Here is a 144,179-nt window from a genome sequence, read left to right on the forward strand (position 1 = left end):
TTTATTTATATTTTGATAAACCCTTATTTGAATTGTAGGCACTATTGATGGCATTATAGTCAGGTGATTACTGAGGTGACAGCTTTTTCCTAGCTGTAATTTAAAGGGACAGTTTATCCACAATTTGACTCCCCTTTAATATGTTCCCAATGATCCATTTTACCTGCTGAAGTGTATTAAATTGTTTACAAGTAGCTCCTTTAGCCTGTGGTATCCCCACCTATACTGAACGTTTCTATACTTAAGTATAGGCTATTGACAAGTTATATAAACACAGCTGGAAGAATAACTTGTATTACCACTGGGGTGTAGGAGATTATCTCCAAGTATTGGGCTTTGGTTTACAGACAGATATAAGATAAGGAAGCATGTGTGTATACACAAAGTGATAACATTTATGAGATTGATTTTACCTGGAAACCAATTTTAATAGGCTATGGTTTCAAAACACAAAACCAGCTATTTCATATAGACAAATAAACCTAAATTTAAATTTCTCATACATTTTGTACTGGTATAACAAGTCATTGAAAACACATTAAGGGATTACAATTTTTTACAGTACAATGTCCCTTTAAATTGACCAGGTGTACAGAGTAAGCCCCTATGCTAACATCAAAAGTCCAAGAGGCTTCCAAAAGCCCTGTTTTGTGTTTGCATAAAATGCATTGTGCTGAAATGTAACAAAAAAAATATTCATTTAGGTTTCCAGTTCCTAATTTCTATAGAAAAACACTGAATTATTGTCAAATTCTGTTTATTTTATGTTTATTTTACCCATTTCAAGTATAGATTCACACATGTGTTGACTATATTTAAGAAAATAATTCATACTGTATTGTTTATAAAAATTGTAATAAAAATATGATATTTTTTTTACAGTTTTTGTTGTAGATTTCTCATGTAATGATATTGTTCATAAATGTTATATTTCGAAGCAAATGATGATAGAGAGGATCTCAGTTGCTAAGTTATCACAGAGTGTGTTACCACTATTAAATAGTAGTTTGTATCACTGCAAAGTGTGTTACCAAATATGGTGGTTAAAAGGTAACTTTGTATTGCAGTGATTTATTAGGTTGAGAAACGAGGGGCTACAAAATAACAAACAGTGCTGCTATATGCAAAACTGTAGTAGTCTGAGTAATAAAGGAGACTCTTAATTTATACTGTAAAATGAATCTCTTGATAGAAACTTTCTCTTGAACACAAGCGGTATAGTAGGTAAGTGTGTATTAAAGTCTCTTTACCAGGGGTGTCTGAAAAATCATATGTCCCTTTAACAAGATTTGCAGTAACTTACTGTGGAGTTGTACAGAAGTATGCAGCTTGAATCGGAGTACACTTTTACCTTTGTCACTGAGAAACTAGACGGTACCTCTGCTTAACGGCTTTCCAATCTGAAAGACACGTCAGTTATGTCACAGAAGTGGGAGTGGTCTCGCTCCAGTGTTTGCGAGCGGGGAAAGCTACGATACAGATCAATATTGTTGTTAAGCTTGCAATCCCAAATTGCAGTGGTGTTTTCCAGTTATCACAGCAAACAGGTAATAGTCCACTAATAGTGTTAGGATTAGCGGTAGTGACCGCAAGTTGAATCCTGTTTGTTTCCGGCTGAGGTTTCTGTATGAATTCATGTTGTGAAAAGCTTGATAAATGTTCTTTGGTCCGTCTTATGAAAGTAATAGAAAACCTTGAATCTTGAGAAAGATAATAAGAGTAGGAATAATCCTCTAGGAAGATTAGAGCTCAGCTGTAGTTCTACAAGTCACACTGTAGCAAACAAAATACTAAGCACCTGCTTGCAGGTGTGCAGCACTTATAAAGACTCTGTGGGAGGAGTAATCTTAAAGGGGAATACCTAAAATAATGGCATAGGAATTTGTTGGGTATAATTTGTGATTACTTCCAGTAGAGCTTAAATGTGAGTACCATCTAGAAGCTCAAAAACAGCTCAGCACAAGGGTGTGAAATGGATCAGCAGTTAAGGGGTTAAATGCGTATTCAACACTTTGAAATTGTAATATAAATTGTATAATTATGTGAATTATAACTATTTGTCATATAGTAAGTATAGGAGAAACCTATGTTTCTCCTATCTAATCTCTTCTGCTGAGAATATGTAAGGACAAATATAGTGTGCAAAAAAAAACCCATTTAGATAGTTACTGTAACACTGTACACATCCTTTGCTGACTTTATCTTTCCATAATGGATCACAGCAGATGAGATCAGACAAGGGAAACCTTAGGGTTTGTATTACTTTTTAGATATGACTAAAGTGAACAGTATAGAAACTTAAACCTTACACTTGTGTCTTCGCAATTAAACAACTTGCAGTCTTTTTATAATCACTCTTTTTATAAGCACTCTTTTAGAGGTACCAGTTCCTACTGAGCATGTGCAAGAGTTCATACTAAATATGTATGATTGGCTGATAGCTGTCTTTATATCACATGAGGGGCAGGGGAATGGAATCAAACTTGTCAAGATTTTTTTTTTTTAAACAAATCTCCTTTGTATTCTGACACTTTGTTACATAACTTGTTTTTTAGATTATTTAGATAGAGTATGCAAATGATCTTTCTATTTACTTCTATTATGAAATTAGAAGAAAAAAGAAAGAAAACATATCCCCTAACCTATAGTATACATCAGTCATACATATTGTGTGTGCTGTGGTGGGTAAGAATAATCACAAAGTCAGTTTCTTGTTGTATCTGCATTTTTCCTACTATTGGCAGTGAGAGTCAATGAAAACATTCATAATCTATGGGAATTACATGACCTGGCCTCCAGGAGGAGGCAAAGACACCTCAAGCAAAGCAAAAAAATATCCCTCCCAGTAGTTATTTGCCTCGTGTCATGTAGATAGGCAGAGAGATGTGTTCTGTAGAAGGAATTAAGTTTTTAAGTAGGATTTGGCTTTCATTGAAAGCCGGGGATGATATAGCCCTATAAATCTCAATACAGTATTGGCATATTTAATACTGTCTGAAGCTAGGACTCCTATGCTTCTTTCCAATTTTCTAAATCCCCTGTCTGATAACCCTGTCTCATTAACCCCTTAATGACCGGACCATTTTTCAATTTTCTTACCCTAAATGACAATGGCTATTTTTACATTTCTGCAGTGTTTGTGTTTAGATGTAATTTTCCTCTTACTCATTTACTGTTCCTACACATATTATATACCATTTTTCTCACCATTAAATGGACTTTCTAAAGATACCATTATTTTCATCATATCTTATAATTTACTATAAAAAAATGTAAAATATGAGGAAAAAATTGAAAAAAAAACACACTTTTTCTAACTTTGACCCCCAAAATCTGTTACACATCTACAACCACCAAAAAACACCCATTCTAAATAGTTTCTAAATTTTGTCCTGAGTTTAGAAATACCCAATTTTTACATGTTCTTTGCTTTTTTTGCAAGTTATAGGGCCATAAATACAAGTAGCACTTTGCTATTTCCAAACCACTTTTTTTCAAAATTAGCGCTAGTTACATTGGAACACTGATATCTTTCATGAATCCTTTGGCATACCTGACAGCTACGTCACTTGACATGTATATATTTATATTTAGAAGACATCCCAAAGTATTGATCTAGGCCCATTTTGGTATATTTCATGCCACCATTTCACCGCCAAATACGATCAAATAAAAAAAAACTTAAATTTCTCTTGTTAAGTGTATCCAGTCCACGGATCATCCATTACTTGTGGGATATTCTCCTTCCCAACAGGAAGTTGCAAGAGGATCACCCACAGCAGAGCTGCTATATTGCTCCTCCCCTCACTGCCATACCCAGTCATTCTCTTGCAACTCTCAACTAAGATGGAGGTCGTAAGAGGACTGTGGTGTTTTATACTTAGTTTATTTCTTCAATCAAAAGTTTGTTATTTTTAAATGGTACCGGAGTGTACTGTTTATCTCAGGCAGTATTTAGAAGAAGAATCTGCCTGCGTTTTCTATGATCTTAGCAGAAGTAACTAAGATCCTTTGCTGTTCTCACATATTCTGAGGAGTGAGGTAACTTCAGAGGGGGAATAGCGTGCAGGTTTTCCTGTAATAAGGTATGTGCAGTTAAAATATTTTTCTAGGGATGGAATTTGCTAGAAAATGCTGCTGATACCGAAGTAATGTAAATAAAGCCTTAAATGCAGTGATAGTGACTGGTATCAGGCTTATTAATAGAGATACATACTCTTATAAAAGTGTATTTTAAAATGTTTGCTGGCATGTTTAATCGTTTTTTACATACGTTTGGTGATAAAACTTATTGGGGCCTAGTTTTTTCCACATGGCTGGCTTGAATTTTGCCTAGAAACAGTTCCCTGAGGCTTCACACTGTTGTAATATGAGTGGGAGGGGCCTATTTTAGCATTTTTTGCACAGCAAAAATTACAGACACAGACATCCAGCTTCTTCCTGCATGATCCAGGACTTCTCTGAAGGGCTCAAAAGGCTTCAAAAGTCGTATTGAGGGAGGTAAAAAGCCACAGTAGAGCTGTGGCAGTTGTTGTGACAGTTTAAAAAACGTTTTTGTAATTTGTTATTCCGTTTTTGGTATTAAGGGGTTAATCATCCATTTGCAAGTGGGTGCAATGCTCTGCTAACTTATTACATACACTGTAAAAATTTTGTTAGTGTAACTGCATTTTTTCACTGTTATTTCAAAATTTGGGAAAATTTGTGTTTCTTAAAGGCGCAGTAACGTTTTTTATATTGCTTGTAAACTTGTTTTAAAGTGTTTTCCAAGCTTGCTAGTCTCATTGCTAGTCTGTTTAAACATGTCTGACACAGAGGAACCTACTTGTTCATTATGTTTGAAAGCCATGGTGGAGCCCCATAGGAGAATGTGTACTAAATGTATTGATTTCACCTTAAACAGTAAAGATCAGTCTTTATCTATAAAAGAATTATCACCAGAGGGTTCTGTCGAGGGGGAAGTTATGCCGACTAACTCTCCCCACGTGTCAGACCCTTCGCCTCCCGCTCAGGGGACGCACGCTAATATGGCGCCAATTACATCAGGGACGCCCATAGCGATTACCTTGCAGGACATGGCTGCAATCATGAATAATACCCTGTCAGAGGTATTATCTAGATTGCCTGAATTAAGAGGCAAGCGCGATAGCTCTGGGGTTAGGAGAGATACAGAGCGTGCAAATGCTGTTAGAGCCATGTCTGATACTGTGTCACAGTATGCAGAACATGAGGACGGAGAGCTTCAGTCTGTGGGTGACATCTCTGACTCGGGGAAACCTGATTCAGAGATTTCTAATTTTAAATTTAAGCTTGAGAACCTCCGTGTATTGCTTGGGGAGGTATTAGCTGCTCTGAATGACTGTAACACAGTTGCAATTCCAGAGAAATTGTGTAGGCTGGATAGATACTATGCAGTGCCGGTGTGTACTGACGTTTTTCCTATACCTAAAAGGCTTACAGAAATTATTAGCAAGGAGTGGGATAGACCCGGTGTGCCCTTTTCCCCACCTCCTATATTTAGAAAAATGTTTCCAATAGACGCCACTACACGGGACTTATGGCAGACGGTCCCTAAGGTGGAGGGAGCAGTTTCTACTTTAGCAAAGCGTACCACTATCCCGGTTGAGGACAGTTGTGCTTTTTCAGATCCAATGGATAAAAAATTGGAGGGTTACCTTAAGAAAATGTTTATTCAACAAGGTTTTATTTTACAGCCCCTTGCATGCATTGCGCCTGTCACTGCTGCGGCGGCATTCTGGTTTGAGGCCCTGGAAGAGGCCATCCAGACAGCTCCATTGAATGAAATTATTGACAAGCTTAGAACGCTTAAGCTAGCTAACTCATTTGTTTCTGATGCCATTGTTCATTTGACTAAACTAACGGCTAAGAATTCCGGATTCGCCATCCAGGCGCGTAGTGCGCTATGGCTTAAATCCTGGTCAGCGGACGTGACTTCAAAGTCTAAATTACTCAACGTTCCTTTCAAGGGGCAGACCTTATTCGGGCCTGGCTTGAAGGAAATTATTGCTGACATTACTGGAGGCAAGGGTCATACCCTTCCTCAGGACAGGGCCAAATCAAAGGCCAAACAGTCTAATTTTCGTGCCTTTCGAAATTTCAAGGCAGGAGCAGCATCAACTTCCTCCGCTTCGAAACAAGAGGGAACTGTTGCTCATTCCAGACAGGCCTGGAAACCTAACCAGTCCTGGAACAAGGGCAAGCAGGCCAGAAAGCCTGCTGCTGCCCTCAAGACAGCATGAAGGAACGGCCCCTATCCGGAAACGGATCTAGTGGGGGCAGACTTTCTCTCTTCGCCCAGGCGTGGGCAAGAGATGTTCAGGATCCCTGGGCGTTGGAGATCATATCTCAGGGATATCTTCTGGACTTCAAAGCTTCTCCTCTACAAGGGAGATTTCATCTTTCAAGGTTATCAGCAAACCAGATAAAGAAAGAGGCATTCCTAAGCTGTGTGCAAGACCTCCTAGTAATGGGAGTGATCCATCCAGTTCCGCGGACGGAACAAGGACAGGGATTTTATTCAAATCTGTTTGTGGTTCCCAAGAAAGAGGGAACCTTCAGACCAATCTTGGATCTAAAGATCTTAAACAAATTCCTCAGAGTTCCATCATTCAAAATGGAAACTATTCGGACCATCCTACCCATGATCCAAGAGGGTCAGTACATGACCACAGTGGACTTAAAGGATGCCTACCTTCACATACCGATTCACAAAGATCATCATCGGTTCCTAAGGTTTGCCTTTCTAGACAGGCATTACCAATTTGTAGCTCTTCCCTTCGGGTTGGCCACTGCCCCGAGAATTTTTACAAAGGTTCTGGGCTCACTTCTGGCGGTTCTAAGACCGTGAGGCATAGCGGTGGCTCCGTATCTAGACTACATCCTGATACAGGCATCAAGCTTTCAAATTGCCAAGTCTCATACAGAGATAGTTCTGGTATTTCTGAGGTCGCATGGGTGGAAAGTGAACGTGGAAAAGAGTTCTCTATCACCACTCACAAGAGTCTCCTTCCTAGGGACTCTTATAGATTCTGTAGAGATGAAAATTTACCTGACGGAGACCAGGTTATCAAAACTTCTAAATGCTTGCCGTGTCCTTCATTCCATTCCACGCCCGTCAGTGGCTCAGTGCATGGAAGTAATCGGCTTAATGGTAGCGGCAATGGACATAGTGCCATTTGCGCGCCTGCATCTCAGACTGCTGCAATTATGCATGCTAAGTCAGTGGAATGGGGATTACTCAGATTTGTCCCCTCTACTAAATCTGGATCAAGAGACCAGAGATTCTCTTCTCTGGTGGCTTTCTCGGGTCCATCTGTCCAAGGGTATGACCTTTCGCAGGCCAGATTGGACGATTGTAACAACAGATGCCAGCCTTCTAGGTTGGGGCGCAGTCTGGAACTCCCTGAAGGATCAGGGATCGTGCACTCAGGAGGAGAAACTCCTCCCAATAAATATTCTGGAGTTAAGAGCAATATTCAAGGCTCTTCTAGCTTGGCCTCAGTTAGCAACACTGAGGTTCATCAGATTTCAGTCGGACAACATCACGACTGTGGCTTACATCAACCATCAAGGGGGAACCAGGAGTTCCCTAGCGATGTTAGAAGTCTCAAAGATAATTCACTGGGCAGAGTCTCACTCTTGCCACCTGTCAGCGATCCACATCCCAGGCATAGAGAACTGGGAGGCGGATTTTCTAAGTCATCAGACTTTTCATCCGGGGGAGTGGGAACTGGATCTCATGGCGTCTCGCCAGAACGCCAAGCTTCCTTGTTACGGATCCAGGTCCAGGGACCTGGGAGCAACGCTGATAGATGCTCTAGCAGCTCCTTGGTTCTTCAACCTGGCCTATGTGTTTCCACCGTTTCCTCTGCTCCCTCGACTGATTGCCAAAATCAAACAGGAGAGAGCATCAGTGATTCTGATAGCGCCTGCGTGGCCACGCAGGATCTGGTATGCAGACCTAGTGGACATGTCATCTCTTCCACCATGGACTCTGTCTCTGAGGCAGGACCTTCTAATACAAGGTCCTTTCAATCATCCAAATCTAATTTCTCTGAGACTGACTGCATGGAGATTGAACGCTTGATTCTATCAAGGCGTGGCTTCTCCGAGTCAGTCATTGATACCTTAATACAGGCTCGGAAGCCTGTCACCAGGAAAATCTACCATAAGATTATTAATATAATGTTTTTTATTATTATTAAAGGTCAAAAAAGAATATACAGAAATAAGAAAGAAAAGGGAAAAACAAAAAGCTACATAATCAATGTTACAATTATGTCATTTGGAACCAAAAAGCATGAAGCAAACATACAGATTAGATATACATAAAAACAAAATCATAACCTTTTCAAATATTAGATATTTAACTTTTCTTCCTTTATCACAATGGTCATTAACACGAGACTTACCCTAACTCATTGTTGTAAGCCTAAAAAAAGACAAATCTTTACAGTAATAAATGACAAATTCGAGTAGTCCAGTGTAAATTTTAAGTAATTTCAACCTTTAAATTATTGAGAAAGGTGGAGCCACCTACAAATTAATTGTCAAATTCCTGACCGGCTTCGAGGAAAGGTTTTTAACTTTTAAATTTTTCTAGGGGGGGCAAAGGAGGGAGGAAAAAAAAAAAAAAAAAGGGGGGGGGGTTTGCATCTTAACTCATATTCTCTAATGGTGATAGTAGCTGATTCTGTATATTGGTGTTTTTATAGTGTTTAACAAAATCTAACCACTTTAAATTAAATCTATTTTGCTGCCGTTCAGAGTTAATTGCGTTGTCAAATTGTTCTATTGTATATTGCCTTTGTAATAAAAATGTTAAATTGTTTATAGTCGGTGTATTTTTTTGATGCCAATTTTTAAGAATGAGATATCTTCCACCCAGAATTACCGTATTACAGAAAGCTCTATTTACCAATCTATCTGATGTGTCCAATAGGAAAATTATGTGTTGTAATTCTAATATGTGTTTTGTAGCTGTCACCTTAGTTAACCAAAATTGTACACGTTTCCAAAACTGGTTAATTTTTGGGCAGCTCCAAAACATGTGGGTTAAGTCAGCATCGGCTAAAGAGCAACGTGGACATACCCTTAGACCTTGTGTCGACCATTTATTTATTTTAGCAGGCGTAAAGTATATCCTATGTAGAAGTTTTATATGCATTTCTCGCCAGCTTGCCGCGAGTGTGGCCTCATCCAGGAGAGTTATGCTTTGTTTTACTTGTTCCCTGTTTAGGTCTACAATCGTTGTTTGCCATTTTGAACAGATCTGGGCAATATTTAGTTCCCCTGTCTTAGTAATAATCATATTATACCAGTATTTAATGGAGCGTTTACCTGCCTTAAATAATGCTAACCCCATTTTCACTCCTGGATGGCTCCATGGAAGCTTATTATCTTCCATAGCTTTAAAGAACCAATGTCTCACTTGGAGGTATGCAAAAAAGTCCGCATTCTGTAAATTATAAGACTCTTTAAGACTCTCAAATGACATTATACTCTGTAGATTAGGTTCTCTAAGTTGTGTTATATAAATAAGTCCTACAGTAGCCCATTTCCTAAATACTTGACTGCTAATACCAGGCGGAAAACGTGGGTCACCTCTAATAGGGAGTAGATCTGAAAAATGGGGGTCACTATCTACTCTGCGTCGTATGTCTTGCCATGCAATTATAATATGGTATAGTGATTGTTTATTTTTAATACTCTTTGGAATTACTTTTTTAGGACAATGCAGAAGCGCATTTAATGAGAGGGGGTATACTAAATTTTGTTCTGCTTCTGTAAATGCAATATAGTTCCCACCCGTAACCCAATCCATTGCTATTTTTGCAAGACTTACACTATTATAAATAGCAAAGTTGGGTAGTGCCAATCCGCCATATTGCCTTAGTTGTGACAGTTTATATAATGATATTCGATTCGCGCCCCTCCCCCATATAAATCGTCTCATTAATTGATCTAAACTATTAAAATACTTTTTTGGTATAATTAAAGGGATATTTTGCATTAAGTATAATATCTTAGGTAAGACAATCATCTTAACTACATTGATTCTTGCTGTAATTGAAAGTGGGAGGTTATCCCATTTCATCATCTCAAATTTAATTTTCGCAAATAGAGGTAGGTAATTCAAACTAAACCAATCTTCTGGATTGACACTAATCTGGATTCCTAAATATGTGATATATTGCGAGGCTACTTTAAAAGGGGGTGTGTATTGGTTTTGATGATGTTTACTCAGCCAAAGAAGTTCTGATTTGGATATATTAATTGTATAACCTGAAAAAGAGCCAAAATCTTTTATAATTTCCAAAATTTTAGGAATTTCAGTCTGGGCATCCTTTAAAAGTAAAATCAAGTCGTCTGCGTAAAGTAAGAGTTTAACAGGAATTTTGCCTATCTTGATCCCCCCTAAATTATCCCTTAAAGTAACTGCAAGAGGTTCAATTGCTAAATTAAATAAAAGTGGTGAAATTGGACATCCCTGTCGTGTTCCAGACAAGATAGGGAAGGATGTAGTGTTTGAGCCATTAACCATCAAAATGGAGGTTGCATTGGTATATAAGGCACGAATGCATTCAAGAAACTGATCTTTGAACCCAAAATTCTTCATAGAGCAGAATAAGTGGTCCCAGATAATAGAGTCAAATGCTTTATGGGCATCGACTGCCAGAATGGCGGAGTTTTGTTCACTTTTATTTTTGACATCTGCAAGGAAGTCTATTAATAGAAAGATTTTGCGTATGTTTGCTGACATATTTCTCTTAGACATAAAGCCGACCTGATCTTCATGTATTAACGGACTCATAATTAACTTCAATCTATCTGCCAAAATTGCAGCAAATAGTTTGTAATCGGAGTTTAATAATGAAATTGGACGATAGGAGTCTATTAATTCAGGGTCTTTCCCTTTTTTTAGGAGTAGTATTATTTTTGAGACTGCAAAGTTAGGAGATGGAATCTTATAGTTAATTAAATAGTCATTAAATAAGTCCGTAAGTACACCTATTACTTCGTTTTTAAGAATTTTATAAAATTCTGCTGGTAGAAGGTCAGGTCCGGCAGCTTTATCCAACTTAAGAATATTTATTGCGTTTAAGACTTCCGAATCTTTAATTGGTGCATTAAGTTTTTCTAAGTCTTCAGCCGAAAGCTTAGGTAATGTAATTTTTTCCCAAAAATCCTGTTTATTTTTTAAGTTAATATCCGCTACTGAGTATAGGTCCCTAAAGTATTTGTAAAATTCTGCTTTAATTGTATCAAGATTCAGTATTTTTTTCCCATCAATATTAAGTGATTTAATGTGATGAATCGGTTTCCTGTCTTTTACAGATCTCGCTAGTAACTTCCCTATTTTATTTCCAAATCTATAGAATCTACTTTTGTTCTTCAGTTCTTGGATAGCAAATTTTTGTGATGAAAAAACTTCCCATTCTTGTTTAGCCTTCATATAACTTTGCCAGTTAGTCTGTGTATGGGATGCAATATATGCGTTATATTTGTTTTTTAAATAATTTGAAATTTCAGTCTCTCTTAAGTATAACTTTTTCTTAAACCTAATAGTAAATTTTTTAATTTCTCCTCTGGCTACTGCCTTAGCAGTTTCCCAGAAGATCTCTTTCTTATGCATATAGTCTTTGTTCTGTTGAACATATTCGTGCCATATAGCAATGAGTCGGTTTCTAAATTCCAAATTGTTTGCTAAGTAACGTGGGAAGCCGTAACTCTTTACTGGATCATATCTATCTGTTTCCCACCGTGTCTCTAGTGATAGCGGGGCATGGTCTGAAATAGTGAAGTTATCTATTTGTGCTTTTATATCTAAGTTAATAATTTTGTCTGACCCTAGAAAAAAGTCTATCCGTGAGAATGTCCGGTATTTTTTAGATTCACAAGTAAAATCTCTGCTATTAGGATATAACAATCTCCAGATGTCTTTAATATTTAATGCGCTAGCAAATACTTTAAGAATCCTGGAGGATTTTTTGGGGATCTGTTTAGATTTATTTCCGATTGTCTGTGATCTATCAATATTGTTAAAAACCATGTTGAAGTCACCTGCAACTATAAGATTCGTATTTATAGAATCATGTAATTTTAATTTTAATTTTTCCCAAAATTTTACATCTGGCACATTTGGGCCATAGACATTACATAACGTAAGCATACGTGAATTTATAATGATTTTCAAAATAATAAATCGTTCCCCTGGGTCTATCTCTTGCCCTATAATTCGATAGTCTAAATTTTTGCTGATTAAAACTGCAACCCCCCTTTTACGTGTAGCACATGGGGTATAAATAACTTCACTAACCCAGTTAACTTTGAGTTTCTTGTGTTCTATTTCAGTCAAGTGTGTTTCTTGTAAAAGTGCAATATCCACTCTTTTATTTCTAAGGTATATCAGAATCCTCTTTCTTTTAATTGGTCTAGTGACCCCTCCCACATTCCAAGAAATTAGTTTTAGGGTTGCCATTTATGATTTATTTTGAGACGGCAAACCAACAACCGAACAGATAAAGAAAAAAAAAAAAAAAAAAAAAAAAAAAGGGGAGCAAAATAAATTCTGGCCTCCTTGCCCCTCCCTCTGACCTGAACCTTTATCTTTAATAGAACATAGGTATTTAAAGTATTTAAAGTAAAATGGGCTGTCCTTATTTTCAACCATTTTTTCATTTTTATACAATTCTTAGCCTTAATTATCTTGTTTATTATATGAAAGTAAAATAAAGTTATCCAGCTTGCCATATTAGTAGCTGCCTATGCACTAGTAGGCAAAAAGCACAAAAGACAAGAAAAAAAAATAAAAAAAAGGAAAACTTTCCTTGTTTTTTAATGATTACCTAGGTTGAAACTTATTCAAAAATGCCTTGGCTTCTGTGATTGTTTCTAGTGTAGTTGTCTCATTATCCATATAGATCTTAATTTTAGCAGGATATATTAAATGTGCAGCTAAGCCCATGTTTATCATACTTGTACAAAATGGGGCCATGCCTTTACGTTTTGCTGCCGTCTGGGCTGAGTAATCTTGGAAGATTAGAATTCTATTATTGTCAATCTCTAGGTTTTTCATTTTTCTGAATGCTCTAAGTATTAGTACTTTGTCCTGAAAGTTCAAATATTTAATTAGGATAGCTCGTTTCTGGATAGTATTTTCTGACGTGTTTCTAATAAAGCCTACACAATGTGCTCTTTCAAAATCTACCATAAGATATGGCGTAAATATCTTTATTGGTGTGAATCCAAGAGTTACTCATGGAGTAAGGTTAGGATTCCTAGGATATTGTCCTTTCTCCAAGAGGGTTTGGACAAAGGCTTATCAGCTAGTTCTTTAAAAGGACAGATCTCTGCTCTGTCTATTCTTTTGCACAAGCGTCTGGCAGAAGTTCCAGACGTCCAGGCATTTTGTCAGGCTTTGGTTAGGATTAAGCCTGTGTTTAAAACTGTTGCTCCCCCGTGGAGCTTAAACTTGGTTCTTAAAGTTCTTCAGGGAGTTCCATTTGAACCCCTTCATTCCATTGATATTAAACTTTTATCTTGGAAAGTTCTGTTTTTGATGGCTATTTCCTCGGCTCGAAGAGTCTCTGAGTTATCTGCCTTACATTGTGATTCTACTTATCTGATTTTTCATTCAGACAAGGTAGTTCTGCGTACCAAACCTGGGTTTTTACCTAAGGTGGTTTCTAACAGGAATAGCAATCAAGAGATTGTTGTTCCATCATTGTGTCCTAATCCTTCTTCAAAGAAGGAACGTCTTTTGCATAATCTGGACGTAGTCCGTGCCTTGAAGTTTTACTTACAGGTTACTAAAGATTTTCAAAAGTCATAAGTTGTGTGAGCACCTATTGTAACTGCCCAGTGTTTTCACTTGATATAATAGGCAATCCCAATCTTGTATTACACCAAGGTAGAGATGTCTTGTAAATAGACTCACCCCTGCTTGGAGAATGTTCCCGGGTTGTTGCCACTTACCGCTACTCGCAGAGACTGGCCCGTCCACAGAGAGCTTACTCGTACTCCCGGGGCAATGGGATGGTATCAATCAGAGCCCCTCTTTCTGCCTCCGGCTTTACCTCCGCTCTCCTCCTGGGTCCCTCTCCACTCGCGGTTGCTTGACGTCTGACGTCACCGGAATCTCCGCATTCGGCTTCCTTTTCCTCAGCTGTTTGATCAGCTGTCAGATCCGTCCGATGGGTGCTGGCTGGGTAGATTGCGGATACAAGCTGCCACTGTGCATGCTCCGTTTCAGTTAATTCCAGGACACAAAGTGATGAGCTGCACCAGGGTACTTGTTAAAAAACTTTTATTGCGGGTCACAGAAACTCCCCTCAAGAAGCATTGTTACACAACAACAAAGGACATTGTGGTGTGTGTAGAAATCACCCAAAGAGCTTATCGCTGACGCGTTTCAGCCTAACTGGCCGTAATCTTAGCATAATGCTCATAATCCCAATCCACCTTTAAATAGATTGTGCTAAATTGTGATTGGATAAAAGAATTATCCTGGGCGTTTTTTAAGAACACACCTCTTATATATATTCACCATTATAAAACATTATTTCTGAATGTTTAATAAATAATAAGTAATATAAACATCATGCAATTGCTTATTTTAGATGAGCTGTTGGTAAGGACTTACAGTAGGCTTAAAGCCTGTTTAGTATATTTCTAGACTTTACAATTTTGAAACTTTTTTGGCTTAATGCCAACATATCCACATCATTCTTTGAGCTCTAAACTACTCTAACTCGATGTTTACTTATATATTTTAGTCCCTTTCCAAATTGTTTAATGATTGAGTCATTTTAAAAACTGAAGAAGTTACACAACATTGCAAAGAGTTACAAAAAAACTTTTTTGCAGAAAATTCTTTTCTTATCTCTTTGCTGAAGACTATTGTTGCCAAAAAATATTTTATTAAATGTACTATAAATGTACTTTAAATTCAAGCCAAAATCAGGGGATACCCCCGGACACACAGACCCAAGAATTTTTACTCCCAAAAATTGATTATATCAAATTCTGAATTTAATCCTGTGGGGATTCTAGTCCTGAGTCTGTGTATCCAGAAGGCCTCCCTTTTGGCTAGAAGTTTATCCCTGTCTCCACCCCTTGCCTTACAAGTTACTTGTTCAATGATGGTCCACCTCAGTGTTTCTGCATTTTTATTATGTGTCATATTAAAATGTTGCACTAATGGCGTTGTCAATTTTCCTGCTTTGATATTATTTACATGTTCACGTATTCTGTCTCGCGTCTCTCTAGATGTGAGTCCTATGTATTGAACTCCACATTGTACACAGGTCAGCAGGTAAACCACATAAGTGGCTCGACAATTCAGGCATGAATAGTGCCTGAATTGTTCCCCTGTTACTGAACTTGAAAAACCTTCCCCACACTGTAGGAATCCACAGGCTATGCATGATGTATAGCTACATTTAAAGACTCCTTTAAATCTTAACCATGATGATTGATCAGGTTTTATGGTGCTTATTTGTGTGGGAGCTAAAATATTAGCCAATGTTTTTCCTTTTTTGAAAGCATACCTACATCCCTTAGATACAATATCACTAAGATCATCATCAGCTGATAACATACGGAAATGCTTCCGTATGATATTACAGACCTGGTGGTACTGGTTACTATATCTAGTGATAAAGGAAACACCTTCAAATATATCCTGTTTCCTAGGCTTCTCTGACTTGAGAAATTGAGACCTGCTTTTTTTTTTGGCTATATCCAATCTAGAAATGGACACTTCCTTTCTCTTATAACCTCTTTGACATAAGCGGTCCTCTAATTCTGAAGCCTGTTTATCAAATTCCTCTTGTGTTGTACAATTACGTTTCAAACGTATAAACTGCCCTTTTGTAACAGATCGAAAGACCCTTTTTGGGTGATTGCTTTTCGCGTGGAGCAGTGTATTTCCTGAGATAGGTTTTCTAAACACCTTTGTGAACACTTTGTTTTCTCTACTCATAAGTGTTACATCCAGGTAGTTAAGTTACGTAACATTAAACTCATGTGTTAGTTTAATCCCCGCCGGATTATTATTAAGGTGCCTTAAGAAGTCCTTAGCCTCTGATTCACTGCCTTCCCAGATGATCAGAAGATCATCTATGTATCTTCTGTAGTAATTGATCTTAGCTTTCCAGGGTCCACTATCTCCATAGATGTGGGACAGCTCCCACCAACCCATGAACAGGTTGGCATAGGAGGGGGCAAATTTAGCCCCCATCGCTGTCCCACATCTCTGGAGGTAGTGGTCTCCCTCAAACATGAAAAAATTATGAGTTAATAAAAACTCTGTAACTCTTAGGATATAGCTGCAAAACTGGGGACTATACTCAGTCATTCTTTTCAGGAAAAATGATATTGCTTCTAGACCTTTGTCATGAGGTATAGATGACTATAAGGAAGTTACATCTATAGAAAGCCTATACACTATACACTTAGCAGACTATGGCCTAGATTTAGAGTTCGGCGGTAGCCGTCAAAACCAGCGTTAGAGGCTCCTAACGCTGGTTTTGGCCGCCCGCTGGTATTTGGAGTCAGTGATTAAAGGGTCTAACGCTCACTTTACAGCCGCGACTTTTCCATACCGCAGATCCCCCTACGCCATTTGCGTAGCCTATCTTTTCAATGGGATCTTTCTAACGCCGGTATTTAGAGTCATTTCTGCAGTGAGCGTTAGAGCTCTAACGACAAGATTCCAGCCGCCTGAAAATAGCAGGAGTTAAGAGCTTTCTGGCTAACGCCGGTTTATAAAGCTCTTAACTACTGTACCCTAAAGTACACTAACACCCATAAACTACCTATGTACCCCTAAACCGAGGTCCCCCCACATCGCCGCCACTCGATTAAAAATTTTAACCCCTAATCTGCCGACCGCCACCTACGTTATACTTATGTACCCCTAATCTGCTGCCCCTAACCCCGCCGACCCCTATATTATATTTATTAACCCCTAACTTGCCCCCCACAACGTCGCCGCAAGCTACTTAAAATAATTAACCCCTAATCTTCCGACCGCAAATCGCCGCCACCTACGTTATCCCTATGTACCCCTAATCTGCTGCCCCTAACATCGCCGACCCCTATGTTATATTTATTAACCCCTAATCTGCCCCCCACAACGTCGCCGACACCTACCTACACTTATTAACCCCTAATCTGCCGAGCGGACCTGAGCGCTACTATAATAAAGTTATTAACCCCTAATCCGCCTCACTAACCCTATCATAAATAGTATTAACCCCTAATCTGCCCTCCCTAACATCGCCGACACCTACCTTCAATTATTAACCCCTAATCTGCCGACCGGAGCTCACCGCTATTCTAATAAATGTATTAACCCCTAAAGCTAAGTCTAACCCTAACACTAACACCCCCCTAACTTAAATATAATTTTTATCTAACGAAATAAATTAACTCTTATTAAATAAATGATTCCTATTTAAAGCTAAATACTTACCTGTAAAATAAATCCTAATATAGCTACAATATAAATTACATTTATATTATAGCTATTTTAGGATTAATATTTATTTTACAGGTAACTTTGTATTTATTTTAACCAGGTACAATAGCTATTAAATAGTTAAGAACTATTTAATAGTTACCTAGTTAAAATAATTACAAATTTACCTGTAAAATAAATCCTAACCTAAGATATAATTAAACCTAACACTACCCTATCAATAAAATAATTAAATAAACTACCTACAATTACCTACAATTAACCTAACACTACACTATCAATAAATTAATTAAACACAATTGCTACAAATAAATACAATTAAATAAACTATCTAAAGTACAAAAAATAAAAAAGAACTAAGTTACAGAAAATAAAAAAATATTTACAAACATAAGAAAAATATTACAACAATTTTAAACTAATTACACCTACTCTAAGCCCCCTAATAAAATAACAAAGACCCCCAAAATAAAAAATTCCCTACCCTATTCTAAAATACAAAAATTACAAGCTCTTTTACCTTACCAGCCCTGAACAGGGCCCTTTGCGGGGCATGCCCCAAGAATTTCAGCTCTTTTGCCTGTAAAAAAAAACATACAATACCCCCCCCCAACATTACAACCCACCACCCACATACCCCTAATCTAACCCAAACCCCCTTAAATAAACCTAACACTAATCCCCTGAAGATCTTCCTACCTTGTCTTCACCATACCAGGTTCACCGATCCGTCCTGGCTCCAAGATCTTCATCCAACCCAAGCTGGGGTTGGCGATCCATAATCCGGTGCTCCAAAGTCTTCCTCCTATCCGGCAAGAAGAGGACATCCGGACCGGCAAACATCTTCTCCAAGCGGCATCTTCTATGTTCTTCCATCCGATGACGACCGGCTCCATCTTGAAGACCTCCAGCGCGGATCCATCCTCTTCTTCCGACGACTAGACGACGAATGACGGTTCCTTTAAGGGACGTCATCCAAGATGGCGTCCCTCGAATTCCGATTGGCTGATAGGATTCTATCAGCCAATCGGAATTAAGGTAGGAATTTTCTGATTGGCTGATGGAATCAGCCAATCAGAATCAAGTTCAATCCGATTGGCTGATCCAATCAGCCAATCAGATTGAGCTCGCATTCTATTGGCTGTTCCGATCAGCCAATAGAATGCGAGCTCAATCTGATTGGCTGATAGGGTTAGACTTAGCTTTAGGGGTTAATACATTTATTAGAATAGCGGTGAGCTCCGGTCGGCAGATTAGGGGTTAATAATTGAAGGTAGGTGTCGGCGATGTTAGGGAGGGCAGATTAGGGGTTAATACTATTTATGATAGGGTTAGTGAGGCGGATTAGGGGTTAATACATTTATTATAGTAGCGCTCAGGTCCGCTCGGCAGATTAGGGGTTAATAAGTGTAGGTAGGTGTCGGCGACGTTGTGGGGGGCAGATTAGGGGTTAATAAATATAACATAGGGGTCGGCGATGTTAGGGCAGCAGATTAGGGGTACATAGGGATAACGTAGGTGGCGGCGGTTTACGGAGCGGCAGATTAGGGGTTAAAAGTGTAATGCAGGGGTCAGCGATAGCGGGGGCGGCAGATTAGGGGTTAATAAGTGTAAGGTTAGGGGTGTTTAGACTCGGGGTACATGTTAGAGTGTTAGGTGCAGACGTAGGAAGTGTTTCCCCATAGGAAACAATGGGGCTGCGTTAGGAGCTGAACGCTGCTTTTTTGCAGGTGTTAGGTTTTTTTTCAGCTCAAACAGTCCCATTGTTTCCTATGGGAGAATCGTGCACGAGCACGTTTTTGAGGCCGGCCGCGTCCGTAAGCAACTCTGGTATCGAGAGTTGCATTTGCGGTAAAAATGCTCTACGCTCCTTTTTTGGAGCCTAACGCAGCATTTGTTTTAACTCTCGATACCAGAGTTAAATTTATGGTGCGGCCAGAAAAAAACCCGCGGAGCGTTAACAGCCCTTTTACCGCCGAACTCTAAATCTAGGCCTATTTGAGCATATGGAGTCTCTCCTAGAAAAAGAAATAAGACTCAAATGGGACATTTGGACACTGCAAAAGTATCTGAATCAGGGTATGATACCCAGGGGCCTGAGGGTCAACAAGTTTCCCACTTTTGCAGTGGAAGATGAAGAGTTCATAAGGGTCTGGAATGGGGTGCTATCAGACTGTTCACTTAAACTAATGGGAATGTTAATAGAGTTTAAATCCAAGCTGTTAGTTACTGTGTCAAAAGAAATTGATGTTTTGCAAATTGAATTAAATGTGCGTAGCAAAGAGTTACAATTTAAGAAATTTGACTCAATACTGCAGGTTACACTGGCAGAATCAAAAGCATTAATTATGGAGATTAAGCACGATAAGTATCTAAGAGATTTAAGTGATTATGAAAATAATAAAATCTATATTTGGAATAGAAAACAAAGAACAAATTATAGAAGAGAAAATGATCAAAAAAGGTTCCCCAAAGGTAAAAAATCAGGCAAGAAACAGAATAAACGAGCTTTTAAATCTAAAAAGGTAACCTTTAACAAAAGTGAGGCTGAGTCCTCTGGGGATTGCTCCACTTCAGGAGAAGAGGAGGACACAGCAAGAAATAAGGTTACAACATGTAACTCAGATTGCACACTAGCCCCCACAACTAGGACCAATACAGTAACGAACACTTCTAGATATCAGCCAAATTATGAGAATGAAATAAGTCCTGGGACCCAGAGGGAAGAAGATAGATCAGATATAGCACAGGTTTTTTCAAAGGTTCCAGAAGGATTCGAAGGGGGGGAAGCGATACAAAAGGGAAAGGGATTCTAAAAGGGATCCCCCTACAACAACGACAACCCCCCAGGAGGGGCAGATCAAAAACCAAGTACCAGTAAATTCAGTGATTAATCTATCTTCGCGTCCACTAAGTGCCATGGAAACTAAGGTTTTAAATTATGGCCTAAGTTTTGTGCCAGCTGACACATTTAATTTGTTCCAAACCTTAGTGGACGTGAACAGACTGATCAGGAATCTTACAGTAAAGAAATATTTTGCTAGAGGTGGTACAGAGTTGAGTCATGATAAAACTGAAGATGAAAATAAATCCCTTACAAACACAACATTCACATTTCAAGAGGCATGTGATTTGGAGGCGCTGGAAAATTTGTACTTTGAAAGTGGCAACAATGAAACACATGTAGATACAAGTATAGTATCAAGTGGCCCGTTGTTTTCAAGCGCCTCCAAATTTTATCCCTTACATATAAGAGGAAATGTTGTTGAAGAATTTCAGAAAAGAGTGGAGAGGGATCTAACGAATTTAGCTTATGTTGCCAAACAAAATGTACATCCAAATTTAAATAAAGAAGAGCTTCTAGCCCTTAAAAGTCTCAAAGGAGATAAAGATTTGGTCATAAGGTCAGCAGACAAGGGTGGGTCTGTGGTTGTCATGGACAAATGTTTCTTTGTTCAAGAAGCACTACGACAGCTATCAGACCCATCCCAGTATACACTTTTGTCGCATGATCCCACAGCAAGATTTAAGCGTGAGTTATTGCACCTTATTGATGATGGAAAGGAAGCAGGCTTCCTTGATGAGAAAACAAGTGAATTTTTGATAGTAGATTCTCCGGTAAAGCCTGTTTTCAATTTCCTTCCTAAAATACACAAGTCCTTAACAGATGTTAAGGGACGTCCCATCATCAGCGGCATTGGCTCTATTTTAGAGCCTATGTCACAATGGTTAGATTCCATCTTACAGCCAATGGTATCTAAGTTGTCTAGTTATTTGAGAGACACGAAGCAACTTTTAATAGAGCTTGAATCTATCTTTTAGCAAAGCAACTTTGGTTGGCTTTCTATAGATGTAACTTCCTTATATTCATCTATACCTCATGACAAAGGTCTAGAAGCAATATCATTTTTCCTGAAAAGAATGACTGAGTATAGTCCCCAATTTTGCAGCTATATCCTAAGAGTTACAGAGTTTTTATTAACTCATAATTTTTTCATGTTTGAGGGAGACCACTACCTCAAGAGATGTGGGACAGCGATGGGGGCTAAATTTGCCCCCTCCTATGCCAACCTGTTCATGGGTTGGTGGGAGCTGTCCCACATCTATGGAGATAGTGGACCCTGGAAAGCTAAGATCAATTACTACAGAAGATACATAGATGATCTTCTGATCATCTGGGAAGGCAGTGAATCAGAGGCTAAGGACTTCTTAAGGCACCTTAATAATAATCCGGCGGGGATTAAACTAACACATGAGTTTAATGTTACGCAACTTAACTACCTGGATGTAACACTTATGAGTAGAGAAAACAAAGTGTTCACAAAGGTGTTTAGAAAACCTATCTCAGGAAATACACTGCTCCACGCGAAAAGCAATCACCCAAAAAGGGTCTTTCGATCTGTTACAAAAGGGCAGTTTATACGTTTGAAACATAATTGTACAACACAAGAGGAATTTGATAAACAGGCTTCAGAATTAGAGGACCGCTTATGTCAAAGAGGTTATAAGAGAAAGGAAGTGTCCATTTCTAGATTGGATATAGCCAAAAAAAAAAGCAAGTCTCAATTTCTCAAGTCAAAGAAGCCTAGGAAACATGATATATTTGAAGGTGTTTCCTTTATCACTAGATATAGTAACCAGTACCACCAGGTCTGTAATATCATACGGAAGCATTTCCGTATGTTATCAGCTGATGATGATCTTAGTGATATTGTATCTAAGGGATGTAGGTATGCTTTCAAAAAAGGAAAAACATTGGCTAATATTTTAGCTCCCACACAAATAAGCACCATAAAACCTGATCAATCATCATGGTTAAGATTTAAAGGAGTCTTTAAATGTAGCTATACATCATGCATAGCCTGTGGATTCCTACAGTGTGGGGAAGGTTTTTCAAGTTCAGTAACAGGGGAACAATTCAGGCACTATTCATGCCTGAATTGTCGAGCCACTTATGTGGTTTACCTGCTGACCTGTGTACAATGTGGAGTTCAATACATAGGACTCACATCTAGAGAGACGCGAGACAGAATACGTGAACATGTAAATAATATCAAAGCAGGAAAATTGACAACGCCATTAGTGCAACATTTTAATATGACACATAATAAAAATGCAGAAACACTGAGGTGGACCATCATTGAACAAGTAACTTGTAAGGCAAGGGGTGGAGACAGGGACAAACTTCTAGCCAAAAGGGAGGCCTTCTGGATACACAGACTCAGGACTAGAATCCCCACAGGATTAAATTCAGAATTTGATATAATCAATTTTTGGGAGTAAAAATTCTTGGGTCTGTGTGTCCGGGGGTATCCCCTGATTTTGGCTTGAATTTAAAGTACATTTATAGTACATTTAATAAAATATTTTTTGGCAACAATAGTCTTCAGCAAAGAGATAAGAAAAGAATTTTCTGCAAAAAAGTTTTTTTATAACTCTTTGCAATGTTGTGTAACTTCTTCAGTTTTTAAAATGACTCAATCATTAAACAATTTGGAAAGGGACTAAAATATATAAGTAAACATCAAGTTAGAGTAGTTTAGAGCTCAAAGAATGATGTGGATATGTTGGCATTAAGCCAAAAAAGTTTCAAAATTGTAAAGTCTAGAAATATACTAAACAGGCTTTAATCCTACTGTAAGTCCTTACCAACAGCTCATCTAAAATAAGCAATTGCATGATGTTTATATTACTTATTATTTATTAAACATTCAGGAATAATGTTTTATAATGGTGAATATATATAAGAGGTGTGTTCTTAGAAAACGCCCAGGATAATTCTTTTATCCAATCACAATTTAGCACAATGTATTTAAAGGTGGATTGGGATTATGAGCATTATGCTACGATTACGGCCAGTTAGGCTGAAACGCGTCAGCGATAAGCTCTTTGGGTGATTTCTACACACACCACAATGTCCTTTGTTGTTGTGTAACAATGCTTCTTGAGGGGAGTTTCTGTGACCTGCAATAAAAGTTTTTTAACAAGTACCCTGGTGCAGCTCATCACTTTGTGTCCTGGTACTAAAGATTTTCGTCAAACATCTGCCCTGTTTGTCGTTTACTCTGGACAGAGGAGAGGTCAAAAAGCTTCGGCAACCTCTCTCTCCTTTTGGCTTCGGAGCATAATACGCTTAGCCTATGAGACTGCTGGACAGCAGCCCCCTGAAAGGATTACAGCTCATTCTACTAGAGCTGTGGCTTCCACCTGGGCCTTTAAAAATGAGGCCTCTGTTGAACAGATTTGCAAGGCTGCGACTTGGTCTTCGCTTCACACCTTTTCAAAATTTTACAAATTTGACACTTTTGCTTCTTCGGAGGCTGTTTTTGGGAGAAAGGTTCTACAGGCAGCGGTTCCTTCCGTTTAAGTTCCTGCCTTGTCCCTCCCATCATCCGTGTACTTTAGCTTTGGTATTGGTATCCCACAAGTAATGGATGATCTGTGGACTGGATACACTTAACAAGAGAAAACATAATTTATGCTTACCTGATAAATTTATTTCTCTTGTAGTGTATCCAGTCCACGGCCCGCCCTGTCCTTTTTAAGGCAGGTCTAAATTTTAATTAAACTACAGTCACCACTGCACCCTATGGTTTCTCCTTTCTCGTCCTGTTTCGGTCGAATGACTGGATATGGCAGTGAGGGGAGGAGCTATATAGCAGCTCTGCTGTGGGTGATCCTCTTGCAACTTCCTGTTGGGAAGGAGAATATCCCACAAGTAATGGATGATCCGTGGACTGGATACACTACAAGAGAAATAAATTTATCAGGTAAGCATAAATTATGTTTTTTCACAATTTTAGGTTTCTCACTGAAATTATTTACAAACAGCTTGTGCAATTATGGCACAAATGGTTGTAAATGCTTCTCTGGATCCCCTTTGTTCAGAAATAGCAGACATATATGGCTTTGGCGTTGCTTTTTGGTAATAATAAGGCCGTTAAATACTGCTGTGCACCACACTTGTAATATGCCCAGCAGTTAAGGGGTTAATTAGGTAGCTTGTAGGGTTAATTTTTAGCTTTAGCGTAGAGATCAGCCTCCCACCTGACACATCCCACCCCCTGATCCCCCCTGACCCCCCTCAAACAGCTCTCTTCCCTCCCCCACCTCAAAATTGTCACCGCCATCTTAAGTACTGGCAGAAAGTCTGCCAGTACTGAAATAAAAATAATTTATTAATATTTTTTTATTTTTTTCATACAGTCTGCAGTGATGGATCCCCCCTTACCCCACAACCTCCCTGACCCCCCCCCCAATACAATAGTTTTTTTTTTTACTTTTTTATATGAAATACTTGTTTTCTGTAGTGTAGCTGGCCCCCCTAAATGATCTACATCCCTCCCCCTCCCAGATCCCTTACTAAAGAACTAAGATCCCCCTGCTTCCACATCGGTCTTTTTTTTTTACTTTCATTTTCCGGCATAATTTGCGCTGCCCCCCCGGCCGCAAACGCTCCTCCGGTAACTACCGGCAATGTCAGATCGCTTTGGCAAACAACTGAGGCTCATATAGACAAAAGATGCTCCCACCCACCAACGAAATTGTTAGCATCAATGGCCGATGCAGAGAGGGCCACAGAGTGGCCCTTTCTGCATCGGTATGTAAAATAGGGGATTGCAGTGATGCCTCAATATTGAGGCATCACTACAATCCCTTGGAAGCAGCTGGAAGCAATCGTGATCGCTTCCAGCACTTCAGAACACAGAGGACGTACCAGGTACGTCAATTGTCATTAAGGGAGTTTTTTCCTATGACGTACCTGGTACGTCCTCTGTCATTATGGGCTTAACATGGGTAATTTGTCCCCTCTCTCATAGCAACTTGTCTAATAGAGAGGTGGTGTGAGGTTGTGTCTCTAACCTATAGATGCACTATGCACATTCCGGTAGCCAGCCAGAATTCAGTATGCTTATGCAACTGAGAAGGGAGCCCTTCATGCGTGCTTATACAGGACACAGACCAGTGATATACAGTTCTAGTTTATGGACATAATAACACTCGGACATTGTGACACTCAATGGTGTTTATGTTACCGCCATATTATAAATCGATACGGGGCTCTGGTCACTCATTACATTATATGTGCAGGCTTATTCCCGAGGCAATGCCGTTTTTCTTGGTTATTATAACTACTACAGTCTGCAGGCCTTAAGTTCATACAGGCTGCAGCAGTGTGTGGAGACGTAGATTTCCTCTGTAGACTTAGCTTTTGCGCCATTGCTGCTTCAGTCCACTGTGCAACAGACCTGTGAAAGAGCGGTAGCAACGCAGCTCGGCTGGATAAGAGGTGGTAAGATGCCCTAAGCAGGGCATAAAGGGGATAGTTGATTTGTGCATCGGCGGCCTTGGTCACCCTGCTGATTGTTGCCAAATTTATCAATGTACACCATGTACCATGGATGACTCTATTCTGATTGAGAGTATGGAGGAATCTTCCTCGGTACATTCTATTGACAATAATAAATGTATGCTTTGCAAATCAAATACACTGTGCCCTCTGGCACAACTATGCAATTCTGGCCTGTCATTTGTCCTGGTGTCTCATGCAGAAGGCCCAAGCAGGCAGACCACTGAGGAATTTCTGCATTGCCTGTCTCCAGCAGGCCCTTCTGCGGATTCCCAGATTTTCACCACAGGCCAATGTGAAGATAGCAGTTTGACCCCGACTGGGGTAGGCCCTTTTCCCAATGATCTCACGGCCCGTATAAAGTCTGCTGTGACTGCTGCCCTGAGCACTATACCTGTAGCAGGGAAGCAAAAAAGAAAATCTAAAAATCCAGTACTTGGCCCAAATGTTTTTTTAGAGGTCACAACAGATAGTTATGGGCAACCTTCTGATGACAATCCCTTTGTCTGTTCTAAGGGTGAACTCTCTTCCTCTGACATCTCAGAAGGATAGTCGAAAGGGGACTCTGAGGAGATCATGATCAGGTTTAAGGTGGAGCAGCTCAGGCTCCTGCTTAAGAGAGTTCTATCTACCCTGGGTGTTTTGGCAGCAAAACCTACTGAGGAGGACCAGGTTCAAAAAATGTGGTTGGTGTTTAGGCCTAGGGCTCCAAAGGTATTTACTGTACTCCCTATTATAGTGGAGATCATCTCCAAGGAGTGGGAGAAACTGGAGGTTCCATTTACCCCTTCAGCTTCCTTTAAAAAAATGTTTCCTGTTTCTACTCCACACACATAGGAGTGGAATAGTGTACCTAAAGTTGATGGCGTCATATCCACTTTGGCTAAACGCACTACAATCCCGTTAGAGGCTAGCATATCCTTTAAGGACTTGCTAGAGAGAAAGCTTGAGGGATACCTGAGAGGGGTATTCCTGCAGTTGGATTCCCTGTTTAAGCTGGCAGTCGGAATAGCCAACGTGACGGGGGCCGCTAAGTTGCTAAGTTCTGGTGTGAATTCTTATTGGATTTAATTACAGTTGAAACTACCCAGGAGGAGATTCAGGAGCATATTTAATCCCTAAGGTTGGCTAATGCCTTCATCAGAGAAGCCATTATCGATATTATTCGCATCAGTGCCAAAAACTTTAGCTTACAAATGTGTCTATACAGCTTACTCTTATACCCATATTTACAACTCCACCCCTATGACATCATATCATTTGCATAGGTAATTAATCACAGATAATCTGACCATTATTAATTACACACCAGATCCAGACACTATCTTTGTCTTCCATATAAACATCTTTAATATATATATATATATATATATATATATAGCTTAGTGTATTATCATTCCTATACAATTGCTACATGTATCTTAAATATTTTACATAATAGATAATTATAAATATTTTGTAACAATCCTTATAAAAACACAGACAGATCCCAATCTCTATTCATTCCTTGGGGCATTCTGGTCTCTAAATGGTAGATCCAGAATGCCTCTCTCTGAGTTTTTTAACCCTGTCCCCTCCACGTCTGTCAATTGCTATGTGTTCAATAATCTGATACCTAAGTTGGCTCACTGTGTGCCCTGCCTCTTTAAAATGGCAACCGGGGATTTCTCATAAGCAGTTCTAATATTAGACTTATGTTCTGTGATCCTATCTCAGACCCTCCTGGTCGTTTCACCTACGTAAAATCTGACATATGGACATTTTAGAATATAAATTGCATTCTCGGTATTGCATGTAAAAAAGGAATTAATCATAAATGTCTTGCCTGTATGGGGATGACAGAAGCTAGGGCCTTTGATAAGATTATTGCAATTACAACATCCCAGACAGGGAAAACAACCATTTCTATTGGGACCTAGAAAAGTTTGTATGTTTGTATGTTTTTTAGACCCTAAATCAGATCTAACCAATTGGTCCCTAATATTCTTAGGTTTTTTTAAAGGCTGTCATTGGTGCGTTTTGAAACTCCACTATCTCAGGGTTACTTGTTCTCAGGATATTCCAGTGTTGCTGAATAATGTGTGCAATCTTTTTACTTTGTCTATTGTATTAAGTTACAAATACTACCCTGTCTTTATTCGCTTTTTTCTTTACATTATTCTGTATTTGATTACTTGCAGGTAGCTGTAGTATTGATTCCCGTTCTCTTTCAATCAAGGTATCAGGATATCCTCTCTCTCTAAATAGTTTAGACATTTCTTCTAATTTACTACTGACTAGAGTGCTATCAGTTACAATTCTCTTTACCCTAAGTAGTTGACTCCTGGGTAATGAGATTTTTAATGCGATAGGATGTGCACTATTATAGTGTAATAAATTATTATGGGCAATTGTCTTTCTATATAAATTTGTCTGTGAATTACCATTTTCCTTGTATACAGTAGTATCTTTGAAGTTGATAGTCTCTTCACTGTACTCAATCATAAATGTAATCTGTTTTGTTGCATTATTGAGCGAGAAACAAACTCTAATAGGGTTCCAATGTCGCCCAAACATATGCCGAAAAATATCGTCTATATAGCGCCCACCATATAGAATAAACAAAGGATCTCCATAAACAAAATGTTCTTCAAAATTATTCATGAATATATTCTCATAGGTTGGAGTGACATTGGAACCCATAGTAGTACCTTGTAGCTGCAAAAATTATTGATCTTAAAAGAGAAAAAATTACAATGTAATACAATCTCAAGGAGTCTTAAAATAAAGTCAATTTCTTGGTGACCATAAATCCCTGACTGGCTTAATGTATATTCCACCGCTCCTATCTCACTGGCATGTGGTATGGTTGTATACAAGCTTGAAACATCCAAACTAAAAATAATATACTTCCCAGAGGGTAGATACAATGATTTCAACTTATCCAGAATATTGTTAGTATCTTTAATAAATGAGTTTGATTTCTCTACAAATGGTCTTAAGATTCTATCCAGGTAAATTGCAATCTTGGAAAAAAATTTAGACAATTGGCCTCCCAGGCGGTTCTTTTATATTTTTATGTACTTTAGGCAGTGTATAAAATATAGGAATTCTGGAATTAGTGAATGTTAAAAACTTTGCTGTCTCATTAGTAATTAACTCTCTCTTTAGATTGAAATAGTTTTTTTATTATTGTTGTACAATTTTCACAATACATAGGTTGTTTCGGTGGGAAAGACAGTAAACAAATTTCAAACAAATACAAGCCATTTAACAGTCTCTAATGGTCCACCGCTTCCTCCCTTTTAATAACTTCTTTTAGTCGCTCTTTACCATGTATTACCAGTTAAAGCTCCTATTGAAGCCAACAATTATTTATTAGATTTCTTTCATGTAATTAGCAAGAGTCCATGAGCTAGTGACGTATGGGATATACATTCCTACCAGGAGGGGCAAAGTTTCCCAAACCTCAAAATGCCTATAAATACACCCCTCACCACACCCACAAATCAGTTTTACAAACTTTGCCTCCTATGGAGGCGGTGAAGTAAGTTTGTGCTAGATTCTACGTTGATATGCGCTCCACAGCAGGTTGGAGCCCGGTTTTCCTCTCAGCGTGCAGTGAATGTCAGAGGGATGTGAAGAGAGTATTGCCTATTTGAATTCAATGATCTCCTTCTACGGGGTCTATTTCATAGGTTCTCTGTTATCGGTCGTAGAGATTCATCTCTTACCTCCCTTTTCAGATCGACGATATACTCTTATATATACCATTACCTCTGCTGATTCTCGTTTCAGTACTGGTTTGGCTTTCTACTTCATGTAGATGAGTGTCCTGGGGTAAGTAAGTCTTATTTTTGTGACACTCTAAGCTATGGTTGGGCACTTTATATAAAGTTCTAAATATATGTGTTTAAACATGTATTTGCCTTGATTCAGGATGTTCAACGTTCCTTATTTCAGACAGTCAGTTTCATATTTGGGATAATGCATATGAATAAATCAATTTTTTTCTTACCTTAAAATTTGACTTTTTTTCCCTGTGGGCTGTTAGGCTCGCGGGGGCTGAAAATGCTTCATTTTATCGCGTCATTCTTGGCGCAAAAAAATGTTTTCTTTGTTTCCGGCGTCATACGTGTCACCGGAAGTTGCGTAATTTTTGTACTTTTTTTTGCGCCAAAAGTGTCGGCGTTACCGGATGTGGCGTCATTTTTGGCGCCAAAAGCATTTAGGCGCCAAATAATGTGGGCGTCTTTTTTGGCGCTAAAAATTATGGGCGTCACTATTGTCTCCACATTATTTAAGTCTCATTGTTTATTGCTTCTGGTTGCTAGAAGCTTGTTCACTGGCATTTTTTCCCATTCCTGAAACTGTCATTTAAGGAATTTGATCAATTTTGCTTTATATGTTGTTTTTTCTATTACATATTGCAAGATGTCCCAGATTGACCCTGAGTCAGAAGATACTTCTGGAAAATCGCTGCCTGGTGCTGGATCTACCAAAGTTAAGTGTATTTGCTGTAAACTTGTGGTATCTGTTCCTCCAGCTGTTGTTTGTAATGAATGTCATGACAAACTTGTTAATGCAGATAATATTTCCTTTAGTAATGTTACATTACCTGTTGTTGTTCCATCAACATCTAATGCTCAGGGTGTTCCTGTTAACATAAGAGATTTTGTTTCTAAATCCATTAAGAAGGCTATGTCTGTTATTCCTCCTTCTAGTAAACGTAAAAGGTCCTTTAAAACTTCTCATTTTTCAGATGAATTTTTAAATGAACATCATCATTCTGATTCTGATAATGATTCCTCTGGTTAAGAGGATTCTGTTTCAGAGGTTGATGCTGATAAATCTTCATATTTGTTCAAGAGGTCTTAATTGCATTAGAAATAGAGGATTCTGGTCCTCTTGATACTAAATCTAAACGTTTAAATAAGGTTTTTAAATCTCCTGTAGTTATTCCAGAAGTTTTTCCTGTCCCTGATGCTATTTCTGAAGTAATCTCCAGGGAATGGAATAATTTGGGTAATTCATTTACTCCTTCTAAACGTTTTAAGCAATTATATCCTGTGCCATCTGACAGATTAGAGTTTTGGGACAAAATCCCTAAAGTTGATGGGGCTATCTCTACTCTTGCTAAACGTACTACTATTCCTACGGCAGATAGTACTTCCTTTAAAGATCCTTTAGATAGGAAAATTGAATCCTTTCTAAGAAAAGCTTATTTATGTTCAGGTAATCTTCTTAGACCTGCTATATCTTTAGCGGATGTTGCTGCAGCTTCAACTTTTTGGTTAGAAGCTTTAGCGCAACAAGTAACAGATCATAATTCTCATAGCATTGTTAATCTTCTTCAACATGCTAATAATTTTATTTGTGATGCCATCTTTGATATCATTAGGGTTGATGTCAGGTATATGTCTCTAGCTATTTTAGCTAGAAGAGCTTTATGGCTTAAAACTTGGAATGCTGATATGTCTTCTAAGTCAACTTTGCTTTCCCTTTCTTTCCAGGGTAATAAATTATTTGGTTCACAGTTGGATTCTATTATCTCAACTGTTACTGGAGGAAAAGGAACTTTTTTTACCACAGGATAAAAAATCTAAAGGTAAATTTAGGTCTAATAATCGTTTTCGTTCTTTTCGTCACAATAAGGAACAAAAGTCTGATCCTTCACCCTCAGGAGCGGTATCAGTTTGGAAACCATCTCCAGTCTGGAATAAATCCAAGCCTTTTAGAAAACCAAAGCCAGCTCCCAAGTCCACATGAAGGTGCGGCCCTCGTTCCAGCCCAGCTGGTAGGGGGCAGATTACGATTTTTCAAAGAAATTTGGATCAATTCAATTCACAATCTTTGGATTCAGAACATTGTTTCAGAAGGGTACAGAATTGGCTTCAAGATAAGGCCTCCTGCATGAAGATTTTTTCTTTCCCGTGTCCCAGTAAATCCAGCGAAGGCTCAAGCATTTCTGAAATGTGTTTCAGATCTAGAGTTGGCTGGAGTAATTTTACCAGTTCCAGTTCTGGAACAGGGGCTGGGGTTTTACTCAAATCTCTTCATTGTACCAAAGAAGGAGAATTCCTTCAGACCAGTTCTGGATTTAAAAATATTGAATCGTTATGTAAGGATACCAACATTCAAAATGGTAACTATAAGGACTATCCTGCCTTTTGTTCAGCAAGGGCATTATATGTCCACAATAGATTTACAGGATGCATATCTGCATATTCCGATTCATCCAGATCACTATCAGTTTCTGAGATTCTCTTTTCTAGACAAGCATTACCAGTTTGTGGCTCTGCCGTTTGGCCTAGCAACAGCTAGGAAATTGTGGTATTTCCTTATTTGGACGATATTTTGGTACTTGCTCAGTCTTCACTTTTAGCAGAATCTCATACGAATCAACTTGTATCGTTTCTTGGAGAACATGGTTGGAGGATCAATTTACCAAAGAGTTCGTTGATTCCTCAGACAAGGGTAAACTTTTTAGGTTTCCAGATAGATTCAGTGTCCATGACTCTGTCGCTGACAGAAAAAAAGACGTCTGAAATTGGTTTCAGCTTGTCGAAACCTTCAGTCTCAATCATTCCCTTCGGTAGCCTTATGCTGTAAAAAGACTCCCAACCGGTTTAGGAAATGGGCACCCAGTACCCCTGTATCGCAAGGTAATCCATGTAGACAGGCCTAACGACCTGACCCACACACTGGAGAAGATAAATGGTCAATTACCTGACCCCTAGATAGGCAAAAAGACTGTAACTGACCCCAGACCTCCTACCCTTACGTCCGAAGGGCTAAATCTGCAATAAGATCGACGGCTAGCATCCGAGAGTCTAAAGACCATGGGATGAACAGGGGAAGTTCTTATCTTGAGAAGACGACATCCTTGAAACGGGATAACAACGGGAGCCTCCAGCTCCTGGTAGAGAGGCAGGAAGGCCCTTGCAGTCTATGTACTAGAGCAAACGAAACACTGAGAAAAGGAAGAAGGACATGTCCGCACATCCAGAACAAACAACCCAACCCAAGATGGGAGGGAAGGAAACATCGCCACTGTAAAAAGAATGCGACTAGGCCACAGAGTCGTCATCCAGAGATACCACAAGAGAAGACGCAAATCGTCCACCAGATACTAGACCTCCGGAACTCTAGGAACCACGATGACATCTGAAAAAGTCGGTCACGCATTTCAAGTAATAATGCCAGAAAGAACCAACTTATATCGGAGCTCACAACCTTCCTACCAGAAACGTTGGATCTATGCCCCAGGCCCCATATGTCGTAGAAGGATCCGAGTCTGGAGTCCATAACACTAGGCCATAAAATACTTTTTTTTATTTTTTTTGTAATCAGACATGATAATCAGCACCACGAGGGTGACATGAACCCAAGAAAACAGCAGACAGCGCCCAACCAGTACCTGCCTGAACTATAACCTCGGTCTCAACCAAAGTGTGCAACTTCTGAGAAAGTGCCCATGCGACCACAAAATCGCAAGTATCAGTTCCAGAGAAAGAACGTTCCCAAAATGGAAGTTATATCAGACGTGAGCTTATACAAACAAATCAAATACATCCTAACCGGATCAAAAATAAAAGTAAGGCAGCACCCTTGGGTGAACTCCCAAGGAAAAAAGGTATGCAACCAGCCGATAAGAGGCCCCCATCACTCAAGCTCAGAACTGGAACAGATACATAAAAGAAAGAAAAAACAAACGTCAAGGAGATTACTTCATCTCCAAGCGTCTAACCCAGTTTGCCATCCACATCTAAGGCCTCTGATCCTCTAGCAACGCCAAAACATGCCTTTGTAGGACACAAATATGTGTCAACCTTTAACGGAAGGCAAAATTATCCCTCGCCGGTTGGGGCCCCTGAAGCCTCAGAGGCCCATGCTTCCCCTGTAGGCCAAACTGGATCGGGCGATCCCACGACCAACAGGCCCTGGTTGACAGAACACGGACAGTATCTTAAAAATATTTCATTTGGGAGATACAAATGAGCCAGCGCCATAGATATGGCTATGCGGAACCGTGCCGTAACCTCTGGAGGAAACAAGTCACCTTCCAGAGGAGTAAAGGCCCTAGGGACACCTGCCTGCGTAGCAAAGGAATTTTCTGGGACTCGCGCCTCACAGGACCTAGAATCCTCGGAGGCGGATGGCTCAACGGACTCTGAGGACCCTGAATCGGGAGAAGAGAGTACTCGGGAATGGCAATTGGAACATAACTGATGGGCATGGATAACCCGGGTCATTTCATATTCATCACAAGATGCATTCTTTAGACATCCGTGTCTAAAAAATCAGAATCCTCCATTTTGGGATTACAAAAAAGACAAACACTAACAAGCACCTTTTGTACACCCCCAATGGCTGGGGCACTCACCACCTTCTGTGAACCAGACACCAACAAGCAGACTGTCACTGTCACCACACAGTCAGCACACGGAAGTGAAAAACAATGTAACCCAGTCAGGAGGTGCACTTTGCAAGTCTAAAAAGAGCATTCAAATCTAAAGATTGCACCAATTGATAAGGCCAAAATGTTCCGAATAGCCATGAGCATAAAGTATTACTACACATCAGCAGATAGAACCACATAACAAACATGATTAAATTTGCCCCTGTTCAATAAACCCCCTCAGGAGATATTAAGCCATAATTCCTATTTTAAGATAAAAGGAGTCCCACTGGGACCCTTCCTTCTCATTAACATCACATTCTCTTAATGAAGTAAAATGAAACGATCTTACCAGAATCTATGCCGTGGAACAGGAACACGGCTCTTCAAGTGTGACAGATAGTAGCCTCGCTTCTGACATGGACTTGAGTGAATAAAGGCAGGCAGCGAAACTCGTCAATGCTGATTGCCAAGGAGCTGTTAATCTGAGTTGGGATGGTTTCGCAGAAAGACTCTCCCTGCATCTCCGTATTCTAAACTTCATCCATGCTCTCACTGAGAGGCTGACAGGACTACTTAAAACTCCAGTCCCATTTCGAAGAGTACTACCCTCCATAAGAGACTATCTCGAATTTCTGGCACTTCTCTGCCAACCTCCTGTGACGAAAGGCAAAGAATGACTGGGGGATGAGGGAAGTGGGGGAGGTATTTAAAGCCTTTGGCTGGGGTGTCTTTGCCTCCTCCTGGCGGCCAGGTTCTGAATTCCCAAAAGTAAGGAATGCAGCTGTGGACTCTTCCTGTTTAAGAAGAATTTTTTTTTTAAATAATGTTGTGCTTGCCTCATGGGGCTCCCCTGGCCCACTGACAGGAGTCACCCTATTCACCTCATTATGATAACATATCCCTTTCACATAAACAATTTATCTTACAAGGTATTAAATAAATACTGACACACAATTATTTTCATTTTAACAACCAGGTTTGCGCCAAGCTACGGAAATTTACATATGGGCAAATGGGAACAAATATTTTGGGATTCCTGCCCAGCTAGCGCAGACCTGGTCCTATATCGCTGATACATAGGTGACATCTTTCTAGTATGGAAAGGTAGCTTGAGGATCTACAACATACAATGCTGTTATGAATAAAAATCTCATGAATGTGAAATTCACATATAAATACAGCTACTCGAACATTCATTTTTTTAGACCTAAACATTGAAGTTAATAATGGGAACATACAGACCTCCACTTTTTTTGAGGCAAAAAAAGGCTGTAATAATTATATTCACAAATCAAGCTGCCACCATAACAGATGGAAGAATAATATTCCAAAAGGGCAATTTCTATGCATTAAAAGAAACTGTTGCACCCAGGCAAAATGCGAACAAGCAGATCTTAAAAATAGATTTTTAGAGAGTGGTTACGAAGCCAATGTAATCAATGGACATATAGAAGAAGTTAATAAAACTGATAGAAACTCACTTCTAGAATACCAAAAAAAACAAAAAAACTAATACCAACAACATAAACATTTCATTTGTTACTGAATATTGTGATAACAAATTTCATATAAAAAAAAATTATTAAAAGAACACCAGCACATACTTAGAGGATACCATCATGGGAGAAAGTCTGACAGACACCACTAAATTTGTATACAGAAAAACAAAAAAATTTAAAACTATTCTAGCTCCTAGCATTCCTAAAATGAAGAGTAACTAAAATGAAGATTAATGTAGAGCTAAAGGTAATAGATTGTAAGTTTTTTTTCCCATGTAAATACATGCACGTGTCAACATGGTATTAAAACCAATTATTTCACTTTTACTGTAGCTAAAGATACATTTAAAGGGACACTAAACCCAAATTTTTTTCTTTCATGATTCAGATAGAGCATGCAATTTTAAGCAACTTTCTAATTTACTCCTATTATCAATTTTTCTTCGTTCTCTTGCTATCTTTATTTAAAAAGCAGGAATGTGATGCATAGGAGCCGGACCATTTTTGGTTGAGAACCTGGGTTATGCTTGCTTATTCGTGGGTAAATGTAAGCCTCCAATAAGAAAGTGCTATCCATGATGCTGAAACTAAAATGGGCTGGCTGCTAAGATTTACATTCCTGCTTTGAAAATAAAGATAGCAAGAGAAGGAAAAAAATTGATAATTGGAGTAAATTAGAAAGTTGCTTAAAATGTCATACTCTATCTGAATCATGAAAGAACAAATTTGGGTTTGGTGTCCCTTTAAGATACTATACATTATTAGATGTCAAGATAAAGGTGCTATCTATTTAATTGAATGTAGGTGTAGCCTACAATATGTAGGCCAGACATCTAGACGTGTAAGGGATAGAATTAGGGAACATTAGATAAAATGGGGGAAAAGAGGATATCTATACAAACACTTTAAAGATAAACCTAAGCAAAGATCAAAGTGTAAAATATATGGGTATATGCAAAGTTTCAAAGCATTGGAGAGGAGGAAACTTGAGAAAAAAATACTCTACAATTAATTCAAATGTATTTTTAACTTAGACTGTACATTCCCCAAAGGCTTAAATGCCGTTCTTTATATGAGTATATATGATATATGTTCCTTGCGAGTATTATATTAAGACATGTACACTTATCTATGTGTGTGTTTTTGTTTTTGTATTCCCATTACTCTTCCTTTTCTTCATTTTGTCTAGGAGGTACATAGGTCAGCCTTTATAAATCATACTTGCTCACCAATTCATACTCTAGATCAGAGCTTTCCAAACTTTTCATGTTGGCGACACACTTTTTTAGACCTACATCATTTTGCGACACAGTAATTCAGTTGTACTAGCAAACATACATAAATGATATAATAACGAAATGTATTTACAAGTAACTGTATGTAATTATGTGCAAGAATAAAAAAATTTTTTTTTAACACCACTAGCTACTTAATATTTTAATGGGATGTATGAGGTTGATGGGATGAACACAATTTCTAAATATTTGGTGGAATATTAGATAAAGACACGCGCATTTCATCATCAAGCATTTTTAAGCTTCCCCTTCCTATCCATATATCAAGAGCAGGAGCAGCAATGCACTACTGGGAGCTAGCTGCAAAAAAAATCCCCACTTTGACTTCTGACTTTAGCCCAGCGTTTAAGCTCCTGCCCTCAGAGCTATGCGAGTCCGACTGACTACTGCCTGCGCTCCAAACACACTGCTGTCCCACTCACTAACTACACGTGCAGTCACGAGCCGATTGAAACACACTGCTGTCCCACTCACTAACTACATGTGCAGTCACGAGCCGATTGAGGAGACTACAAGTGCAGTCAGGAGCCAATGTGCCGCCAATGGGAATAGTTTCAGTTCCCACTGAGCTGCGCCAATAGGTTAAGATGATCTGTGACCCACTAGGTATCAATCACGTGTCAACCACATGATATGCGTAGCAGGCAGGCGGAAAGTCAGAAACCAAAAAAAATTGTTGAAAAAAATTAAATTTAAAAAAATTTGTGCTGAAGCAGGGACACACCTACACACTGCTGCCGACACACTAGTGTGTCCCGACACACAGTTTGGAAAGCACTGCTCTAGATGATCTATACATCTTTTCTGTTGGAGTTGTGTAACTATTTTAGGTTCATAAACACATTTCAGGCTTATTCTATACTCTTGATATGATGAATATTATCGTTTAATTCTTCATTCTCTATATTGTAGTCACCACACCTTTTTTATGTGTATATACATATACATACATATATTTTTTATGGTCATCTTTTTATGTATATATATATATATATATATATATACATACACACACACAAACATATATACATATATATATATATATATACACACACATTAACACATACATATATACTGTACATTCTCTATATATACATATACACATACATTTATACTGTACATACACACACATTTTATTATTTATTTTTCTTATGTATTTTTAAAGGGACATTATACACTCATTTTTTTCTTTGCACAAATGTTTTGTAGATTATCTATTTATAAAGCCCATAAAGGTTTTTTTGTTTGTTTTTTTTAAATGGATAGTTTTGCTTATTTTTAAATAACATTGCTCTTTTAGGAGAATACAGACATATACCTTCTCCTGCTTGCTCCTGTTTGTGTAAAGGGTATTTTCATATGCAGAGTAAGGGGGGAGTGTCTGATATTTCCCACTTGCAGTGGGAGTTCCAGTAACCTTTTAAACAGAGCTAAGTCATATCTGCATTCCAAGACTTAAGCCATAAAGCTCTTCTAGCTAAAATAGCTAAAGACATATACCTGACATCAATTCTAATGATATCAAAAATGGCATCACAAACAAAGTTATTAGCATGTTGAAGAAGTTTAACAATGCTATAAGCATTATGGTCTGACACTTGTTGCGCTAAAGCCTCCAACCAGAAGGTAGAAGCTGCAGCAACATCAGCCAAAGAAATAGCAGGCCTGAGAAGATTACCTGAATATAAATAAGCCTTCCTTAGAAAGGATTCAAGCTTCCTATCTAAAGGATCCTTAAAAGAAGTACTATCTGGCGTAGGAATAGTAGTACGTTTAGCAAGAGTAGAGATAGCCCCATCAACTTTGGGGATTTTCTCCCAAAACTCTAATCTATCAGATGGCAAAGGGTACAATTTCTTAAACTTTGGAGAAGGAGTAAATGAAGTACCCAGACTATTCCATTCCCTAGAAATTACTTCTGAAATAGCATCAGGAACTGGAAAAACTTCTGGAATAACTACATGAGGTTTAAAAACTGAATTTAAATGCTTATTCGTTTTAATATCAAGAGGACTAGACTCCTCCATATCTAATGCAATCAACACTTCTTTAAGTAAAGAACGAATAAACTCCATCTTAAACAAATATGAAGATTTATCAGTGTCAATATCTGAGGTAGAATCTTCTGAACCAGATAGATCCTCATCAGAAATAGATAAGTCAGAATGATGGCGGTCATTTAAAAATTCATCTGAAATATGTGAAGTTTTAAAAGACCTCTTACGTTTACTAGAAGGAGGAATAACAGACAGAGCCTTCCAAATAGAATTAGAAACAAATTCTTTAACATTAACAGGAACATACTGAACAGATGTTGAAGGAACAACAACAGGTAATGGATTATTACTAATGGAAATGCTATCTGCGTTTGATAGCTTATCATGACAACTAACACAAACTACAGCCGGAGGAACAGTTACCAAAAGTTTACAACAAATGCAATTAGCTTTGGTAGAACCGACATCAGGCAGCGCTTTTCCAGAAGTAGATTCTGATCCAGGGTCAGGTAGTGACATCTTGCAATATGTAAAAGAAAAAACAACATATAAAGCAAAATTATCAAATTCCTTAAATGGCAGTTTCAGGAATGGGAAAAAATGCAAAATGAAACAAGCCTCTAGAAAACCAGAAGCAACAAAAAAGTGAGACTGAAATTATGTGAAAAAAACTGGCGCCAAGTATAATGCCCACATATTTTGGCGCCAAGAATGACGCCCATATTTTTTGGCGCCAAAAAAACGTCCGCAATACACATACGTCAAAAACTATGACGCCGGAAATGACGAAATTTTTGTGCCAAAAATGACGCAATAAATAGAAGCCTTTTCTGCACCCGCGAGCCTAACAGCCCGCAATTTTTGAAAAAAAGTCAATTGAAAATTTTAAGGTAAGAAAAATAAAATTTATATGCATTTTCCCAAAAAAATGAAACTGACAGTCTGAATGAAGGAATACTGATTATCCTGAATCATGGCAAATATAAGTTTAAACACATATATTTAGAACTTTACATATAAAGTGCCCAACCATAGCTTTGAGTGTCATAAATAGAAATAAGACTTACTTACCCTAAGACACTCATCTACATATAGTAGATAGCCAAACCAGTACTGAAACGAGAATCAGTAGAGGTAATGGTATATAAGAGTATATCGTCGATCTGAAAAGGGAGGTAGGAGAAGAAATCTCTAAGACCGATAACAGAGAACCTATGAAATAGATCCCCTAGAGGAAGACCATGGTATTCAAATAGGCAATACTCTCTTCACATCCCTCTGACTTCACTGCACTCTGAGAGGAAAACCGGGCTTCAGCCTGCTGCGAAGCGCATATCAACGTAGAATCTAGCACAAACTTACTTCACCACCTCCATGGGAGGCAAAGTTTGTAAAACTGAATTGTGGGTGTGGTGAGGGGTGTATGTATAGGCATTTTAAGGTTTGGGAAACTTTGCCCCTCCTGGTAGGAATGTATATCCCATACGTCACTAGCTCATGGATTCTTGCTAATTACATGAAAGAAATTAAAATATAACTTTTATTGGGACTTTAAAATGAATGGCAGGACAATACATTTAAAATTTAAAATTACAGGAACGGTGAATAACTTAAAATGGGACAAGAGCTGCAGTAAATGATATATCCATATATTTGTCATGTCTTATTAGAATATTCATTAGTTTATTTGAACATTCGGAAAGGGCTTCTTCCCATTCTATACCCAAATCTGGATTTCTGAATTCAAACGCAGGAAATAAAGGAAATCAAGTGGACAAATTGGGACTGACCTATATAGAAAATCCAATGCAACGAATACACTGCTATACAGTACGAGTGTAGCAAAAAAAGGGGGTTAAATAAACTAGCGCTTAAGAGTTAATATCCCTTGCCCTATTCTCCTACTATCTACTTCCCAGATAGAAAGGTGTATAAAGTGAAAAAGTTATGGAGATTAGGCGCTTAATCTGCAAAAGGGATAAAAGTGTGTATGGAGGTCGTTAGCTAAATATGTAGAAAAAACTGGACCTTGGACAGAATAAGTGAAAAATTCTTCTACAATTTATTTTCAAAATAAAAACATGATAATACCAAGATAAAATAAATCACAATCCCTAAGTGTTGCAACACTATATCGATCAATTCATAAAATTTCTAAAATTCAGATATACATTTGTTTCTTACACAAATAAAAGGATTTATCTGCTCTTTTGTATCCTTTGTTCAAAGATTTTAGATAGAATGTATTCTTTTATTTCAACACAATTAATAATATTTGTCTCTATTTGATATTTTATATCTAGATATATATATAGAGCAGATAAATCCTTTTATTTGTGTATGAAACAAATGTATATCTGAATTTTAGAAATTTTATGAATTGATCGATATAGTGTTGCAACACTTAGGGATTGTGATTTATTTTATCTTGGTATTATCATGTTTTTATTTTGAAAATAAATTGTAGAAGAATTTTTCACTTATTCTGTCCAAGGTCCAGTTTTTTCTACATATTTAGCTAACGACCTCCATACACACTTTTATCCCTTTTGCAGATTAAGCGCCTAATCTCCATACAGTACGAGTGCACACGCGTCAAGTACTATTAAATCTCTTCCCATTGGGTAGTTTCTGAGAACTAAACGTAATTGCTCGGAAGATTTTTAATTCAAAAAGAGAGCACAAGAGTTAGAGGAAAGACTCCAAAAACGCAGTTACAGTAAGACTTCAATCAAACGAGCAAAACAACGAGCACGAAGAACTACAAGACAAGACTTACTAAAATCGAAAAACAAAAAATCTGATGGTAAAACCAGACTCATTTTGACGTACAACTCTAATAGTCACAAAATATTCAATGTGATTAATAAACATTGGCAAATACTGCAGTCTGACACAGTACTGAATCAACTACTTGGTGACAAAGTAGATGTATGTTATAGAAGAAGCAAAAATTTAAAAGACATGATAAGCCCCAGTCACTTAAATGATAAGAGAATAAAGAACATAAAAAGAACAGTTCAGGGCTCTTATCCCTGTGGCACATGTTCCAGTTGTAAACACATGTACAAAACTTCAAAAATACAAGATAGATTCAGCAAAACACCTAATATTAGAACATATATAAGTTGCAATACATCAGGAGTTATATACATGATCAAATGTGATTGCCCAAAGATCTATATTGGTGTGACTACACGTAAGCTACGTACAAGGTTACAAGAACATTTACGGAACATCAAAAACGCTGCTAAAGATTTGCAAAATAAGAAAAATATCACTTCTGTAGCATATCATTTTTGGAAATACCATCAAAGTAAAGTTGGCAAACTTACATGTGCAGGGATTCAAAAAATCAGTTTAGGAATAAGAGGAGGAGACTTAACCACAAGGTTATAGAAAGTAGATGGATCTTCCTAATGAATTCAGTCCAGCCTCAAGGACTAAATGAACACAATAATTATTTTGCATATCTATAGCTTTGCAATAATGCTGTGGATATGTTAATACCTTAGGTAACTACCATGTGTTCACCTGCAGCGTACTAAGATGGTCTTGAAAATTACTCAAACTAAAGGGGGCTATAAAGAGGTATTAGTAATATCCACTATGTAGGTAGCTGAATATAATTTTGAAATTAATTTCACAGATTTAATGATGTAATATAATAAGTTGGCACATATAGTAAGCACTGTTATACACATTATTAATAACATATTATTTGAATAATGCTCACTCACTTTATAGTAACCTAGATGATATTTCTAGTCACTTAGGTTTACACTTAATTATATTGGTGTCCCAATAGTTTTAGCTAATAATTAACTATGTATGTATTTATTTAACTTATTATGTTTTAGCTATTCATATATTTTTTTGTTCACTTCAACTCACTGTAAATTAATTATCACATTATACTTATGTATACAAAACTTTTTTCACACATGAGTTCATTATATTAAGTCACATATTACTGTGTAGTACACACAATATATATCACATCATCTTTTGGGAAAAGTAATGCAAGATCATTCAGATTCATATTCTCTACTCTAGTATCACATCTTTATGTATTATATGTTAAAATGGCTATCATTTGGGTTACTATCACATTTGATTTAGGCAATATACAAATATTCCACTGATTAGACCTGTTAGAAAATCTGTTTATGTGTTATTATTTCTATTAATGGCACTATTAACATGAACTTCCATACTTACTATTCACTATAAGGTATTGCTTAGAGACATGGTCTAACATCACAATAGCTCGTACAAGAAATCATTTTCCAGACATATATGATCAGTTACAACATATCACATATTGTAACAATGAGTGTTTAAATCTAAAATGTATCCATCTACAATGTAACTGTTTTGACGCCATCATCTTAGTAAATTAATTTACATATATGTATCACAAGTAACTAGTAAAATTCATGATGTTGCTAAGATCCAGTTACGCAAGGCAGGTCTAATGGATCAAGCGTGACACATGATGAACAGATGGTAACACAACATATGTTCGGCGAATACTCATGTCAATCATCCCAGGTACAATCCCATTGTTTGTCAGCACTACATCTTAAATTACATTTTAAAGACGAAATGGCATAGTATAAGCGTTGACACTCACACACTGGGATGGTTTGTCCGTGAGTATGTTTCGTTTGTTAGGCGGAGCTACTGGCAATAAACAATATGAAGTATGTAAGGTAGTTCTAAATAGATCAAGCGAGGCATAGGATAAACTGATGGTAATGTCACATGTGATTTGCTAACATATACGTTAATCTCTCAAGATATGATTTCGTTTTTTAAGTGAACTGTCTCTTAGATCGCATTTGACAGTTGTAACGTCACTACTCAAACATTGACGCCCATATAATCGGATTGGTTTATTCTCAGGAACTTCCTCTAGATAGACAGAGTTACCGGGAATAAATACCCGCCAGACCATAACCTCGGTAAACCCTTTTGAGAAAGCCGAGTGTCAGGGGAGGTTGGGAGTTAATGGGCTCCGGTTATTTGCTGTTTTAACCTAGCAGGAACTTAACTTAAAAATCAATATTTATAAGAATTTAACTTTAACTTCTCATAGTCTGTCAGTATTTAGACGTATATTTCAGACCTCAGTAATGGGTAGTTAAAATTATTATATGTTATGCAATATAGGGACCGGCAGCAATTATGTTACTATTTACAAAAAATACCTTGTTATCACTTGGTTGAACTTGGGATAAATATAATCTGTATATGGTCAGTAAGGAAACTGGTATATCCTTTATGCATCAGAATATATTTGAATAGCAGATCTATATTAGTACTACTGGTACATATTTAATCCTGTTAAATTATCTAAGTATTTGCTATCCCTCAATAATAGTGGTAACATGCTTAGATTTACATTGTTAAGTTTGGAATAGCTCTATTCACAAGTAATTTATTGACCTAGTGGTACAGCTTTATTTATTTTAGTTGAAATTGAAATTAGGTTTGCAAAACCAACTAAGTCATGGATAAGTTGAATTATATTCCATATACTATATAAATCATCTAAACATATGTACATGGTATACCACAATATACCATAACCACTAAAACTGTTGCATGTTAACATCTGATTTAATTATTACATTTGACCTATATCCACATTTTGGACTGCCCCTGTCTCACCACCAGATATATTTATTAGTATATTAGTCTTAGGACTATGGATTAAGATGACATCCTAGGTCTATTTACCAACAAGACTTGATAATAAGTTATATTATACAAGGTTTTATCCCTTAGTGGATATCTCATTTACTGCAGCTCTTGTCCCATTTTACGTTATTCACCGTTCCTGTAATTTTAAATGTATTGTCCTGCCATTCATTTTAAAGTCCCAATAAAAGTTATATTTTAATTTTCCTAGTTTATCTGCCACTCATTACTCAGTCTACACCATTTACAAAGGGAATTTGAGTGCTATTTATATGTACTTCTTTGGAGGTTATACCTCTTTTAGTTCCAATTTAAGATTTGTACAGAGCACCAAACAATTACATGATTTGTTAGTACTACAGTAGGAGGGAACGACACACTTCCCTCCTAGCTATTATTATTAATTATATTCCCTTTCTTACTTCTCAGTAGTGCCTTTGGGCTCTTTTTTCTTTGCTATCAAGATTTTCTTTACGGTTAAAACATTTTCCACATATTGAACAGGAACATTTATTTTCTCTTGTAGAAATTTTCAGATGTCTATAAAAATGTGTTTTATAGAGAAAACATTTCCCACATTCAGAACATAAAAAAATAAAAGCAAGACAAGGGGAACCTCATAGTGAAACCTGATTGGAAATAGTGGCAATGTGTGAAATATGAAAATTACTCAGAAGAAAATTGGCACCTATTGGACATCAGGTTCTATTAGGCAGGCTGACCTTCATGCAGCAGTCAGCGAGCTGCATCCACAGAATACCTGGGCATCGGCTATTAGTCACCAGTATGAACGCTCCTCAGTTGCTAAACCAAAACCACAGAGCACATGCACCCATCCCCTTCTGTTCTTGGACGTTAAGGGCCAGGCCTGGTCAGTACCTGGATAGGAAATCGCCTGGGAATACCAGGTGTGGTAGGCTAATGCACCCAATCCCATCTGATCTTAGAAGTTAAGCAGGGCTAGGCATCGTCAGTACCTGGATGGGAAACCACCTGGGAATACCGGGTGCGGTAAGCTATCCTATGCTCTGTGGTTTTGGTTCAGCAACTGAGGACTGATAGCCGATGCCCAGGGTTTCTGTGGATACAGCGCGCTGACTACTGTATGAAGGTCAGTCTGCCTAAAAGCACCTGATGTCCTATAGGTGCCTATTTTCTTGTGAGCAATTTTCATATTTCACACATCGCCACTATGTTTAATCAGGTGTTATTATGATGTGCCACTTGTCTTGCTTTTGTTTCTAACACATATAAACCATTACACCATGTGATACAAGAGGAGCCTGTCAAGTGCACAATTGGACTTTTATTTGGAACTTTCACGTTTTTTAACGGTTTTATACCTTATATTATATTTTAATTTCATATCTATATAGATATTATTGTGATAATCACATAGATTAATCCATTTTTTTTACTTCAAATAACATTAATTTAGTGTGCACTCTTTACCAGAAATCATCGGTTGGATTTCTTTTTATTAAGAACTTGAAAATTCCTTTTCTCCTGTATGACTTTTCTAATGAACAACAAGATTACCTTTACGGATAAAACATTTCCCACATGTTGAACAGGAAAATTGATTTTCTCTTGTATGAATTTTCAGATGTCTATTAAGATGTGTTTTACATATAAAACATTTCCCACATTCAGAACATGAAAATCCCTTTTCTCCAGTATGAATTTTCTGATGATACACTAGATTACCATTACGAGTAAAACATTTCCCACATACAGAACAGGAAAATGGCTTTTCTCCTGTATGGATTTTCTGATGACCAATAAGATAAGATTTCAAAACAAAATATTTCCCACATTCAGAGCATGAAAATGCTTTCTCTCCTGTGTGAATTTTATGATGCCTGATAAGAGATGATTTTTGAGTAAAACATTGCCAACATTCAGAACATGAAAATCCCTTTTCTCCAGTATGAATTTTCTGATGATCCACTAGATAACGATTTTGAATAAAACATTTCCCACAAACAGAACAAGAAAATGGCTTTTCTCCTGTATGGATTTTCTGATGCCTGATAAGAGTTGATTTCTGAATAAAACATTTCCCACAGTCAGAACATGAAAATGCTTTCTCTCCCGTGTGAATTTTCTGATGAAGACTAAGATATGATTTTTGAGAAAAACATTTTCCACATTCAGAACATGAAAATCCCTTTTCTCCAGTATGAATTTTCTGATGATCCACTAGATTACCTTTACGATTAAAACATTTCCCACATACAGAACAGGAAAATGTTTTTTCTCCTGTATGAATTTTCTGATGAGCAACAAGATTTACTTTCTGTGTAAAACATTTCTCACACTCAGAACATGGAAATACTTTCTCACCTGTATGAATTTTCTGATGGCTAATAAGATGTGATTTATGGGTAAACCATTTCCCACATTCAGAACATGAAAATGCTTTCTCGCCTTTATGAATTTTCTGATGTCTAAAGAGATATGATTTCTTTGTAAAACATTTCCCACATTCAGAACATAGATTTCCCACGCAGCTTTTTTGATTTTGAAGAAGATTTAAAGAAGCATCAGCAGTCTGTTCATGACTAAAATTACTGCAGTTTGTGAATTCACCTGTCAATAATAAAGACAATGGGAGTAGTTTTTTATTAATAACATAACTATTTGATCATGAGAACATTTTTTTTGTTTTTAAAATAATTTTTGAGGTAAAGAGTGACAAAAAAAAAAAAACAGAAAAATATGTCCAGATACAAATCAGACTTAATAGGGGTATCCATACAATTCTCGTACCGAAAGTATACTTGATCCAAAACATAAAAAACTAAATTTATGCTTACCTGATAAATTACTTTCTTTTACGATATGACAAGTCCACGGATTTCATCCTTACTTGTGGGATATTAACCTCCTGCTAACAGGAAGTGGCAAAGAGCACCACAGTAGAGCTGTATATATAGCCCCTCCCTTCCCCTCCACCCTCAGTCATTCAGCCGAAGGTATAGGAAGAGAAAAAGAAAGGCTAAAAAGGTGCAGAGGTGACTGAAGTTTACAAAAAAATTAAAAATAAAAACTGTCTTAAAAAGAACAGGGTGGGCCGTGGACTCGTCAAATCTTTGTAAAAGAAAACTAAATTTATGCTTACCTGATAAATTACTTTCTTTTACGATATGACGAGTACACAGATTTCATCCTTACTTGTGGGAAACCAATACCAAAGCAATAGGACACGGATGAAAGGGAGGGACAAGGCAGGAACCTAAACGGAAGGCACCACTGCTTGAAGAACCTTTCTCCCAAAGATAGCCTCAGAAGAAGCAAAAGTATCAAATTTGTAAAATTTGGAAAAAAGTGTGAAGGGACAACCAAGTCGCAGCCTTACAAATCTGTTCAACAGATGCATCGTTTTTAAAAGCCCATGTGGAAGCCACAGCCCTAGTAGAATGATCTGTAATTCTTTCAGGAGGCTGCTGTCCAGCAGTCTCATATACCAGGTGGATGATACTTCTCAGCCAAAAAGAAAGAGAGGTAGCCGTAGCTTTCTGACCCCTACGCTTTTCAGAATAAACCATGAATAATGAAAATGATTGACGGAAATACTTAGTTGCCTGTAAGTAAAACTTTAAGGCACGGACCACGTCCAAGTTATGTAACAGACGCTCCTTCTTAGAAGAAGGATTAGGACACAAGGAAGGAACAACAATTTCCTGATTAATATTCTTCTTCAAAACAACCTTAGGAAGGAACCCAGGTTTGGTACGTAAAACCACCTTATCAGAATGAAATATGAGATAAGGCGAATCACACTGTAATGCTGAAAGCTCAGAAACTCTTCGAGCAGAAGAAATAGCAACCAAAAACAGAACTTTCCAAGATAATAGTTTAATATCTATGGAATGCATAGGTTCAAACGGGGAACTCGAAGAACTAAATTCAAACTCCAGGGAGGAGTAATAGGTCTAAATACAGGCTTAATTCTAGATAGAGCCTGACAAAAAGACTAAACATCTGATACATTTGCCAAACTTTTGTGAAACAGAATTGACAAAGCTGAAATTTGTCCCTTTAAGGAACTTGCTGATAACCGTTTCTCCAATCCTTCTTGGAGAAAAGACAAAATCCTAGGAATCCTAACTTTACTCCACGAGTAGCCCTTGGATTCACACCAATAAAGATATTTACACCATATCTTATGATAGATTTTTCTAGTGACAGGCTTTCTAGCCTGTATCAAAGTATTGATAACTGAATCAGAGAATCCTCGCTTCGATAAAATCAAGCGTTCAATCTCCACGCAGTCAGTTGCAGAGAAATTAGATTTGGATGTTGGAAAGGACCTTGAATGAGAAGGTCCTGTCTCAACGGAAGTTTCCACGGTGGCAGAGAGGACATGTCCACTAGATCTGCATGCCAAGTCCTGCGTGGCCACGCAGGCGCTATCAAGATCACTGAAGTTCTCTCCTGTTTGATTTGAGCAATCACGCGTGGGAGGAGAGGAAACAGCGGAAACACATAAGCTAGGCTGAACAACCAAGGTACTGCCAAGGCATCTATCAGTTCGGCCTGAGGATCCCTTGACCGGGATCCGTATCTTGGAAGCTTGGCATTCTGACGAGATGCCATCAAATCCAATTCCGGTCTGCCCCATCTGAGAATCAATGAGGTAAATACCTCCGGGTGAAGTTTCCACTCCCCCGGATGAAAAGTCTGTCAACTTAGAAAATCTGCTTCCCAGTTCTCTACCCCTGGGATGTAGATCGCCAACAGATGACAAGAGTGGGCCTCTGCCCAACTGATTATCTTGGATACTTCTATCATCGCTAAGGAACTCCTTGTTCCCCCCCTGATGATTGACATATGCCACAGTCGTTATGTTGTCCGACGGGAATCTGATTAATTTGGCCGAAGCCAACTGAGGCCACGGCTGAAGCGCATTGAATATTCCTCTCAGTTCCAGAATATTGATTGGAAGTAGAGACTCCACCTGAGTCCAAACACCCTGAGCCTTCAGGGAGTTCCAAACTGCACCCCAGCCCAGAAGGCTGGCATCTGTTGTCACTATCACCCACAAGGGTCTGCGGAAACAAGTCCCCTGGGACAGATGATCTGGCAACAACCACCAAAGAAGAGAGTTTCTGGTCTCTTGATCCAGAATTATCATTGGAGATAAATCCACATAATCTCCATTCCACTGACCGAGCATGCACAGTTGCAGTGGTCTGAGATGAAAGCGAGCAAACGGAACCATGTCCATTGTCGCTACCATTAATCCGATTACCTCCATACACTGAGCCACTGATGGCCGAGGAATGGACAGAAGTGCTTTGCAAGTATTCAAAATCTTTGATTTTCTGACCTCTGTCAGAAATACTTTCATGGCTACCGAATCTATCAGAGTTCCCAAGAAAGGAACCCTTGTCTGTGAAACAATTGAACTCTTCTCTATGTTCACCTTCCAGCCGTGAGTTCTCAGAAAAGACAACACTGTGTCCGTGTGAGATTTTGTCAGATGATATGTTGACGCCTGAATCAGAATATCATCCAGATAAGGCGCCACCGCTATCCCTTGCGGTCTGAGAACCGCCAAAAGAGACCCTAGAACCTTTGTGAAGATTCTGGGTGCTGTGGCCAACCCGAAAGGAAGAGCCACAAACTGATAATGTTTGTCCAAGAAGGCAAACCTTAGAAACCGATGATGATCTTTGTGGATTGGAATATGAAGGTAAGCATCCTTCAAATCCATGGTAGTCATATATTGACCCTCCTGGATCATTGGCAAAATCGTTAGAATTGTCTCCATCTTGAATGATGGAACTCTTAGAAATTTGTTAAGACACTTGAGGTCCAAAATGGATCTGAACGTTCCCTCTTTTTTGGGGACCACAAATAGGTTTGAGTAAAACCCCTGTCCCTGTTCCAATTTTGGAACAGGACAGATTACTCCCATAGGAAAAAGGTATTTTACACAGCGTAAGAACGCCTCTCTTTATCTGGTTTGCAGATAATTTTGAAAGATGAAATCTCCCTCTTGGGAGAAAATCCTTGTATTCCAATTGATAACCGTGGGTCACTATTTCTAGTGCCCAGGAATCCTGAACATCTCTTGCCCAAGCCTGAGCAAAGAAAGAAAGTCTGCCCCCTACTAGATCCGGTCCTGGTTTGGGGGCCACCCCCTTCATGCTGCTTTGTGGAAGAAGAAGCGGGGGGTCCTCCTTTAAAGTTCTGAAAGGAACAAAAATTATTCCTATCCTGAGGTAGGGCATGGCCCTTACCTCCTGTAATATCAGAAATTATCTCCTTCAATTCTGGCCCAAAAAGGGTCTTACCTTTAAAGGGAATAGCTAAAAGCTTATGTTTTGATGACACATCAGCAGACCAAGATTTGAGCCACAATGCTCTACGTGCTAAAATAGCAAATCCTACATTTTTTTCCTCTAATTTAGCAATTTGAAAAGCGGCATCAGTAATAAAAGAATTAGCTAGCTTAAGAGCCTTAATTCTATCTAGAATGTCATCTAAAGGAGTCTCAACCTTAAGAGACTCTTCTAGAGCCACAAACCAAAAAGCTGCTGCAGTAGTTACTGGAACAATGCAAATCCCTGGTTAACAAATTATTTCTTTAGTAGACCCTCTAATTTCTTATCCATAGGATCCTTGAAAGCACAACTATCCTCAATGGGTATAGTAGTACGCTTAGCTAGGGAAGATATAGCTCCCTCTACCTTAGGGACCATTTGCCATGAGTCCCGAATGGTATCTGATATAGGAAACATTTTCTTAAAATTAGGAGAGGGAGAAAACGGTATACCTGGTCTATCCCATTCCTTACTAATAATTTCCAAAATTCTCTTAGGAACCGGAAAAACATCAGTGTAAGTAGGAACTTCCAAATATTTATCCATTTTACACAATTTCTCTGGAGGAATCCCAATAGGATCACAATCATCCAGAGTCGCTAAAACTTCCCTAAGCAACAGGCGGAGGTGTTCAAGCTTAAATTTAAATGACATAGCATCCGAATCTGTCTGAGGCAAAACATTCCCTGAATCAGAAATTTCACCCTCAGACAGTAATTCCCTGATCCCCATCTCAGAGCACTGTGAGGGAACATCGGAAATAGCTAATAAAGCATCAGAGGATTCAGTATTTACATTAACACTTGACCTACTGCGTTTACCCTGAAACACTGGTAATTTAGACAATCCCTCTCTAAGGGTAGTTGACATAACTGCAGCCATCTCCTGCAGAGTAAAGGAATTAGACACACTAGAAGTACTTGGCGTCGCTTGTGTGGGCATAAAAGGTTGTGACACTTGGGGAGAATTGGATGGCATATCCTGATTCTCTTCAAACTGAGAATCATCCCTAGGCACACTTACTTCATTTAAAATATGCTTTTTACATTGTAAAGCCCTTTCAGTACAAAAGTTACACAATGTTAGAGGGGGTTGCACAATAGCTTCTAAACACATAGAACAATGAGAAACCACAATGTCTGACATGTTGAACAGACTAGTAATACCACAAAAGTAGTTTAAACACTTATTTATAGCATAAAATAAACATTAGAAAAAATGTGTACTGTGCATTTAAGAAAAGAAAAAGGGAACAATTTTTCCAAAATGCACAAAAAACTTATTCCCAAATTTAACTTAATATCGTTGGTTAATCCAAAAATTACTGCACCCAGAAGCAAGGGCAGAAATAAGGCTTTAGAAGTACTTATAACATGTAGTCAAAAGATAGATAAAAATACACTCTGCACCTCGCCACAGCTCTTCTGTGGCGCCTACCTGCCCCCAGGGTACTTCGAATCAAGTTTCCAACCCTTCAGACCAGCTACACAGTCCAGGAGCTACCGAGTTACTGTTTGCTGCTGCTAAGCCTGAAGAAATTGCGCCAAAATAGGCTCCGCCCCATTAAGGTCAAAAGTCGGAGTAGGCCCAAACAACACCGCATGGAAATGCAGTTTTGCACTAAAGTAAAAATACACACACAATATAACCCTCAAGCATAAAACCAATAAGTTTTAAGTGCCAAAAATAAAAAACATAAACCATTGTTTTTTATATTGTTACCCATGACACATAATGCCCAAATATCAGCTAATAATAAATATAAAATAGGGACTCCAGTAACACTCCTCTTATTAAAATAGGTTTTACTGCTTACCCCATTCCCATACAGGGAAATAATACCAGCCAGTTCTGATACACCAAGTCTCCTCAGAAAAAAAAGGCTGCACATACCATAATGCTGCTTGTAGCATGAAACCGGTCTCCACACTGAAGATGTCTCATGGTTACCTTCAGAAGTCTTGTGGGAACCAGCGTGGATCTTAGTTACAAATGCGAAGATCATCAAACCTCAGGGCAGAAATCTTCTTCCATATCCCCCTGAGGAAAATAGTACGCACCGGTACCATTTAAAATAAAAAAACTTCTTGATTGAAGAAACTAAACACCTCACTTTACCATGTCTTCCTAGTATAACACAGGCAAAGAGAATGACTGGGGGTGGAGGGGAAGGGAGGGGCTATATATACAGCTCTGCTGTGGTGCTCTTTGCCACTTCCTGTTAGCAGGAGGTTAATATCCCACATGTAAAGATGAAATCCGTGGACTCGTCATATCTTTGTAAAAGAAATACCAGTATTACTATTATAATTACTGAGCATGATCCACAACAATGTTAAATACATGCGAATGAAGGCCTTTAATATACAGTGTAGCAAGTTCAATAGTAAGAAGATAGTTTCTAACAAGGGTTATAACAGTATGTCTGAAATGTGGATCATATAACGTTGAACATATAAAGCTAATGGTAACAGAAACTCATGTGTGGTAGATATGGGTAACTGGAGCATATAATTGCGAAACCTCATTTTATAACCTTTAGCTTTGATAGGATAGTAATGATCCTCAAATTGCTGTGGATGCCATAGAATAGTTTATTTATTTGGAACAAATTGGGGCAAAATGGGGGGTTAGTATTAAGGTTTTATTTGGGGGAAGGGAAATTCAGCGGGCAAGAGCCACCCTATATGAGAAAAAGGGGAGGGGGGGCGGAGTTAGTTAGAGTATTAATCTGGGAGAGCTTTTGGGTCTCTAGGAGTGTTGGGTAAACAGGAAGGTAACTCTTAAGAAATTATGTGTAAGGGGAAGGAAAAATACTAATATATATTATACATTACTTGATGTAGACACTCAGACAAGGACACGACCGGCGTAGAATAGTGTAGAAGATATATTACTTAATGTAAGTCCTAAAGCATGATAAACATTCAACTAAACATTATAAACATCAACTCTTCCGTGTACATAGCTTCGGGTTACTCATGGCCAGGTCAGCACTGTATGCTGGCTATAAGTGAACAGGGCTCCATGAGACCCTGAGATATACATAAGTTACTGCCCACCACACCACGAGCTAATGCTATATAGAATCAGCTAACGTAATGTGAGTAGTTGCACCCTATATTTTAGAATAGAATATGTTTGTCCCTAGGCGGCTATACAAGGTAGTGGTAGGATGAAAAAAGGACATATCTACTTGGGGCTGGGGTAGGTGGTATTTGAAGCTCTGATGTACTAAAGGTAGTGAATCTTTATGTGTCACTAGGGAGTCAAGAAGGCCAGGGGAAAGTGATTAATATAAGGATAGGTAAAGGGTTGGGAAGCAAGTTGTAAACATATCTACTCTAATAAATGGTAGGGCCCTTGTAGGTTGGATAGGGGTAAGTACTATTTTAGTGAGGATTGTATAGTATGAACAGTATACCCAAGACTCCCCAGTCCTCCAGTGATGTAGTCGGTTAAAGAATAAATAACATATATACAAGAAAATGTAAATTATCAGTAACTTCAATAGTTAAAGCTGAGGCTCTACTTACTCAGAGGAATATATATATATATATATATATATATATATATATATATATATATATATATATATATATAGGGATTTCTCAGACCGCTAGCGGGCATCATAAGATTATAAAACTCTCTGTGATTATTCCATAATATTGTATAGTAGCTTGCTTAGGTTGAGACTGCTCTGGGTAGCTATGTAATACAGGTTTGATCATGAGAACATTTTAACCGTTCTGAATTAGTGTCTACTACAAAGGAAGGGAACTGGCTGTGACCTCTAGATTTTTACCCAGCTTCCATGCTAAGGCTTTACGGGTAGTTTATTGGACATTAAGGACCATTTTTAATTATGTTCTGCCTAATGCATTTAGATCTTTTAAAAGTGTGTTCACATAAAATGTTAGTAATACAATTATTTCAGCCCAAAACTAATCTTAAGCACTGTTTGTGTGCTTGTATTTAAAAGGAGTATGGTTCTAGAACAACAAATACAAATAAAATGGCCCCATGTGGTGTAGTATATGAAAGCAATACATAAAATCTTCACCAGAGAAAAGAATCTCACTCACGTGATCGGTGTCACTTTAAAAGGTGTCAGCACCTTCTGGGATAATTAGCAGCTCCCCAGCTAACTGTATTACTTAGGCAATTTTGTTACACTATACAGAGGATAAAGATTTTTTGGCTGGAAAGGCTTAAAGGGATAGAAAGGTCAAAACTGAAAAGCAGTTCAATTTAAAGCTTCATAAACTTTATTAATGTTTTCTGCACCATACGCACATATCCTGTGAGGGCCTGCGCACCAATAGTCAAGCTCAGAGAGCTGAAGATGACCTGTATTGCTTCTGTGAAAACATCATTTGTGTCATACAAGCCACAGATGACTCTGAAATTGTGTGGTTTTTAAATAATGGTATAGTGGCTCTCCCAGGATATGTGCGTATCCCGCAGAAAAACTGAAATAACATTATGAGAAGCATTTTTGCTAATGGAAGTATATTGCAAAAACATAATTTATGCTTACCTGATAAATTTATTTCTCTTGTGGTGTATCCAGTCCACGGATCATCCATTACTTGTGGGATATTCTCATTCCCAACAGGAAGTTGCAAGAGGACACCCACAGCAGAGCTGTCTATATAGCTCCTCCCCTCACTGCCATATCCAGTCATTCGACCGCAAACAAGCAGAGAAAGGAGAAACCATAGGGTGCAGTGGTGACTGTAGTTTAAAATTAAAAAATACCTGCCTTAAAATGACAGGGCGGGCCGTGGACTGGATACACCACAAGAGAAATAAATTGATCAGGTAAGCATAAATTATGTTTTCTCTTGTAAGGTGTATCCAGTCCACGGATCATCCATTACTTGTGAGATACCAATACCAAAGCTAAAGTACACGGATGAAGGGAGGGACAAGGCAGGTACTTAAACGGAAGGTACCACTGCCTGTAAAACCTTTCTCCCAAAAATAACCTCCGAAGAAGCAAAAGTATCAAATTTGTAGAATTTTGAAAAAGTATGAAGCGAAGACCAAGTCGCCGCCTTGCAAATCTGTTCAACAGAGGCCTCATTTTTAAAGGCCCATGTGGAAGCCACAGCTCTAGTAGAATGAGCTGTAATCCTTTCTGGAGGCTGCTGGCCAGCAGTCTCATAGGCTAAGCGGATTATGCTTCTTAGCCAAAAAGAAAGAGAGGTTGCCGAAGCCTTTTGACCTCTCCTCTGTCCAGAGTAGACAACAAACAAAGCAGATGTTTGACGAAAATCTTTAGTAGATTGTAGGTAAAACTTTAAAGCACGAACCACGTTCAGATTGTGTAATAGACGCTCCTTCTTTGAAGAAGGATTAGGACACAAAGACGGAACAACAATCTCTTGATTGATATTCTTATTAGATACCACCTTAGGTAAAAACCCAGGTTTGGTACGCAGAACTACCTTATCTGCATGGAAGATCAGATAAGGAGAATCACATTGTAAGGCAGATAACTCGGAAACTCTACGAGCCGAGGAAATAGCTACCAAAAAAAGAACTTTCCAAGATAAAAGTTTGATATCTATGGAATGAAGAGGTTCAAACGGAACCCCCTGAAGAACTTTAAGAACCAAATTTAAGCTCCAAGGTGGAGCAACAGGTTTAAACACAGGCTTGATTCTAACTAAAGCCTGACAAAATGCCTGAACGTCTGGGACATCCGCCAGACGCTTGTGCAAAAGAATAGATAGCGCAGAAATCTGTCCCTTTAAGGAACTAGCTGACAATCCTTTCTCCAATCCTTCTTGGAGAAAAGATAATATCCTGGGAATCCTGACCTTACTCCATGAGCAGCCCTTAGATTCACACCAATAAAGATATTTACGCCATATTTTATGATAGATTTTCCTGGTGACAGGCTTCCGTGCCTGATTTAAGGTATCAATGACTGACTCAGAGAAACCACGCTTTGATAAAATCAAGCGTTCAATCTCCAGGCAGTCAGCCTCAGAGAAATTAGATTTGGATGGTTGAAAGGACCTTGAAGTAGAAGGTCCTGTCTCAGCGGCAGAGTCCATGGTGGAAAGGATGACATGTCCACCAGATCTGCATACCAAGTCCTGCATGGCCACGCAGGCGCTATCAAGATCACTGATGCTCTCTCCTGCTTGATTTTGGCAATCAGATTAGGGAGCAGAGGAAATGGTGGAAACACATAAGCCAGGTTGAAGGACCAAGGCGCTGCTAGAGCATCTATCAGCGTTGCCTTGGGGTCCTTGGACCTGGATCCGTAACAAGGAAGCTTGGCGTTCTGGTTCGCCCCAACGAAGAACCAATTGTGCAAACACCTCCAGATGGAGTTCCCACTCCCCCGGATGAAAAGTCTGTCGACTTAGAAAATCCGCCTCCCAGTTCTCTACACCTGGGATATGGATAGCTGATAGGTGGCAAGAGTGAATCTCTGCCCAGCGAATTATCTTTCCCTTGATGGTTGATGTAAGCCACAGTCGTGATGTTGTCCGACTGAAATCTGATGAACCTCACTGTCGTAGATGAGGCCAAGCCTGAAGAGCATTGAATATTGCTCTTAGTTCCAGAATGTTTATTGGAAGGAGTGACTCCTCCTGAGTCCACGATCCCTGAGCCTTCAGGGAGTTCCAGACTGCACCCCAACCTAGAAGGCTGGCATCTGTCGTTACAATTGTCCAATCTGGCCTGCGAAAGGTCATACCTTTGGACAGATGGACCCGAGATAGCCACCAGAGAAGAGAATCCCTGGTCTCTTGGTCCAGATTCAGTAAAGGGGACAAATCTGTGTAATCCCCATTCCATTGACTGAGCATGCATAGTTGCAGCGGTCTGAGATGTAGGCGTGCAAACGGCACTATGTCCATTGCCGCTACCATTAAGCCGATTACTTCCATGCACTGAGCCACCGAAGGGCGAGGAATGGAATAAAGAACACGGCAGAAATTTAGAAGTTTTGATGACCTGGACTCCGTCAGGTAAAATTTCATTTCTACAGAATCTATCACAGTCCCTAGGAAGGAAACTCTTGTGAGGGGGGATAGAGAACTCTTTTTCTCGTTCACCTTCCACCCATGCGACCTAAGAAATGCCAACACTATGTCCGTATGAGACTTGGCAATTTGGAAGTTTGACGCCTAAATCAGGATGTCGTCTAAATAAGGGGCCACTTCTATGCCCCGTGGCCTTAGGACCGCCAGAAGCGACCCCAGAACCTTCGTAAAAATTCTTGGGGCTGTAGCTAACCCAACAAACTGGTAGTGCCTGTCTAGGAAGGCAAACCTGAGAAACCGATGATGATCTTTGTGTATCGGAATGTGCAGATAAGCATCCTTTAAATCCACTGTAGTCATGTATTGACCCTCCTGGATCATAGGTAGGATGGTACGAATAGTCTCCATCTTGAATGATGGAACTCTGAGGAATTTGTTTAAGATCTTTAGATCCAAAATTGGTCTGAAGGTTCCCTCTTTTTTGGGAACCACAAACAGATTTGAGTAAAATCCCTGTCCCTGTTCCTCCTTTGGGACTGGATGGATCACTCCCATAACTAGGAGGTCTTGTACACAGTGTAAGAATGCCTCTCTCTTTATCTGGTTTGCAGATAATTGTGAAAGGTGAAATCTCCCTTTTGGGGGGGGAAGCCTTGAAGTCCAGAAGATATCCCTGGGATATAATTTCCAACGCCCAGGGATCCTGGACATCTCTTGCCCACACCTGGGCGAAGAGCAAAAGTCTGCCCCCTACTAGATCCGTTACCGGATAGGGGGCCGTTCCTTCATGCTGTCTTAGAGGCAGCAGCAGGCTTTTTGGCCTGCTTACCCTTGTTCCAGGTCTGGTTAGGTCTCCAGACCGTCTTGGACTGAGCAAAAGTTCCCTCTTGGTTTGCATTAGAGGAAGTTGATGCCGCACTTGCCTTGAAGTTTCGAAAGGCACGAAAATTAGACTGTTTGGCCCTTGGTTTGGACCTATCCTGAGGAAGGGCATGACCTTTTCCTCCAGTGATATCAGCTGACCATGATTTAAGCCATAGCGCTCTGCGCGCCTGGATAGCAAAACCAGAATTCTTAGCCGTTAGTTTAGTCAAATGAACAATGGCATCAGAAACAAAAGAATTGGCTAGCTTAAGTGCTCTAAGCTTGTCAAGTATTTCATCCAATGGAGTCGCTACCTGTAAAGCCTCTTCCAGAGACTCAAACCAGAACGCCGCAGCAGCAGTGACAGGCCCAATGCATGCAAGGGGTTGTAGGATTAAACCTTGTTGAATAAACATTTTCTTAAGGTAACCCTCTAACTTTTTATCCATTGGATCTAAGAAAGCACAACTGTCCTCGACAGGGATAGTAGTACGCTTTGCTAGAGTAGAAACTGCTCCCTCCACTTTAGGAACTGTCTGCCATAAGTCCCGTGTGGTGGCGTCTATTGGAAACATTTTTCTAAAAACAGGAGGGGGAGAGAACGGCACACCTGGTCTATCCCATTCCTTAGTAATAATTTCTGTAAACCTTTTAGGTATTGGAAAAACATCAGTGCACACCGGCACTGCATAGTATTTATCCAGTCTACACAATTTCTCTCGCACTGCAATTGTATCACAGTCATTCAGAGCAGCTAAAACCTCTCTGAGTAACACGCAGAGGTGTTCAAGCTTAAATTTAAATGTAGAAATATCAGAATCAGGTTGCATCATCTTCCCTGAGTCAGAAATATCACCCACAGAAAGAAGCTCTCCTTCAGCTTCTGAATATTGTGAGGCAGTATCAGACATAGTTCTTAAAGCGTCAGTATGCTCTGTATTTTGTCTAACTCCAGAGCTATCTCGCTTTCCTCTAAATACAGGTAGTCTGGCTAATACCGCTGACAGTGTATTATCCATGACTGCCGCCATGTCTTGTAAAGTAAACGCTATGGGCGCCCTGGATGTACTTGGCGCCATTTGAGCGTGAGTCCCTTGAGCGGGAGTCAAAGGATCTGACACGTGGGGAGAGTTAGTCAGCATAACTTCCCCCTCGTCAGATTCCTCTGGTGATAAATTTTTTAAAGACAGAATATGATCTTTATTGCTTAAAGTGAAATCAGTACATTTGGTACACATTCTAAGAGGGGGTTCCACCATGGCTTTTAAACATAATGAACAAGGAGTTTCCTCTATGTCAGACATGTTTATACAGACTAGTAATGAGACTAGCAAGCTTGGAAAACACTTTAAATCAAGATAACAAGCAAATATAAAAAACGGTACTGTGCCTTTACGAGAAACAAATTTTGTCAGAATTTGAAAACAGTGAAAAAAGGCAGTAAATCAAACAAAATTTTTAAAGTGTGTATAATAAGTTAACAGAGCATTGCACCCACTTGCAAATGGATGATTAACCCCTTAGTTAAAAAAACGGATAAAAAAAACTATATAGACGTTTTTTAACAGTCACACCAAACTGCCACAGCCTTGCTGTGGGCCTACCTTCCCCAACAAACTATTTTGGAAGCCTAAGAGCCCTTTAGAGATGTCCTGTAGCATTCAGGGGACTCCTGGATGTCTCAGTCTGTAACAGTTAAAACTAGGCCCCTCCCACTCATAGTAACACAGTGGAAAGCCTCAGGAAACTGTTTCTAGGCAAATTTAAGCCAGCCATGTGGAAAAAAAACTAGGCCCCAATAAAGTTTTATCACCAAAGTATATATAAAAACGTTTAAACATGCCAGCAAACGTTTTATATTGTAAATATAAAAGAGTATTACCTCAGAAAGTAAGCATGATACCAGTCGCTATTAAATCACTGTATTCAGGCTTACCTTACATAAATTTGGCATCAGCAGCATTTTCTAGCATTCACATCTTCTAGAAAAATATTAACTGCACATACCTCATATAACCTGCACGCCATTTCCCCGCTGAAGTTATCTCTCTCTTCAGACATGTGTGAGAACAGCAATGGATCTTAGTTACAACCTGCTAAGATCATATAAATCCCAGGCAGATTCTTCTTTTTTCCTGCCTGGAATAAAATAGCACAACTCCGGTACTATTTAAAAATAATAAACTCTTGATTGAAGCAAAATAACAGCTACATTTCACCACTTATCTCTTACTACCTCCATGCTTGTTGAGAGTTGCAAGAGAATGACTGGATATGGCAGTGAGGGGAGGAGCTATATAGACAGCTCTGCTGTGGGTGTCCTCTTGCAACTTCCTGTTGGGAATGAGAATATCCCACAAGTAATGGATGATCCGTGGACTGGATACACCTTACAAGAGAAACTGCTTCTATTTCACATTGAAATGCAGCCATGCACTTTATCCCTTTAAAAAGACACCAATACTGGTAAAAGCAATAGTTACGGAACTTGATGTGGTGCTTGAGTGCTTATTGCTTGTCCAGACAAAAAAACTTTCAGTTTTATTTTTTTATAATGTTGTATTTATAGCAGTTGCTCTTTACTTGTAATGACGACCAGAATATTACTTTATATAAAAATTTGTAGAATAAACTAGCTTAGTGAAGAGATGCAAATAAATACATTTTTGAATGTTTAGAAATTAATTCTGTTATTAAAGGGACAGTCAACTCCAAAATTTATATTTTTTAAAAAGATAAATAATCCCTTTATTACCCATTCACCAACACGGTTATATTAATATACGTTTTACCTCTGTGATTACCTTGTATTTAAGTCTCTGCAGACTGCCCCTTATCTCAGTTATATTAATATACTTTTTACCTTTGTGATTACCCTGTATCTAAGCCTCTGCAGACTGCCCCTTATCTCAGTTATATTAATATACTTTTTACTTCTGTGATTACCCTGTATCTAACCCTCTGCAGACTGACCCTTATCTCCGTTATATTAATATACTTTTTTACTCTGTGATTACCTTGTATCTAAGCCTCTGCACACTGCTCCTTATCTCAGTTATATTAATATACTTTTTAACTCTGTGATTACCTTGTATCTAAGCCTCTGCAGACTGCGCCTTATCTTGGTTATATTAATATACTTTTTACCTCTGTGATTACCTTGTATCTAACCCTCTGCAGACTGCCCCTTTTCTCAGTTATATTAATATTATTTTTACCTCTGTGATTACCTTGTATCTAAGCATCTTCTGACAGCCAGCTGATCACATGACTTTATTATATATTCACTTGCATTTTAGCCAATTAGTGCAGTGTCCTGCAGAACTCCACGGGCGTGAGCACAATGTTATCTATATGGTCCACATGAACTAGCAGCTAATAATAAAGCATGTGATAAGAGGCTGTCTGTAATGGCTTAGAAACAGGTAGACATTAGGAGGTTTAAATGTCATAAAGTATATTAATATAACAATGCTGGTTTTGCAAAGCTGTGGAATGGGTAGTAAAGGCGTTATCTATCTTTTTACACAATAACAATTTTGGTGTAGACTGTCCCTTTAACATTTATTTTAATGTAATTTAAATAATATTGAATGCTTTTAAAATTATATTCTCTTAACATTTGTGATAAAACGACCTGCTAGAAAACTACATCTTATAACTAATGCTTGTGTGCACAAATATTGCTTTATTTATTGTTAGAGTTTAGCACTCGTTTTTATTGATTTTGTACAGTTTGCTTGCCCTTCATGCTGTGCCTCTAGGTAATATTTAAGTTGTCTAAGCTAATGAGCAGTAATTCTTAAAGGATACCAATCAAAACAGTAAATATAGTTTTAAAAAATCAGTCATGTCTAAGTGTTAATTTTTATGTACTATATTTTGTAAAACTTACTTTTTCTCCTCTTTTCCATAGTGTTTATTCATATAGGCAGCTCCCTTTTGTAAGGCACAGGTCACCCAGACATCTACACCCCCTGCCTCATTTGCATAAATAACTACCATATCACTTGTAGTGCAAGATACAGTGCCTACAAAAGTGCTGTTGCTGTTCCAGCCGCAATCTACATTATGTAGTGTTAAAGGCATTTATTGTTTTAATATATTTCACAACAATGATCTTTACATTTCTCACAGCGTCGATCTTTCTACTTTCTTCTCACCTCTGATTACGCTGGTGGAGCATAGTACTCTTAAAAACAAAGCGCAAGCCCCTCTGAACCTTTTTTACTTCTAGAGTTTGAAACTATACATATTATTTTATCTGTATATTGCTTAGTAGTAAGGGACACATCACACATATACACTCACCTGTGCCCTGGATCCCTCAGACACATCACACACATACACTCACCTGTACCCTGTATCCCTCAGACACATCACACACATACACTCACCTGTCCCCTGTATCCCTCAGACACATCACACACATACACTCACCTGTACCCTGTATCCCTCAGACACATCACACACATACACTCACCTGTCCCCTGTATCCCTCAGACACATCACACACATACACTCACCTGTACCCTGTATCCCTCAGACACATCACACATTTACACTCACCTGTGCCCTGTATCCCTCAGACACATCACACACATACACTCACCTGTACCCTGTATCTCTCAGACACATCACACACACATACACTGACCTGTACCCTGTATCCCTCAGAAACATCACACATATACACTCAACTGTACCCTGTATCCCTCAGACACATCACACACATACACTCACCTTTACCCTGTATCTCTCAGACACATCACACACACATACACTGACCTGTACCCTGTATCCCTCAGACACATCACACACATACACTCATCTGTACCCTGTATCCATCAGACACATCACACACATACACTCACCTGTGCCCTGCATCCCTCAGACACATCACACACATACACTCACCAGTCCCCTGTATCCCTCAGACACATCACACACATACACTCATCTGTACCCTGTATCCATCAGACACATCACACATATACACTCACCTGTACCCTGTATCCCTCAGACACATTACACATATACACTCACCTGTACCCTGTATCCCTCAGACACATTACACATATACACTCACCTGTGCCCAGCATCACTCAGACACATCACACACATACACTCACCTGTCCCCTGTATCCATCAGACACATCACACATACACTCACCTGTACCCTGTATCCCTCAGACACATCACACATACACTCACCTGTACCCTGTATCCCTCAGACACATCACACACATACACTCACCTGTACCCTGCATCCCTCAGACACATCACACACATACACTCACCTGTACCCTGTATCCCTCAGACACATCACACATATACACTCACCTGTACCCTGTATCCCTCAGATACATCACACACATACACTCACCTGTACCCTGTATGCCTCAGACACATCAGACATGTACACTCACCTGTACCCTGTATTACTCAGACACATCACACACATACACTGACCTGTGCCCTGTATCCCTCATACACATCACACATACACACATATACACTCACCTGTACCCTGTATCCCTCAGACACATCACACACATACACTCACCTGTACCCTGTATCCCTCCGACACATCACACACGTACACTCACCTGTGCCCTATATCCCTCAGACACATCACACACATACACTCACCTGTACCCTGTATCCCTCAGACACATCACACATGTACACTCACCTGTACCCTGTATCCCTCAGACACATCACACATGTACACTCACCTGTACTTATATTGTCACATATTTCCTGCTCTGCTTTTTCTGTCATATTCCTTAGCAACTGATCAGCTGCTTGTTCCATGTTATGTGAAATCTTATTATCATTTTCACCTGAAATAAAAAAGGAAAGAATCAATATTTACAGTTTTTTTACTCCCAATGAGAGTTACCATGTGAGATGTATTAAATGGTTTTGTGAAGTTTTCAAAATACAATTAATTCTCTATTTCTTATTAAAAACTCACTATAGCCTATTTACATTACACTTTGCAAATGCGCTTACATAACAGTAACACTCCCTATACCTGGCAAGGGACAAATTCAGCACTAGTATTCCAACAGCCCTTATATCTGACATGGGGACAATACAGCACTAGTATTCCAAAAGCCCTTATATCTGACATGGTGACAATACAGCAGTAGTATTCCAACAGCCCCTATACCTGACATGGTGACAATACAGCACTAGTATTTCAACAGCCACTATACCTGACATGGGAACAATACAGCACTAGTATTCCAAAAGCCCCTATACCTGACATGGAGAAAATACAGCACTAGTATTCCAAAAACCCTTATATCTGACATGGTGACAATACAGCACTAGTATTCCAAAAGCCCCTATACCTGATATGGAGAAAATACAGCACTAGTATTCCAAAAACCCTTATATCTGACATGGTGACAATACAGCACTAGTATTCCAACAGCCCCTATACCTGACATGGGGATAATACAGCACTAGTATTCCAACAGCCCCTATACCTGACATAGGGGAAAATACAGCACTAGTATTCCAACAGCCCCTATACCTGACATGGCGGACAATACAGCACTAGTATTCCAACAGCCCTGATACCTGACATGGTGACAATACAGCACTAGTATTCCAACAGTCCCTATACCTGACATGGGAACAATTCAGCACTAGTAGTCCAACAGCCCCTATACCTGACATGGGGATAATACAGCACTAGTATTCCAACAGTCCCTATACCTGATATGGGGATAATACAGCACTAGTATTCCAAAAGCATCTATACCTGACATGGGGACAATACAACACTAGTATTTCAACAGCTCTAACACCTCACATGGGGTCAACACAGCACTAGTATTCCAACAGCCCCTGTACCTGACATAGGGACAATACAGCACTAGTATTCCAACAGCCCCTGTACCTGACATAGGGACAATACAGCACTAGTATTCCAACAGCCCCTATACCTGAAATGGAGACAATACAGCACTAGTATTCCAACAGCCCTTATACCTGACATGGAGACAATACAGCATTAGGATTCCAATAGCCCCTATATCTCCCATGGAGACAATACAGCACTAATATTTCAACAGCCCTATACCTCACATGAAGATATCATAAAGACTCGCTTGATAACCCAAGACAGTATGATGTCACATCATGAAGAATCACTTGAAAAAGAGAGATGAAATTCAAAATTAATTTTGTGTCCTATGCACAATATGAAACAGGATTTGTAAACTTTTACCTTATTGAAAACACTGTTGTCGTGTAATGAACACCTGCACACTCCTGAGTCTACCTAGGTATGCTCTCAACAAAGTTCTGCTGTCCTATTTATTTCCAGGGAAACCTGGGACCAGACCTACTGATCCCCAGACCCAATACCACATCACCTAATCATCACCTCACACAAGCTAGAGAGGGTACTGAGCTCTCGTGAACAATGTACAAAAGTTTAAAATAGAGAGCTCTGGTGAAAAAACAATATGTTGTCAGTAAGGGAAGATACAGTCTGTACAACATTATAATCTGCTGATCTTGCCCTGGGCATAAAGGGACATTCTAGTGTCATGTATTATTGTGCTCTGAGACTGACACCATTAACATGTCTATGGTGGTATGCTCTGTGCACTGATGTAACAATCAGAGGTTTGTTATGCACTGCGACTGGCACCGAATGCGTGTGTGCTCCTGCGCTGATCTCTCAGAGATAAAATAAAGACTAAGTAGTCCCTTAACAGACAAAATATTGCAAAGTTGCTATTTAAACTACCCAGGGACTACAGAGCTACAGGATAGTGTGTTCTATAATAACCCTTTAATCTCCTGGCCCAGATCATGTGATACACCCCTGTGTGTAATTCCCCTTCAAAGCTCCCTGAGCCCCACGTTACATGTTCTCACTTTATCCAGTGAGTATGTCAAAGAAGATAAAAAAGCATCTTCTGCCATAGATCTGTCACCTGCAGAGATGTCTGATGGGGTCTCCACTGGCTGAACGTTCTGTACAAGTTCCACATGTGCTCCTGTGTCGAGATTGTCATCACTGTCCCCTGTTAGTTCTAATAAAGAATAAAATCAGTTTACTTTGCTAATCGTGAAACAATGTACAATGTATTCTAATATGTTTTAAGCTGATCTTTTGATGGATAAACCTACATTTTTCTTTCAGCCAAAGCGCATCAGAACCTAAGAATTTGTTGCATAAATTAGCTTGTGCTAATAAAAATCTTAATATATAATTACATTAATATTCCTGACAAACTTTTTGCCTCTCAAACCCCTGTAAAAAAATTCTTATATTTATGTTGTGTATAAAACCAGTTTATAATTAGACAGCTCATTTGATCACACACACGACAGATTCACTGTAAATTTATTCTCTGTCACTCACGTCAGTAATGTCTGTGCATTTCCTGAGTGAGAGATTTATTACTACACAGTGTTATCTAAGTGAGATATTTTTATTTTTTTTAATCAAAGTTTTTTATTGAGGTATTGCATGATACAACATTAGTTACATAACATCATATATATAAGTTGCCACTAACAGATACAGATTTTGAGAATATATGCAAAAATCGTACCCAACATGCCGCAATAGCCCCATACTGGGGAAAAAGATCACATATTTCACAGGTACTCATATACTTGGTGACTCTGAATACATTATATACAATAATTGGCTAACAGTGTAGGCTATATTGACTCTATTGTCAAAGCTTAATGTAATATACCTGGTCGACTATGATACCTCGTTTTCTATAAACATTAAAGTATACTTTAGAGTAGGCTTCTCTCCCTTATAAAGAAGGACACCTCATAGTATGATATCTATCTACAAATTATGATATCCAAGATAAAGAGCATATCTGTAATAGAGGGGAGATAAATCCAGTAAATTATGACACAGAAATATAATGGTAATAGAGTATATATAAAATACAACATATGGTTAGTATATAGAGCGGATTAATACCGCCAAGATATTCATCAGTGGGTGAATAATGAAATATTGTCCCATAAACAAGTATCAATGGAGTTGAGAATGTAGTTTAAGATGGGAGGGGAGAATCATAAATACAATAAACTATTAATAAAATACAATAAATATATTTGTTTGTAAGTAAGAGGGACACTGCTATTACAAAGGACACTGGACAATATCTATATAGACATGCCTAACTGAACGGGGACAATGAGCTATCTAAGTGGAGACGCAGCGCACAAAAGTGTTGTCGGGTAAACTAATGAAGGTCCTGAAAAGAAATACTGAGGACATCCAGAGCACATTCCAGAAGCTGACTATACTATGGCATACACCGTTTCTTCATGCATGTCATTAGTGTCATGTTGCGCTCAAGATATTTTGATGTATGTAAATAGAGAAGTGACCACACAATTTATACCGACTTTACACTACTCCTCCATCCTATTCTGAATATTCAGCACCGCTTAATATGTCAAAGAACCTACAGATACTACATTAAACCTGGTATAGCATTTGATATGACAAGGACAAAACAAGATTAATTGAAAAACATGGTGAGCCGTAAGTACCTATTATAATCTGAGGCAAGAAACATACACCCATAGGACCTATGACATAAACTGCGTCTTCCTGCTCAGCGCACGTGGATGTCCTGAAGTTTTAATAATCTCAATCTCCAGGTAGACGTATATAGTCCACTATTGAGCGACTGTAGGAGATTAAACTACATTTGCATCTTAAGCTAATCAGGGGTTATTAGGCGTTGCACACTATCTCATAAATGATAATATACCCACATAAGAAAAAGAAAAAAACAATCCAACATGCAAACAGGTATCTAACAGTAATAAACAATATACTATAGGAATGTCAAACGTTATTAAACATTATAGGAGTGAGTCCAGCTTTTAGCTTTGATTTCGGATAACCACTATTAGTAGGGTTTCTTTAAGGATTGCATACTAGAGATATTGAGAAAAGTTAGTGTAATTTCTCACTGTCCCAGTGCGACTTTGAGCTCCTGCAGTGAGCTAGCCAAAGTGTCTCCCCTAACCAACTCCTAGCCGGGTCCAGTGTAACATGTTGCGGAAAAGATCCCAGTCGGAAGAGTTAATGCAGAAAGGCAGGGGTTTTAAGGCGACCATAAACTTCCATGTGCTCCATTCCTTCTTAACACTCCCCACAAGTGTCTGATATCCGCTATCATGCAGCTGAGCCCAACCGCGGGAACCGGACGCTCTCCCGCAGTTTAGAGCCATGTGTGCAGAGTGAATCAGCTGTAATTGTCCACCAGTAATCGCCTTGGCATTTGGCGTAAACTAATCGTATCTGGTAAAGTCCTCTATAATTACGTTTAGAGGGTTACGTCCTGACCTGAATATGACCGGGTGTGGGGTCTCATGGAGCGAAACAGCAGTTCGATTAGAATCTAGGTATTCTGCAATCTGCGCAGCTGAAATGGTCCCCTGCATACTTTTATGATCGGCGCCTTCCTCTGCACCACCATTTTGGACAATGTCTGTAAGATCTTTAAAGTTCCGTTCGACTTGAGTCTCCAGCTCTGACAGTAGTGCAAAAATCCTTGAGTAGTATCCCTCCATGATGAGGTTGTAGCGGTGTGTTCCTTTTTCACCCGTGGAGCCCGGGGGGGGGGGGGGTATGTTGTAAATTATAAGTAGGCCTCCTCCTAGGGTTATAAACCATCTAGCTTACCGGCTTCTAGACTTTGCAAGATATCTTTCCAAGTCCTCAGATCAAAGTACCGATAGCTTGCTACAAATATTCAACTTAGTGATAGTCCAAGGATGGTAAAATCAGCTTGTTAAACACAATATATGAGGAGCCTCTGAATATGCAACCGCTCTAGTCGGCCTCTAAGCCACTCCCCCTAAGCAAGATATTTATTACTACACAGCGCTACCTGAGTGAGATATTTATTACTACACAGCGTTACCTGAGTGAGATATTTATTACTACACAGCGCTACCTGAGTGAGATATTTATTACTACACAGCGTTACCTGAGTGAGATATTTATTACTACACAGCGTTACCTGAGTGAGATATTTATTACTACACAGCGTTACCTGAGTGAGATATTTATTACTACACAGCGTTATCTGACTAAGATATTTATTACTACACAGCGTTACCCGAGTGAGATATTTATTACTACACAGCGTTATCTGAGTGAGATATTTATTACTACGCAGCATTATCTGACTAAGATATTTATTACTACACAGCGTTACCCGAGTGAGATATTTATTACTACACAGTGTTACCCGAGTGAGATATTTATTACTACACAGTGTTACCTGAGCTCTCGTTTCCTGAGATCTCGATAGTCCTTAGTGCTTGTTGAATCTGCATCATGACATCCTTGTAAAGCTCCTTGTGCCCCTCTATATAATCCCACTCCTCCATAGAGAAATACACAGCAACGTCATCGCACTTTATAGGCACCTGAAACACACACACACAACTCATTCAGTGCTGACACAGGGACTGGTTCTGTCACACACTTTATAGGCACCTGAAACACACACAACTCATTCAGCGCTTACAAAGGGACTGGTTCTGTCACACACTTTATAGGCACCTGAAACACACACAACTCATTCAGTGCTGACACAGGGACTGGTTCTGTAACACACTTTATAGGCACCTGAAACACACACAACTCATTCAACGCTGACACAGGAACTGGTTCTGTCACACACTTTATAGTCACCTGAAACACACACAACTCATTCAGCGCTGACACAGGAAGTGGTTCTGTCACACACTTTATAGGCACCTGAAACACAAACACAACTCATTCAGCGCTGACACAGGGACTGGTTCTGTAACACACTTTATAGGCACCTGAAACACACACACACACACAACTCATTCAGCGCTGACACAGGGACTGGTTCTGTCACACACTTTATAGGCACCTGAAACACACACAACTCATTCAGCACTGACACAGGGACTGGTTCTGTCCTCACACTTTATAGGCACCTGAAACACACACACAACTCATTCAGCGCTGACACAGGGACTGGTTCTGTCACACACTTTATAGGCACCTGAAACACACACAACTCATTCAGCGCTGACACAGGGACTGGTTCTGTCACACACTTTATAGGCACCTGAAACACACACACAACTCATTCAGCGCTGACACAGGGACTGGTTCTGTCACACACTTTATAGGCACCTGAAACACACACAACTCATTCAGCGCTGACACAGGGACTGGTTCTGTCCTCACACTTTATAGGCACCTGAAACACACACACAACTCATTCAGCGCTGACACAGGGACTGGTTCTGTCACGCACTTTATAGGGATCTGAAACACACACAACTCATTCAGCGCTGACACAGGGACTGGTTCTGTAACACACTTTATAGGCACCTGAAACACACACACACACACAACTCATTCAGCGCTGACACAGGGACTGGTTCTGTCACACACTTTATAGGCACCTGAAACACACACAACTCATTCAGCGCTGACACAGGGACTGGTTCTGTCCTCACACTTTATAGGCAACTGAAACACACACACAACTCATTCAGCGCTGACACAGGGACTGGTTCTGTCACACACTTTATAGGCACCTGAAACACACACAACTCATTCAGCGCTGACACAGGGACTGGTTCTGTCACACACTTTATAGGCACCTGAAACACACACACACACACACACACAACTCATTCAGCGCTGACACAGGGACTGGTTCTGTCACACACTTTATAGGCACCTGAAACACACACAACTCATTCAGCGCTGACACAGGGACTGGTTCTGTCCTCACACTTTATAGGCACCTGAAACACACACACACACAACTCATTCAGCGCTGACACAGGGACTGGTTCTGTCACGCACTTTATAGGGATCTGAAACACACACAACTCATTCAGCACTGACACAGGGACTGGTTCTGTCACACACTTTATAGGCACCTGAAACACACACAACTCATCCAGCACTGACACAGGGACTGGTTCTGTCACACATTTTACAGGCACCTGAAACACACAACTCATTCAGTGCTGACACAGGGACTGGTTCTGTCACACACTTTATAGGCACCTGAAACACACACACAACTCATTCAGCACTGACACAGGGACTGGTTCTGTCACACACTTTATAGGCACCTGAAATACACACACAGCTCATTCAGCGCTGACACAGGGACTGATTCTGTCACACACTTTATAGGCACCTGAAATACACACACAACTCATTCAGCACTGACACAGGGACTAGTTCTGTCACACACTTTATAGGCACCTGAAACACACACAACTCATTCAGCGCTGACACAGGGACTTGTTCTGTCACACACTTTATAGGCACCTGAAACACACACACAAGTCATTCAGCGCTGACACAGGGACTGGTTCTGTCACACACTTTATAGGCGCCTGAAACACACACACACACACACACAACTCATTCAGCGCTGACACAGGGACTGGCTCTGTCACACACTTTATAGGCACCTGAAACACACACAACTCATTCAGCGCTGACACAGGGACTGGTTCTGTCACACACTTTATAGGCACCTGAAATACACACACAGCTCATTCAGCACTGACACAGGGACTGGTTCTGTCACACACTTTATAGGCACCTGAAACACACACAACTCATTCAGCGCTGACACAGGGACTTGTTCTGTCACACACTTTATAGGCACCTGAAACACACACAACTCATTCAGCGCTGACACAGGGACTGGTTCTGTCACACACTTTATAGGCACCTGAAACACACACACACACACCTCATTCAGCGCTAACACAGGGACTGGTTCTGTCACACACTTTATAGGCACCTGAAACACACACACATACCTCATTCAGCGCAGACACAGGGACTGGTTCTGTCACACATTATATAGGCACCTGACACACACACACACACCTCATTTAGCGCTAACACAGGGACTGGTTCTGTCACACACTTTATAGGCACCTGAAACACACACAACTCATTCAGCGCTGACACAGGGACTGGTTCTGTCACACACTTTATAGGCACCTGAAACACACACACACACACCTCATTCAGCGCTAACACAGGGACTGGTTCTGTCACACACTTTATAGGCACCTGAAACACACACAACTTATTCAGCGCTGACACAGGGACTGGTTCTGTCACACACTTTATAGGCACCTGAAACACACACAGCTCATTCAGCGCTGACACAGGGACTGGTTCTGTCACACACTTTATAGGCACCTGAAACACACACAAAACTCATTCAGCGCTGACACAGGGACTGGTTCTGTCACACACTTTATAGGCACCTGAAACACACACAAAACTCATTCAGCGCTGACACAGGGACTAGTTCTGTCACACACTTTTACTGACAGAGCCAGGATGTTACTGAGAACATGCAGAGACACAGACAGAAGGTAGGAAATACACACAGGGTCAGATGGGTTAGTAAAGGGAGTTACTGTGCCCTGACACTATATAATGTCACATTCCCCAGCAGTGTCACCTCTCTGCTCGCGGGTAAATACTGCTGTGTGATAATGTTACTGAGAACATGCAGAGACACAGACAGAAGGTAGGAAATACACACAGGGTCAGATGGGTCAGTAAAGGGAGTCACTGTGCCCTGACTCTGTATAATGTCACATTCCCCAGCACTGTCACCTCTTGGTTCAGCCGGTGACTGCTGCTGTGTGATAATGTTACTGAGAACATGCAGAGACACAGACAGAAGGTAGGAAATACAAACAGGGTCAGATTGGTCAGTAAAGGGAGTCACTGTGCCCTGACACTGTATAATGTCACATTCCCCAGCAGTGTCACCTCTCCGCTCAGCCGGTGAGTGCTGCTGTTTGATAATGTTACTGAGAACATGCAGAGACACAGACAGAAGGTAGGAAATACACACAGGGTCAGATGGGTCAGTAAAGGGAGTCACTGTGCCCTGACACTGTATAATGTAAATAAAACACCTGGGTAAATAAACAGATAAAGACAGTCACAGGGACATACAGCTGTTATTATGACATTCCATCTCACCTCCCCTGTCAGCAGGTACATGATCTGCAGGGTGTGGGTCAGTATTCTCTCTGTTGTCATCGTGTCCCCGGTCATGTGAGCCGCCGTCAGTGAGTTAGTCACACGCTGCAAGAGGGAGACATAAATACATCACTGACCCCTCTCACATCACGTGTGTATGTGCAGGTATTATCTATATATGACATATGTACATATGCTTACGGCCATTCTATACAATAGCACTTCCTCTTCTGCACTATGTGTTTATACCATATAAATACCAGTTTATCTTTATTAGCCTAAGCCTGACATCACCACATAAGCTGCCTATTGCTGTGTACGTGCGGTATTATCTATATATGACATATGTACATATGCTTATGGCTATTCTATACAATAGCACTTCCTCTTCTGCACTATGTGTTAATACCATATAAATACCAGTTTATCTTTATTAGCCTAAGCCTGACATCACTACATAAGCTGCCTATTGCTGTATATGTGCGGTATTATCTATATATGACATATGTACATATGCTTATGGCCATTCTATACAATAGCACTTCCTCTTCTGCACTATGTGTTTATACCATATAAATACCAGTTTATCTTTATTAGCCTAAGTCTGACATCACTACATAAGCTGCCTATTGCTATGTATGTGCGGTATTATCTATATATGACATATGTACATATGCTTATGGCCATTCTATACAATAGCACTTCCTCTTCTGCACTATGTGTTTATACCATATAAATACCAGTTTATCTTTATTAGCCTAAGCCTGACATCACTACATAAGCTGCCTATTGCTATGTATGTGCGGTATTATCTATATATGACATATGTACATATGCTTATGGCCATTCTATACAATAGCACTTCCTCTTCTGCACTATGTGTTTATACCATATAAATACCAGTTTATCTTTATTAGCCTAAGTCTGACATCACTACATAAGCTGCCTATTGCTGTGTATGTGCAGTATTATCTATATATGACATATGTACATATGCTTATAGCCATTCTATACAATAGCACTTCCTCTTCTGCACTATGTGTTTATACCATATAAATACCAGTTTACTCTTTATTAGCCTAAGCCTGACATCACTACATAAGCTGCCTATTACTGTGTATGTGCGGTATTATCTATATATGACATATGTACATATGCTTATGGTCATTCTATACAGTAGCACTTCCTCTTCTGCACTATGTGTTTATACCATATAAATACCAGTTTATCTTTATTAGCCTAAGCCTGACATCACTACATAAGCTGCCTATTGCTGTGTATGTGCAGGTATTATCTATATATGACATATGTACATATGCTTATGGCCATTCTATACAATAGCACTTCCTCTTCTGCACTATGTGTTTATACCATATAAATACCAGTTTATCTTTATTAGCCTAAGCCTGACATCACTACATAAGCTGCCTATTGCTGTGTATGTGCGGTATTATCTATATATGACATATGTACATATGCTTATAGCCATTCTATACAATAGCACTTCCTCTTCTGCACTATGTGTTTATACCATATAAATACCAGTTTATCTTTATTAGCCTAAGCCTCACATCACTACATAAGCTGCCTATTGCTGTGTATGTGCAGGTATTATCTATATATGACATACGTACATATGCTTATGGCCATTCTATACAGTAGCACTTCCTCTTCTGCACTATGTGTTTATACCATATAAATACCAGTTTATCTTTATTAGCCTAAGCCTGAAATCACTACATAAGCTGCCTATTGCTGTGTATGGGGATGATGGAACAAATCACTAAAGGCTGCTGGGAAATAACGGTCTCCTCAGGTGAATTTCCCAGAACAACTCTACACTTTTGTATTTGCATAAACACTTTAAACACCGGCTTTTTCTTTACCTCTGAGCATCAGTCACCTCCTGTTGCTAAGCAACTAATACAGAGTCACTGCAGCCGGTTGCCGTGGTGACGTTATGGTGCTTTCTCACCTCTCCCGTCAGCAGGTAGAGAATCTCCAGGATGTGATTCAGGATCCGCTCAGGGAGCTTCTTCTTCATCTTGTTCATGGTCAGTGAGACCTGCAGCAGTGGCACATACATGTCACACATTACATACATGTCACACATTACATACATGTCAGACATTACATACAGTGGGGAAAAAAAGTATTTAGTCAGCCACCAATTGTGCAAGTTCTCCCACTTAAGAAGATGAGAGAGGCCTGTAATTTTCATCATAGGTATACCTCAACTATGAGAGACAAAATGTGGAAACAAATCCAGACAATCACATTGTCTGATTTGGAAAGAATTTATTTGCAAATTATTGTGGAAAATAAGTATTTGGTCACCTACAAACAAGCAAGATTTCTGGCTCTCACATACCTGTATCTTCTTTAAGAGGCTCCTCTGTCCTCCACTGATTACCTGTATTAATGGCACCTGTTTGAACTTGTTATCAGTAAAAAAAGACACCTGTCCACAACCTCAAACAGTCACACTCCAAACTCCACTATGGTGAAGACCAAAGAGCTGTCGAAGGACACCAGAAACAAAATTGTAGACATGCACCAGGCTGGGAAGACTGAATCTGCAATAGGCAAGCAGCTTGGTGTGAAGAAATCAACTGTGGGAGCAATAATTAGAAAATGGAAGACATACAAGACCACTGATAATCTCCCTCGATCTGGGGCTCCACGCAAGATCTCACCCCGTGGGGTCAAAATGATCACAAGAACGGTGAGCAAAAATCCCAGAACCACACGGGGGGACCTAGTGAATGACCTGCACAGAGCTGGACCAACGTAACAGAGGCTACCATCAGTAACACACTACGCTGCCAGGGACTCAGATCCTGCAGTGCCAGACGTGTCCCCCTGCTTAAGCCAGTACATGTCCGGGCCAGTCTGAAGTATGCTAGAGAGCATTTGGATGATCCAGAAGCGGATTGGGAGAATGTCATATGGTCAGATGAAACCAAATTAGAACTGTTTGGTAGAAACACAACTTGTCGTGTTTGGAGGAGAGAGAACACCATACCTACTGTGAAGCATGGGGGTGGCAACATCATGTTTGGGGCTGTTTCTCTGCAAAGGGAACAGGACGACTGATCCGTGTACATGAAAGAATGAATGGGGCCATGTATCGTGAGATGTTGAGTGCAAACCTCCTTCCATCAGCAAGGGCAGTGAAGATGAAATGTGGCTGGGTCTTTCAGCATGACAATGATCCCAAACACACCGCCCGGGCAACGAAGGAGTGGCTTTGTAAGAAGCATTTCAAGGTCCTGGAGTGGCCTAGCAAGTCTCCAGATCTCAACCCCATAGAAAACCTTTGGAGGGAGTTGAAAGTCTGTGTTGCCCAGCGACAGCCCCAAAACATCACTGCTCTAGAGGAGATCTGCATGCAGGAATGGGCCAACATGCCAGCAACAGTGTGTGACAACCTTGTGAAGACTTACAGAAAATGTTTGACCTCTGTCATTGCCAACAAAGGATATATAACAAAGTATTGAGATGAACTTTTGATATTGACAAAATACTTATTTTCCACCATAATTTGCAAATAAATTCTTTCCAAATCAGACAATGTGATTGTCCGGATTTGTTTCCACATTTTGTCTCTCATAGTTGAGGTATACCTATGATGAAAATTACAGGCCTCTCTCATCTTCTTAAGTGGGAGAACTTGCACAATTGGTGGCTGACTAAATACTTTTTTTCCCCACTGTACATGTCACACATTACATACATGTCACACATTACATACGTGTCACACATTACATACGTGTCACACATTACATACGTGTCACACATTACTCACATGTCAGATATATAATATTATAGAGGTTCCCTCTGTCTCACACACACAGCCCCTCCCCAGTACCTTATATACAGATATATAATATTATAGAGAGATTCCCTCTGTCTCACACACACACAGACCCTCTCCAGTACATTATATACAGATATATAATATTATAGAGAGATTCCCTCTGTCACACACACACAGCCCCTCCCCAGTACCTTATATACGGATATATAATATTATAGAGAGGTTCACTCTGTCTCACACACACACAGCCCCTCCCTAGTACCTTATATACAGATATATAATATTATAGAGAGATTACCTCTGTCTCATACACACACAGCCCCTCCCCAGTACCTTATATACAGATATATAATATTAAAGAGAGGTTCCCTCTGTCTCACACACACCGCCCCTCCGCAGTACCTTATATACAGATATATAATATTATACAGAGGTTTCCTCTGTCTCACACACACAGCCCCTCCCCAGTACCTTATACACAGATATATAATATTATAGAGAGGTTCCCTCTGTCTCACACACACAGCCCATCCCCAGTACCTTATACACAGATATATAATATTATAGAGAGGTTCCCTCTGTCTCACACACACAGCCCATCCCTAGTACCTTATATACAGATATATAATATTATAGAGAGGTTCCCTCTGTCTCTCACACACACACAGCCCCTCCCCAGTACCTTATATACAGATAAATAGTATTATAGAGAGGCTCCCTCTGTCTCACACACACACAGCACCTCCCCAGTACCTTATATACAGATATATAAAATTATACAGAGGCTCCCTCTGTCTCACACACACACACAGCACCTCCCCAGTACCTTATATACAGATATATAATATTATAGAGAGGTTCCCTCTGTCTCACACACACACACACAGACACAGCCCCTCCCAGTACCTTATATACAGATATATAAATATTATAGAGAGGTTCCCTTTGTCTCACACACACACAGCCCCTCTCCAGTACCTTATATACAAATATATAATATTATAGAGAGATAACCTCTGTCTCACACACACACAGCCCCATCCCCAGTACCATATACACAGATATATAATATTATAGAGAGGTTCCCTCTGTCTCACACACACAGCCCATCCACAGTACCTTATATACAGATATATAATATTATAGAGAGGTTCCCTCTGTCTCACACAGACACAGCCCCTCCCCAGTACCTTATATACAGATATATAATATTATAGAGAGGTTCCCTCTGTCTCTCACACACACACAGCCCCTCCCCAGTACCTTATATACAGATATATAAAATTATACAGAGGTTACCTCTGTCTCACACACACACAGCCCCTCCCCAGTACCTTATATATAGATATATAATATTATAGAGAGGTTCCCTCCACCTCACACACAGCCCCTCCCCAGTACCTTATACACAAATATATAACATTATAGAGAGGTTCCCTCTGCCTCACACACAGCCCCTCCCCAGTACCTTATATACAGATATATACTATTATATAGAGGTTCCCTTTTTCTGTCACACACACAGCCCCTCCCCAGTACCTTATATACAGATATATACTATTATATAGAGGTTCCCTCTTTCTGTCACACACACAACCCCTCCCCAGAACCTTATATACAGATATATAATATTTTAGATGTTGCCTCTGTCTCTCTCACACACAGCCCCTCCCCAGTACCTTATATACAGATATATAAATATTATAGAGAGGTTCCCTCTATCTCACACACACACAGCCCCTCCCCAGTACCTTATATACAGATATATAATATTATAGAGAGGTTCCCTCTGTCTCACACACACACAGCCCCTCCCCAGTACCTTATATACAGATATATAAATATTATAGAGAGGTTCCCTCTGTCTCACACACACACAGCCCCTCCCCAGTACCTTATATACAGATATATAATATTATAGAGAGATTACCTCTGTCTCACACACACAGCCCCTCCCCAGTACCTTATACACAGATATATAATATTATAGAGAGGTTCCCTCTGTCTCACACACACAGCCCATCCCCAGTACCTTACACACAGATATATAATATTATAGAGAGGTTCCCTCTGTCTCACACACACAGCCCATCCCCAGTACCTTATATACAGATATATAATATTATAGAGAGGTTCCCCCTGTCTCTCACACACACACAGCCCCTCCCCAGTACCTTATATACAGATATATAGTATTATAGAGAGGTTCCCTCTGTCTCACACACACACACAGACCCTCCCCAGTACATTATATACAGATATATAATATTATAGAGAGATTCCCTCTGTCACACACACACAGCCCCTCCCCAGTACCTTATATACAGATATATAAAGTTATAGAGAGGTTCCCTCCACCTCACACACAGCCCCTCCCCAGTACCTTATACACAGATATATAACATTATAGAGAGGTTCCCTCTGCCTCACACACAGCCCCTCCCCAGTACCTTATATACAGATATATACTATTATATAGAGGTTCCCTCTTTCTGTCACACACACAGCCCCTCCCCAGTACCTTATATACAGATATATAAAATTATAGAGAGGTTCCCTCTGTCTCACACACACAGCCCATCCCTAGTACCTTATATACAGATATATAATATTATAGAGAGGTTCCCTCTGTCTCTCACACACACACAGCCCCTCCCCAGTACCTTATATACAGATAAATAGTATTATAGAGAGGCTCCCTCTGTCTCACACACACACAGCACCTCCCCAGTACCTTATATACAGATATATAAAATTATACAGAGGCTCCCTCTGTCTCACACACACACACAGCACCTCCCCAGTACCTTATATACAGATATATAATATTATAGAGAGGTTCCCTCTGTCTCACACACACACACAGACACAGCCCCTCCCAGTACCTTATATACAGATATATAAATATTATAGAGAGGTTCCCTTTGTCTCACACACACACAGCCCCTCTCCAGTACCTTATATACAAATATATAATATTATAGAGAGATAACCTCTGTCTCACACACACACAGCCCCATCCCCAGTACCATATACACAGATATATAATATTATAGAGAGGTTCCCTCTGTCTCACACACACAGCCCATCCACAGTACCTTATATACAGATATATAATATTATAGAGAGGTTCCCTCTGTCTCACACAGACACAGCCCCTCCCCAGTACCTTATATACAGATATATAATATTATAGAGAGGTTCCCTCTGTCTCTCACACACACACAGCCCCTCCCCAGTACCTTATATACAGATATATAAAATTATACAGAGGTTACCTCTGTCTCACACACACACAGCCCCTCCCCAGTACCTTATATATAGATATATAATATTATAGAGAGGTTCCCTCCACCTCACACACAGCCCCTCCCCAGTACCTTATACACAAATATATAACATTATAGAGAGGTTCCCTCTGCCTCACACACAGCCCCTCCCCAGTACCTTATATACAGATATATACTATTATATAGAGGTTCCCTTTTTCTGTCACACACACAGCCCCTCCCCAGTACCTTATATACAGATATATACTATTATATAGAGGTTCCCTCTTTCTGTCACACACACAACCCCTCCCCAGAACCTTATATACAGATATATAATATTTTAGATGTTGCCTCTGTCTCTCTCACACACAGCCCCTCCCCAGTACCGTATATACAGATATATAAATATTATAGAGAGGTTCCCTCTATCTCACACACACACAGCCCCTCCCCAGTACCTTATATACAGATATATAATATTATAGAGAGGTTCCCTCTGTCTCACACACACACAGCCCCTCCCCAGTACCTTATATACAGATATATAAATATTATAGAGAGGTTCCCTCTGTCTCACACACACACAGCCCCTCCCCAGTACCTTATATACAGATATATAATATTATAGAGAGATTACCTCTGTCTCACACACACAGCCCCTCCCCAGTACCTTATACACAGATATATAATATTATAGAGAGGTTCCCTCTGTCTCACACACACAGCCCATCCCCAGTACCTTACACACAGATATATAATATTATAGAGAGGTTCCCTCTGTCTCACACACACAGCCCATCCCCAGTACCTTATATACAGATATATAATATTATAGAGAGGTTCCCCCTGTCTCTCACACACACACAGCCCCTCCCCAGTACCTTATATACAGATATATAGTATTATAGAGAGGTTCCCTCTGTCTCACACACACACACAGACCCTCCCCAGTACATTATATACAGATATATAATATTATAGAGAGATTCCCTCTGTCACACACACACAGCCCCTCCCCAGTACCTTATATACAGATATATAAAGTTATAGAGAGGTTCCCTCCACCTCACACACAGCCCCTCCCCAGTACCTTATACACAGATATATAACATTATAGAGAGGTTCCCTCTGCCTCACACACAGCCCCTCCCCAGTACCTTATATACAGATATATACTATTATATAGAGGTTCCCTCTTTCTGTCACACACACAGCCCCTCCCCAGTACCTTATATACAGATATATAAAATTATAGAGAGGTTCCCTCTGTCTCACACACACAGCCCCTCCCCAGTACCTTATATACAGATATATAGCATTATAGAGATGTTCCCTCTGTCTCACACACACACACAACCCCTCCCCAGTACCTTATATACAGATATATAATATTATAGATGTTGCCTCTGTCTCTCTCACACATAGCCCCTCCCCAGTACCTTATATACAGATATATAAATATTATAGAGAGGTTCCCTCTATCTCACACACACACAGCCCCTCCCCAGTACCTTATATACAGATATATAATATTATAGAGAGGTTCCCTCTGTCTCACACACACACAGCCCCTCCCCAGTACCTTATATACAGATATATAAATATTATAGAGAGGTTCCCTCTGTCTCACACACACACAGCCCCTCCCCAGTACCTTATATACAGATATATAATATTATAGAGAGATTACCTCTGTCTCACACACACAGCCCCTCCCCAGTACCTTATACACAGATATATAATATTATAGAGAGGTTCCCTCTGTCTCACACACACAGCCCATCCCCAGTACCTTATATACAGATATATAATATTATAGAGAGGTTCCCCCTGTCTCACACACACACACAGCCCCTCCCCAGTACCTTATATACAGATATATAGTATTATAGAGAGGTTCCCTCTGTCTCACACACACACACAGACCCTCCCCAGTACATTATATACAGATATATAATATTATAGAGAGATTCCCTCTGTCACACACACACAGCCCCTCCCCAGTACCTTATATACAGATATATAAAATTATAGAGAGATTCCCTCTGTCTCACATACACACTGACCCCTCCCCAGTACCTTATATACAGATATATAAAATACTATAGAGAGGTTCCCTCTGTCTCACACACACAGCCCATCACACAGATATATAATATTATAGAGAGGTTCCCTCTGTCTCACACACAGAGCCCCTCCCCAGTACCTTATATACAGATATATAATATTATAGAGAGATAACCTCTGTCTCACACACACACAGCCCCATCCCCAGTACCTTATACACAGATATATAATATTATAGAGAGGTTCCCTCTGTCTCACACACACAGCCCATCCCCAGTACCTTATATACAGATATATAATATTATACAGAGGTTTCCTCTGTCTCACACAGCCCCTCCCCAGTACCTTATACACAGATATATAATATTATAGAGAGTTTCCCTCTGTCTCACACACACAGCCCATCCCCAGTACCTTATACACAGATATATAATATTAAAGAGAGGTTCCATCTGTCTCACACACACAGCCCATCCACAGTACCTTATATACAGATATATAATATTATAGAGGTTCCCTCTGTCTCACAAACACACACACAGACACAGCCCCTCCCCAGTACCTTATATACAGATATATAATATTATAGAGAGGTTCCCTCTGTCTCTCACACACACACAGCCCCTCCCCAGTACCTTATATACAGATATATAAAATTATACAGAGGTTACCTCTGTCTCACACACACACAGCCCCTCCCCAGTAACTTAGATACAGATATATATATTATAGAGAGGTTCCCTCTGTCTCACACACACAGCCCCTCCCCAGTACCTTATATACAGATATATAATATTATACAGAGCTTCCCTCTGTCTCACACACACAGCCCCTCCCCAGTACCTTATATACAGATATATAATATTATAGAGAGGTTCCCTCTGTCTCACACAGCCCATCCCCAGTACCTTATACACAGATATATAATATTATAGAGAGGTTCCCTCTGTCTCTCTCACACACAGCCCATCCACAGTACCTTATATACAGATATATAATATTATAGAGAGGTTCCCTCTGTCTCACACACACACACAGCCCCTCCCCAGTACCTTATATACAGATATATAAAATTATACAGAGGTTACCTCTGTCTCACACACACACAGCCCCTCCCCAGTACCTTATATATAGATATATAATATTATAGAGAGGTTCCCTCTGCCTCACACACAGCCCCTCCCCAGTACCTTATACACAGATATATAATATTATATAGAGGTTCCCTCTTTCTGTCACACACACAGCCCCTCCCCATTAACTTATATACAGATATATAAAATTATAGAGAGGTTCCCTCTGTCTCACACACACAGCCCCTCCCCAGTACCTTATATACAGATATATAGCATTATAGAGATGTTCCCTCTATCTCACACACACACAACCCCTCCCAAGTACCTTATATACAGATATATAATATTATAGAAAGGTTCCCTCTGTCTCACACACACAGCCCCTCCCCAGTACCTTATATACAGATATATAATATTATAGAGAGGTCCCCTCTGTCTCACACAGTCCCTTCCCAGTAACTTATATACAGATATATAATATTATAGAGGTTCCCTTTGTCTCAAACACACAGCCCCCCCCCCAGTACCTTATATACAGATATATAATATTATAGAGGTTGCCTCTGTCTCTCTCACATACAGCCCCTCCCCAGTACCTTATATACAGATATATAATATTATAGAAAGGTTCCCTCTGTCTCACACACACAGCCCCTCCCCAGTATCTTATATACAGATATATAATATTATAGAGAAAATCCCTCTGTCTCACACACACAGCCCTTCCCCAGTACCTTATATACATATATATATAATATTATAGAGATGTTCCCTCTGTCTCTCTCACACACAGCCCCTCCCCAGTACCTTATATACAGATATATAATATTATAGAAAGGTTCCCTCTGTCTCACACACACAGCCCCTCCCCAGTACCTTATATACAGATATATAATATTATAGAGAGGTTCCCTCTGTCTCACACAGCCCCTCCCCATTAACTTATATACAGATATATAATATTATAGAGGTTCCCTTTGTCTCAAACACACAGCACCCCCCAGTACCTTATATACAGATATATAATATTATAGAGAGGTTCCCTCTGTCTCACACACACACAACCCCTCCCCAGTACCTTACATACAGATATATAATATTATAGAGAGGTTCCCTCTGTCTCACACACACAGCCCCTCCCCAGTATCTTATATACAGATATATAATATTATAGAGAGGTTCCCTCTGTCTCACACACACACACACAGCCCCTCCCCAGTACCTTATATACAGATATATAATATTATAGAGAGGTTCCCTCTGTCTCTCACACACACACAGCCCCTCCCCAGTACCTTATATACAGATATATAAAATTATACAGAGGTTACCTCTGTCTCACACACACACAGCCCCTCCCCAGTACCTTATATATAGATATATAATATTATAGAGAGGTTCCCTCCACCTCACACACAGCCCCTCCCCAGTACCTTATACACAGATATATAACATTATAGAGAGGTTCCCTCTGCCTCACACACAGCCCCTCCCCAGTACCTTATATACAGATATATACTATTATAGAGGTTACCTCTTTCTGTCACACACACAGCCCCTCCCCAGTACCTTATATACAGATATATAAAATTATAGAGAGGTTCCCTCTGTCTCACACACACAGCCCCTCCCCAGTACCTTATATACAGATATATAGCATTATAGAGATGTTCCCTCTGTCTCACACACACACAACCCCTCCCCAGTACCTTATATACAGATATATATATATTATAGATGTTGACTCTGTCTCTCTCACACACAGCCCCTCCCCAGTACCTTATATACATATATATAAATATTATAGAGAGGTTCCCTCTATCTCACACACACACAGCCCCTCCCCAGTACCTTATATACAGATATATAATATTATAGAGAGGTTCCCTCTGTCTCACACACACACAGCCCCTCCCCAGTACCTTATATACAGATATATAAATATTATAGAGAGGTTCCCTCTGTCTCACACACACACAGCCCCTCCCCAGTACCTTATATACAGATATATAATATTAGAGAGAGATTACCTCTGTCTCACACACACAGCCCCTCCCCAGTACCTTATACACAGATATATAATATTATAGAGAGGTGCCCTCTGTCTCACACACACAGCCCATCCCCAGTACCTTATACACAGATATATAATATTATAGAGAGGTTCCCTCTGTCTCACACATACAGCCCATCCCCAGTACCTTATATACAGATATATAATATTATAGAGAGGTTCCCCCTGTCTCTCACACACACACAGCCCCTCCCCAGTACCTTATATACAGATATATAGTATTATAGAGAGGTTCCCTCTGTCTCACACACAGAGCCCCTCCCCAGTACCTTATATGCAGATATATAATATTATAGAGAGATAACCTCTGTCTCACACACACACAGCCCCATCCCCAGTACCTTATACACAGATATATAATATCATAGAGAGCTTCCCTCTGTCTCACACACACAGCCCATCCCCAGTACCTTATATACAGATATATAATTTTATACAGAGGTTTCCTCTGTCTCACACAGCCCCTCCCCAGTACCTTATACACAGATATATAATATTATAGAGAGTTTCCCTCTGTCTCACACACACAGCCCATCCCCAGTACCTTATACACAGATATATAATATTAAAGAGAGGTTCCATCTGTCTCACACACACAGCCCATCCACAGTACCTTATATACAGATATATAATATTATAGAGAGGTTCCCTCTGTCTCACAAACACACACACAGACACAGCCCCTCCCCAGTACCTTATATACAGATATATAATATTATAGAGAGGTTCCCTCTGTCTCTCACACACACACAGCCCCTCCCCAGTACCTTATATACAGATTTATAAAATTATACAGAGGTTACCTCTGTCTCACACACACACAACCCCTCCCCAGTACCTTATATACAGATATATAAAATTATACAGAGGTTACCTCTGTCTCACACACACACACAACCCCTCCCCAGTACCTTATATACAGATATATAATATTATAGAGGTTGCCTCTGTCTCTCACACACAGCCCCTCCCCAGTACCTTATATACAGATATATAATATTATAGAGAGGTTCCCTCTGTCTCACACACACAGCCCCTCCCCAGTAACTTATATACAGATATATATATTATAGAGAGGTTCCCTCTGTCTCACACACACAGCCCCTCCCCAGTACCTTATATACAGATATATAATATTATAGAGAGGTTCCCTCTGTCTCACACACACAGCCCCTTCCCAGTAACTTAGAGGGAGTGCAGAATTATTAGCCCCTTAATGACAACTGACGTACCAGGTACGTCATGCAAAAACTTACTGTTAATGACAATGGACGTACCTGGTACGTCAGTTGTCTAACAGAGTGCTGGAAGTGATCACAATCACTTCCAGCAGCTCTGAGGGTATTGCAGTGATGCCTCGATATGGAGGCATCCTGCAATACCCCTTTACAAGCCTCCGATGCAGAGAGAGCCACTCTGTGGCCCTCTCTGCACCGGTAGCGATGTTGCCGATGGTGCCGTTGTCGGGTGGGAGGAGGGAGCGTGCGCGCGCGTGCACGATGCACGCGCGTGTGCACGATGCGCGTGCACGATGCACGGGAGGTGCGTGTGCACGGGACGCGCGTGCACGCGCATGTGCACACATTTGCCACATTAGCCACACTGACAATGAAGGAACTGGAAGGGGAAAAAAAAAAGTTACATTTTTTTTTTTACATATAAAAGGATCTGGGAGGGGGAGGGGGTGGGGGTATTGTGGGGGGGGCTGCTACACTACAGAAATAATTAAAAATAAAAATAAAAGTAATAAATAAAATTTAAATACTTTGGTTTGTGGGGCCAAACTGGGTACTGGCAGACAGCTGCCAGTACCCAAGATGGCGGTAATTAGGTAGGGGAGAGGGTTAGAGAGCTGGAGGGGGGGATCAGGGAGGTTGGTGCTAAGGCAGGGGTCCATCACAACTAAAATATTTTATTATTTTTATTTAAAAAAAACAAAAAACTCTTTTATTTAGTACTGGCAGACTTTCTGCCAGTACTTAAGATGGCGGGAACAATTGTGGGGTGGGGGAGGGAAGAGAGCTGTTTGGGAGGGATCAGGGGGTGGGATGTGTCAGGTGGGAGGCTGATCTCTAAAATTAACCCTGCAAGCTCCCTACAAGCTACCTAATTTAACCCCTTCACTGCTGGGCATAATTCACGTGTGGTGCGCAGCAGCATTTAGCGGCCTTCTAATTACCAAAAAGCAGCGCCAAAGTCATATAAGTCTGCTATTTCTGAACAAAGGGGATCCCAGAGAAGCTTTTACAACAATTCCTGCCATAATAGCACAAGCTGTTTGTAAATAATTTCAGTGAGAAACCTAAAATTGTGAAAAATGTAAAGTTCTTTTTTTATTTGCTCGCATTTGGCGGTTAAATAGTGGCATAAAATATACCAAAATGGGCCTAGATCAATACTTGGGGTTGTCTACTACACTACACTAAAGCTAAAATTAACCCTACAAGCTCCCTTATTAACCCCTTCACTCCTGGGCATAAAACATGTGTGGTGCGCAGCGGCATTCTAATTACCAAAAAGCAACCACAAAGTCATATAAGTCTGCTATTTCTGAACAAAGAGGATCCCAGAGAAGCATTTACAACCATTTGTGCCATAATTGCAGAAGCTGTTTGTAAATAATTTCAGTGGGAAACCTAAAGTTTGTGAGAAAATTTGTGAAAAAAATTAACTTTTTTTTTTTTTTAATCGCATTTGGCGGTGAAATGGTGGCATGAAATATACCAAAATGGGCCTAGATCAATACTTTGGGATATTTTCTAAAACAAAATATATACATGTCAAGGGATATTCAGGTATTCCTGACAGATATCAGGGTTCCAAAGTAACTAGCGCTAATTTTGAAAAAAAAAAGTGGTTTGGAAATAGCAAAGTGCTACTTGTATTTATTGCCCCATAAATTGCAAAAAAAGCAAAGAACATGTAAACATTGGGTATTTCTAAACTCAGGACAAAATTTATAAACTATTTAGCATGGGTGTTTTTTGGTGTTGTAGATGTGTAACAGATTTTGGGGGCCAAAGATAGAAAAAGTGTGTTTTTTTCCATTTTTTCCTCATATTTTTTTTTTTTTTTTTTAGTAAATTATAAGATATGATGAAAATAATGGTATCTTTAGAAAGCCCATTTAATGACGAGAAAAACGGTATATAATATGTGTGGGTACAGTAAATGAGTAAGAGGAAAATTACAGCTAAACACAAACACTGCAGAAATGTAAAAATAGCCATTGTCATTAAGGGTAAGAAAATTGAAAAATGGTCCGGTCATTAAGGGGTTAGGCAAGTTGTATTTTTGAGGATTAATTTTATTATTGAACAACAACCATGTTCTCAATGAACCCAAAAAAACTCATTAATATCAAAGCTGAATAGTTTTGGAAGTAGTTTTTAGTTTGTTTTTAGTTGTAGCTATTTTACGGGGATATCTGTGTGTGCAGGTGACTATTACTGTGTATAATTATTAGGCAACTTAACAAAAAACAAATATATACCCATTTCAATTATTTATTTTTACCAGTGAAACCAATATAACATCTCAACATTCACAAATATACATTTCAAAAACAAAACAAAAACAAATCAGTGACCAATATAGCCACCTTTCTTTGCAAGGACACTCAAAAGCCTGCCATCCATGGATTCTGTCAGTGTTTTGATCTGTTCACCATCAACATTGCGTGCAGCAGCAACCACAGCCTCCCAGACACTGTTCAGAGAGGTGTACGGTTTTCCCTCCTTGTAAATCTCACATTTGATGATGGACCACAGGTTCTCAATGGGGTTCAGATCAGGTGAACAAGGAGGCCATGTCATTATATTTTCTTCTTTTATACCCTTTCTAGCCAGCCACGCTGTGGAGTACTTGTACGCGTGTGATGGAGCATTGTCCTGCATTAAAATCATATTTTTCTTGAAGTATGCAGACTTCTTCCTGTACCACTGCTTGAAGAAGGTGTCTTCCAGAAACTGGCAGTAGGACTGGGAGTTGAGCTTGACTCCATCCTCAACCCGAAAAGGCCCCACAAGCTCATCTTTGATGATACCAGCCCAAACCAGTACTCCACCTCCACCTTGCCGGACTGGAGCTCTCTGCCCTTTACCAATCCAGCCACGGGCCCATCCATCTGGCCCATCAAGACTCACTCTCATTTCATCAGTCCATAAAACCTTAGAAAAATCAATCTTGAGATATTTCTTGGCCCAGTCTTGACGTTTCAGCTTGTGTGTCTTGTTCAGTGGTGGTCGTCTTTCAGCCTTTCTTACCTTGGCCATGTCTCTGAGTATTGCACACCTTGTGCTTTTGGGCACTCCAGTGATGTTGCAGCTCTGAAATATGGCCAAACTGGTGGAAAGTGGCATCTTGGCAGCTGCACGCTTGACTTTTCTCAGTTCATGGGCAGTTATTTTGCGCCTTGGTTTTTCCACACGCTTCTTGCGACCCTGTTGACTATTTTGAATGAAACGCTTGATTGTTTGATGATCACGCTTCAGAAGCTTTGCAATTTTAAGAGTGCTGCATCCCTCTGCAAGATATCTCACTATTTTTTACTTTTCTGAGCCTGTCAAGTCCTTCTTTTGACCCATTTTGCCAAAGGAAAGGAAGTTGCCTAATAATTATGCACACCTGATATAGGGTGTTGATGTCATTAGACCACACCCCTTCTCATTACAGAGATGCACATCACCTAATATGCTTAATTGGTAGTAGGCTTTTGAGCCTATACAGCTTGGAGTAAGACAACATGCATAAAGAGGATGATGTGGTCAAAATACTCATTTGCCTAATAATTCTGCACTCCCTGTATATACAGATATATATATATTATAGAGAGGTTCCCTCTGTCTCACACACACAGCCCCTCCCCAGTACTTTATATACAGATATATAATATTATACAGAGCTTCCCTCTGTCTCACACACACAGCCCCTCCCCAGTACCTTATATACAGATATATAATATTATACAGAGGTTTCCTCTGTCTCACACAGCCCCTCCCCAGTACCTTATACACAGATATATAATATTATAGAGAGTTTCCCTCTGTCTCACACACACAGCCCATCCCCAGTACCTTATACACAGATATATAATATTATAGAGAGGTTCCCTCTGTCTCACTCACACAGCCCATCCACAGTACCTTATATACAGATATATAATATTATAGAGAGGTTCCCTCTGTCTCACACACACACACAGACACAGCCCCTCCCCAGTACCTTATATACAGATATATAATATTATAGAGAGGTTCCCTCTGTCTCTCACACACACACAGCCCCTCCCCAGTACCTTATATACAGATATATAAAATTATACAGAGGTTACCTCTGTCTCACACACACACACAGCCCCTCCCCAGTACCTTATATATAGATATATAATATTATAGAGAGGTTCCCTCCGCCTCACACACAGCCCCTCCCCAGTACCTTATACACAGATATATAATATTATATAGAGGTTCCCTCTTTCTGTCACACACACAGCCCCTCCCCAGTAACTTATATACAGATATATAAAATTATAGAGAGGTTCCCTCTGTCTCACACACACAGCCCCTCCCCAGTACCTTATATACAGATATATAGCATTATAGAGATGTTCCCTCTATCTCACACACACACAACCCCTCCCCAGTACCTTATATACAGATATATAATATTATAGAAAGGTTCCCTCTGTCTCACACACACAGCCCCTCCCCAGTACCTTATATACAGATATATAATATTATAGAGAGGTCCCCTCTGTCTCACACAGTCCCTTCCCAGTAACTTATATACAGATATATAATATTATAGAGGTTCCCTTTGTCTCAAACACACAGCCCCCCCCCAGTACCTTATATACAGATATATAATATTATAGAGGTTGCCTCTGTCTCTCTCACACACAGCCCCTCCCCAGTACCTTATATACAGATATATAATATTATAGAAAGGTTCCCTCTGTCTCACACACACAGCCCCTCCCCAGTACCTTATATACAGATATATAATATTATAGAGAGGTTCCCTCTGCCTCACACACACAGCCCTTCCCCAGTACCTTATATACATATATATAATATTATAGAGATGTTCCCTCTGTCTCTCTCACACACAGCCCCTCCCCAGTACCTTATATACAGATATATAATATTATAGAGAGGTTCCCTCTGTCTCACACACACACAGCCCCTCCCCAGTACCTTATATACAGATATATAATATTATAGAGAGGTTCCCTCTGTCTCACACACACACAGCCCCTCCCCAGTACCTTATATACAGATATATAATATTATAGAGAGGTTCCCTCTGTCTCACACACACACACAGCCCCTCCCCAGTAACTTATATACAGATATATATATTATAGAGAGGTTCCCTCTGTCTCACACACACAGCCCATCCCCAGTACCTTATACACAAATATATGTTGAAATTGTTTTTATTAGTTTTTATGACATATAACAATAAAAGCAAAATAAAATAAAATAAAGTGAAATACATGTGTCACTCGTTTTTCTTCACATTCTCAATGTGTTCTAACTTGCAGATTCAAGGAAAACAGTTTCCAACTTCAGTTATACAATTAGCAAAAACAAACTTTATAAATACACTTTCCGAATACTTATCTTATATCAAGCTCATTATAAACAGTCGTGCTTTTGCATCTATCGCTGCTTAGTTTCTCAGTGAGTCTCAGCGATTCTCAGCGAGGGTCCCGGCTCAAGTATTAAGTCTCGGCATTTGAAGCAGAAACGTTATTCTGAATGGCCTTTCTTTTTGCCTCATGGTGCATTATAAAAGGTTCCCATCTTGCTAAAAATCTCTCTTTATCATTGAAGGATTCAGCTGCTGCACTTGCCATATTGTAATGATATTCTAGTTTATTATAAATAAAGGATAAGTCAGGAGGGGTGGATTTCCAAAACTGAGCTATGCTAAATCTAACTATAGTGCAGATCATCATAGCTAGTTTAAGGTGTGTCTTTGGTATGCCTGGAATTGGGAAGTGAAGTAGAGCCTACTCTATTGTTAGTGTTATTTGTTTTTGGAGAATTTCACTAAGTAGTTGAGAGGTGTAGTCCCAGATTTTTTTAATTCGCTCACACTCCCACCACATATGGATATACAATCCTCTTTCCCCACACCCTCTATAACAAGTATGCGATAGTGCGTCTCTCAAACCGTGTGACCGTGTTGGGTGAAGGTACCATCTGAACGCAACCTTTATGTAATTTTCTTTAAGTAAGGCATTTGGTGTAAAGGACAATCCGTTTGAGAGGTTTGTATACCATGTTTTGATTGGCCAGTTTTTACCTATATCTTGTTCCCATCTAAGAATAGTTAGTGTCTTTTCTGTATTTCCTGGGGAATTAAAAATGGAATAGAGGGATGAAATCACTCCTGGTATATGAGAGGCGGTAAGGCACATTGTTTCTAATGTTGTGTTTGGGAGGGGTTGTGCATTGCCTAGTATTTCATTTGCTCTTGATCTCAATTGTAGATAATGATACCATATATTTTTGTCATTGATATCCATGTTTTGGTATTGATACACAGATATATAATATTAGAGAGAGGTTCCCTCTGTCTCACACACACAGCCCCTCCCCAGTACCTTATATACAGATATATAATACTGTATATAGGTGAATTCATAGGTGAATTTCAGGTTATTTGTATTTTGGTTCATAATCTCGAATGTTAAGTCCAAATCTATTTTCGTACCCTTCCAAATAATGAGTATGTCATATATATAGCGGAGGTAGAGGACCAGGTCCGCGCTCGCTGGGCAGGAGTCCCAAAAGACATTCTCCCACTTGCCCATGTACAAGTTGGCGTAACTTGGCGCGAACCTGGTCCCCATAGCCGTACCGCAAATCTGTTGATAGTACCTTCCGTTACTACAGAAATAGTTATGGTCCAGGATGTATCTGATACTCTCTAGAATGAAGTTCCTCTGGTCTTCCGGGACTTCCGAATCTTTTTTGAGAAATGATTCAACTGCTTCTATTCCTTTGTCATGGGGAACAAAAGTATAGAGCGTCGTGACATCGCACGTCGCCATGATGTATCCCTCTAACCAACTGATTTCTTCTAAGAGGTTCAATACCTCAGTTGAATCTCTGAGGAATGATGGAAGCTGTCTTACATATTTCTGTAACATCAGGTCCATGTATTCAGATAAATTGCTACATAGGGAGCCGATCCCGGATATAATCGGTCTCCCAGGTGGTTATTGTAGCGATATGTGAATCTTTGGTAGGTGATATATCACTGGAGTAATGGGGTGACTGATATTGATATAATTAAATTCCTTCTCATTGAGTATCCCCAATTGTCTGGCTCCATCCAACAATTCTTTTCTGAATCTTTCAACTGGATTTGAAGATAATTTTTTGTATGTCTCCTGATCACTGAGAATTCTTTCATTCTCCTGTTTATAATCTTTTTCATTCATGATCACAATACCTCCGCCTTTATCTGCGGGTTTGATAATAAGATTGTGATTGTTCTTCAAGTTTTTAATCGTTTTGGTCTGTCGATCAGTTAGATTATGTTTCTTAATCTTTATATCAAATATCCATTATCTCTTTGCACACTATGGTCTCAAAGGCCTCAATAGCTGCTCCTTTGCTATTGGTGGGATAAAACACTGATTTTGGTCTTAATTCAGTGTGTCTATAGGTGTCCCTTGAATCTGTGTATTCCTTTGTTGCCCATGCCGGTCTATCCACTGATGCTTTGGAAAAAAACCTCTTTAAGGTCAATTTCCTAATGAATTCCTTTGTGTTTACAAAGGTCTGGAATCTGTCCATACTTCTCGTTGGGACAAATGAGAGTCCTAATTTTAGGATGGAATTTTCTTCTTTAGTTAGTATATGGGAACTTAGATTAAAAATACCGTCGGTATTTTCAAAATCATCCTTATTTGTATCTTTCTTCTTATTTATTTTGATGCCTCTCCTTCCTCTATGGGTCTTCTTTTTGCTCCTGATGTGGTTGGGATGTCTAATTCCACATTCATCCGTAGTCTTAAGCTTTTCTCTTTCACTTTGCCGTGTGGGGGACCCAATTCTAAAAAAGATGGAGAATTTTCTGTCATAGGGGTAGTTGGAACCCTGTCGTTGGTTTTCGGTCTTATTCCTTTACCATGTTGTTCTGATTTCCAATTGTCTCTCATATTAGCCTCTCTACGTTCCTCTCTGTGAGGTTTATCTCGATTTTTCCATATGGGTGTCTGGTAAGATTCTCTATCACCAGGATGGTAATCATTTCTTCTTTCATATTCATCTGAGTATTCGTCATAATATTGGTCATTCTCATCAAAATCATAATTTTGTCCATAGTCCAACAATGGGCCCCAATACACACATCTGAATAGAGAGATTATCATCACCCTCCGAGAAGACAAGAATATGAAAGGGGAAACTACCAAGGAAAACAGGAGGACTATGGACAAAATTATGATTTTGATAAGAATGACCAATATTATGATGAATACTCAGATGAATATGAAAGAAGAAATGATTACCATCCTGGTGATAGAGAATCTTACCAGACACCCATATGGAAAAATCGAGATAAACCTCACAGAGAGGAACGTAGAGAGGCTAATATGAGAGACAATTGGAAATCAGAACAACATGGTAAAGGAATAAGAACGAAAACCAATGACAGGGTTCCAACTACCCCTATGACAGAAAATTCTCCATCTTTTATAGAATTGGGTCCCCCACACAGTAAAGTGGAAGAGAAAAACTTAAGACCACGGATGAATGTGGAATTAGACGTCCCAACCACATCAGGAGCAAAAAGAAGACCCATAGAAGAAGGAGAGGGGGCATCAAAATAAATAAGAAGAAAGATACAAATAAGGATGATTTTGAAAATACCGACGGTATTTTTAATCTAAGTTCCCATATACTAACTAAAGAAGAAAAGCCCATCCTAAAATTAGGACTCTCATTTGCCCCAACGAGAAGTATGGACAGATTCCAGATCTTTGTAAACACAAAGGAATTCATTAGGAAATTGACCTTAAAGAGTTTTTTTTCCAAAGCATCAGTGGATAGACCAGCATGGGCAACAAAGGAATACACAGATTCAAGGGACACCTATAGACACACTGAATTAAGACCAAAATCAGTGTTTTATCCCACCAATAGCAAAGGAGCAGCTATTGAGGCCTTTGAGACGATAGTGTGCAAAGAGATAAAGGATATTCGGTCTAAACAATTAAAGATTAAGAAACATAATCTAACTGATCGACAGACCAAAACGATTAAAAACTTGGAGAACAATCACAATCTTATTATCAAACCCGCATTTAAAGGCAGAGGTATTGTGATCATGAATGAAAAAGATTATAAACAGGAGAATGAAAGAATTCTCAGTGATCAGGAGACATACAAAAAAATTATCTTCAAATCCAGTTGAAAGATTCAGAAAAGAATTGTTGGTCTTATTGGATGGAGCCAGACAATTGGGGATACTCAATGAGAAGGAATTTAATTATATCAATATCAGTCACCCCATTACTCCAGTGAGATTCACAAATCGCTACAATCACCACCTGGGAGACCGATTATATCCGGGATCGGCTACCTATGTAGCAATTTATCTGAATACGTGGACCTGATGTTACAGAAATATGTAAGACAGCTTCCATCATTCCTCAGAGATTCAACTGAGGTATTGAACCTCTTAGAAGAAATCAGTTGGGAAGAGGGATACATCATGGCGACGTGCGATGTCACGTCGCTCTATACTTGTATTCCCCATGACAAAGGAATAGAAGCAGTTGAATCATTTCTCAAAAAAGTTTCGGAAGTCCCGGAAGACCAGAGGAACTTCATTCTAGAGAGTATCAGATACATCCTGGACCATAACTATTTCTGTAGTAACGGAAGGTACTATCAACAGATTTGCGGTACGGCTATGGGGACCAGGATCGTGCCAAGTTATGCCAACTTGTACATGGGCAAGTGGGAGAATGTCTTTTGGGACTCCTGCCCAGCGAGTGCGGACCTGGTCCTCTACTGCCACTATATAGATGACATACTCATTATTTGGAAGGGTACGAAAATAGATTTGGACTTCACATTCGAGATTATGAAGCAAAATACAAATAACCTGAAATTCACCTATGAATGGAGCACGATGGAAGTAACTTTCTTAGACCTCAACATCAAGGTCAAACAAGGGAAAATTGAAATATCAACACATTTTAAAAAAGTGGATAGCAACAACTACTTCCATGAGACCAGCTGCCACCACATAAATTGGAAAAATAACATCCCGAAGGGGCAGCTGATGAGGATGAGAAAAAACTGCTCCACTCAAGATAAATGGGAAGAACAATCAGAGTTAATAAAGAAGAAGTTCATAGACAGAGGATATGATGAGACTATGTTGAATCAGAAAAAAAGAAGAAGTCAGTGGTATTGAAAGGACAGAACTGACAAGGTACAGGAAAAAGATAACAAAGACAGCAGAAGAAGATGAGACTCTCAATGTCCCAATGATCACTGAATATAGTGGCAATAAGAGAATTATAGAAAACATCTTTAAGAAACACTGGGCTTTGTTGAAGGAAGATGATATAATCGGAGAGAATCTTCCAGATAAACCCCGATTCATCTATAGAAAAGTGAAAAATCTGAAAAGCCATCTAGCACCAAGCATCCAGAGGAGAAAAAACCCTGAAATTAAAGATGTCTTTGGGAAGAAAATCACAGGCTTCTTTCCATGCCTGTCCTGTAAAGCCTGTAAACATGGGAGAAAATCCACAAAGTTCGTTTGTCATAATACGAAAGAAACCTATAAGATACACAAAGTAATAAGGTGTCAGGATAAAGGAATTATATACATGTTACAATGCTCCTGCGGTCTACAATACATTGGCCAAACCTCAAGACCTTTGAGGGATAGAATCCGGGAGCATTTGTTATTAATAGAAAAATCTAGCATGGATACGGCCTTGTATAAATAGTTCTCTACAGTACATAAAGGGAATATGAAGGATTTTACCTTTATGGGGATACAGAAAGTCAGGAAAGACTGGAGAGGAGGCAACTATGAGAAAAAACTGTTGTCTGCTGAATCCAAATGGATCTTTAACTTAGATTGTCTTTTTCCCAAAGGACTTAACAATAAAGAAGATCTATCCCATTTGCTTAATATGATTTAGATCTGAAAAGTCAACTTCTATTCAAATAGAGAGATTTTCTAATTTCAAACAGAGGTGAATTCCATCATTGTGACTACTCTGAAAGAAAGCGATAATACCACATGGTCTCATCAAAGTTGGTTCAGATCCTCTGCGAATACTTTAATAGACTACTACCTCTCCATACTAATATGTTGTCTTGTTTTAAATAAAAGTATTAATCATGATACAGACCTAACACTGATTGTATATACTAGTCGAGATCGGAGACTTTACTCAACATCCCCTTCCAATAGAGTATGATAGTCTACATATATTTATAATTATTTTAAAAAAATATTTACATTTGCCTAAATTTAGGCTAATACAAGGTACCAATACCTACAAAGTCAACTGAAAGCTGCGGAATTGTTGACTTATAAAATATGGAAAGACACATTTAGTGTTCCCTCTTCTAGATATATTCCAAGATTTTTATTCCCCATTTTAATATTCCAATGTCTTTAACCTTTTTTTCTACTCGCATATATTTTCGATTATGTAGGTCCTAGCATCAACAGGGTACGCATTACAGTAAGGGGCAACCCTATATTTAGATTTATTTATAGGTCCTCTGACAAGTCCTATAGGATTCTTATGAGGAATACTCTAAGAGACAAATATTCTTTATTCCAATTTAAGCACACATGGCATTAAATCCCTACTGGTTCTTTCTATTCGTTTTCATTTATGCAATTCCAACACTATGTTATGAGGATAGGAGGCTACCGCGATAATTATAAATTACACTAAACATACTGATAAAAGTATGATCTTTTATTTGGCTACATTGCTAAGCATGTCATAGGAATATTGTCTCTTGGCATTATTAAACAGGCATAGTCCCTGAACAATATTATATATTTGATAGCCAGCCCCCCCTTTTTTCACAGCTTAATGAAAGGTCTACATACACTATCTTACGATGAAAGGGATATACACTATCTTACGATGAATACTCTAAGAGACAAATATTCTTTATTTCAATATAAGCACACATGACATTAAATCCCTACTGGTTCTCTCTACTCATTTTCATTTATGTAATTCCAACACTATGTTATGAGGATAGGAAGCTACCGCGATAATTACAAATTAGACTAAACATACTGATGAAAGTATGATCTTTCATTTGGCAACATTGCTAAGCATGTCATATGAATATTGTTTCTAGGGATTATTAACCACGCATAGTCCCTGAACAATATTATACATCTGATAGCCAGCCCCCCTTTTTTCACAGAAAAGTGAAAGGGTTACATCGTATCTAAGCTAATTATATACATCTTTCTACATTACATCTATTAGAAAATAAATAAATGTATCTCTATCCACTGGTAGTTCTAACACCATCCAATCTTTGCAAAGTGGTATTATAAATCCATTACCATTGACGATCCTACTCTCTTCACATTTTTAGTGTATAGATATGGAACGATATATACTAAACTACTATAGCAACAGCTAATCGGTATGCTATATATTTCTCTCTTCACATGATCTACTACCTCTACTTTTGACCCAATCGAACAGATGACTCAATTTAGGGTACGATCGTCTTTGTAATTAAGGGATTCGGACAATCTATTTGACAGCTCAAACTCTCCACAAGGTATACAGCTATACCACTACCAATAGACACACAGAACAATGACAACACCTCCAATTGGGCCAATCAGCTTGGATTCATAGAAATATGACTATACCTAATGTTCGACTGCCCACTCAAAGGCGCATTCCAGCGTGACGTCACGACCAATCAGAGAGATCCATTTAGGGAGAAATAAAAAATGTATATAATCCATTTTCTCTCTTGAATTAACGAAATAATACCATCAGCCAAAATAGATGGTCCTAAGAATTTATAAAATATACAGCTAAATATGGTCGCAAATACGATCAGATTAACGAGACTCTGACCGGAAGTGACGTCACGATCCACTCTGAGCTAAGGTTACTAAATACACTCAGTCTTGCCCCATGAATTATATTATTATTATTATTTTTTTATTGTATAATGAAGAAAGCTCCACCCAATAAGTGAACAGATAATGTTTGTGCTTATTAATTTGATCACATACGAAAACCGGAAATATGAAAAACCGGAAGTAATCAATTTCTAAAACATGGGGTCAAGAGCTCTTTATAAGGCAACCGTTTAGTACTCACAAACCAGTCTTGAGAAAAGCCTATTACGGGCCGAAACGCGTAGACAGTGGTAAGCCTTATTTCATATATATTTTATTTGCTGTACAAGCTACACTATATTGGTTTCTTTTTTCCAGGAGGAGATCGTCATTTGTCCCTCAGTCCTACCCCATCTATTCTTGTGATATTTGCTTCTATCAAGTTTGCCAAGAACTTTAAGTACTTTTCACTCAAGTTTATACTTTGTGATTCACTAGACTTTTAGTTATCTTATTTATCACCCTTAGCGGCCACACAGCCGTTTTTTTCACCAATCCTTCTTTTTTGAATCGGACACCTCTTATTTGATTTTCTCTGGATTTTTTCTTTTTTCTTGTTTTTTCCACATTGGCTTTCTTACACACGGAATTTTAACTATATTTTATCATATATTTTTTCACACATATTTGGATTTTTTATTGATTTCGTATCCCCATTTTTATCCACGTTTTTATCACATATTGCTTTCCTATGTATTTTTACTTTGGACATCATCAGAATCTAAGTTCACTTTAATTTATTTAAAGACACACAGGACCTCTGTTATCCTCGCAAAGGATTACCCATTAGTTTATCTGGATTGTTTGTACATACCATCTGTTTATATTCATTGTGTTTCCCCATTTTGTTTTAAATATTTTTATTAATTCAGTGTATCATTTTTTAACCTATTGTTAAGGTATCATGGATCCATGACTTTAAGAGTTTTAACCCATCTGTCTTATCTTAAATTGTTTTATATGTAATAAATTGAATTTTAATATCATATCCACTTGTTCGTTTAGTACCTGCCTCCGTTTGGTAAGCGCCTGGGCATATCTACTATTTATTCCTGTCTCTCACACACACACAGCCCCTCCCCAGTACCTTATATACAGATATATAGTATTATAGAGAGGCTCCCTCTGTCTCACACACACACAGCCCCTCCCCAGTACATTATATACAGATATATAAAATTATACAGAGGTTCCCTCTGCCTCACACACACACCCCTCCCCAGTACCTTATATACAAATATATAATATTATAGAGAGGTTTCCTCTGCCTCACACACAGCCCCTCCCCAGTACCTTATATACAGATATATAGTATTATAGAGAGGTTCCATCTGTCTCACACACACACACAGCCCCTCCCCAGTACCTTATGTACAGATATATAATATTATAGAGAGGTTCCCTCTGTCTCACACACACAGCCCCTCCCCAGTACCTTATATACAGATATATAGTATTATAGAGAGGTTCCCTCTGTCTCTCACACACACAGCCCCTCCCCAGTACCTTATATACAGATATATAATATTAGAGAGGTTCCCTCTGTCTCACACACACAGCCCCTCCCCAGTACCTTATAAACAGATATATAATATTATAGAGAGGTTCCCTCTGTCTCACACACACAGCCCCTCCCCAGTAACTTATATACAGATATATAATATTATAGAGAGGTTCCCTCTGTCTCTCTCACACACAGCCCCTCCCCAGTACCTTATATACAGATATATAATATTATAGAGAGGTTCCCTCTGTCTCACACACACAACCCCTCCCCAGTACCTTATATACAGATATATAATATTATAGAGAGGTTCCCTCTGTCTCTCTCACACACAGCCCCTCCCCAGTACCTTATATACAGATATATAATATTATAGAAAGGTTCCCTCTGTCTCACACACAGCCCCTCCCCAGTACCTTATATACAGATATATAATATTATAGAGAGGTTCCCTCTGTCTCACACACACAGCCCTTCCCCAGTACCTTATATACAGATATATAATATTATAGAGAGGTTCCCTCTGTCTCACACACACAGCCCTTCCCCAGTACCTTATATACAGATATATAATATTATAGAGATGTTCCCTCTGTCTCACACACACACAGCCCCTCCCCAGTACCTTATATACAGATATATAATATTACAGAGAGGTTCCCTCTGTCTCACACACACACACAGTCCCTTCCCAGTAACTTATATACAGATATATAATATTATAGAGAAACCTATGTCTCTCTCACACACACACACACACAGTCCCTCCCCAGTACCTTATATACAGATATATAATATTATAGAGAGGTTCCCTCTGTCTCACACACAGGATCCCTCTGTCTCACACACAGCCCCTCCCCAGTATCTTATATACAGATATATAATATTATAGATAGTTTCCCTCTGTCTCACTCTTACAGCCCCTCCCCAGTACCTTATATACAGATATATAATATTATAGAGAGGTTCCCTCTGTCTCACACACAAACACAGACCCTCCCCTGTACCTTATATACAGATATATAATATTATAGAGAGGTTTCCTCTGTCTCACACACACACAGCCCCTCCCTATTACCTTATATACAGATATATAATATTATAGAGAGGTTCCCTCTGTCTCACACACACAGCCCCTCCCCAGTACCTTATATTCAGATATATAATATTATAGAGAAGTTCCCTCTGTCTCACACTCACAGCCCCTCCCCAGTACCTTATATACAGATATATAATTATAGAGAGGTTCCCTCTGTCTCACACACACAGCCCCTCCCCAATGCCTTATATACAAATCTATAATATTATAGAGTTGGTTCCCTCTGTCTCACACACACACACAGCCCATCCTCTGTACCTTATATACAGATATATAATATTATAGAGAGGTTCCCTCTGTCTCACACACAAACACAGACCCTCCCCTGTACCTTATATACAGATATATAATAATATAGAGAGGTTCCCTCTGTATCACACACACAGCCCCTCCCCAGTACCTTATACACAGATATATAATATTATAGGGAGGTTCCCTCTGTCTCACACACAGCCCCTCCCCAGTATGTTAAATACAGATATATAATATTATAGAGAGGTTCCCTCTGTCTCACACACCCAACTCCCCAGTACCTTATATACAGATATATAATATTATAGAGAGGTTCTCTCTGTCTCACACACACAGCTCCCTCCCCAGTACCTTATATACAGATATATAATATTATAGAGAGGTTCCCTCTGTCTCTCACACACACAACCCCCTCCCCAGTACCTTATATACAGATATATAATATTATACAGAGGTTCCCTCTGCCTCACACACACCAGTACCTTATATACAGATATATAATACAATAGAGAGGTTCCCTCTGTCTCACACACACCAGTACCTTATATACAGATATATATAATACAATAGAGAGGTTCCCTCTGTCTCACACACACCAGTACCTTATATACAGATATATAATACAATAGAGAGGTTCCCTCTGTCTCACACACACCAGTACCTTATATACAGATATATAATACAATAGAGAGGTTCCCTCTGTCTCACACACACCAGTACCTTATATACAGTACAGATATATAATATTATAGAGAGGTTCCCTCTGTCTCACACACACACAGCCTCCCCAGTACCTTATATACAGATATATAATACAATAGAGAGATTCCCTCTGTCTCACACACACACCTAGGGTTGCCACCTCAGCCATGTTTTCCTGGACACTTATGAGCTGCACATGCTGCAGGGTGTGCAGGGAGGAACATGTATTGTGTTTCTGGACAGCACTATTTATATTCCTGCCTGCACACCCTGCAGCGTGTGTAACTTATAAGTGTTCTGTATTTTAAGGGACAGGTGGCAACCCTACACACACCAGTACCTTATATACAGATATAGAAGTGTATATAGAGGCTCTCTCTGTAGGAATTTATAAAGAGATAATTATTACTATTAAACACACAGTTACTTACATGAAACAGCAGCAGATTGTTCTGTACAACACAAACTACATAAGAGTAGAGCAGCAGAGATCACACTGACACAGGAAGCTGCTTTTAAACTTCCCACCCTGCCCTGCAGTTCTCTTTCCCGAGTGGTCACGACGAGTCATGTGACGTTTAACGTCATTGTTCTTGCTGCTGGCCTGGAAGGGAACTAGCTGCTACACTAGCAGCAATCAATAATTAATATTAACGAATGTAAATATGAACAAAGACACCGTTGTATAGTGTTATATACCTGTGTATACTGCTATAAAGACGGTCTGATGGGATACTAGACAGCAGGAACCAGGGAAGGAGCCTCTATATACAGATCACATACCCTACTAACTGCCCCTCTTGTTATACAGAGCAACATACCCTACTAACTGCCCCTCTTGTTATATTATACAGAGCACATACCCCTACTAACTGCCCCTCTTGTTATATTATACAGAGCACATACCCTTACTAACTGCATACAGAGCACATACCTCTACTAGCTGCCCCTCTTGTTATATTATACAGAGCACATACCTCTACTAACTGCCCCTCTTGTTATATTATACAGAGCACATACCTCTACTAACTGCCCCTCTTGTTATATTATACAGAGCACATACCTCTACTAACGGCTCCTCTTGTTATATTATACAGAGCACATACCTCTACTAACTGCCCCTCTTGTTATATTATACAGAGCACATACCTCTACTAACTGCCCCTCTTGTTATATTATACAGAGCACATACCTCTACTAACGGCTCCTCTTGTTATATTATACAGAACACATACCCCTACTAACTGCCCCTCTTGTTATATTATACAGAGCACATACCCCTATTAACTGCCCCTCTTGTTATATTATACAGAGCACATACCCCTACTAACTGCCCCTCTTGTTATATTATACAGAGCACATACCCTTACTAACTGCATACAGAGCACATACCTCTACTAGCTGCCCCTCTTGTTATATTATACAGAGCACATACCTCTACTAACTGCCCCTCTTGTTATATTATACAGAGCACATACCTCTACTAACGGCTCCTCTTGTTATATTATACAGAACACATACCCCTACTAACTGTCCCTCTTGTTATACAGAGCACATACCCCTATTAAGTATAACTGCCCCTCTTGTTATATTATACAGAGCACATACCCCTACTAAGTACTAACTGCCCCTCTTGTTATATTAAACTACAGAGCACATACCCTTATTAACTGCCCCTCTTGTTATATTATACAGCGCACATATCCCTATTAACTGCCCCTCTTGTTATATTATACAGAGCAAATACCCCTATTAACTGCCCCTCTTGTTATATTATACAGTGCACATACCCCTACTAACTGCCCCTCTTGTTATATTATACAGAGCACATACCCCTATTAACTGCACCTCTTGTTATATTATACAGTGCACATACCCCTACTAACTGCCCCTCTTGTTATATTATACAGAGCACATACCCCTACTAACTGCCCCTCTTGTTATATTATACAGAGCACATACCCCTACTAACTACCCTTCTCGTTATAGTATACAGAGCACATACCCCTACTAACTGCCCCTCTTGTTATATTATACAGAGCACATACCCCTACTAACTTCCCCTCTTGTTATATTGTACAGAGCACATACCCCTACTAACTGCCCCTCTTGTTATATTATACAGAACACATACCCCTACTAACTGCCCCTCTTGTTATACAGAGCACATACCCCTATTAAGTATAACTGCCCCTCTTGTTATATTATACAGAGCACATACCCCTACTAAGTACTAACTGCCCCTCTTGTTATATTAAACTACAGAGCACATACCCTTATTAACTGCCCCTCTTGTTATATTATACAGCGCACATATCCCTATTAACTGCCCCTCTTGTTATATTATACAGAGCAAATACCCCTATTAACTGCCCCTCTTGTTATATTATACAGTGCACATACCCCTACTAACTGCCCCTCTTGTTATATTATACAGAGCACATACCCCTATTAACTGCACCTCTTGTTATATTATACAGTGCACATACCCCTACTAACTGCCCCTCTTGTTATATTATACAGAGCACATACCCCTACTAACTGCCCCTCTTGTTATATTATACAGAGCACATACCCCTACTAACTACCCTTCTCGTTATAGTATACAGAGCACATACCCCTACTAACTGCCCCTCTTGTTATATTATACAGAGCACATACCCCTACTAACTTCCCCTCTTGTTATATTGTACAGAGCACATACCCCTACTAACTGCCCCTCTTGTTATATTATACAGAGCACATATCCATACTAACTACCCCTCTTGTTATATTATACAGAGCACATACCCCTACTAACTGCCCCTCTTGTTATATTATACAGAGCACATACCCCTACTAACTGCCCTCTTGTTATATTATACAGAGCACATACCCCTACTAATGGTTCCTCTTGTTATATTATACAGAGCACATACCCCTACTAACTGTTCCTCTTGTTATATTATACAGAGCACATACCCCTACTAACTGCCCCTCTTGTTATATTATACAGAGCACATACCCCTACTAACTGTCCCTCTTGTTATATTATAGAGAGCACATACCCCTACTAACTGCTCCTCTTGTTATATTATACAGAACACATACCTCTACTAACTACTCCTCTTGTTATATTATACAGAGCACATACCCCTACTAACTGCCCCTCTTGTTATATTATACAGAGCATATACCCTACTAACTGCCCCTCATTATATTATACAGTGCCCATATCCCTACTAACTGCCCCTCTTGTTATATCATACAGAGCACATACCCCTACTAACTGCCCCTCTTGTTATATTATACAGAGCACATACCCCTACTATCTGCCCCTCTTGTTATATTATACAGAGCACATACCCCTACTAACTGCCTCTCTTCTTATATTATACAGTGCACATACCCCTACTAACTGCCCCTCTCGTTATATTATACAGAGCACATACCCCTACTAACTGCCCCTCTCGTTATATTATACAGAGCACATACCCCTACTAACTGCCCCCTTGTTATATTATACAGAGCACATACCCCTACTAACTGCCCCTCTTGTTATATTATACAGAGCACATACCCCTACTAACTGCCCCCCTTGTTATATTATACAGTGCACATACCCCTACTGTTACAGAAGCATTAGTTATTTTGTTGTGAAGAGCTTATTTCCCAGCAGCAATGCCTGAACCAGCAAGCCAGCGCCTAAGAAGGGCTCCAAGAAAACCGTAACAAGTTTCATTTCATAAAGAGTTAACTCTTTTTTTTCAGCTTTCAGAAACTATTGTCTAATCACCTCTGGAGCCAGACTGCTAATTGATAAGATGAACTTGTAAACTTGTTATCTTAAGTACTGTAATCCTATTGTGGCCTGTCAAAGGACAGTGCTCTCTATCTAAATGTTTGATGGGGGATTTTGTGCTTCCCCCCCTCTCCCCCTGGGAGTGCCCTGTGTGCATGTAACCTTAATAAAAAGCAGGCTGGGCATCCCAGTCCTGAGTTCTTGTTTTGACCCTCAATCGCAGCGTTGACTCGTTTTTGTGGGCAGAAGGGTATCCTAGCTGTACTGCAGCTAAGGGAGATTATTCTATATTTGCGAGACTCATATAGAATACTATGGAAAGCAGCTTCTCCCCTCTTTAGCAATAGGGATCCAGGCTACTAAGCGGTCCATCTCTCAGCGAGACTAAGGGTAACCGTAACATTTGGCGGCAGCAGCGGGATTTTCCTGGATTTCCTAGGAGAGGTACAGAACGGATGGAGAGCGCTTACGAAAAATTGAAGCGTACAACCCTAAAGGATTTACTTGAAAGCAGAGGGGGGTACGCCAGCAACCGGCCGAGGAGAGAGCTGATCGCAGAATTGACCGAACTGGATCAGAGCTTCACAATGGCGGAAACACCGACCACGATTAGTGACGAAAAAACCAGGATTGTTCGGGAAAGGCTCTCATTATACGGGCCGAACCCCTCCATGGAATTGGTACAGCAGTTGATGGCGGAGGCGGACGAGGATATACGAGAGACTCGAGCCCACGAACTCAACCTAGCGAACGCACACCGCAATGCTGAAACCCCGCAGGTAATCATCCCTGTCGAAAATGCTGGGAGGCCCAAGATACCCTATGCGGCATTTCGACCCTTCCTAGAGAGAGAGACAGGGATTGATGAATATTTGGCGGACTTCGAAAGGCAATGTGCCCTGCACCAGATTCCCAACAGAGAGTGGCCCACGATATTGTCTGGGAAACTATCCGGGCGAGCCCTGGAAGCCTTTCGTACTCTGGGTGCTGAGGAAGTGACACAGTATGAGCTAGTTAAGGAGACACTGTTGCGACGGTACGCTGTAACTCCGGACACGTATCGCCGACAGTTTCGGGGCACGGAAAAGAAGCCTAACGATACCCATATGGAATGGGCGCACCGAATGCGGAGAGCGGCAAATCACTGGCTGAGCGGAAGTAAAGCGGTGACTGGGGAGGAAATTTTACAATTGTTTCTCTTAGAACATTTTTATAATGGCATGGAACAGCAAGGGAAGGAATGGCTGCGAGACAGGCGGCCTTCTACCTTAGAAGAAGCAGCCAAATTGGCCGATGAACATTATGACTCCCGTCTTCACGAACCCATGAACTACCGAGCTCCAGCACGGGTCGAACCCAGAGAGGTTTACCATGCACCCCCTCGTGCTGAATTCCGAGCCCCGGTGCCCACAGGGCCCATCCGACACTCAGGACCACCCAATAACAGCTCTGAGCGTCCCAGACCGACTTGCCACCGATGCAAGCAACCAGGGCATTTCATGGCTAGCTGCCCCCTTAATACGCACCAGACACCCAGGAATTACAATTACCCCTCTGGGTCCTATCGTCCGGCCCGGGCCCTCTGTGTTAACCAAGAGGCCCCTATGGAGGGATATGTGGGGCCGCTTCACGAGGCAGACCCTGTATATGCTGCCTCAGATAACCGCCAGCACCATCGGCAGAGGGTATGGCTCGAGGGGCGATCTACCGAGGGATTGCGAGACACAGGGGCTACTATCACGCTGGTACAGAGTCATTTGGTGCCAGAGCACAAGCGATCCGGACAGACTGTGGCCGTTAGAGTGGCGGGGGGGGATGTGTACAAAATTCCAACAGCTAAAGTGCATCTTGATTGGGGAGCGGGAAAGGGGGCTGTGAACGTGGGCCTAATGGATAATTTACCTGCCGAAGTACTACTGGGCAACGATTTGGGCCCCATGACTTCTGCCTATGCTCCAGTATGCAACAACGAGGCGGACCCAATGACTACACGGGCCCAAGCCCGGACGGAGCGAGAGCTTTCACCAGTGCGGGAGACACAGGTAAGACCTACCCCGACCTTGCCTGACAGGTTAGGCCCCATACCCTGGGACACCCCAGATGCTTTCGAGGCAGAGTCTAAGACTGACCCGACCTTACAAAAGTACCGGGAACGAGCAGAGACCGGAGGGGGCGGGGCAGATAACGAAACATTCTTATGGGAAAAAGGGAAACTATACCGCTGGACAGAGAAAAGGGGACAGCGTAGGCGACAGCTGGTAGTGCCCCACAAATACCGTCAAGAAATCCTCAAAATAGGCCACGACATCCCCTTAGCAGGCCACCTAGCCGTTACCCGTACCCTACACCGCATTACTCACACGTTCTTTTGGCCAGGGGTGCACGCTGACGTTAGAACTTACTGTAACACCTGCGATGTGTGTCAACGAGTAGGAAGGCGAGGCGATCACCCTAAAGCCCAGCTAGTAAATATGCCCATTGTAGAGGAACCCTTCAGCCGGGTTGCTATTGACCTAGTGGGACCACTGGCTACCCCTAGTCCCTCCGGTAAGCGATACATTCTTACCGTAGTGGACTACGCTACCAGGTACCCAGAGGCTGTTGCCCTATCCAACATACAAGCGGATACGGTAGCGAATGCACTAGTACAGGTGTTCTCCCGGGTAGGATTTCCAAAAGAAATCCTATCCGACCGAGGCACCCAATTTACGGCTGAATTGACCCAACAACTCTGGCAGGTTTGCAAAATTAAGTCCCTCCTAAGCTCCCCATACCACCCCCAGACGAACGGGCTGTGTGAGAGGTTCAATGGGACCCTCAAGCAAATGCTCAAGACGTTCACTCAGGAATACCGAGACTGGGAACGCTTCCTGCCGCACCTCCTATTTGCTTATCGGGAGGTACCCCAGGAAACGACAGGGTTCTCTCCCTTCGAGTTGCTCTACGGAAGAAAGGTACGGGGACCCCTAAACCTGATCCGGGAGCACTGGGAGGGAGAGATGGAGGCTGACGGTGTCCCAATTGTGCCATACGTGCTGGAACTCAGGGACCGAATGGAGCAATTAGCCAAATCCGTGCGGGCTAATCTCCAGTTGGCCCAGAGAAGACAGAAAGTATGGTACGATCGGGGGGCCCGAAAGAGAATCTTCACCATAGGACAAAAGGTGTTAGTACTTAAGCCGGTGAAGACAGACAAATTGCAGGCGTCCTGGCAGGGTCCCTACCAGATCGTAGAGAAAAGGGGAGACACCACTTATGTGATAGCTAGCTGCCACGACAACAATCTTAGAAAGACATTCCATGTAAACATGCTCAAGGAATATTTTGAGCGACCAGAGAACGTGACGGCCGTATGTTGTTCCCCTCAGGAAGACCCCGACAGTTTACCCATTCCAGACCTATTAGAAAAGAGCCTCCCCACAGGTATAGGGGCGCAGGTTCAGATAGGGGACCGACTTAGCCCCACTGAAAGGGAGCAGCTCAACCAACTCCTCCAGTCCAAACACCTCACCTTCTCCCCGAAGCCAGGGTACACTACTTTAACCACCCACCAGGTAGATACTCCGGGACAAGCTCCCTTGCGCCAGGCTCCGTACCGAATCCCCGAAGCAGTTAGGACAGGAATGAAGAAGGAGATCGATGAGATGCTCCAGCTCAGGGTAATTGAGCCCTCCGATAGTCCCTGGGCCTCCCCAGTTGTCTTGGTGCCCAAGAAAGATGGGACCACCCGGTTCTGCGTAGACTATCGGAGGCTCAATGAAAATACCGTGACGGACGCTTACCCTATGCCCAGGGTAGACGAGCTACTCGATCGTATAGCCAGGGGAAATTACCTGACCACTATTGACCTCTGCAAAGGTTACTGGCAGATTCCCCTGGCCCCGGAGGCTATCCCCAAGTCGGCATTCGTCACCCCATTCGGCTTATATCAGTTTAGGGTAATGCCGTTTGGGATGAAGAATGCCCCAGCTACATTCCAGCGCTTGGTGGATAGGCTCCTGGATGGCTTCCAGAGTTTTGCTTGCGCCTACCTGGACGACATAGCGATCCACAGTGAGTCCTGGGAGGACCACTTAGCTCATGTGGGAATGGTTCTGGATCAGATCCGGGCTGCTGGCCTGACTCTGAAGCCAGAAAAATGCCACTTTGGGATGGCCGAGGTACAGTACCTGGGTCACCGGGTGGGGTGTGGAAAGCAGCGACCAGAGCCGGCCAAAATAGAAGCTGTCGCCAATTGGCCCACCCCCATCACTAAGACTCAGGTCCTAGCCTTCCTGGGCACGGCAGGGTACTATAGACGGTTCGTACCAGACTACAGCACACTTGCCAAACCCCTGACTGACTTGACCAAGAAGAACTTACCTCGACAGGTCCTGTGGTCTCCCCACTGTGAAACGGCTTTCCAGGCTCTCAAAAATGCTCTAATTAACGCTCCTGTCTTGGCGGCCCCAGCCCTTAACAAACGTTTTATCGTCCATACAGATGCTTCCATGTTCGGGCTGGGAGCCGTCCTCAGCCAAGTAGGCGAAGATGGAGGGGAGCATCCAGTTGCCTACATCAGCCGGAAGCTCCTGCCCCGCGAAGTCAGCTATGCAACGGTCGAAAAGGAGTGTTTGGCTTTGGTGTGGGCATTAAAGAAATTGACTCCCTATTTATATGGTCAGGAGTTCACTCTGGTCACCGACCATAACCCGTTGGTGTGGCTGAACCGGGTCTCTGGAGATAACGGCAGGCTATTACGTTGGAGCTTATCGTTGCAACCCTTCAATTTCACCATTACTTACAGACCTGGGAAACAGAATGGCAACGCCGACGGGTTGTCCAGACAAACCGACCTCAGCCCCGCATAATCAGCGGTCTGGACAGCCTTAGTCTGCCCCGAAAAGGGGTCAGACCGTGTCTGCCAGAGTGTTCCACAGAAAGGGAGCAATGTTACAGAAGCATTAGTTATTTTGTTGTGAAGAGCTTATTTCCCAGCAGCAATGCCTGAACCAGCAAGCCAGCGCCTAAGAAGGGCTCCAAGAAAACCGTAACAAGTTTCATTTCATAAAGAGTTAACTCTTTTTTTTCAGCTTTCAGAAACTATTGTCTAATCACCTCTGGAGCCAGACTGCTAATTGATAAGATGAACTTGTAAACTTGTTATCTTAAGTACTGTAATCCTATTGTGGCCTGTCAAAGGACAGTGCTCTCTATCTAAATGTTTGATGGGGGATTTTGTGCTTCCCCCCCTCTCCCCCTGGGAGTGCCCTGTGTGCATGTAACCTTAATAAAAAGCAGGCTGGGCATCCCAGTCCTGAGTTCTTGTTTTGACCCTCAATCGCAGCGTTGACTCGTTTTTGTGGGCAGAAGGGTATCCTAGCTGTACTGCAGCTAAGGGAGATTATTCTATATTTGCGAGACTCATATAGAATACTATGGAAAGCAGCTTCTCCCCTCTTTAGCAATAGGGATCCAGGCTACTAAGCGGTCCATCTCTCAGCGAGACTAAGGGTAACCGTAACACCTACTAACTGCCCCTCTTGTTATATTATACAGAGCACATACCCCTACTAACTGCTCCTCTTGTTATATTATACAGAGCACATACCCCTACTAACTGCCCCCCTTGTTATATTATACAGAGCACATACCCCTACTAACTGCCCCTCTTGTTATATTATACAGAGCACATACTCCTACTAACTGCCCCTCTTGTTATATTATACAGAGCACATACCCCTACTAACTGTCCTCTTGTTATATTATACAGAGCACATACCCCTACTAACTGCCCCTCTTGTTATATTATACAGAGCACATACCCCTACTAACTGCCCCTCTTGTTATATTATACAGAGCACATACCCCTACTAACTGCCCCTCTTGTTATATTATACAGAGCACATACTCCTACTAACTGCCCCTCTTGTTATATTATACAGAGCACATACCCCTACTAACTGCCCTCTTGTTATATTATACAGAGCACATACCCCTACTAACTGCCCCTCTTGTTATATTATACAGAGCACATACCCCTACTAACTACCCCTCTTGTTATAGTATACAGAGCACATACCCCTACTAAGTACCCCTCTTTTTATAGTATACAGAGCACATACCCCTTGGGTTAACTGCCCCTCTTGTTATATTATACAGAGCACATACCCCTACTAACTACCCCTCTTGTTATAGTATACAGAGCACATACCCCAACTAACTACCCCTCTTGTTATAGTATAAAGAGCACATACCCCTACTAACTACCCCTCTTGTTATATTATACAGATTGTTATATTATACAGAGCACACATCCCTACTAACTACCTCTTTTGTTATATTATACAGAGCACATACCCCTACTAACTACCTCTCTTGTTATATTATACAGAGCACATACCCCTACTAACTGCCCCTCTTGTTATATTGTACAGAGCACATACCCCTACTAACTACCTCCCTTGTAATATTATACAGAGCACATACCCCTACTAACTCCCTCTCTTGTTATATTATACAGAGCACATACCCCTACTAACTGCCCCTCTTGTTATATTATACAGAGCACATACCCCTACTAACTGCCCCTCTTGTTATATTATACAGAGCACATACCCCTACTAACTGCTCCTCTTGTTATATTATACAGAGCACATACCCCTACTAACTGCCCCTCTTGTTATATTATACAGAGCACATACCCCTACTAACTGCCCCTCTTGTTATATTATAAAGAGCACATACCCCTACTAACTGTTCCTCTTGTTATATTATACAGAGCACATACCCCTACTAACTGCCCCTCTTGTTATATTATACAGAGCACATACCCCTACTAACTGCCCCTCTTGTTATATTATACAGAGCACATACCCTACTAACTGCCCCTCTTGTTATATTATACAGAGCACATACCCCTACTAACTGCTCCTCTTGTTATATTATACAGAGCACATACCCCTACTAACTGCCCCTCTTGTTATATTATACAGAGCACATACCCCTACTAACTGCCCCTCTTGTTATATTATACAGAGCACATACCCCTACTAACTACCCCTCTTGTTATATTATACAGAGCACATACCCCTACTAACTGCCCCTCTTGTTATATTATACAGAGCACATACCCCTACTAACTGCCCCTCTTGTTATATTATACAGAGCACATACCCCTACTAACTACCCCTCTTGTTATAGTATACAGAGCACATACCCCTACTAAGTACCCCTCTTTTTATAGTATACAGAGCACATACCCCTTGGGTTAACTGCCCCTCTTGTTATATTATACAGAGCACATACCCCTACTAACTACCCCTCTTGTTATAGTATACAGAGCACATACCCCAACTTACTACCCCTCTTGTTATAGTATAAAGAGCACATACCCCTACTAACTACCCCTCTTGTTATATTATACAGATTGTTATATTATACAGAGCACATATCCCTACTAACTACCTCTTTTGTTATATTATACAGAGCACATACCCCTACTAACTACCTCTCTTGTTATATTATACAGAGCACATACCCCTACTAACTGCCCCTCTTGTTATATTGTACAGAGCACATACCCCTACTAACTACCTCCCTTGTAATATTATACAGAGCACATACCCCTACTAACTGTTCCTCTTGTTATATTATACAGAGCACATACCCCTACTAACTGCCCCTCTTGTTATATTATACAGAGCACATACCCCTACTAACTGCCCCTCTTGTTATATTATACAGAGCACATACCCCTACTAACTACCCCTCTTGTTATAGTATACAGAGCACATACCCCTAATAAGTACCCCTCTTTTTATAGTATACAGAGCACATACCCCTGGGGTTAACTGCGCCTCTTGTTATATTATACAGAGCACATACCCCTACTAACTACCCCTCTTGTTATAGTATACAGAGCACATACCCCAACTAACTACCCCTCTTGTTATAGTATAAAGAGCACATACCCCTTCTAACTACCCCTCTTGTTATATTATACAGATTGTTATATTATACAGAGCACATATCCCTACTAACTACCCTCTTTGTTATATTATACAGAGCACATACCCCTACTAACTACCTCTCTTGTTATATTATACAGAGCACATACCCCTACTAACTGCCCCTCTTGTTATATTATACAGAGCACATACCCCTACTAACTACCTCCCTTGTAATATTATACAGAGCACATACCCCTACTAACTGTTCCTCTTGTTATATTATACAGAGCACATACCCCTACTAACTACCTCTCTTGTTATATTATACAGAGCACATACCCCTACTAACTACCTCTCTTGTTATATTATACAGAGCACATACCCCTACTAACTGCCCCTCTTGTTATATTATACAGAGCACATACCCCTACTAACTACCTATCTTGTTATATTATACAGAGCACATACCCCTACTAACTGCCCCTCTTGTTATATTATACAGAGCACATACCCCTACTAACTGCCCCTCTTGTTATATTATACAGAGCACATACCCCTACTAACTGTTCCTCTTGTTATATTATACAGAGCACATACCCCTACTAACTGCCCCTCTTGTTATATTATACAGAGCACATTCCCCTACTAACTGCCCCTCTTGTTATATTATACAGAGCACATACCCCTACTAACTACCCCTCTTGTTATAGTATACAGAGCACATACCCCTACTAAGTACCCCTCTTTTTATAGTATACAGAGCACATACCCCTTGGGTTAACTGCCCCTCTTGTTATATTATACAGAGCACATAACCCTACTAACTACCCCTCTTGTTATAGTATACAGAGCACATACCCCAACTAACTACCCCTCTTGTTATAGTATAAAGAGCACATACCCCTACTAACTACCCCTCTTGTTATATTGTACAGATTGTTATATTATACAGAGCACATATCCCTACTAACTACCTCTTTTGTTATATTATACAGAGCACATACCCCTACTAACTACCTCTCTTGTTATATTATATAGAGCACATACCCCTACTAACTGCCCCTCTTGTTATATTGTACAGAGCACATACCCCTACTAACTACCTCCCTTGTAATATTATACAGAGCACATACCCCTACTAACTACCTCTCTTGTTATATTATACAGAGCACATACCCCTACTAACTACCTCTCTTGTTATATTATACAGAGCACATACCCCTACTAAGTACCCCTCTTTTTATAGTATACAGAGCACATACCCCTTGGGTTAACTGCCCCTCTTGTTATATTATACAGAGCACATACCCCTACTAACTACCCCTCTTGTTATAGTATACAGAGCACATACCCCAACTAACTACCCCTCTTGTTATAGTATAAAGAGCACATACCCCTACTAACTACCCCTCTTGTTATATTATACAGATTGTTATATTATACAGAGCACATATCCCTACTAACTACCTCTTTTGTTATATTATACAGAGCACATACCCCTACTAACTACCTCTCTTGTTATATTATACAGAGCACATACCCCTACTAACTGCCCCTCTTGTTATATTGTACAGAGCACATACCCCTACTAACTACCTCCCTTGTAATATTATACAGAGCACATACCCCTACTAACTCCCTCTCTTGTTATATTATACAGAGCACATACCCCTACTAACTACCTCTCTTGTTATATTATACAGAGCACATACCCCTACTAACTGCCCCTCTTGTTATATTATACAGAGCACATACCCCTACTAACTACTTATCTTGTTATATTATACAGAGCACATACCCCTACTAACTGCCCCTCTTGTTATATTATACAGAGCACATACCACTACTAACTGCCCCTCTTGTTATATTATACAGAGCACATACCCCTACTAACTTTTCCTCTTGTTATATTATACAGAGCACATACCCCTACTAACTGCCCCTGTTGTTATATTATACAGAGCACATACCCCTACTAACTGCCCCTCTTGTTAAATTATACAGAGCACATACCTCTACTAACTGCCCCTCTTGTTATATTATACAAAGCACATACCCCTACTAACTGCCCCTCTTGTTATATTATACAGAGCACATGCCCCTACTAACTGCCCCTCTTGTTGAATTATACAGAGCACATACCCCTACTAACTGCCCCTCTTTTTATATTATACATAGCACATACCCCTACTAACTACCGCTCTTGTTATATTATACAGAGCACATACCCCTACTAACTGCCCCTCTTGTTATATTATACAGAGCACATACCCCTACTAACTGCCCCTCTTGTTATATTATACAGAGCACATACCCCTACTAACTACCCCTCTTGTTATAGTATACAGAGCACATACCCCTACTAAGTACCCCTCTTTTTATAGTATACAGAGCACATACCCCTTGGGTTAACTGCCCCTCTTGTTATATTATACAGAGCACATACCCCTACTAACTACCCCTCTTGTTATAGTATACAGAGCACATACCCCAACTTACTACCCCTCTTGTTATAGTATAAAGAGCACATACCCCTACTAACTACCCCTCTTGTTATATTATACAGATTGTTATATTATACAGAGCACATATCCCTACTAACTACCTCTTTTGTTATATTATACAGAGCACATACCCCTACTAACTACCTCTCTTGTTATATTATACAGAGCACATACCCCTACTAACTGCCCCTCTTGTTATATTGTACAGAGCACATACCCCTACTAACTACCTCCCTTGTAATATTATACAGAGCACATACCCCTACTAACTGTTCCTCTTGTTATATTATACAGAGCACATACCCCTACTAACTGCCCCTCTTGTTATATTATACAGAGCACATACCCCTACTAACTGCCCCTCTTGTTATATTATACAGAGCACATACCCCTACTAACTGCCCCTCTTGTTATATTATACAGAGCACATACCCCTACTAACTGCCCCTCTTGTTATATTATACAGAGCACATACCCCTAACTGCCCCTCTTGTTATATTATACAGAGCACATACCCCTACTAACTGCCCCTCTTGTTATATTATACAGAGCACATACCCCTACTAACTACCCCTCTTGTTATAGTATACAGAGCACATACCCCTACTAAGTACCCCTCTTTTTATAGTATACAGAGCACATACCCCTGGGGTTAACTGCGCCTCTTGTTATATTATACAGAGCACATACCCCTACTAACTACCCCTCTTGTTATAGTATACAGAGCACATACCCCAACTAACTACCCCTCTTGTTATAGTATAAAGAGCACATACCCCTACTAACTACCCCTCTTGTTATATTATACAGATTGTTATATTATACAGAGCACATATCCCTACTAACTACCTCTTTTGTTATATTATACAGAGCACATACCCCTACTAACTACCTCTCTTGTTATATTATACAGAGCACATACTCCTACTAACTGCCCCTCTTGTTATATTATACAGAGCACATACCCCTACTAACTACTCCTCTTGTTATATTATACAGAGCACATACCCCTACTAACTACCTCTCTTGTTATATTATACAGAGCACATACCCCTACTAACTACCTCTCTTGTTATATTATACAGAGCACATACCCCTACTAACTGCCCCTCTTGTTATATTATACAGAGCACATACCCCTACTAACTACTTATCTTGTTATATTATACAGAGCACATACCCCTACTAACTGCCCCTCTTGTTATATTATACAGAGCACATACCCCTATTAACTGCACCTCTTGTTATATTATACAGAGCACATACCCCTACTAACTGTTCCTCTTGTTATGTTATACAGAGCACATACCCCTACTAACTGCCCCTCTTGTTATATTATACAGAGCACATTCCCCTACTAACTGCCCCTCTTGTTATATTATACAGAGCACATACCCCTACTAACTACCTCTCTTGTTATAGTATACAGAGCACATACCCCTACTAAGTACCCCTCTTTTTATAGTATACAGAGCACATACCCCTTGGGTTAACTGCCCCTCTTGTTATATTATACAGAGCACATACCCCTACTAACTACCCCTCTTGTTATAGTATACAGAGCACATACCCCAACTAACTACCCCTCTTGTTATAGTATAAAGAGCACATACCCCTACTAACTACCCCTCTTGTTATATTGTACAGATTGTTATATTATACAGAGCACATATCCCTACTAACTACCTCTTTTGTTATATTATACAGAGCACATACCCCTACTAACTACCTCTCTTGTTATATTATATAGAGCACATACCCCTACTAACTGCCCCTCTTGTTATATTGTACAGAGCACATACCCCTACTAACTACCTCCCTTGTAATATTATACAGAGCACATACCCCTACTAACTACCTCTCTTGTTATATTATACAGAGCGCATACCCCTACTAACTACCTCTCTTGTTATATTATACAGAGCACATACCCCTACTAACTGCCCCTCTTGTTATATTATACAGAGCCCATACCCCTACTAACTACTTATCTTGTTATATTATACAGAGCACATACCCCTTCTAACTGCCCCTCTTGTTATATTATACAGAGCACATACCACTACTAACTGCCCCTCTTGTTATATTATACAGAGCACATACCCCTAATAACTTTTCCTCTTGTTATATTATACAGAGCACATACCCCTACTAACTGCCCCTGTTGTTATATTATACAGAGCACATACCCCTACTAACTGCCCCTCTTGTTAAATTATACAGAGCACATACCTCTACTAACTGCCCCTCTTGTTATATTATACAAAGCACATACCCCTACTAACTGCCCCTCTTGTTATATTATACAGAGCACATGCCCCTACTAACTGCCCCTCTTGTTGAATTATACAGAGCACATACCCCTACTAACTGCCCCTCTTTTTATATTATACAGAGCACATACCCCTACTAACTACCCCTCTTGTTATATTATACAGAGCACATAGCCCTACTAACTGCCCCTCTTGTTATATTATACAGAGCACATACCCCTACTAACTGCCCCTCTTGTTATATTATACAGAGCACATACCCCTACTAACTACCCCTCTTGTTATAGTATACAGAGCACATACCCCTACTAAGTACCCCTCTTTTTATAGTATACAGAGCACATACCCCTTGGGTTAACTGCCCCTCTTGTTATATTATACAGAGCACATACCCCTACTAACTACCCCTCTTGTTATAGTATACAGAGCACATACCCCAACTAACTACCCCTCTTGTTATAGTATAAAGAGCACATACCCCTACTAACTACCCCTCTTGTTATATTATACAGATTGTTATATTATACAGAGCACATATCCCTACTAACTACCTCTTTTGTTATATTATACAGAGCACATACCCCTACTAACTACCTCTCTTGTTATATTATACAGAGCACATACCCCTACTAACTGCCCCTCTTGTTATATTGTACAGAGCACATACCCCTACTAACTACCTCCCTTGTAATATTATACAGAGCACATACCCCTACTAACTACCTCTCTTGTTATATTATACAGAGCACATACCCCTACTAACTACCTCTCTTGTTATATTATACAGAGCACATACCCCTACTAACTGCCCCTCTTGTTATATTATACAGAGCACATACCCCTACTAACTACTTATCTTGTTATATTATACAGAGCACATACCCCTACTAACTGCCCCTCTTGTTATATTATACAGAGCACATACCACTACTAACTGCCCCTCTTGTTATATTATACAGAGCACATACCCCTACTAACTTTTCCTCTTGTTATATTATACAGAGCACATACCCCTACTAACTGCCCCTCTTGTTATATTATACAGAGCACATACCCCTACTAACTGCCCCTCTTTTTATATTATACAGAGCACATACCCCTACTAACTACCCCTCTTGTTATATTATACAGAGCACATAGCCCTACTAACTGCCCCTCTTGTTATATTATACAGAGCACATACCCCTACTAACTGCCCCTCTTGTTATATTATACAGAGCACATACCCCTACTAACTACCCCTCTTGTTATAGTATACAGAGCACATACCCCTACTAAGTACCCCTCTTTTTATAGTATATAGAGCACATACCCCTTGGGTTAATTGCCCCTCTTGTTATATTATACAGAGCACATACCCCTACTAACTACCCCTCTTGTTATAGTATACAGAGCACATACCCCAACTAACTACCCCTCTTGTTATAGTATAAAGAGCACATACCCCTACTAACTACCCCTCTTGTTATATTATACAGATTGTTATATTATACAGAGCACATATCCCTACTAACTACCTCTTTTGTTATATTATACAGAGCACATACCCCTACTAACTACCTCTCTTGTTATATTATACAGAGCACATACCCCTACTAACTGCCCCTCTTGTTATATTGTACAGAGCACATACCCCTACTAACTACCTCCCTTGTAATATTATACAGAGCACATACCCCTACTAACTACCTCTCTTGTTATATTATACAGAGCACATACCCCTACTAACTACCTCTCTTGTTATATTATACAGAGCACATACCCCTACTAACTGCCCCTCTTGTTATATTATACAGAGCACATACCCCTACTAACTACTTATCTTGTTATATTATACAGAGCACATACCCCTACTAACTGCCCCTCTTGTTATATTATACAGAGCACATACCACTACTAACTGCCCCTCTTGTTATATTATACAGAGCACATACCCCTACTAACTTTTCCTCTTGTTATATTATACAGAGCACATACCCCTACTAACTGCCCCTCTTGTTAAATTATACAGAGCACATACCTCTACTAACTGCCCCTCTTGTTATATTATACAAAGCACATACCCCTACTAACTGCCCCTCTTGTTATATTATACAGAGCACATGCCCCTACTAACTGCCCCTCTTGTTGAATTATACAGAGCACATACCCCTACTAACTGCCCCTCTTTTTATATTATACAGAGCACATACCCCTACTAACTACCCCTCTTGTTATATTATACAGAGCACATACCCCTACTAACTGCCCTCTTGTTATATTATACAGAGCACATAGCCCTACTAACTGCCCCTCTTGTTATATTATACAGAGCACATACCCCTACTGACTGCCCCTCTTGTTATATTATACAGAGCACATACCCCTACTAACTGCCCCTCTTGTTATACAGAGCACATCTACTACTAACTAAAACTCTTGTTATATTATACAGAACACATACCCCTACTAACTACCCCTCTTGTTATATTATACAGAGCACATACCCCTACTAACTGTCCTCTTGTTATATTATACAGTGCACATACCCCTACCAACTGTCCTCTTGTTATTATACAGTGCACATACTCCTACTAACTGCCCCTCTTGTTATATTATACAGAGCACATACCCCTACTAACTGTCCTCTTGTTATATTATACAGAGCACATACCCCTACTAACTACCTCTCTTGTTATATTATACAGAGCGCATACCCCTACTAACTACCTCTCTTGTTATATTATACAGAGCACATACCCCTACTAACTGCCCCTCTTGTTATATTATACAGAGCACATACCCCTACTAACTTTTCCTCTTGTTATATTATACAGAGCACATACCCCTACTAACTGCCCCTCTTGTTATATTATACAGAGCACATGCCCCTACTAACTGCCCCTCTTGTTGAATTATACAGAGCACATACCCCTACTAACTGCCCCTCTTTTTATATTATACAGAGCACATACCCCTACTAACTACCCCTCTTGTTATATTATACAGAGCACATACCCCTACTAACTGCCCTCTTGTTATATTATACAGAGCACATAGCCCTACTAACTGCCCCTCTTGTTATATTATACAGAGCACATACCCCTACTGACTGCCCCTCTTGTTATATTATACAGAGCACATACCCCTACTAACTGCCCCTCTTGTTATACAGAGCACATCTACTACTAACTAAAACTCTTGTTATATTATACAGAACACATACCCCTACTAACTACCCCTCTTGTTATATTATACAGAGCACATACCCCTACTAACTGCCCCTTTTGTTATATTATACAGAGCACATACCCCTACAACTGTCCTCTTGTTATTATACAGTGCACATACTCCTACTAACTGCCCCTCTTGTTATATTATACAGAGCACATACCCCTACTAACTGTCCTCTTGTTATATTATACAGTACACATACCCCTACTAACTGCCCCTCTTGTTATGTTATACAGCGCACATATACTACTAACTGCCCCTCTTGTTATATTATACAGAGCACATACCCATACTAACAGCTCCTCTTGTTATATTATACAGAGCACATACCCCTACTTACTGCCCCTCATGTTATATTATACAGAGCACATACCCCTACTAACTGCCCCTCTTTTTATATTATACAGAGCACATACCCCTACTAACTGCCACTCTTGTTATAGTATACAGAGCACATACCCCTACTAACTACCCCTCTTGTTATAGTATACAGAGCACATACCCCTGGGGTTAACTGCCCCTCTTGTTATATTACACAGAGCACATACCCCTACTAACTACCCCTCTTGTTATATTATACAGAGCACATACCCCTACTAACTACCTCTCTTGTTATATTATACAGAGCACATACCCCTACTAACTGCCCCTCTTGTTATATTATACAGAGCACATACCCCTACTAACTACTTATCTTGTTATATTATACAGAGCACATACCCCTACTAACTGCCCCTCTTGTTATATTATACAGAGCACATACCACTACTAACTGCCCCTCTTGTTATATTATACAGAGCACATACCCCTACTAACTTTTCCTCTTGTTATATTATACAGAGCACATACCCCTACTAACTGCCCCTCTTGTTATATTATACAGAGCACATACCCCTACTAACTGCCCCTCTTGTTAAATTATACAGAGCACATACCTCTACTAACTGCCCCTCTTGTTATATTATACAAAGCACCTACCCCTACTAACTGCCCCTCTTGTTATATTATACAGAGCACATGCCCCTACTAACTGCCCCTCTTGTTGAATTATACAGAGCACATACCCCTACTAACTGCCCCTCTTTTTATATTATACAGAGCACATACCCCTACTAACTACCCCTCTTGTTATATTATACAGAGCACATACCCCTACTAACTGCCCTCTTGTTATATTATACAGAGCACATAGCCCTACTAACTGCCCCTCTTGTTATATTATACAGAGCACATACCCCTACTGACTGCCCCTCTTGTTATATTATACAGAGCACATACCCCTACTAACTGCCCCTCTTGTTATACAGAGCACATCTACTACTAACTAAAACTCTTGTTATATTATACAGAGCACATACCCCTACTAACTGTCCTCTTGTTATATTATACAGTGCACATACCCCTACCAACTGTCCTCTTGTAATTATACAGTGCACATACTCCTACTAACTGCCCCTCTTGTTATATTATACAGAGCACATACCCCTACTAACTGTCCTCTTGTTATATTATACAGAGCACATACCCCTACTAACTACCTCTCTTGTTATATTATACAGAGCACATACCCCTACTAACTACCTCTCTTGTTATATTATACAGAGCACATACCCCTACTAACTGCCCCTCTTGTTATATTATACAGAGCACATACCCCTACTAACTACTTATCTTGTTATATTATACAGAGCACATACCCCTACTAACTGCCCCTCTTGTTATATTATACAGAGCACATACCACTACTAACTGCCCCTCTTGTTATATTATACAGAGCACATACCCCTACTAACTTTTCCTCTTGTTATATTATACAGAGCACATACCCCTACTAACTGCCCCTCTTGTTATATTATACAGAGCACATGCCCCTACTAACTGCCCCTCTTGTTGAATTATACAGAGCACATACCCCTACTAACTGCCCCTCTTTTTATATTATACAGAGCACATACCCCTACTAACTACCCCTCTTGTTATATTATACAGAGCACATACCCCTACTAACTGCCCTCTTGTTATATTATACAGAGCACATAGCCCTACTAACTGCCCCTCTTGTTATATTATACAGAGCACATACCCCTACTGACTGCCCCTCTTGTTATATTATACAGAGCACATACCCCTACTAACTGCCCCTCTTGTTATACAGAGCACATCTACTACTAACTAAAACTCTTGTTATATTATACAGAACACATACCCCTACTAACTACCCCTCTTGTTATATTATACAGAGCACATACCCCTACTAACTGTCCTCTTGTTATATTATACAGTGCACATACCCCTACCAACTGTCCTCTTGTTATTATACAGTGCACATACTCCTACTAACTGCCCCTCTTGTTATATTATACAGAGCACATACCCCTACTAACTGTCCTCTTGTTATATTATACAGTACACATACCCCTACTAACTGCCCCTCTTGTTATATTATACAGCGCACATATACTACTAACTGCCCCTCTTGTTATATTATACAGAGCACATACCCATACTAACAGCTCCTCTTGTTATATTATACAGAGCACATACCCCTACTTACTGCCCCTCATGTTATATTATACAGAGCACATACCCCTACTAACTGCCCCTCTTTTTATATTATACAGAGCACATACCCCTACTAACTGCCACTCTTGTTATAGTATACAGAGCACATACCCCTACTAACTACCCCTCTTGTTATAGTATACAGAGCACATACCCCTGGGGTTAACTGCCCCTCTTGTTATATTACACAGAGCACATACCCCTACTAACTACCCCTCTTGTTATATTATACAGAGCACATACCCCTACTAACTGCCACTCTTGTTATATTATAGAGCACATACCCCTACTAACTGCCCCTCTTGTTATATTATACAGAGCACATACCCCTATTAACTGCCCCTCGTGTTATATTATACAGAGCACATACCCCTACTAACTGCCCCTCTTGTTATATTATACTACAGAGCACATACCCTTATTAACTGCCCCTCTTGTTATATTATACAGAGCACATATCCCTATTAACTGCCCCTCTTGTTATATTATACAGAGCACATACCCCTACTAACTGCCCCTCTTGTTATATTATACAGAGCACATACCCCTATTAACTGCCCTTCTTGTTATATTATACAGAGCACATACCCCTATTAACTGCCCCTCTTGTTATATTATACAGAGCACATACCCCTACTAACTGCCCCTCTTGTTATATTATACAGAGCACATATCCCTACTAAAAACCCCTCTTGTTATATTATACAGAGCACATACCCCTACTAACTGCCCCTCTTGTTATAGTATACAGAGCACATACCCCTACTAACTACCCTTCTTGTTATAGTATACAGAGCACATACCCCTACTAACTGCCCCTCTTGTTATATTATACAGAGCACATATCCCTACTAACTGCCCCTCTTGTTATAGTATACAGAGCACATACCCCTACTAACTACCCCTCTTGTTATATTATACAGAGCACATACCCCTATTAACTGCCCCTCTTGTTATATTATACAGAGCACATACCCCTACTAACTGTTCCTCTTGTTATATTATACAGAGTACATACCCCTACTAACTGCCCCTCTTGTTATATTATACAGAGCACATACCCCTACTAACTGCCCTTCTTGTTATATTATACAGAGCACATACCCCTACTAACTACCCCTCTTGTTATAGTATACAGAGCACATACCCCTACTAAGTACCCCTCTTTTTATAGTATACAGAGCACATACCCCTGGGGTTAACTGCCCCTCTTGTTATATTATACAGAGCACATACCCCTACTAACTACCCCTCTTGTTATAGTATACAGAGCACATACCCCAACTAACTACCCCTCTTGTTATATTATACAGATTGTTATATTATACAGAGCACATATCCCTACAAACTACCTCTTTTGTTATATTATACAGAGCACATACCCCTACTAACTACCTCTCTTGTTATATTATACAGAGCACATACCCCTACTTACTGCCCCTCTTGTTATATTATACAGAGCACATACCGCTACTAACTACCTCCCTTGTAATATTATACAGAGCACATACCCCTACTAACTACCTCTCTTGTTATATTATACAGAGCACATACCCCTACTAACTACCCCTCTTGTTATATTATACAGAGCACATACCCCTACTAACTACCTCTCTTGTTATATTATACAGAGCACATACCCCTACTAACTGCCCCTCTTGTTATATTATACAGAGCACATACCCCTACTAACTACTTATCTTGTTATATTATACAGAGCACATACCCCTACTAACTATTCATCTTGTTATAGTATACAGAGCACATATCCCTACTAACTACCCCTCTTGTTATAGTATACAGAGCACATACCCCCTACTAACAACCCCTCTTGTTATATTATACAGAGCACATACCCCTACTAACTACCCCTCTTGTTATATTATACAGAGCACATACCCCTACTAACTACCCCTCTTGTTATATTATACAGAGCACATATCCCTACTAACTGCCCCTCTTGTTACAGTATACAGAGCACATACCCCTACTAACTGCCCCTCTTGTTATAGTATACAGAGCACATACCCCTACTAACTGCCCCTCTTGTTATATTATACAGAGCACATACCCCTACTAACTGTTCCTCTTGTTATATTATACAGAGCACATACCCCTACTAACTGCCCCTCTTTTTATATTATACAGTGAACATACCCCTACTAACTCTTCCTCTTGTTATATTATACAGAGCACCTACCACTACTAACTGCCCCACTTATTATATTATACAGAGCACATACCCCTACTAACTGTTCCTCTTGTTATATTATACAGAGCACATACCTCTACTAACTACCCCTCTTGTTATATTATACAGAGCACATACCCCTAACTAACTGTTCCTCTTGTTATATTATACAGAGCACATACCCCTAATAACTGCCCCTCTTGTTATATTATACAGAGCAAATACCCCTACTAACTGCCCCTCTTGTTATATTATACAGAGCACATACCCCTACTAACTGTTCCTCTTGTTATATTATACAGAGCACATACCCCTACTAACTACCCCTCTTGTTATATTATACAGAGCACATACCCCTACTAACTACCCCTCTTGTTATATTATACAGAGCACATACCCCTACTAACTGCCCCTTTTGTTATATTATACAGAGCACATACCCCTACTAACTACCCCTCTTGTTATAGTATACAGAGCACATACCCCTGGGGTTAACTGCCCCTCTTATTGTATTATACAGAACACATACCCCTACTAACTACCCCTCTTGTTATAGTATACAGAGCACATACCCCTACTAACTACCCCTCTTGTTATAGTATACAGAGCACATACCCCTGGCGTTAACTGCCCCTCTTGTTATATTACACAGAGCACATACCCCTACTAACTACCCCTCTTGTTATAGTATACAGAGCACATACCCCTATTAACTGCCACTCTTGTTATATTATACAGAGCACATACCCCTAACTGCCCCTCTTGTTATATTATACAGAGAACATACCCCTACTAACTGCCCCTCTTGTTATATTATACAGAGCACATACCCCTACTAACTGCCCCTCTTGTTATATTATACAGAGCACATACCCCTACTGACTGCCCCTCTTGTTATAGTATACAGAGCACATACCCCTGGGGTTTACTGCCCCTCTTGTTATATTACACAGAGCACATACCCCTACTAACTACCCCTCTTGTTATAGTAAACAGAGCACATACCCCTATTAACTGCCCCTCTTGTTATATTATACAGAGCACATACCCCTATTAACTGCCCCTCTTGTTATATTATACAGAGCACATACCCCTACTAACTGTTCCTCTTGTTATATTATACAGAGCACATACCCCTACTAACTGCCCCTCTTGTTATATTATACAGAGCACATACCCCTACTAACTGCCCCTCTTGATATATCATACAGAGCACATACCCCTACTAACTGCCCCTCTTGTTATATTATACAGAGCACATACCCCTACTAACTGCCCCTCTTGTTATATTATACAGAGCACATACCCCTACTAACTGCCCCTCTTGTTATATTATACAGAGCACATACCCCTACTAACTGCCCCTCTTGTTATATTATACAGAGCACATACCCCTACTAACTACCCCTCTTGTTATAGTATACAGAGCATATACCCCTGGGGTTAACTGCCCCTCTTGTTATATTATACAGAGCACATACCACTATTAACTGCCCCTCTTGTTATATTATACAGAGCACATACCCCTACTAACTGTTCCTCTTGTTATATTATACAGAGCACATACCCCTACTAACTGCCCCTCTTGTTATATTAATCAGGGCACATACCCCTACTAACTGCCCCTCTTGTTATATCATACAGAGCACATATCCCTACTAACTGCCCCTCTTGTTATATTATACAGAGCACATACCCCTACTAACTGCCCCTCTTGTTATATTATACAGAGCACATACCCCTACTAACTGCCCCTCTTGTTATATTATACAGAGCACATACCCCTACTAACTGCCCCTCTTGTTATATTATACAGAGCACATACCCCTACTAACTACCCCTCTTGTTATAGTATACAGAGCATATACCCCTGGGGTTAACTGCCCCTCTTGTTATATTATACAGAGCACATACCCCTACTAACTACCCCTCTTGTTATAGTATACAGAGCACATATCCCTACTAACTACCCCTCTTTTTATAGTATACAGAGCACATACCCCTACTAACTACCCCTCTTGTTATATTATACAGAGCACATATCCCTACTAACTACCTCTCTTGTTATATTATACAGAGCACATACCGCTACTAACTACCTCTCTTGTTATATTATATAGAGCACATACCCCTACTAACTGCCCCTCTTGTTATATTATACAGAGCACATACCCCTACTAACTACCTCTCTTGTTATATTATACAGAGCACATACCCCTATTAACTACCTCTCTTGTTATATTATACAGAGCACATACCCTACTAACTACCTCTCTTGTTATATTATACAGAGCACATACCCCTACTAACTACCTCTCGTTATATTATACAGAGCACATACCCCTACTAACTGCCCCTCTTGTTATATTATACAGAGCACATACCCCTACTAACTACCTCTCTTGTTATATTATACAGAGCACATACCCCTACTAACTACCTCTCTTGTTATATTATACAGAGCACATACCCCTACTAACTACTCCTCTTGTTATAGTATAGAGAGCACATATCCCTACTAACTACCCCTCTTGTTATAGTATAAAGAGCACATACCCCCTACTAACAACCCCTCTTGCTATATTATACAGAGCACATACCCCTACTAACTACCCCTCTTGTTATATTATACAGAGCACATAGCTCTACTAACTACCCCTCTTGTTATATTATACAGAGCACATACCCCTACTAACTGCCCCTCTTGTTATATTATACACAGCACATATCCCTACTAACTGCCCCTCTTGTTGTAGTATACAGAGCACATACCCCTACTAACTACCTCTCTTGTTATATTATACAGAGCATATACCCCTACTAACTGCCCCTCTTGTTATATTATACAGAGCACATACCCCTACTAACTGTTCCTCTTGTTATATTATACAGAGCACATACCCCTACTAACTGCCCCTCTTGTTATATTATACAGAGCACATACCCCTACTAACTGCCCCTCTTGTTATATTATACAGAGCACATACCCCTACTAACTGCCCCTCTTGTTATATTATACAGAGCACATACCCCTACTAACTGTTCCTCTTGTTATATTATACAGAGCACATACCCCTACTAACTACCCCTCTTGTTATATTATACAGAGCACATACCCCTACTAACTGCCCCTTTTGTTATATTATACAGAGCACATACCCCTACTAACTACCCCTCTTGTTATAGTATACAGAGCACATACCCCTGGGGTTAACAGCCCCTCTTATTGTATTATACAGAACACATACCCCTACTAACTACCCCTCTTGTTATAGTATACAGAGCACATACCCCTACTAACTACCCCTCTTGTTATAGTATACAGAGCACATACCCCTGGCGTTAACTGCCCCTCTTGTTATATTACACAGAGCACATACCCCTACTAACTACCCCTCTTGTTATAGTATACAGAGCACATACCCCTATTAACTGCCACTCTTGTTATATTATACAGAGCACATACCCCTAACTGCCCCTCTTGTTATATTATACAGAGCACATACCCCTACTAACTGCCCCTCTTGTTATATTATACAGAGCACATACCCCTACTAACTGCCCCTCTTGTTATATTATACAGAGCACATACCCCTACTAACTGCCCCTCTTGTTATAGTATACAGAGCACATACCCCTGGGGTTTACTGCCCCTCTTGTTATATTACACAGAGCACATACCCCTACTAACTACCCCTCTTGTTATAATATACAGAGCACATACCCCTATTAACTGCCCCTCTTGTTATATTATACAGAGCACATACCCCTATTAACTGCCCCTCTTGTTATATTATACAGAGCACATACCCCTACTAACTGTTCCTCTTGTTATATTATACAGAGCACATACCCCTACTAACTGCCCCTCTTGTTATATTATACAGAGCACATACCCCTACTAACTGCCCCTCTTGTTATATCATACAGAGCACATACCCCTACTAACTGCCCCTCTTGTTATATTATACAGAGCACATACCCCTACTAACTGCCCCTCTTGTTATATTATACAGAGCACATACCCCTACTAACTGCCCCTCTTGTTTTATTATACAGAGCACATACCCCTATTAACTACCCCTCTTGTTATAGTATACAGAGCATATACCCCTGGGGTTAACTGCCCCTCTTGTTATATTATACAGAGCACATACCCCTACTAACTACCCCTCTTGTTATAGTATACAGAGCACATATCCCTACTAACTACCCCTCTTTTTATAGTATACAGAGCACATACCCCTACTAACTACCCCTCTTGTTATATTATACAGAGCACACATCCCTACTAACTACCTCTCTTGTTATATTATACAGAGCACATACCCTACTAACTACCTCTCTTGTTATATTATACAGAGCACATACCCCTACTAACTACCTCTCGTTATATTATACAGAGCACATACCCCTACTAACTGCCCCTCTTGTTATATTATACAGAGCACATACCCCTACTAACTACCTCTCTTGTTATATTATACAGAGCACATACCCCTACTAACTACCTCTCTTGTTATATTATACAGAGCACATACCCCTACTAACTACTCCTCTTGTTATAGTATACAGAGCACATATCCCTACTAACTACCCCTCTTGTTATAGTATAAAGAGCACATACCCCCTACTAACAACCCCTCTTGTTATATTATACAGAGCACATACCCCTACTAACTACCCCTCTTGTTATATTATACACAGCACATATCCCTACTAACTGCCCCTCTTGTTGTAGTATACAGAGCACATACCCCTACTAACTACCTCTCTTGTTATATTATACAGAGCATATACCCCTACTAACTGCCCCTCTTGTTATATTATACAGAGCACATACCCCTACTAACTGTTCCTCTTGTTATATTATACAGAGCACATACCCCTACTAACTGCCCCTCTTGTTATATTATACAGAGCACATACCCCTACTAACTGCCCCTCTTGTTATATTATACAGAGCACATACCCCTACTAACTGCCCCTCTTGTTATATTATACAGAGCACATACCCCTACTAACTGTTCCTCTTGTTATATTATACAGAGCACATACCCCTACTAACTACCCCTCTTGTTATATTATACAGAGCACATACCCCTACTAACTGCCCCTTTTGTTATATTATACAGAGCACATACCCCTACTAACTACCCCTCTTGTTATAGTATACAGAGCACATACCCCTGGGGTTAACAGCCCCTCTTATTGTATTATACAGAACACATACCCCTACTAACTACCCCTCTTGTTATAGTATACAGAGCACATACCCCTACTAACTACCCCTCTTGTTATAGTATACAGAGCACATACCCCTGGCGTTAACTGCCCCTCTTGTTATATTACACAGAGCACATACCCCTACTAACTACCCCTCTTGTTATAGTATACAGAGCACATACCCCTATTAACTGCCACTCTTGTTATATTATACAGAGCACATACCCCTAACTGCCCCTCTTGTTATATTATACAGAGCACATACCCCTACTAACTGCCCCTCTTGTTATATTATACAGAGCACATACCCCTACTAACTGCCCCTCTTGTTATATTATACAGAGCACATACCCCTACTGACTGCCCCTCTTGTTATAGTATACAGAGCACATACCCCTGGGGTTTACTGCCCCTCTTGTTATATTACACAGAGCACATACCCCTACTAACTACCCCTCTTGTTATAATATACAGAGCACATACCCCTATTAACTGCCCCTCTTGTTATATTATACAGAGCACATACCCCTATTAACTGCCCCTCTTGTTATATTATACAGAGCACATACCCCTACTAACTGTTCCTCTTGTTATATTATACAGAGCACATACCCCTACTAACTGCCCCTCTTGTTATATTATACAGAGCACATACCCCTACTAACTGCCCCTCTTGTTATATTATACAGAGCACATACCCCTACTAACTGCCCCTCTTGTTATATTATACAGAGCACATACCCCTACTAACTGCCCCTCTTGTTATATTATACAGAGCACACATCCCTACTAACTACCTCTCTTGTTATATTATACAGAGCACATACCCTACTAACTACCTCTCTTGTTATATTATACAGAGCACATACCCCTACTAACTACCTCTCGTTATATTATACAGAGCACATACCCCTACTAACTGCCCCTCTTGTTATATTATACAGAGCACATACCCCTACTAACTACCTCTCTTGTTATATTATACAGAGCACATACCCCTACTAACTACCTCTCTTGTTATATTATACAGAGCACATACCCCTACTAACTACTCCTCTTGTTATAGTATACAGAGCACATATCCCTACTAACTACCCCTCTTGTTATAGTATAAAGAGCACATACCCCCTACTAACAACCCCTCTTGTTATATTATACAGAGCACATACCCCTACTAACTACCCCTCTTGTTATATTATACAGAGCACATAGCTCTACTAACTACCCCTCTTGTTATATTATACAGAGCACATACCCCTACTAACTGCCCCTCTTGTTATATTATACAGAGCACATATCCCTACTAACTGCCCCTCTTGTTATAGTATACAGAGCACATACCCCTGGCATTAACTGCCCCTCTTGTTATATTACACAGAGCACATACCCCTACTAACTACCCCTCTTGTTATAGTATACAGAGCACATACCCCTATTAACTGCCACTCTTGTTATATTATACAGAGCACATACCCCTAACTGCCCCTCTTGTTATATTATACAGAGCACATACCCCTACTAACTGCCCCTCTTGTTATATTATATAGAGCACATACCCCTACTAACTGCCCCTCTTGTTATATTATACAGAGCACATACCCCTACTGACTGCCCCTCTTGTTATAGTATACAGAGCACATACCCCTGGGGTTTACTGCCCCTCTTGTTATATTACACAGAGCACATACCCCTACTAACTACCCCTCTTGTTATAATATACAGAGCACATACCCCTATTAACTGCCCCTCTTGTTATATTATACAGAGCACATACCCCTATTAACTGCCCCTCTTGTTATATTATACAGAGCACATACCCCTACTAACTGTTCCTCTTGTTATATTATACAGAGCACATACCCCTACTAACTGCCCCTCTTGTTATATTATACAGAGCACATACCCCTACTAACTGCCCCTCTTGTTATATCATACAGAGCACATACCCCTACTAACTGCCCCTCTTGTTATATTATACAAAGCACATACCCCTACTAACTGCCCCTCTTGTTATATTATACAGAGCACATACCCCTACTAACTGCCCCTCTTGTTTTATTATACAGAGCACATACCCCTACTAACTACCCCTCTTGTTATAGTATACAGAGCATATACCCCTGGGGTTAACTGCCCCTCTTGTTATATTATACAGAGCACATACCCCTACTAACTACCCCTCTTGTTATAGTATACAGAGCACATATCCCTACTAACTACCCCTTTTTTTATAGTATACAGAGCACATACCCCTACTAACTACCCCTCTTGTTATATTATACAGAGCACATATCCCTACTAACTACCTCTCTTGTTATATTATACAGAGCACATACCCTACTAACTACCTCTCTTGTTATATTATACAGAGCACATACCCCTACTAACTACCTCTCGTTATATTATACAGAGCACATACCCCTACTAACTGCCCCTCTTGTTATATTATACAGAGCACATACCCCTACTAACTACCTCTCTTGTTATATTATACAGAGCACATACCCCTACTAACTACCTCTCTTGTTATATTATACAGAGCACATACCCCTACTAACTACTCCTCTTGTTATAGTATACAGAGCACATATCCCTACTAACTACCCCTCTTGTTATAGTATAAAGAGCACATACCCCCTACTAACAACCCCTCTTGTTATATTATACAGAGCACATACCCCTACTAACTACCCCTCTTGTTATATTATACAGAGCACATAGCTCTACTAACTACCCCTCTTGTTATATTATACAGAGCACATACCCCTACTAACTGCCCCTCTTGTTATATTATACAGAGCACATATCCCTACTAACTGCCCCTCTTGTTATAGTATACAGAGCACATACCCCTACTAACTACCTCTCTTGTTATATTATACAGAGCACATACCCCTACTAACTGCCCCTCTTGTTATATTATACAGAGCGCATACCCCTACTAACTGTTCCTCTTGTTATATTATACAGAGCACATACCCCTACTAACTGCCCCTCTTGTTATATTATACAGAGCACATACCCCTACTAACTGTTCCTCTTGTTATATTATACAGGGCACATACCCCTACTAACTGCCCCTCTTGTTATATTATACAGAGCACATACCCCTACTAACTGTTCCTCTTGTTATATTATACAGAGCACATACCCCTACTAACTAACCCTCTTGTTATATTATACAGAGCACATACCCCTACTTACTGCCCCTCTTGCTATATTATACAGAGCACATACCCCTACTAACTGCCCCTCTTGTTATCTTATACAGAGCACATACCCCTACTAACTGCCCCTCTTGTTATATTATACAGAGCACATACCCCTACTAACTGCCCCTCTTGTTATATTATACAGAGCACATACCCCTACTAACTGCCCCTCTTGTTATATTATACAGAGCACATACCCCTACTGACTGCCCCTCTTGTTATAGTATACAGAGCACATACCCCTGGGGTTTACTGCCCCTCTTGTTATATTACACAGAGCACATACCCCTACTAACTACCCCTCTTGTTATAATATACAGAGCACATACCCCTATTAACTGCCCCTCTTGTTATATTATACAGAGCACATACCCCTATTAACTGCCCCTCTTGTTATATTATACAGAGCACATACCCCTACTAACTGTTCCTTTTGTTATATTATACAGAGCACATACCCCTACTAACTGCCCCTCTTGTTATATTATACAGAGCACATACCCCTACTAACTGCCCCTCTTGTTATATCATACAGAGCACATACCCCTACTAACTGCCCCTCTTGTTATATTATACAGAGCACATACCCCTACTAACTGCCCCTCTTGTTATATTATACAGAGCACATACCCCTACTAACTGCCCCTCTTGTTTTATTATACAGAGCACATACCCCTACTAACTACCCCTCTTGTTATAGTATACAGAGCATATACCCCTGGGGTTAACTGCCCCTCTTGTTATATTATACAGAGCACATACCCCTACTAACTACCCCTCTTGTTATAGTATACAGAGCACATATCCCTACTAACTACCCCTCTTTTTATAGTATACAGAGCACATACCCCTACTAACTACCCCTCTTGTTATATTATACAGAGCACATATCCCTACTAACTACCTCTCTTGTTATATTATACAGAGCACATACCCTACTAACTACCTCTCTTGTTATATTATACAGAGCACATACCCCTACTAACTACCTCTCGTTATATTATACAGAGCACATACCCCTACTAACTGCCCCTCTTGTTATATTATACAGAGCACATACCCCTACTAACTACCTCTCTTGTTATATTATACAGAGCACATACCCCTACTAACTACCTCTCTTGTTATATTATACAGAGCACATACCCCTACTAACTACTCCTCTTGTTATAGTATACAGAGCACATATCCCTACTAACTACCCCTCTTGTTATAGTATAAAGAGCACATACCCCCTACTAACAACCCCTCTTGTTATATTATACAGAGCACATACCCCTACTAACTACCCCTCTTGTTATATTATACAGAGCACATAGCTCTACTAACTACCCCTCTTGTTATATTATACAGAGCACATACCCCTACTAACTGCCCCTCTTGTTATATTATACAGAGCACATATCCCTACTAACTGCCCCTCTTGTTATAGTATACAGAGCACATACCCCTACTAACTACCTCTCTTGTTATATTATACAGAGCACATACCCCTACTAACTGCCCCTCTTGTTATATTATACAGAGCGCATACCCCTACTAACTGTTCCTCTTGTTATATTATACAGAGCACATACCCCTACTAACTGCCCCTCTTGTTATATTATACAGAGCACATACCCCTACTAACTGTTCCTCTTGTTATATTATACAGGGCACATACCCCTACTAACTGCCCCTCTTGTTATATTATACAGAGCACATACCCCTACTAACTGTTCCTCTTGTTATATTATACAGAGCACATACCCCTACTAACTAACCCTCTTGTTATATTATACAGAGCACATACCCCTACTAACTGCCCCTCTTGCTATATTATACAGAGCACATACCCCTACTAACTGCCCCTCTTGTTATCTTATACAGAGCACATACCCCTACTAACTGCCCCTCTTGTTATATTATAGAGAGCACATACCCTACTAACTGCCCCTGTTGTTATATTATACAGAGCACATACCCCTATTAACTGCCCCTCTTGTTATATTATACAGAGCACATACCCCTACTAACTACACCTCTTGTTATAGTATACAGAGCACATACCCCTGGGGTTAACTGCCTGTGACTCTGGGGACAGTGCAGCTTCCTGTGAGTGCTTTTGAGCACCCAGGATTGAGCATGTTGCAGGGTCATAGGATGTGTGCCCAGTTCAGTCTTAGGGGCTGATTTATCAAGGGCCGAATGGCCTCTGATGCCTCTGTTTCTGCACAAACCTTGAGGCTCGCCGGAAATTGCAGTTGTGAAGCAGCGGTCTTAAGATCACTGCTCCTTAACTGGTCCACTGCCTATGAGGCTGCGGACATCAATCCGCTCAATCTCATACGATCGGGTTGATTGATACTTAGACAAGCAGTTCACCAGGTCTGCTTGTGCTATAAGCTGTCGGCATTCAGTGATGTTTGTCGGACATGATCCGCTGAGTGGATCATGTCGGACAGACATTTGATAAATCGGCCCCTTAGAGTGCAGTCCTCTTCCGTGTTTTGTATATGTCTAGGAAGATTACATAAGTCTGTGAACCCTTGACTTTTTCACAGTTTGTTTGATTGAGAGCTGGCATTGTGTGGCTGTTTAGGGACTCAGGTTTTGGGAGAGACTGGGCTTGTCCCATTTGGCCAGATGCAGTAACTAACCCTTCCAGTTTTGCTTTAAATCTTAGCAGGACTTTCTCTGTGTGTTGTACTAATTTATTTTGTAATTTTCCCTATGGGCCTTGCACCCAGACCTTTCTGGGGTTAACTGCCTTGGACTCTGGAGACAGCACAGTTTCCTGAGAGTGCTATTGAGCAACCAGAGCTGAGCATGTTGCAGGGTTATGGGATGTGTACTCAGTCGAGTCTGAGAGTGCAGTCCCCTTCCGTGTTTTGTATATGTCTAGGATGATTACATAAGTCTGTGAACCCTTGACTTGTTCCCAGTTTGTTTGATTGAGAGCTGGCATTTGTATGGCTTTATTAGGGACCCAGGTTTTGGGAGAGACCTTGACGTGGTACCAGGGCTTGTCCCATTTGGCCAGGTGCTGGACTTTCTCTGTGTGTTATATATATATATATATACATCCAACCAAAACACAGGGATTTCATATTTCTGGTAAAGAAAGTAAATTTGACCCCGTAAATTTTAGTGCCAGCATTAAAACATTTATCCGCATGGTACAAGATCAGGACTTGGATAGGTTTCCCACACAAAAAATAGAAAGACAATTTAACTAATTGCCAATGTGAGGCCATCAAAAGCTTACAAAATTGTCTTACTAGACTACATAGATTATCATGAGGATATCATGTCACAGTTGAATGACATAAACACATAGAAAAAACTTACCTTCAACCCTACTGAGAAATTCAAAAAACAACTTGACAGATTGATAGATTTGGGATTGAACCAGGGCCATTTGACAGAATCACTTAAGAAGTATATGGTAACAGAGTGTCCTAAAGTACCCATTCTCTACACTATACCCAAAATTCACAAATGATTAGTGAAACCCTCGGGATGCCCCATAGTATCATCTAGAGATTCGTTACTACAACCCATAGCTCAGTATATAGACTTTTTGCTGCAACCAGTAGTCCAAGAGAAGAAGGCTTTTTTATTTGACTCTAATGAACTACTTAGACTCCTGAAGGGGCTGGAAATTAATTAACATGATTTACTAGTTACATTGGACGTAAATAGTTTATATACTATTATTCCTCACATGGTAGGTTTGGATAGGGTGAAGGAAGCACTACTCTCTTCTGTGAAATATGTAGGTCCTCCAATATAATTTGTTTTGCAATTGGTCGAGTTTTGTCTCACTAAAAATAATTTCAAATTTGAAAGATCCTTTTATCTACAGACAGCAGACAATCTTTTCATATCTGGATTTGAAAAATAATTTTTATGGTCAAGAGATGTACCTCGGGTAATTTTTTACAAGAGGTACATCAATGACATTTTTTTGATTTGGAGGGGAAGCACAAAAAGTTTACAACAGTGGTTTCATCAGTAAAATAACACCAACACTACAGTTAGATTTAAAATGTCCTATGATGAGAATTCCATAACATTTTTGGATTTACTAATAACTAAGGGACAGTCTCGACTGGAAACAGCACTGTATACTAAACCGACTGACCGTAACTCACCCTTGATGGCAGAAAGCTGCCATGCCCCATCTCTTACTAAGGGTATTATCAAATCCCAATTCATAAGATCAATTAGTAACAATTCTTACATTGAGAAGGGGGTCTCACAGGTAGATGAGATGCGGAACAAATCCCTACAAAGAGGGAATAGAAAAGCTACTATTGATTCTGTCAAAGAACAGTTAAAGGACACTACCCAGGAAAAGCTTTTACAGATGGAAGTGACTACCACATTTGCTCCTAACACATCCAAAGTAGGACGATCGATCAGGGAATTTTGGCATATCCTGTTATCAGACACGTTACTGAAGTTCACTAAAAATTTCACACCTATCGTCGGTTACAGACATAACACCAATCTAAGGGACCTGTTGGTCATCTCAGACCCAACTAGATGCTATATGAAAGATGATACATGGATGGGGCTAAGTAAAGGATGCTACAAATGCCTGAATTGTACCACTTGCAATGGACTGATCGCTCCAAAGAAATTTAATCATCCTCATAACAACAAGAAATATATAACAAACTATTCTATCACATGCACCACCACACATGTGGTATACATGTTGATCTGTCCATGCGGAATGCATTATAAAGGAAAAACCCAAGGGACTATCCGGGAACATATGGATGGCAATGAGACAAGCAATCAAGAAAGGTGAATCTGAACAGCCCGTAGCATACCATTGGGTGGAGGCTAAACATCCGGTAGCATCAGTCAGGGTGATCCTGATTGATCATATTCCCAAACCAGCTCAAGGTGGAAACAGAATTAGGCTGCTCCTAAGAAGAGAAGCAGAATGGATGTTCAGGCTGGACACTATCTACCCTAAGGGACTTAACTCTATGCCCGATATTGGTTGTCTAATATATGAATTATCATTAGTGCATAATATGTATACGTGGGAAGGAAGAGTGGTTGTTAATGGGGACAAGATGGGCATTCCTTTCTGTCTATGGACTGGAGGTGAATCCTTGGTCTATGTCTTTGGTTAATACATGTGCGCTAGTGGACTGGACGGGTCTACACGTTGACATGTTAACTTCCTAGACCAGACACTCTGAGCATATCCACTTAATCATAATGGTTTGATTTCTTTTTGAAACCATGGGGCTGTAGGTATCAAGATACAAAATGAATTCCAATGTGAATAGTAGATAGTAATAAAATATAGCATCTATTGAATGAATGGTAAAAACATAAAAACACAAATAATACCAGACATGGATTGTATCAGTTGATCCACTTTCTAAACCAACCTTTGTATATAATTTGGTAACTATGTATGATCACTAAGAGTCAAAATGTGTGAAGGTTTTTTTTTAAATCACTTATGTACAAGATTTATGTATTGCCAAATCATTCCTGGAAGTTAAATATGCACAGTGAAATGTGGGATACATTTGCTTACACTTTATACATACCTGAGGGATATTTGCAATTTTGTTTGAGTTTGTTTGATGTTTTGTGATACACGGCACTGACCGGAAATTTTACATAAGCGGAAGTTCTGGTATTTACGAAACCGGATGTGATGCAATTTAACAACATCCAGTCACACGATCATGCTTTATTTAGCGGCGGCACATGTTTTTTATTTAATATATGTATATGTTTGAGTCACACCCTTAAAGTATAGATTACTAAGATGGTTATGATGTGTAGAAATGGGTAATCATGTAAATATGTTGGCACTTTGGAAACCGGAAGTAAATGATGATAACTCCGGTTCATTGGTTTGCAGTAAGTAAAATTAACACTGTAAATGATGCACATTTTTGCACTTTTTTGCACAGGAAATAGGAGGTAATGTGTGTATTTGTACACAATTTGAGCACAATGTTTGTGTGTAATAATTGTTCTGAAGAAGGGGAAATATATCCCCAAAACGTCAATAAATTTTACCTTATGCTTTGATGAAAATCCTGGTCTGTTGCTGTTTTTTTGGATGCCTATATAATACAAGCTAAGCAGCTAGGTGGTTGAATCCAGGAGGGTGGATTTATATTGGGACTTTGTTTATATATATATATATATATAAACCAAAATTCATTAAAATTATGATTTGATTTATATATATATATATATATATATATATATATATACACACACAGGTGGCCCTCGGTTTACGCCGGTTCAATTTGCGCTGTTTCAGAATAACAACCTTTTTTTTCAGTCGTGCAGTAATTAAAATAGCCAGTAGGTGGAGCTGTCCGCTTGTTTTGCAGCAAAGTTATGCAAGCTTAAAGGGACAGTCTAGGCCAAAATAAACTTTCATGATTCAGATAGAGCATGCAATTTTAAACAATTTTCCAATTTACTTTTATCACCAATTTTGCTTTGTTCTCTTGGTATTCTTAGTTGAAAGCTTAATCTAGGAGGTTCATATGCTAATTTCTTAGACCTTGAAGGCCACCTCTTTTCAGAATGCATTTGAACAGTTTTTCACCACTAGAGGGTGTTAGTTCACGTATTTCATATAGATAACACTGTGCTCATGCACGTGAAGTTATCTGGGAGCAAGCAGTGATTGGCTAAACTGCAAGTCTGTCAAAAGAACTGAAATAAAGGGGCAGTTTGCAGAGGCTTAGATACAAGATAATCACAGAGGTTAAAAGTATATTAATATAACTGTGTTGGTTATGCAAAACTGGGGAATGGTAATAAAGGGATTATCTATCTTTTAAAACAATAACAATTCTGGTGTAGACTGTCCCTTTAACAGGTCTGAAATTGATATGTGTACACAGAGCAGACCAGACCTATCAAGCAACAAATTCTAGCAGCCACTTTCCTTTTATCTTCCTGTCCAGCTGCTTAAGGTGAGGGTGCCTAACTGCCTATTAATCACTGCAGATTGAAATGCATAGAATAGGTGCAGACCCAATATTATCTAACATGCTAACAATGCAGATAACTGATTGCAGAAAAATGCAAGTAAAAAATTTTTTTGTTCATTAAACTTAGTTTGATGATGATGCAATCTGTTGTGTGATTATTTTATTAGGTGCTGTTAGCAAATGTTTTTGTTCATTAAACTTAGTTTGATGATGATGCAATCTGTTGTGTAATTATTTTATTAGGTGCTGTTAGCAAATGTTT

General features: G+C 39.9%; 2 protein-coding genes across 3 annotated transcripts in view; one reads left to right on the plus strand and one right to left on the minus strand.

Annotated features, from left to right (window-relative positions):
- LOC128666719 (gastrula zinc finger protein XlCGF26.1-like) overlaps positions 1-881 on the plus strand; it is a 58,187-nt gene extending 57,306 nt beyond the window's left edge. The window contains exon 2 of the mRNA XM_053721462.1: positions 1-881. This exon is cut by the window's left edge and continues 1,761 nt beyond it. The gene's annotated coding sequence lies outside the window, so the exon portion shown is untranslated.
- Positions 882-46,022: 45,141 nt separating this feature from the next.
- Positions 46,023-104,547, minus strand: LOC128635991 (gastrula zinc finger protein XlCGF26.1-like). Of its 2 annotated transcripts, none has more exons than XM_053689066.1 (7): positions 104,476-104,547; positions 75,979-76,068; positions 74,004-74,108; positions 70,255-70,402; positions 66,910-67,008; positions 64,684-64,791; positions 46,023-47,328 (listed from the first exon to the last, which is right to left on the minus strand). In XM_053689066.1, the coding sequence occupies exons 2-7, from the start codon at positions 76,054-76,056 to the stop codon at positions 46,256-46,258; spliced, it is 1,611 nt and encodes a 536-aa protein (XP_053545041.1). In that variant the 5' UTR covers positions 76,057-76,068; positions 104,476-104,547; the 3' UTR covers positions 46,023-46,255. The 2 variants fall into 2 exon arrangements, with proteins under 2 accessions (XP_053545041.1, XP_053545042.1); XM_053689067.1 differs by having other exon boundaries at positions 75,890-76,068; positions 104,476-104,521.
- Positions 104,548-144,179: the final 39,632 nt, after the last annotated feature.

Source organism: Bombina bombina, chromosome 7, assembly GCF_027579735.1.
Source record: "Bombina bombina isolate aBomBom1 chromosome 7, aBomBom1.pri, whole genome shotgun sequence".
Taxonomy (NCBI): domain Eukaryota; kingdom Metazoa; phylum Chordata; class Amphibia; order Anura; family Bombinatoridae; genus Bombina; species Bombina bombina.

Excerpts from the sequence above, each read along its gene's own strand:
- LOC128635991 (XM_053689066.1), bottom strand. The coding sequence starts at position 76,056 with ATGAACAAGATGAAGAAGAAGCTCCCTGAGCGGATCCTGAATCACATC. Across the intron at positions 70,403-74,003 it reads TGTACCTGCTGACAGGGGAG|GTGCCTATAAAGTGCGATGA; the intron begins GTGAGATGGAAT and ends TGTGTGTTTCAG. Across the intron at positions 67,009-70,254 it reads CTCAGGAAACGAGAGCTCAG|AACTAACAGGGGACAGTGAT; the intron begins GTAACACTGTGT and ends ATTCTTTATTAG.